Here is a 144179-nt window from a genome sequence, read left to right on the forward strand (position 1 = left end):
TTTGCATTTCCACCAACAGTGTAAGAGGGTTCCTTTTTCTTCACATCCTCTCCAGCATTTATTCCTTGTAGACTTTTGGATCGCAGCCATTCTGACTGGTGTGAGATGGTACCTCATTGTGGTTTTGATTTGCATTTCTCTGATAATGAGTGATGTTGAGCATCTTTTCATGTGTTTGTTAGCCATCTGTATGTTTTCTTTGGAGAAATGTCTATTTAGTTCTTTGGCCCACTTTTTGATTGGGTCGTTTATTTTTCTGGAATTAAGCTGCATGAGTTGCTTGTATATTTTTGAGATTAGTTGTTTGTCAGTTGCTTCATTTGCTATTATTTTCTCCCATTCCAAAAGCTGTCTTCTCACCTTGCTTATAGTTTCCTTTGTTGTGCAGAAGCTTTTAATTTTAATTAGATCCCACTTGTTTATTTTTGCTTTTATTTCCAGTATTCTGGGAGGTGGGTCATAGAGGATCCTGCTGTGATTTATGTCCGAGAGTGTTTTGCCTGTGTTCTCCTCTAGGAGTTTTATAGTTTGCGGTCTTATGTTTAGATCTTTAATCCATTTTGAGTTTATTTTTGTGTATGGTGTTAGAAAGTGATCTAGTTTCCTTCTTTTACAAGTGGTTGGCCAGTTTTCCCAGCCATGGTTCAGTTTTAGAATAGAAAGTGTCAACTACAAATTGGCACTTACCAAGAGCATTGCCAACGACTGAACAACAAGGCGTTTGCCGTCTGCCTCTACAGAGATTGAACCCCATGCTGCTATAGCTGGTGACCTTCAACACCCGCTGAGGGAGTTCAGGGTGGACTGAGGCACTCTGTGCTCCAGGGAATCTGGTGGGACAGGTGTTTAGATAGTTGGATGCTTTTAGGAACAGCTTTTATGATCTCAATCCTTGCATCTCTTCATATCTAGAGAAGCACTAAATCCCTTTATGGTAACATCAGACCCTCATGACTAACAAAAACCTTTTGTAAATTGAGGGCTTCATGGTATTGAACTCCCCCTTCACTAAAACCTTATATATTGACTTTCCCCACTGCTTCTTTGGAGCAGTCTCTCAGAGCTATCTGAGATGCTGCCTTCCGGGCTGCAGTCCTCATTTTGTCCCGAATAAAACTTACCTCACAACTCTCAAGCCATACATCTTTTTTAGTTGACACAAGGAATAAGCACAGGTGCATTCTCAGACCAGTCCTTGCTTAACAAGAATGGTTCTTCACAAGATAGAATGAAATATCTCTCAGCCTTTTAGAGAATAAAGAAAAATGAAAGTCTTTTACTCTAAATCTACTGTAGAGATAAAGTAAAAAAAAAGATAATAGAGAAAAGGGTAAACTCAGTATAAGAAAATATGTACTGAAAGATTAATTACCATTGAAAAATTAATTGAAAATTTAAAAAAATTGTGCAGTAGTTATTCACAAAATATTCACAGTAGGACTCCTTACTTACAATCTACTTCATTTTACTATCAAAAGTGATATAAATTAGTGGAAAAGATCCAATCCTCTTAAAGTAGAAATGTCACTTGATCTTCTGTATTTGTTTGTATAGAAAATTTTATCATAAAGAGACTCATAAAGAGAGTACAGTTATTTATGAAGCTGACTTTTAGTTCAACCAACGGGTTTAATGGAAATGGTTTCCTATAACTGCCTTTGTCAATGTGGTGCCCCTTTTCTCCCAACTGGAGTCATCTCCCTCCTCAAGCCCTTTAGCTGTGTCTGGGATGTTATGAGTGGCTCCATCACTTGGCACTAGTATGCTGGCATTTACCTGTTTGACTATTTGCCATTTGAACACCTGAGATCCCAAATAAGTCATGTGGAACAGTTCTAAGCTTGCTGTAGCCATTGGATCTGGCTACTGTTTTCACTCAACCAGGGTTAGCTTTCCAACTTCTACCTGGATTCTAAAACCAAAAGACCATGGCTCAAGTCCTTGCTCTGTCACTATTTTTGGGTTGTCCAATAAATGGCCCTCAGATTTCTCTTTGGGATGTCTGGATGAACTAGCTGGGGCAGCGGCCCCTGCTTCAGTGGAAGGGACTGTGTCTGAAACAGCTTCTGGTGGCACCTTTTTCAGTGATTTCCTTTCTCCCCATGGGAAGAGCTGCACCACAAACCAACTTCCCACAGGAGTTAACAGCTAGCGTTCACAGACAACTGGCAACCAAGCTCAGACCATTTAGTGCCCACACTCTATGTCCCTTGCTTCTAAGTTCACTCTCATCTTGCTCTGTAAAAGAGAGAGCAACAGGGGGTGGGATCCCTCTCATGAAGCACAGTATTGTTATGCATCCAGCTTCACTCTGGCCCTACCTAAACCACCTCTCTGCAACATGCACAGAGAATGGGGGACTCTTGTGCCTAAGGCGTACACCAAGTGATTCTGTTGCTGTTTGCAAAAATGGTTGACTTTTGGTATGGTATTTGACTTCTTTGACCTTTAGTTTCAGTTTCTGTGAGAAAAGGAAAAAACAATACTTATCTCACAAGACTGTTTTGAAAGTTAAATATATCTATTCCACCCCTTTCCAAAGCACTGCTAAGTTAGCTCTTGTTAAAGGGAAAAACCATAAGGCTCACAGTGGCTTCACTTGTACTAAAGCCCATATACCAAACCTAGTTTTAATACCTAATCTAATTGCAATTTCTAACTTCACCAGAAATGTAATCTGAATCAACCAGTCTGGTATTTTCTGGTTGAAAGTGAAAGTGAAAGTGAAGCCACTCAGTCGTGTCCAGCTCTTTGTGACCACATGGACTGTAGCCTACCAGGCTCCTCCCTCCATGGGATTCTCCAGGCAAGAGTACTGGAGTGGGTTGCCATTTCCTTCTGCAGGGGATCTTCCTGACCCAGCGATTGAACCTGGGTCTCCTGCATTCCAGGCAGATGCTTTAACCTCTGAGCCACCATGAAATAATCTGTCATGGTGGCCCACTTTATCCATACCACCTCCCAGGGGAAAGAGGCAAATTTGATGATAAAACTCTTGTCTTTCCCTTCTCCTCCCTAAAAAATATCCTGGCCCCCAAATAATCCTTTCTTTTGCTAATAGCTTCCTTGCCTTTCAATAGAACCCCCCCTTTTTTACAATCAGTTTTACTCAGTTGAATTTTTAAAATTTTATTTATTTATTTGGCCATGTCATGTTTTAGTTGTGGCACATGGATCTTCATTACTTCATGTGGAATCTTTTAATCTGGCAGTGCCAGCTCAGCCGTTGTGGCACATGGGCTGTGTAGTTGTGGTATGCGCTAATTTGCCCTTCGGCAGGTGGGATCTGAATTCCCTGACCAAGGACTCTTTACCATTGAACCACCTGGGAAATCCTTACTCAGTTGAATTTTGCTTTTTTTTTTTTTTTTAAAAAAAAAACCACTTTCATGTACATGCTTGCTGCATTGGTTAAAATAAATCACCATTGAGAAAGTTGTGGCATCTTGAAGAGGATGTGGGCTTTTGAGTTAGACTTGGCTTTACAGTCTAACTTTGTTGTTTTGTGCTCTTGTAATCCTGAATGTGTCCTTGATTCTCTGAACTTAAGAGAGTGTGAATATTAAATGAAATCCTGTGTATAAAAGGATTGAACACAGTTGGCACCTAGTACATGCTCAATAAATTGTTAATTTGCGTTCCTGCTCCCTGCCTCCCTTGCTCCCTGTCCTTACTTCCACTCGTGCTTGCTTGTTTCTTAGGCCTTTCTGACTTCCCTTTCTTTGTTCCACTTATCCTAACTCTTTCCCACTCTAAATCTTCCCCAGGTGGAGATGAAATGTTTTCCCAAATCCTACAAATTCGTAATATGTTGTGTATGGAATGCAGGAGTGAATCCTTAGCTGATGTGGGCGTACGTCTGCGGGCAAGCAACTAACATCCATCTTTGTGATAGTCATTTTTAGCTCATCAAAAAGTACACTGAATTCTCACATCAGTAGTGAAAATTTTCATTTTCATGTATGTCAGGGCTGTTCTTTGCTTGCTTCTGCTGAGTTTCTTTTTAGATTTTTTTTTTTTTTAATTTTCCGGAGTGCATCTGTGATTTGGAGGGATATAGTAAACAAGTCAGTAATTCCAGAGTAACATTCAAATGTCACTCCTTCCATCTCCTACTTTCTCGGCATCTGAGATGGTGGTGTCATTTCACACAAAGGATTTGTTGAATCAGTGGAGCCAGAAAGAATAAGAAATCTTAAGACTTGGAATTAGACATTCAGTTGATGTACTGGGTAAACAGAGCCCAGACGGGATGATGATGAGAGCTCTGTTATGCTGTTGGAGGGGATCTCTCTTTAGAGGTCTACCCCCAATGGCTTCAAGTTTCAGGCAGATAAGCAAATTAATAATGGGGCTGTTGTAATACAATAGGAGCTTCCCTGGTGGCTTAGACAGTAAAGAATTTGCCTGCAATGCTGGAGACCTGGGTTCAATCCCTGGGTTCGGAAGATCCCCTGGAGAATTCCAAGGACTGTATAGTCCTTGCGGTCACAAACAGTTGGGCACGACTGAGCAAGTTTCACCTTCTGTAATACAATAGGGTGTGCTGGAGCCTTTGGCAAACTGGAGAACATATTTTTGGTCTAAAGACATTCACCTTTTAAAATTTCAAATACTGATAATGCCAAAACAACTATTATTGCCCTATGGGCCATCAGTTTGTTCTCTCGCCAAGACTTAAGAGAACTTAGTCTCTAGGAGATGTGACAACATACAATAGTGGTGAGCCAGAAAAGTGGTCACCATCAGAAAGCCTTAACTAGAGGTAAAAAGGGTAACCTGAGAGTGATATTATGGCAAGTAGTATCAGGGAAACAGCCAGCAGTTAGCAGGTTTCAGGAATGAGTGTGGCAAGATGTAGGCTCAGTGAAGGTCTCTAAGCCCTCTGTGATAGTGGAGGGAACGAAACCTAGTTCCTGACCAGGAAGGCCTAGGGTTGAGAATAATGATTGTTACTGGGAATGAGAACTAGGATGCAGCATACGGCAAGAACAGGTATCACTTATTACTGAATCACTCGTATGTTGAAATGCTGCTGCTGCTGCTAAGTTGCTTCAGTTGTGTCCGATTCTGTGTGACCCCATGGACGGCAGCCCACCAGGCTCCCCCATCCTTGGGATTCTCCAGGCAAGAACACTGGAGTGGGTTGCCAGTTCCTTCTTCAATGCATGAAAGTGAGAAGTGAAAGTGAAGTCACCCAGTTGTGTCTGACTCTTCGCGACCCCATGGACTGCAGCCCACCAGGGTCCTCTGCCCATGGGATTTTCCAGGCAAGAGTACTGGAGGGGGTTGCCATTGCCTTCTCCATATGTTGAACTACTAATCTTCAAATCCCTTAAAAATATTTTTATTGCTTCCTAATATATGATTTTTAAACTGCTTATATATAGGATTTAGAAATTACACAAAAGCGCAATGAAAAAGGACTTTTGAATTACTGAAGGGAAGACAGCATTGTTTCCAAAGCATGGGGCCAGGCAGGGAATCAAGAGTTTCTGACTTTGAGAAGAGGACTTGGGGGTATGTGAGGAGAAAACGGAGAAGAGCCAGAAATGAGTTGAACAGGCTTCATGAGTTATCTAGAGCAGGGCTAATTTTAGACTATTTTGGATAATTTTTATATACTTTGTTTTTAAAATTTATTTTTCATTGGAAGATAATTGCTTTACAATGTTGTGTTGGTTTCTGCCATATGTCATTGTGAACCAGCCATATGTATACCCTTGTCTCCACCTTCTTAAACCTCCCTCCCACCTCCAACCCCATCCCACCCCTCTAGGTTGTCACGGAGCATCAGGCTGAGCTCTCTGTGCTATACAGCAACTTCCCATTAGCTATCTATTTTATATATGGTAATTGTAATATATGTATTTTTATATTTCGGTGCTACTCTCAGTTCATCCCACCCTCTCCTTCCCTCTCTGTGTCCATAAGTCTGTTCTATATGTCTGAGTCTGTATTCCTGCCTTGAAAATAGGTTCATCAGTACCATTTTTCTAGATTCCATATATATGTGTTAATATATGATATTTGTTTTTCTCTTTCTGACTTACTTCAACAGGCTCTAGCTTTATCCACCTCACTAGAACTGATTCAAATTTGTTCCTTTTTTATGGCTGAGTAATGAATATTCCACTATATATATATGTGTGTGTGTGTATGTATATATATATGCATCACAACTTCTTTATTTATTCATCTGTTGACAGACATCTAAGTTGCTTCTGTGCATGCATGCTAAGTCACTTCAGTTGTGTCTAACTTTCTGTGACCCTGTGGACTGTAGCCCACCAGGCTTCTCTGTCCATGGGGTTCTCCAGGCAAGAATACTGGAGTGGGTTGCCCTCCTCAGGTTGCTTCCATGTGGTGGCTATTGTAAATAGTGCTACAATGAAGAGTGGGGTACATGTGTCTTTTTCAACTATGGTTTTCTCAGGATATATGCCCAGGAGTGGAATTGCTGGGTCATATGGTAATTTTATTCCTAGTTTTTAAAGAAATCTCCATACTGTTCTCCATAGTGGCTGTATCAATTTACATTCTCACCAACAGTGCAACAGGGTTCGCTTTTCTCTACTTCTCCAGTATTTCAGATAATTGATCATGATTTTTGGTTTGAAAATATTGTAGGTAAGAACCAGAAAACCTAACTCCTGTCTAGTTAAGATGTTCAGTATTCATAATATAACAATCTTATTTAGGAGTTTGGAATTCTTAGGATGTCAAAGATTCATATTTAAATGCATGCCCTAAATTCCTTTTTGAAGATTGTGGACTATTTTGGATTATGTACACCACTGATGTCTCACATCATCAGATTATATTTGTCTTTGACTAATTTTAATGTGGCTAAATATATGTATAGAAGAGTATGACTTTTTTTTGGTCTTCAACTATTGGCCTGTTTTATGTAATAGTTGGGAGTCAATGTATGTATTTTTACTATAGGAGTACTTCCAGGGCAAGTAACAAGTCATTGAGACTATATGTCTCAGGCCCAAATTAATTATTGTCAACTGATATTACTATATCGAATTCTAATTCTGGAGTTTGTAAGCAAAAACTATTATTTGAATGCATGACAATGATGTTGTACAAAAAAAGAGATTAAAATCTAAAGATGAGAAACAATACTTAGAGGGGAAAATTTCAACTCATGATTTTTTGGGCCAGTCTTAATCTGCACTCACATCTCTTCTAAAATAAAGAACAAAAAATCATCCATCATATGCTCATATAATGGTATTTTCAGTGAATAGGGGCTTTGTGTATAGCGTGTCTCAAAATGTATGTAAAGCATTAGATTCACCATATGTGACTGCCACAATGAATCCAGTCAAGCATTCTAAAACATTATTTGTGTATTTAGGTTTTCTTTAAACTTCCTCTTTTTTTTTTTTTTTGCAGTAGTCACATCTGCTTCAGCAAATTTGTGATTTTTAAACTTCCTTCTGCAAAGTTTTAAAAATATGAATTATCTCTTTGAAAACTTGTAAAAAATATAGTAAAAATGGTCAGAAATTGAATTATAAGCATTCTTAAGGAAATTTATGCCAGATATTTTCTTGCTCATAGATTTTAGCTCAAGATATTTATACAATAGAAATGATTTACAGTGGTAAACATCTCTAGCTGAGTCATCAATGAATATGTAATGGATTAGTTAATATAAATTCTAGTCTTAGCTCTTTCTTATATAATTTTGTGGTTTCAAAGTATTCACTTCACTATTTCAATTTTGTTTATTATGAAATTTGGGAAACTATTAATAAATATCTACTGAACAGTGGGGAAAAAAGTAAAGAAGTTTTATGATATCACAGAAAGAAACAGCACTAGAGTTAGAAAATCTGGCTTTTGAACACAATCTTGTCACTTAAAATAGCCATTGTAATTTAGACAAACCATTTCATTTTCAGAGGCTGACATTTTCCCTTATCTGTCAAATAATAAATATCTTATTTACTCTGAAAGGCTGTAAGGAAAAACAAAATTAAATAATGTTGGTAAAACGATTTTTATAAATTGTAAAGTGCTGTAAAATGAACATTATAATTTCACAAATAACACCAGGGCTTTGCTATAGTATAATCTGCTTCAGCATGGAACTCAATATAATGCTGTTCTATGCAAAACTGTACAAAAGGATATGAGGGTGGCAGGTCTGTATCATGTTCTCTTTGCAGGAATTTGGAGGTTGGTATTATAAAGAAATTTAAAAGATCTTTATTTTAGAATTCCAGTTCTGTTAAATCATATATATGTTATTTCAATGATTTACACTTGTTTTGAGAAATACCAGATTTCCCCCTGTTTATGCTTTCTCCATTCTTTTCACTACAGTCCTACTCCCATGAACAATAAACTGAAAACAGATATAGAAGCATCAGTGGTCATCTTCATGTTCCAGGCCTCTTGAAAATATCTAATACAATCAAAGGGACTGGAAAAGATCTATGGAGCTGACTGTAGTAAAAGTATATAGCACAGTGATGGCTTGTTTTATTTGCTGCCCCGTCTCAAATCAGACAATCCCCTGGTATTTCATGCATATAGTTGATTTCTGTTTTATTTTTTTTAATCAAATCACACTTAATAACATGATAAATATAATTAACATTGCTCTATGTCATGTGACAGCTGTTAAGACAGTGTATCTTAAGAGTTCTCATCACAATGATTTTTTTTCTATTTGTTTAATTTTATATCTATATGAGATGATGAATGTTCAGTAAACTTATTGTCATAATCATTTCATGATTTAAGTCAAATCATTATACCTTAAACTTACGCAGTGCTATATGTCAATTATATCTCAATAAAACTGGAAGGAAAAAAAGTGCATTTAATGTTTCTATCCCTGTCTTCTCCTTAATAGTCCAGATTCTTATATCCAACAGCATGCTTGATATTTCTATATTAATTTCAACATTGGTACTTGAGACATGGCATGGACAGAATAGAATTGCTGGCAGCCTGTTTTGGCACACATCTTTCCCCAAAGATGTTCTTCACTCCAGTCTTTCCTATTTGAACTGATGACATTGTTATCAATCAATTATCAATAATAATCATATTATCAATCATATGGGGGATCATCAATAATCCCCTATATGTTTGCTGGGCCATGCATAGATAATGGAACACAGAAAGGAATTTGTGTGTGTGTGTGTATGTGTGCTTTCTAAGGACTTGAAGTCTTTTAAATTTTTTAATTAGAATATAATTTATTTACAATATTATATAAGTTTCAGGTGTATAGCATAGTGATTCACATAGGCCTGTGGGTATATCATTTAGCATGTTGATGTATTACAATAAGCGTATACTGAGGTTCAAGGTCTAGCAGAAGTTGACTTGTCCACCATCTTGGACCTAGCTGGCTCTAACCAGCTTATTGTTGTACCCTAGGGCTATATCATTCTTTTAAAGAATGCTCTCTTCCTGTCTCATTTTTTACCTCAGGATGAATGTTAGCACCATTTTGAAGCTCCTCATTAATGGATGGGCTCACTACATGAAGGATAGGGTGATGAAAGGCACAGTTCTTTCTTGAGCTCAAGGTCCTAGCAGGTTACTACAGGAACTCACAGACGGGGTTGTTGCTTTGGGTAAGGAAGATTAGTAAAACCTGTACCCCTCCTCTGCTCAAGGACTGTGACTCTATACACTGGTTTTGGAACTTCAACTCTGAACATGAAAAATCACTTAATCATTATTTTATAGCATTTTCCCTCAGAGATATCTGAATGGAGAACAAAATATAACTGCCAACAAACCTCTATAATCTTTAAACTTTGCATAATTTTTAAGCAAAGTTCATATTTCCCTTTATACTTCAATTCAAAACACAGAAAGAATTAAAAGGATACCTAGTGTTGGGGCCTATGCCTTTTAGTTACTGGCTCAAACGAGGAATTGCCAACAGATAACGTGTTAGATCAAGATGCCCTGCAGCTCAAAGCTATTCAGTTCAGTTCAGTCACTCAGTCGTGTCCAACTCTTTGCGACCCCATGAATCGCAGCATGCCAGGCCTCCCTGTCTATCACCAACTCCCAGAGTTTACTCAAACTCATGTCCATTGAGTCTTTCACCTTTGGATTCTTTACCACTGAGCCACCTGGGAAGAAGAGGGTTTCCTCTTTTCTTCTATGTTCTTCTGGCTAATATAAGAATTGGCATCAGCACCTTGACAGGAGAAAACCAAATAAAATTTTAATAACATGTACACATGAGAGAGACTCAGGAAAATTGAGTAACTCGCCAAAATGGCTGAAACCCTAAACTTAAGTACCATTTTCAGCTAAACACAACGGAGGATGCTGAAGCAGTGGTTTAGGACTTCAAAGGGGAGGAAGGCAATCACCTTCTAGCTGGAAAAGCAGAAGTCCATATAGTCAAAGCTATGGTTTTTCCAGTAGTCATGTATGTGAGAGTTGGACCATAATGAAGCCTGAGCACTGAAGAACAGATGCTTTTGAATTGTGGTGGTAGAGAAGACTTTAGAGTTCCTTGAACATCAAGTCAACCCTAAAGGAAATCAACCCTGAATATCATTGGAAGGACTGATGCTGAAGCTGAAGCTCCAATACTTTGGCCACCTGATGCAAAGAGCTGATTCACTGGAAAAGACCCTGATGCTGGGAAATATTGAGGGCAGGAGGAGAAGACAGAGGATGAGATCGTTGGATGGCATTACTGATTGGATGGACCGGAGTCTGAACAAAGTCCAGGAGATGGGATCCCAGGACATAGATGCCTTGTGTGGTGTGGTAGTGTGGTTCATGGGGTCACAAAAAGTCAGACAGGACTGAGAGACCAAACAACAGCAACAGCAAAGCAAATGTTTGATATACAAATGTCTGTTGCGCCATGCACAGCATGGGACCCAGAGAAATTTTAACAAACAGACGTTACTGGGATCTGCTCTGTCTACTGCGTCCAGTTTACTCCATAGTTATCTGTCACTAGAAAAGGGCATCTACCACCTCCATTCTTTTAGGCACTTAAGGGGAAGGTCAAAGTTTCTTCCTGAGTCTTTAATCTTTGGGGCCCTAGTGATTTTTTAAAAACTTCTCATTCTGTATTAGGGTTTAGATGGTTAACAATGTTATGGTAGTTTCAGGTAAACAGCGAAGGGACTCAGTCATACATATACATGTATCTGTTCTCCCCCAAATCCCCCTTCCATCCAGACTGGCACATAACATTGAGTAGAGTTCCACGTGCTTGCTATACAGTAGGCCCCTGTTGGTTATCCATTTTGAATATAGCAACATGTATATGACCTTCCCAAACTCCCTAACTATCCCTTCCCCCTGGCAACCATAAGTTCATTTTCTAAGTCTATGGGTCTCTGTTTCGTAAGTTTGTTTGTATAATTTCTTTTTAGATTCCCCATATAAGGGATGTCATACGATATTTCTCCTTCTTTGTCTGACTTATTTCACTCAGTATGACACTCTCAATATCCATCCATGTTGCTGCAAATGGCATAATTTCATTCTTTTTAATGGCTGAGTAATATTCCATTGTATATATGTATATATTTCCCCCTTTACCCTTCTTGAATTTTTGTGTCTGGACTAACAATAAAATTGACAAAAGACAGATTAACAGGGAAAAAGAAATCATTTTAATTCATGTGCATAGAGGTCCCATAGAAATGAGATATGGTAAGTGGCCAACGCAGGTGGTTTTTTATATTTGTTAAATGAAAGAACAATAAATTTGTAAGGAATTCACAGGACAATTCACAGGACAAACCTGAGATCCCACTCAGGTTTGGGGTGTCCAGTTAGTGAAAAATTTAAATGGAGTTTCAGCTTGAGGTAGTGAATTAAAGACACAAGAGTGTTTGTTTATATAGGCTTAGAGGCTGGAATTCACTATTTTTGGCAACAAGGTGTCTTTGTCCCTCCAGATGCAAGGAGTATACCTTTCATCTGAGTGATAGATTTTCTGCTGCCAGGGAGACATGAAGGAGGGTCAGAGTGTCCTCTTCTTGGCTGTTTCTTAAGTATCTTTTATTCTAAACAATACACCATTAAGGCACAATTTGGGCAGTTTTCTCTGCTGCTGCTGCTAAGTCATTTCAGTCATGTCCGACTCTGTGCGACCCCATAGACGGCAGCCCAACAGGCTCTCCGTCCCTGGGATTCTCCAGGCAAGAACACTGGAATGGGTTGCCATTTCCTTCTCCAATGCATGACAGTGAAAAGTGAAAGTCAAGTCAGTTTTCTCTGGGCCCCAACAGTTCCCTCCTTTGAAGCTTGCCTGGAAGTTTCACATACTCAAAGCTGAATTGATGACCATGGAGAGAGACAGCAGGTTCGCAGTGTCTTCCGTTTCACTGAACCGGTTTCTTAGTTCTGAGAAAAGGACAGATTTTTTTCAATAATTGTATCTCACTTCTGCAGAAGGACATGGAAATCCGCTCCAGTATTCTTGCCTGGAGAATCCCATGGGCAGAGAAGCCTGGTGGGCTGCTGTCCATGGGGTCGCACAGAGTCGGACATGACTGAAGCGACTTAGCATGTATGCATGCATGTATCTCATTTCAGGAGGCAGTCAGGCAGATGGGCTCCCAACACTAGGTCTATTGTGCAAAGAGTCAGGTATTTAATTAGTGGCATTTCTATGGAAACGAAAAATAAAGGTTAAAAATTGGAGCAGATTATAAACCAGTTTTTGAGCCCAGAGGGCAGTCAGTCAAGAGGACTTCTAGATTATCAATGTCCAAGCATCTTTTGCAGTTTGAAACATCTCTGATGATGTGATTGGGTGTTCATGTAAGCTTTCTGAGTGACTCATATAGCAACAGGCACAAGGATTATTTAAGTATAAGCTGTTGTGGCAATTTCTCTGAACTTTATGTCAAGTTGTTTAGCTTTGGTTTGCGGAATAGTTTTAGGTTTCAGTGATTTCAAGTCCAAAAGATGGGAGAAAATTGGAAAAGTTAGTTTAGAGAGTTGTAGTCAAATACTAGAGGAAACTCTAAAAACTCAGTCTAGTTTTTAGGTAAATTACAAAACCTCGCAATACAATCTGATACCTATATGTATGAATTATTATTGACACACAATTGTCTCTCTAAAATCACCCTAATTTCTACTAAGGTAGCCAAATTAAGACGAATTTGTTTGCAAATTATGTCTAGAATTAATAAACTTGAACTGAGTGTTTATATAAGTCTAGCAAGAATAGTGACTAACCATGTATGATCTTTTAGACCTATTTTGCTTGAACTTTTACAAGGAATTTCCAGATTGAACTTTTAATGCCGTTTGAGGCCAGGAAGCCACACCAAAGATTTGCTTATCAGACTTTCCTGTAATACCTATAGATTTGGGTGAATTCCTCCTTTCTTGAGGTCCCCTCAACATTCTGCATTTCCTGTACCTGCCAGGATGTGACCTTCCTTACTCACCTGGTAAGGCTGTTGGGATAGTTGTAAGCAAGGTATTAATATTAGGCTGTTTTTACAAGCTTTATTGGCTCCATAAAGTCAACCTTAGTTCCTTTAACCTGTCTGGTCATGTCTGAGTCTACAAGGGTCTGTCTCACATATGACTATTCTTGGGAGCTCCCTGGTGGTCCAGTGGTTAGGACTCCAAGCTCTCACTGCCAGGCACTGGGGTTTGATCCCAAGTTGGGGAACTGAGATCCTGCAAGCCTCAAGGTGCAGCCAAAAAAGAAAAGACCATTCTAGTCAAAGCCTTGGTAATGTAATCAATGTTTCCAATTGTGTTCTGTTTTAAGGTGAACAGATTCTTATTGAACTTACATAAATAACTATATTGCCAAAAAATAAGGATACTTCCTGAGAGTTTCTGAATTCTGGAGGGATCAGGTAGAGAGAAAAAGGTAAGTGTTTCAATTCTGCTTACAAAAGTATAATTTACCAAATTTTTATAAAACTTCCTTGTATCTGAAAAACAAAAAGTTTAAAAATTAGTCATATTTTAGACCACCTTGCCAAGCAGCACAGTGGCAAAGTCTCTACCTGCTAATGCAGGAGACGCACGAGATGTGGGTTTATTCCCTGGGTGAGGAAGATCCCCTGGGGTAGTAAATGGCAACCCACTCCAGTATTCTTGTCTGAAAAATCCTGTGGACAGAGGAGCCTGGCAGGCTATAGTCTATAGAGTCGTAAATAGTTGGCCACGACTGAACACGAGTATGACTATTTTAGACAAAAAGTCATAAAAACTGTAACCATATTCATTAGTTCATTCAATCCCATATAATTAATTGTTGTTCTTCTTTGAGTTCAGTTTTTCCACTAGTTCTGTTGTCCTTGCCTGATAATTGAGAGTGACAGGGACAGTGATAGTTCCAAGAAGTGCAAGGTTTTCGTTAAGGCTTATATGATTTGCCCAGTGAACTGGGTATCTTGATCACTGGAGATTGCATAAAACCCCAAGAGGAAAACACATTTTTAAAAACTGTCTCTTTGCCAATATCAGGGCATCAGCCTTGTGGTAAGGGAAGGCCTCAACCTATGGGAAAAACATACATATATTGATAATAAGGAGAACATATTTATAACCCATACTAAGTGGCAGTTGAATGAAGTCCAGTTTTAGGTGTTCCACGGGTCCAGAGAAAGGAGGTCTGAGGTCTCTGGGGACAAGAATAGTTTTTTCCCAGGGTTATGGACCTGACCTGCCAGACATTGCTGATACTGTTTTGCAGTTTTATTCATATTTAAAAAAAAAAGATTTTTGTAAGTTATCACATACTATGTATACAACTTTATCATTATTATTTATTAATTTTTTTGAGGGAGGCCCACTGAACAGCATGCAGGATCTTAGTTCCCCAACCAGAGACTGAACTTGTGCCCCTTGCAGTGGAGGTGCAGTCTTAACCACAGGACTCCAGGGAAGTCCCTGTTTTTGCAGTTTGATAGAAATCTTCCTACCAATGTCTATTTACAATTTGAGTCATATTAAGCGAATTGTGAGTGAGGAATGCAACAAAAATGAGGTTTTCCAGGGAGCTGGGAAAAATTGCTTCTATCACCAGTCAAATCCACAACTGGGTATTGTTTTTGCTTTGGCTCCATCCCTTCATTCTTTCTGGAGTTATTTCTCCACTGATCTCCAGTAGCATATTGGGCACCTACCGGCCTGAGGAGTTCCTTTTTCAGTATACTATCATTTTCATACTGTTCAGGGGGTTCTCAAGGCAAAAATACTGAAGTGGTTTGCCTTCCCTTCTCCAGTGGATCACATTCTGTCAGACCTCTCCACCATGACCTGCCTGTCTTGGGTGGCCCCACAGGGCATGGCTTAGTTTCATTAGTTAGACAAGGCTGTGGTCTGTGTGATTGGCAGAAAGTGAAGAGGAACTAAAAAGCCTCTTGATGAAAGTGAAATAGGAGGGTGAAAAAGTTGGCTTAAAGCTAACATTCAGAAAATTAAGATCATGGCATCTGGTCCCATCACTTTATGGCAAATAGATGGGCAAACAGTGGAAACAGGGTCAGACTTTATTTTTTGGGGCTCCAAAATCACTGCAGATGGTGATTGCAGCCATGAAATTAAGACGCTTACTCCTTGGAAAGAAACTTATGACTAACCTAGACAGCATATTAAAAAGCAGAGACATTACTTTGCTAACAAAGGTCCGTCTAGTCAAGGCTATGGTTTTTCTAGTAGTCATGTATGGATGCGAGAGTTGGACTGTGAAGAAAGCTGAGTGCCGAAGAATTAATGCTGTTGAACCATGAGCCAAAATACCCAGGAGGCCCCCTTGGAACCTCTGTAATCATTTGCTATCAATGAAACACCGTAGTCCCTGGTTCTTGGTCACTTGTAACTTGGTGGCAGCAGCAGAATCTTCACAAGGCTGGGAAATTTGGAATCTAGGGTTCATCTCCTCTAGGCATCCAGGAAATCATCCCCTCATTCCTCCCCTCTGGGTGTGGTATCATTACCTGGGAGCGCTGGGGGTTAGGAATGGGATTTTGGTAACCCTTTGTCCCCTTCTCAGGGAAATCTTCCCTCTAACAGTCTAACAATCTTTGCCTTTAACCCAAGGACAAATCCATCTCATTCCTCGCACACATGTGCACACACATCAGGCCTGATGTTGAGGTTGTCTCTAATCTGTTTTAACCTCTCAGACTCCCTTGAAACAAAGAGTATAATGATCTGGTTACTAAGAGTTGAGAGATAAATAAAACATAAATTAACATCTTAAGATTAGTTTGTTAACACTGATGAACTGTTAAAGTTGATTTTCTCTCTTAAAGGAGCTTTTGCTTACCTTCCTAGTGCCTTGGTATTTCTCAGAGGTTTGGTGACTGATGGTTTTTATTTTGGTATTGAAGTCTGTCTCAGGCTGGTAAACTCACATAAAATAGCAGCTGGCTGGGTGTGTGATACATTTTTTTCAGGCTACTTAAGGTCAGGGTTCATAAACTGGACGTTGGGTGAATTTCTTGCTTTTCAGAGGGGAAAAGTGACTGTCTTTTCACCCAGCTCTGGCTCTATCCCACCTGCATGGGAGTTTTCTTTGATTCTGGTCAACCTCTAGGAGAATGAACTGTAGAGAAGCAAGGATGAAGCAGGGGCCCATTTAAATGTGTTTATGGTAATATTCTAGGCAAGAGATGACACAGGCTTGAATCAGGGCAGAGGTAGTAGAAATAAATGGTTGGATTTTGAATTCTTTGATGGGTACAACCAATGATCTCATGTTGGGTGCTAAAAGAGAAAACCAAATATAAATAGGCTTGTTAGAACTTAATTTCCTTCACATAATTCATAGTTGGTAGTCTGGAGGGACCTGAAATGACTTGCCAGAACATTTCACATCTTGAGACTGGAGATCAGAGTTTAAGGGTTGTCACAGGAGACTTTTAGTAGTTAAAGAGTTGGTTCTCCAATCTAAATTGCATCCTTATTTCTTTGTTTTCTGATTCACCTCCTTTTGTACAGTCTCTAGGATTTCATTATCTCCCAACTACAACTGACATTAAGTTCCAGCTTTTTCTCCCATCCCACATTCATCACCAGGCAGGTTTTTCAGCTTTTTTCTATTCTCCCTTCGAGTACTCCAAAATAAATGACAGGCACCCTTTTCAGGGGAAAAGAATGCAGGAAAGTTGAAAACAATAGCCTTGTATTCTATATACAAGCTTGATTTTAAGATGACTAAAAATGTCATAGTGAGATCAACATTTTAAGAAATACAGTACTGTTCTATTACTATCACTGATAAATCTACTTTATTTTATATTCACTCTTTCGTAGCTCAAGAATCAAGATAATTGTCATTGCAAAACAATTCATATGTCTGGTGAAAACTTTTTTTGTTTAAAACGTTGAATGCTGGAAGAAGTAACAAAGTATTAATAAGTGAGAAGAATCAGCACCCACATAAGGCAAGAAGTAGTCTCTTTTCTAAAGTGAAGTTAGTTAGTTTTTAAAAAACTGCGGGCTATATTGCTGTTTTTCAGAGCTGTAAAACCTTAGGCAAAGCAGTTATCTTTCTGTGGCTTTTCTTTCCTCTCCATGAAAGCTCAGCTCTCTTACTGCCTCCTGAGCTTAGGGTCCTCGGATAATGAAACAAAACAAAAAAAACCTCATTTAAAGAAATATTTAGTGTCTAGCGTAAAATGCATGTTTGCTATTGGAAATACCAAGTACAAGTCACAGGGCACAGGTTCCCGACCTTCGAGAGTAGGAAATCCTCTGAAGCAGACCAGCAGTGAATCCTATTTACAGTCGGTGCATACTTTCCCTTGCTGGCCTGAAACTATCAAGTACATCAGCGGCTGCGACTGTGTGCACTCACGCAGCTACTAATAATTATTAAACTGCCATCCTGAGGCGGAATATGCAGAATTCCACTTTACTTTCACTTTTGAAGGGGTTAAAAATAAGGAAAGCACAACTTTGCCACCTGAGATGTTTTCAGAAAAGTTTTTTTTACTTGCCCCAGAGACACTACCCTAACCTCACTAGCTTCCCAGGACAAACCACACTTTGCTTCCGGGTTCTAGCTGAGCTGTTTTACTGGGCACAAGCCAATGGGCTCATTCCTTCTCTGCGGCGGGCGGGGGGGTCTTCCGCCTGGGCTTCGGAGACCCGCCCTCCGTACGTGGCGTGCGTGCGTAGCGCCGTGCGACGCGGGACGGTTTCTTCAGCGTGTGGCGCCCCCCGGCGGTAGCAGGGAAGCGATGTGAGGGCCGGCCCTGAGCGCCTGCCATGGAGCAGCACCAAGAGGCGCGAACACCCGGGGACCCCGTCGCGTGGCCGCCTGGGACCTTGAGGTCTCAGACGCCCGAGGAGGAGGAGCCGCGGGTGGGCGGGTCAGCGCCAGCGGCGTCTGTTTTGGACGCGGAGGCGTATGGGGCCAGTGCGGACGGGCTGTGGGAACTGCCAGTGGAGCCGGCGGAGCGGAGGCCCGAGTGCAGCCACTGCAGGTGACCGCCGGGCGGGGGCGAGGGCGGGGACTGAAGGCCGGCAGCGCACTTGGGGGGCGGGTGGGGGAGGGAAGGGGCGCGCTGCAGCGCCCCCTGCTGGGGAGGCGGCTGCTGCGACTCGGACCAGGGGAGCGTTGTCTCTGCGCTTGGAGCAGCAGGGTCCACTGGTTGACGTTGAAATCACTGTGAAGTAGCCACCACTCTTTCAGTAAGAAGCCTTTTCTCCAGATTCAGGATTACTTACCCTTAATTCATGCAAGACACTGGCGGGTCATGGGATGAGCGGACAAGAAGCTCCGCTGTCAAGAAACAAGTGTCTGATGGAGGAAGTAAGGCGTAATGACAGTAATAACACTTCTATGTTTATGTGACACAGCCGTCTCACGGTCAAAACAAAAGCATAAAACGGGTTAGAGGCGAGAGACAATCAAGGTGGCTATTACAGTAGTTGAGATTGGATTCCGAATTCTGAATTCACTTAGAAATATATAGTGAGCACCTACTGTGAGCCAGGCACTGTGCCAGGTTTCTGGTAACCTAGGCATGGATTGCGGAGAAGGCAATGGCACCCCACTCCACAATTCTTGTCTGGAAAATCCCATGGACGGAGGAGCGTGGTAGGCTGCAGTCCATGGGGTCGCTAAGAGTCGGACACGACTGAGCGACTTCACTTTCGTGCATTGGACAAGGAAATGGCAACCCACTCCAGTGTTCTTGCCTGGAGAATCCCAGGCACGGCGGAGACCGATGGGCTGCCGTCTATGGGGTCGCACAGAGTCGGACATGACTGAAGCGACTTAGCAGCAGCAGGAATGGATAGAACATGTTACTGAGCTCACTGGGCCTCTTCTGGTCTAATGAGGAGACTGTTTATTAAACTGAGTGAATGTGAGTGAAGTCGCTCAGTCGTGTCGGACGCTTTGCGACCCTGTGGACTGTAGCCTACCAGGCTTTTCCGTCCACGGGATTCTCCAGGCAGGAATACTGGAGTGGGTTACCATTTCCTTCTCCAGGGGATCTTCCCGACCCAGGGATCGAACCCAAGTCTCCCGCATTGGAGGCAGACGCTTTAACCTCTGAGCCACCAGGGAAGCAGCAATTAGCACTGTCTGCTCAATTTAGTTATGGCAGAAAGTGAAGAGGAACTAAAAGCCTCTTGATGAAAGTAAAAGAGGAGAGTGAAAAAGTTGGCTTAAAGCTCAACATTCAGAAAACTAAGATCATGGCATCTGGTCCCATCACTTCATGGGAAATAGATGGGCAAACAGTGGAAAAAGTGGCTGACTTTACTTTGGGGGGGGGCCTCCAAAATCACTGCAGATGGAGATTGCAGCCATGAAATTAAAAGACGCTTACTCCTTGGAAGGAAAGTTATGACCAACCTGCTGCTGCTAAATCGTTTCAGTCATGTCTGACTCTGGGCGACCCCATAGATGGCAGCCCACCAGGCTCCCCCGTCCCTGGGGTTCTCCAGGCAAGAACCAACCTAGATAGCCTATTTAAAAGCAGAGGTATTACTTTGCCAACAAAGGTCCATCTAGTCAAGGCTATGGTTTTTCCAGCAGTCATGTATGGATGTGAGAGTTGGACTGTGAAGAAAGCTGAGCGCCGAAGAATTGATGCTTTTGAACTGTGGTGTTGGAGAAGACTCTTGAGAGTCCCTTGGACTGCAAGGAGATCCAACCAGTCCATCCTAAAGGAGATCAGTCCTGGGTGTTCATTGGAAGGACTGATGCAAAAGCTGAAACTCCAGTACTTTGGCCACCTCATGAGAAGAGTTGGCTCACTGGAAAAGACTCTGATGCTGGGAGGGATTGGGGGCAGGAGGAGAAGGGGATGACAGAGGATGAGATGGCTGGATGGCATCACCAACTCGATGGACATATGTTTGAGTAAACTCCTGGAATTGGTGATTGACAGTGAGGCCTGGCATGCTGTGATTCATGGGGTCGCAAAGAGTGGGACACGACTGAGTGACTGAACTGAACTGAATGTACTTTCACAATTGTAAGGACTGTTTTCCCTGCTTGTTTGAGTCTCATACAGATGTACAATTTTTTAAAATAACTTTCTTTTCTGTTGTAACATTAACATAGGCTTTAAGAAATGTGTATTTATTTTTATTATATTTGGCTGTTTGGGGTCTTAGTTGCAGCACAAGGAATCTTTGATCTTTGTTGTGGCATATGTGATCTTTAGTTGTGGCATGCAAACTCTTAGTTGTGACATGTGGAATCTAGTTCCCTGACCAGGGATTGAACCTGGGCTCCCTGCATTGTGAGTGTGTAATCTTAGCCACTGGACCACCAGAAAGTCCCACCATTAACCTTAATGGAATGAAAGCTAATGGAGCCTTTCAATTTTTACTGGACCTCTTGGGAGAATTCTGCAATTGAAATATTCCTTGAAACATTCTTTCTTTGGTTTCTGTGTGATTTATCTGACTTTTCTATCGTAGTCTTCTTTGCCTGTTCTATTCAAACTGTCAATGTTGGGCCACCTCAAGGTCTCTTTTCTATATTCTCTTGTTTAATCCCATACACTTCCCACAGATGATCTTACCAGTTTTCACGGTTAAGTTGTCACCTCTACATTGGTCTACATCAGACTCTTCTCTGGACTAAGAGGTGAATGTCTTCATATAATCATTGTGTATGGAGTACTTTGCTAATTACTGTTAATACGGTTGGAGGCTTTATCCATATAGACTGTTTAGTTTGTTGTTGGTTACAGATGATAAACCGGTAAAAAAACAACCAAATAGTAATTACAGATTTAAGAAAAAACCACAAAAGAACAGCAATGAAGGAGAGAAGTGGGATGTTGTAATAGAAAATAGCAGGATGATGTCAGGAGAGATTTCTGAAAAGATAGCACTTATATTGAGACTTGAAAGATAAGAATGATTCAACCAAGAGAAAAGTGTTTCAAGAAGGGGAGTCAAAGCACAGACTGGTTGCTTTTCTTTACCATTTGACCTTTTCCCAGGGCTCAATCAAAAGACCTCAGAGTCAGAATCTTGAGTATAAGGACCTCTTTATATTTTCTGACTGTATATGTCTAGTGGATATTCTGTAGACTTTTGACAAAGGTGAGTAGTTTGTATCTAGAAGAGACTGGAAGAGCAGGGTATGTGAATACAATTTAGTTAAATAAGTTGTCTAAAGTTGTTAGATGATAACACTTAAAAATGCAGCAAAGAGGTCTACTAGAACACTGAAAGAAAAACGTTTCAAATATAAATCCAGAGCTAAATTATGCTAGCTTTATCATATTGCTTTTTACTCAGAACTGCTAGTTGAAATAGTTTAAAAACTAGTCTTCTGTGGTTAGCAAAATTTTATAATGTTTCTGATCTGTTTCTCCTTGTGTTTTAAAGCACTTTTAGATTGATAACAAACTTGAGAGCAAGGTACAGAGATTTCCCATATGGCCTCTGCCCCCTCCATCCCCCCACCACATGCATAGCTTCTCAGTTATCAACATCCCCCTCCAGAGTGGTGCATTTGTTACAATTGATGGACTCAAGTGACACATCATTATCACTTAAAAGTCCATAGTTTAGATTAAGGTTTACTTTTGGTGTTGTACATATCTTAAGTTTGGACAAATTTGTAGTAACATTTATCTGCTATTATAGTTCATGCAGAGTGTTTTCACTGCCTTAAAAATCCTCTTGGCCCTGCCTTTTCATTCCTCTCTCCCCTCTAACCTGATCTACTGTTTAAAAAATTTGCTGGATTTTAGCTTGTTTTCAGTTTTATTTAGTTAATATTTGAGAATTATAATTCACTCTGACATTTCTGGGTTTTGCTTTTTCTGGTGAAATTTCCTACCTTTTAAAGACTTTTCTTTCCCTTGGCATGTTATTTTTTTAATTGGTTAGGATACAGTTCTAGAAGAAGAATATTTAGGGGTTACCAATAAAATATAAACTAATTTATAGCTATTTATATTTTATTTCATTAGGCTGTTAGGGTCTCAACTAGTTGCCTAAGTGAACTTCTTTACTGTTACGCTTATAATAGTTTTTAAAATTGAAATGCATTTTTAGGTTTGAGTGATTAGTATGTCACAATCATTTTGCCCTTTTTTAATACTTAAAACACTATTTATTTCTCTAAATACATTACTATAATTATCACTGCCTAAAGAGTTCTAGCACAGAAGGCAATGGCACCCCACTCCAGTACTCTTGCCTGGAAAATCCCAAGGACGAAGGAGCCTGGTGGGCTACAGTCCGTGGGGTCTCTAAGAGTTGGACACGACTGAGCGACTTCACTTTCACTTTTCACTTTCATGCATTGGAGAAGGAAATGGCAGCCCACTCCAGTGTTCTTGCCTGAAGAATCCCAGGGACGGGGGAGCCTGGTGGGCTGCCGTCTATGGGATCGCACAAAGTCGGACACAACTGAAGTGACGCAGCAGCAGCAGCAGCAGCAGCAGCAAAGAGTCCTAGAGATTGGTTTTGTTTGGGAAGTGTAGACTCAATTTAAATTCTCAGCAGAATCTTGCTCGTTAGAAATAGATCATATCTTAAATGTTGGGGCCAGTGTGAGGAAAGCGGGAGAGACTCCATCTTGAGGCCTGTCATTGGTCTTAAAGATAGGATATGAACTGGGCCTGAGGAAACCGTTGCTAATGGAAACCAGGTCTCCTGGAGACTTTCCTCCCTACAGATGGCAAATGGAGATTGTAGTTGAGGTCAGGCTGCCTCTGTGAGATTAACCATGGAGACATCCCCCTTTGATGTATAACCATTATCCCCCTGCCCCTTAACTTTAATTGTTTGTTCTCCTAGCACCTACTTATTGTAAAACTCAGTCATATACAACAAAGAGGTTGCTAATATGTAACCAGTCACATGGGGGTTGGGTATGAAACTGGGCCTCTCAGAAACATCAGGGTCCTTGTTGGGAACTGATTCCTCTTGGACCCACTGGGGGAATAAGCTATACTCCACTGTCTTGGGCATCTTCCGAGGTGTATTTTGTGACTCTGGATTCCACAACAAAATATGAATGAAATATCCTTTAAAAGATCCCTACTAGTTTGGTATTGCAGGTTACAGATTTTATAAAAAGTATGTCCCTGTTAAAAGGAGCAGCATGTACAGGAGTACACTGTATCTGTACAGTGTATTTGGAGAGCTTGGCAGAAAGGAAGGAGAGGTGAGGCTGCAGAGGTTGATGGTGGTTCTGCTGGGAAGGGCCAAATAAGCTGTGTTAGGAAGTTAGAATTCCTGGCGGACTGCAGTCCATAGGATTGCAGAGAGTCGGACATAATTGAGCGTCTAACCACTTTCACTCTTCTAATCTTCCTCTTTAGCTTAGCGGATAAAGGATCTGCCTGCAATCCAGGAAGATCTACTGGAGAAGGAAATGGAAGCCCATTCCAGTATTCTTGCCTGAAAAATCCTATAGGCAGAGGAATTTGGTGGACTATAGTCCGTGGGGTTGAAAAGAATTGGACATGACTGAGGGACTAAGCAGCAGCAGGAAGTTTGAGCCTAAAGCACTGCTGCTGCTGCCGCTAAGTCGCTTCAGTCGTGTCCGACTCTGTGCGACCCCATAGACGGCAGCCCACCAGGCTCCTGCGTCCCTGGGATTCTCCAGGCAAGAACACTGGCGTGGGCTGCCATTTCCTAAAGCACTAGAGCCCGACAAAACAGCCACTGAAGTTTTTCTTTTTTTGAATAGAGGTGTCAATTTGACTTCTGTGGGTGGCTTTTAGCTATCATAATTTATACTCTGTTTTATTAAGAAAAATGCAAACCGAATAGTGATACAGTGGTAAAGGCTTGCCTGGGAAGAGTTAGAGCCACATCATAGTAAAGATGCCAGACATCATGATTATATCTTTACCTCTTCTGTGGATATTCTTGCCTGCGGACAAGAGTTGGAAACCACTTGCAAATCACTGGTCATAAAAATAAGAACAGAGAATGTTTTGATGTGTCTGAGGGAGGAAGACAGCAGGGACAACATATACATAAACTGACACAGATCGGCCCTGAGACATAATTTTTCTCTCTCCAGTGCTGTTTTCTTTCAAAAGTACGAGGTTGTAAGGGTTATGTGAAACCGCACCGATATAAATAGCACCCATTTATTAGATACTGGTCATTAGCAGGTTATCCACTGAGATGAGGTGTTTTATGTTTGATATTTTTTTTTATGTCCCATAGCAGCCTTCTGGAGTTGATGATATCGTTAGCTTTTAAAGGATGAAAAGGTGGAGGTAACAATCAGGTAGCAGAGCAGGGTCCCTGGCTCCAGTCTGCTTGGCTCCCAAGCTCCTCCCAAGCTCCTGCAAGCTTGACTCTTTGCTGTATGCTCCACGCTTGCTGAAGAAGCCTTATTATTTTGATTGTGGAGTGGATGTAGTCACTAGTTAAAGCGGAGCTATTAAAGCTGTAGGAGTAGCTCTGTTTTCATGCTTTTTTAAGCTGAAGTATGTTTCAGTTCAGTTCAGTTGCCTAGTCATGCCTGACCCTTTGTGACCCCATGGACTGCAGCACCCCAGGCTTCCCTGTCCATTACCAGTTCCAGAAGCTTGCTCAAACTCATGTCCATGATGATGCCATCCAAACATCTCATTCTCTGTTGTCCCCTTCTTCTCCTGCCTTCAATCTTTCCCAGCTTCAGGGTCTTTTCCAGTGAGTCAGTTCTTCGCATCAGTTGGCCCAAAGTATTAGAGTTTCAGCTTTAGCATCAGTCCTTCCAGGACTGAATATTCAGGACTGATCTCCTTTATGATTGACTGGCTTGATCTCCTTGCAGTCCCAATGGCTCTCAAGATTCTTCTCCAACACCACAGTTCAAAAGCATCAATTCTTTGGTGCTCAGCTTTCTTTACGCTCCAATTCTCACAGAAAAGAAAATTAGATACCAAGTGAATTAGAGATACCAAGGGAACATTTCAGGCAAAGATGGGCATAATAAAGGACAAAAATGGTATGGACCTAACAGAAGCAGAAGATGTGAAGAAGAGGTAGCAAGAATGACCAGAAGAACTATACAAAAAGATCTTAATGATCCAGATAATCACGATGGTGTGATCACTCACCTAGAGCCAGACATCCTGGAATGTGGTCAAGTAGGCCTTAGGAAGCATCACTACGAACAAAGCTAGTGGAAGTGATGGAATTCCAATTTCAAATCCTAAAAGGTGATGCCGTGAAAGTGCTATACTCAATATGCCAGCAAATTTGGGAAACTCAGCAGTAGCCACAGGACTGGAAAAGGTCAGTCCCAAAGAAGGGCAGTGCCAAAGAATGTTCAAACTACTGCACAACTGCACTCATCTCACAGGCTAGCAAAATTATGCTCAAAATTCTCCAAACCAGGATTCAACAGTACGTGAACTGCGAACTTCCAGATGTTCAAGCTGATTTTAGAAAAGGCAGGGATCCAATTGCCAACATCCCATGGAGCATCAGAAAAGCAAGAGAGTTCCAGAAAAACATGTATTTCTGCTTGATTGACTACGCCAATGCCTTTGACTGTGTGGATCACAACAAACTGGAAATTTCTGAAAGAGATGGGAATACCAGACCACCTGACCTGCCTTCTGAGAAATCTATATGCAGGTCAAGAAGCAGCAGTTGGAACTGGACATGGAATAACGGACTGGTTCCAAATTGGGAAAGGAGTATGTCAAGGCTGTATATTGTCACCTTGCCTTTTTAACTTATGTATGCAGAGTACATCCTGCAAAATGCTGGGGTTGGATGAAGCACAAGATGGAATCGTGTTGCTCAGACAAATATCAATAACCTCAGATATGCAGATGACACCACACTTATGGCAGAAAGAGAAGAAGAGCTAGAAAGCCTCTTGATGAAAGTGAAAGAGTAGAGTGAAAAAGCTGTCTTAAAACTCAGTCTTCAAAAAACTAAGATCATGGCATCTGGGGCCATCACTTCGTGGCAAATAGATGGGGAAACAATGGAAACAGTGACAAACTTTCCTTTCTTGGGCTCCAAAATTACTGCAGATTGTGACTACGGCCATGAAATTAAAAGACGATTACTCCTTGGAAGAAAAACTGTGACCAACCCAGGCACCATATTGAAAAGCAGAGACATTACTTGGCTGATGAAGGTCCGTCTAGTCAAAGCTATGGTTTTTCCAGTAGTCACGTATGGATGTGAGAGTTGGACCATAAAGAAGTATGTTTACTTCAAGATTAGTAACAGGATGCCTGAGTGTTAGTATTTTCTAGCTCCTTTTTTAGGATTCCCAGGTGGTACTAGTGATAAAGAGCCCACCTACCAATGCAGGAGACGTAAGAGAAATAGGTTCGATCTCCGGGTTGGGATGATTCTTTGGAGAAGGGCATGGCAACCCATTCCAGTATTCTTGCCTGGAGGATCTCAGGGCCAGAGGAGACTGGTAGGCTGCAGTCCATAGGGTCTCAAAGAGTCAGTCATGCACAACTGAAGTGACTTAGCATGCACACAGCTCCTTTTTTACGTAAATTGAGATATGCTTGGTCGGTGTACAATGTTATGTAAGTTTAAGGTATACAGCCTGTTGATTTGATGCATTTATATGTTCAGTATGATTATCCCTGGTAGTGGTTAACTGTTGTCACCTAATTATCATTTCCTTTTTTGTGCTGAGAAGTTTTAAAATGTAATCTGTTAGCAAGTTTGAAGTATGTAATATAGTATTGTTGACTATATCAGAGTGCTGTGTATTAGATCTCCAGCATTTATTCATCTTCTGCTTCCAAGTTTGTACCCTTTAATAAAATCTTGTTTCCTTATTCCATGTCTTAACCTTTTCTGTATTCTTTAGGCTTGAATATTTAGGAGAAAAAGGTGATGGGAATGAACACATGAGAAAGTGAAGCAGGGAAAACTGTAGGTGTTTAAGAAGAACACAGGAGCCACAAGCTGGCAGCCCGCAGATGTTTTGTTTAAAACTATATCTTTACCAGTTTGAAATTGGTTTGTTAATAATTAAAAATGAAGATGTTTTATATCAGAATCCAGATTTCTGGTTTCTGTAAGAATGGGGAGATCTGGCAGCTTTGGGGCCACCATCCTGAGTATTGGTTGTGCCTTTAGATTGAGTATGATCTGTCCAGGTCCTCATTGCTCCCAGTCCGTCCTGCTTCATTCATCTCTGATTAACTGCCTGCCCCTCATAGATACTTGCCTTTTCATCTGGGTCTCATGTATGTCATTGTGGTCTGGTCTGCCTTAGCAGCAGGGTAAATCAGCCTGCACGTTTTATAAGTAAAAGTGAAAAATGGTAATTTCCAAAGCAGTTACTTTATAATAATTGAGATTGTTGAGTTGGTATTGACACTTAGAAAACTGTTTGAGTAAATTTAAAATAAGCTAGATTATTGATGATAATTTTTAGGATAAAAATCTAGATAGTCTTCAAATTTAATTCCTTGTGCATATCAAAAGTATATTCTTAAGACACTAGGTTAATTTGTTCTTTCTTGTTAATCTAGAAAATCTGTTTATTCTTTGAAGTAGTTTATATTCCTAAGATATGTGGGACGCTAACTGATTTACAAATTACTGTGCAAGCTAATCATATGTTCAGAGTTGAGCAGAAATGATATATCTCAAGAGGGAGTTTTTTTCTTAATTAAGTCTCCAAAGATGAGTGACCAATTTAAAAAAAACACATCAGAGCTTTCTAAATGTTTGATTTATTTTCCACAAGAAAAACAAGAATGTTATCATTATCCTCTGATAGATGTTTTCTTCAAAGAACATCAAAGCACATTAATTTTTAACTATGTTTACATTTGTCCTGAATTAAAAATTTATAGTTCTGTTAGTGCTTATGTACTGAGAGAATATATTCTGAGATAGTCTAGTATAACATTTGTTTTTTTTATTTTAAAAAATATGTAATGTACTTTAATTTTTTCCAGTTTTATTGAGATTTAATTGACATACAGCACTGTATAAGTTTAAATACAACATAATGATTTGACTTGCATATACTGTATGGGACGTATACCATGCATATACCATGAAATTATTATTCTGATAAATTTGTAGAACATATGTCATCTCATATAGATTAAAAAAATAAAAATTTTTTTCCTTATGATGAGAACTCTTTAAGTTTTATTTTATTTATTTATTAATTTATATATGCTGTGCTGAGGCTTATGGAATCTCAGTTCCCCAACCAGGAATTGAATATGGGCCATAGCAGTGAAAGCTTGGGATCCTACTAACTACCAGGCCATCAGGAAACTGCCAGGATTTACTTTGTTAACAACTTTCATCTATAATATACAGCAGTGCTAATTACATTATATTGTACATTACATCCCTGGTACTTACATTTATCTTATAACTGGAAGTTTGTACTTTTTGACCACCTTCATCCAGTTCCCCCTCTCACCACTTCTCACCTCTGGTAACCAAAAACCTTATCTTTCTTTGTTGGTTGAACTATAATCGACCTTCAACACTGTGTTAGTTCCTGGTGTCCAAATAGTGATTTGATACTTCTGTACATTAGAAAACAATCACCACAGAAAGTCTAGTTACCAGTGTTACCAGTTACTATTGTTTTGTTTAGTCGGAAATTCATGTCTGACTCGTTGTGACCGCATGGACTGCAGCCATTCAGGCTCCCCTGTCCTTCACCATCGCCTAGAGTTTGCCCATCCAACCATCTCATGCTCTGTTGCTCCCTTCCCTTCTTGTCCTCAATCTTTCCGAGCATCAGGGTTTTTTCCAATAAGTTGGGTCTTTGCATCAGGTGTTACTAGACAAAGATATTACATGATTGTCGACTATATTCCTCACACTGTACGTTTCATACAGGTAAGACATTTATTTTGTAACTGGAAATTTGTACCTCTTTATTTCCTTCACCTTTTTTCGCTTATCTTCCCACCCCTCTCCTCTCCTATGGCAACCACTTATTTATTCTCTTTGAGTAAATTTGGCATTATTTTAAAAGAGTTCACAGGTTACATAGTGCTTTTTTCATATGTTTTTATTTACCACATAAAACAACTTTGTGATTTAAATAGTTATTCTCTTTTATGTATTTTTAAGGTCTTGTAAGTAATAGGGTAGAACTCCATTCAGTTCAGTTCAGTTCAGTCGCTCAGTCGTGTCTGACTCTTTGCAACTCCATAAACTGCAGCACGCCAGGCCTCCCTGTCCATCACCAACTCCTGGAGTCCACCCAAACCCATGTCCATTGAGTCGGTGATGCTATCCAGCCATCTCACCCTCTGTTGTCTCCTTCTCCTGCCATCAATCTTTCCCAGCACCAGGGTCTTTTCAAATGAGTCAACTCTTCACATCAGGTGGCCAAAGTATTGGAGTTTCAGCTTCAACATCAGTCCTTCCAAGAACACTCAGGACTGGTCTCCTTTAGGATGGACTGGTTGGATCTCCTTGCAGTCCAAGGGACTCTCAAGAGTCTTCTCCAACACCACCGTTCAAAAGCATTAATTCTTCGGCATTCAGCTTTCTTCATAGTACACCTCTCGTGTCCATATATGACCACTGGAAAAACCATAGCCTTGACTAGACGGACTTTTGTTGACAAAGTAATGTCTCTTCTTTTTAATATGCTATCTAGGTTGGTCATAACTTTCCTTCCAAGGAGTGTCTTTTAATTTCATGGCTGCAATCATCATCTGCAGTGAGCTCCATTACTGTTCATATTTATATTTCCACATCAGATAATAATGAATGATACTGAAATGAACAATATTACAGTCTTTGTTTTCCTATTGCATGTAATAAATGCTTCCAATGAGGTGTTCCTTTTCCTTCTTCTAACCCATTGATTCTTTTGCTTTGTCCATGGTGATTTTTAATTATTTTGAGAGGGGCAGTTTTATTGTCTTTTTTAACGTCCCCCTTTACCTCCTGAATCCTTTATCTGCTTGTGGTCAGCTTCTCTCTTGGTGACTGTTCATCAATCAGAAAGGCAAATTTGAAGGAACTATTGATTGATTTTTTTCTCTTCCCTGGTAGCTCAGATGGTAAAGAATCTGCCTGCAGTGCAGGAGACCTGAGTTCAATCTCTGGCTGGGGAAGAATCCCTGGAGAAGAGAATGGTGACCTACTCCAGTGTTCTTGCCTGGGAAATCCCATGGACAGAGGAGTCTGGTGGGCTGCAGTCCATGGGGTTGCAAAGAGTTGGACGTGACTGAGTGACTGACACTTTCACTTTTTCTTTTTTTCTCTGCTGAGCTTTTTAAAGATTTTTAAATTTATTTATGACTGCTGGATCTTCATTGCTTCACACGGGCTTTCTCTAGTTGCAGTGAGTGGAGACTGTTCTAGTTGTGGTGGTTTCTCTTGTGGAGCATGTGCTCTAGGCACACACAGGCTTAGTAGTTGTGGCACAAAGGCTTAGTTGCTCCATGGCATGTGGGATCCTCTTGGGCCAGGGGTTGAACCCACGTCCCCTGCATTGATAGGTGGATTCCCAACCACTAGACCACCAGAGATGCTCCTCTGTTGAGTTTTTAGCTTTCCTGTTTCTCATTTTTCTTCTACTGGAAGCCTAATCAAAACATTGTGTTCCAATATTATGAAACACAGTAATGTTCCAGAATTACTCAAGGGAAAAAAAGAAGTGTTCTAAGATTACTTAAGGGGGGGCAGGGAAAGAAAGGAAAGTTATGGAATGAGTCTCCTGACCTTGCAAAGACTTACAGAGATTGACCTGATAGAAACATGTCTGATCTCACAGGTGAGACCCCTAGGAAAAAATTAAAGTTAAGAAAAGAAAAAGCTGGACAGACATATCAGTAACTACACACTACAAGAGGAGAGAGTCTGCAGTTTAAGTCTAGCTAAGTTTAGACAGCATATTAAAAAGCAGAGGCATTACTTTGCCAGCAAAGGGCCATCAGTCAAGGCTATGGTTTTTCCAGTAGTCATATATGGATGTGAGAGTTGGACTGTAAAGCAAGCTGAGCGCAGAAGAATTGATGCTTTTGAACTGTGGTGTTGGAGAAGACTCTTGAGAGTCCCTTGGACTGCAAGGAGATCCAACCAGTCCATCCTAAAGGAAATCAGTCCTGGGCGTTCATTGGAAGGACTGATGTTGAAGCTGAAACTCCAATACTTTGGCCACCTGATGCAGAGAGCTGACTCATCTGAAAAGACCCTGATGCTGGGAAAGATTGAGGGCAGGAAGAGAAGGGGACGGCAGAGGATGAGATGGTTGGATGGCATCACCGACACAATGGACGTGGGTTTGGGTGGACTCCAGGAGTTGGTGATGTACAGGGAGGCCTGGTGTACTGCAGTTCATGGGGTCGCAGAGTAGGACACGACTGAGCGACCGAACTGAACTGAACTGAAATTTACAAAGAACCAGAACCAGAAAAATTAAGTAGACTCCAGAGTTTCTATACTAGATTGTCTAAAAATGTCCAGTTTTCAACCAAAGCTTACTGAACATGCAAAGTAACAGGAAAGTGTGACTCACATACAGGGAGAACAATAGAAAATAGGAACTGTCTTTGAATGGATCAAGATTTTAGATTTAGCAGAAAAATAAAATATTTGAAGTTAACTCTTATAGTAGATTCAAAGAATTAAATGAAAAAAAAATACAGTGACTATGATGCAACAGAGATTCTCAGTAGAGGCATAGAAATTATTTTTAGAAGTCTGGGCAAATTGTCAACGTAGGTTTGTCATTTGTAACAAAGGTACCACTCTGATTGGGGATGTGGTTAATGGGGAGGCTATGCATGTGCTGGGGCAAGCGGTGTATAGAAAAGCTCTGTATATTCTTGTCAATTTTTCTGTACATCTAAAGCTGCTCTAGAAAACGTCTTAAAGATGTGTATGATTTATTTGTCTATGCAAATGTGTTACTTGGCAGCTCAGTTTAAAAAAAAGTGTGTTAACATGTATATAACAAATTTATCATTTTAACCTTTTACAAGTGTATGGTTCAGTGGCATTAAATACATTCATAATGTTGTATAACCATCACTGCTTATCTCTACCCAAAACTTTTTATCATCCCCAGTATAAAATCTGTACCTGTTAAATAATATTTTCTCATCCCTTTCTCCCCCAGGCCTTGCTAACCTCTATTCTATTAATACTGTTTCTGAGAATTACCTACACTAGATCCTTCGTATAATCATACAATATTTGTTTTCTGACATTTCACTAAGAATAGTGCTTTCAGGTTCCATCAGAATTTCATTTTTATGACTGAATTGTATGTATGCATGCATGCATGCAGAGTTGCTTTGGTCGTGTCCAACTCTTTGCGACCCTATGGACTGTAGCCCACTAGGCTCCTCTGTCCATGGGATTTCACAGGCAAGAATACTGGAGTGGGTTGCCATGACCTCCTCCAGGGCATCTTCGCGACCCAGGCTTTGAACCTGACTCTCATATCTCCTGGATTGGCAGGTGGGTTCTTTACCACTAGTGCCACATGGGAAACCCTGAATTGTATGTATATGCCATTTTAATTTATCCGTTATCCATTCTTTTGTTGATGGATACTTGTGTTTCTTTTTGGCTACTGTGAATAGTGTTACCGTGAACATTGGTATACAAATATCAAATCTAGTTTCTGCTTTTCATTCTTTTGGATGTATACCTAGGAATGGAATTGCTGGCTCTTAGGGTAGTTTTTTGTGTTTAACTTTTTGAGGAATTGCCAAACAGTTTTCCATAGCAGTTTCAACTATTTTACATTTCTATTGGCAATGCACAAAGGTTTTACTTTCCACAATACTGAAGGTACCTGAGTAGTTAACAAACAAAGCATATATATCATGCTTAATATACTTGAAATTGAAACTTTAATACAAACCCTCAAAGGGAAGAAATCACTAAAAAAAAAAATGTAGCAGTTAACATTGCTTTAGCAAAACATAGATTCTTTTAAAATGTATTTATTGAGGTATAGTTGACATATAACCTTATATTAATTTCAGGTGTACTACAGCATAATGATTTGATATTTATATATAATGCAAAATGATACCCCAATAGGTCTAGTTAACATCTGTCACCTTAATATAGTTACAGAAGAATTTTTTCTCTTGTGATGAGAGCTGTTGATTCTACTCTCTTCAGTTCAGTTCAGTTGCTCAGTCGTGTCCTACTCTTTGCAATCCATGGACTGCAGCCCACCAGGCCTCCCTGCCCATCACCAACTCCTGGAGTTTACCCAAACTCATGTCCATTGATGCCATCCAGCCATCCCATCCTCTGTCGTCTACTTCTCCTCCCACCTTCAATCTTTCCCAGCATCAGGGTCTCTTCCAAAGAGTCAGTTCTTCACATCAGGTGGTCTACTTTCTTAGCAACTTTCAAGTATGCAGTTTATCACTGAAAGTTTGTACCTTTTGACCCTCTTTATCCATTTTTGTGACTCTCCTTGATAAATAATGAATTCTTTGGAAGGAGAATCTAGTGTAGTGTAAGATGTAAAAATTTTACAGTGACAATGATGACTTTATTATTTTCTTTTGGAGTATAAGAGTTGGAATTTGGCTACTGATTGATTTAATTTTAAGTTAAAAGATGTTATGGGGAGGGAGGTGGGAGGGAGGTTCATGTTTGGGAATGCATGTAAGATTTAAAGATTTTAAAATTTAAAAAATAAAAAACTAAAAAAAAAATAAAAAAAAATAAAATAGAACATTTAAAAAAAAATAAAAAAAAATAAAAATAATTTTAGACTTGAAGGTTATAACAATAGTACAGAGAGTTCCTGTATACCTTTTTTGTGGATAGTTTCCCTGCTTTGGTTTTGTTTTTGTTTCTCTTGCCTGAGGAGACTTATCCAAAAAAATATATAGTGCTAAGATCAATGTCAAAGCATACAGGCTATGTTTTCTTGTAGGGTTTTTATGATTTCAGGTTTTATATTTAAGCCTTTAAATGTAAATTTAAGGGTTTGAATTTGAATTAATTTTTGTATATAGTGTGAGAAAGTTTGATTCTTTTGCATGTAGCTGTCCAGGTTTCTCAGTACTATTATTGAAGAGGCTGTCTTTGCCCAACTGTATATTATTGCCTTCTTGTCATAGACTAATATATAAATGTTGGTTTATTTCTGGGCTCTCTATCCTGTTCCATTGACGTGTGTCTGTTTTTGTCCTGGTACCATACAATTTTGATGACTGTAGCTTTGTAGTGTACTTTGAAATCAGGGAGCATGATACCTCCAGGATTTTTTTTTTTCCTTAAGATTGTTTGATTTTCAGAGTCTTTTATGCTGCTATACAAATTTTAGAATTATTTGTTCTAGTTCTGTGAAAAATAGATAGTATTTGGATAGGGACTGCATTAAATCTGTAAATTACCTTGGGTAGTAGGGTCGTTTTAACAGTACTGATTCTTTCAATCTGTAGTATATTTTTCCATTTGCTTGTGTCATCTTCAGTTTCTTTCATCAGTGTCCTCTAGCGTTCAGTGTATGGATCTTTCACTTCTTGGTTAGATTTATTCCTTGGTATTTTATTCTTTTTGATGCAACTGTGAATTGATTTATTTTTCTGAATTTTTTCTAATGGTTTCTAATGGTTCATTGATAGTGTATAGAAATGCAACAGATTTCTTTGTATTAATTTTATGTCCTGCAACATAATGAATTCATTTATTCTGATAGGTTTTATGGTGGTGTCTTTAGGATTTCATATATAGTGTCAGGTCATCTGTAAACAGGGACAGTTCAACTTTTTCCTTAATGATTTGCATGCCTTTTATTTCTTCTTATTGTTTGGTTGCTGTGGCTAGGACCTTCAATACTCTCCTGAATAAAAGTGGTGGGAATGGGCATCCTTGTCTTGTTCCTGATACTGGACAAAATATTTTTTACTGTTGAATATGATGTTGGCTGTAGGTGTTTTGTATATGACCTTTATTAGGTTGAGATACATTCTCTGTGTATCTGCTTTCTTGAGAGTTTTTATCATAAATTGATGATGAATTTTGTCAAAAGCTTTTTCTGGATCTGAGATGATCATATGATTTTTATTCTTAAGTTTGTTAATATGGTCTGTCACACTGATTGATTTGTGGGTATTGAACCATCTTTTGTTCCTGAGCTAAGTTCTACTTGATCATGGTATATGTTTCTTTTAATGTAAAGCAGAATTTTGTTGGTTAATATTTTGTTGAGGATTTTTGCATCTATGTTCATTAGTAATATCGGTCTGTAATTTTTTTACTTACTGTGTCTTTGTCTGGTTTTGGTATCAGGGTAAATCTGGCCTCATATAGTAAGTTTGGAAGCATTCCTTTTTCTTCAAATCTTTGAAATAATTTGAGAAGCATTGGTGTTAAGTCTGTTTGGTAGAATTTACCTGTCAAGGTGTTTGGTCTTTGACTTTTGTTTGTGGGGATTTTTTTTGTTACTGATTGTATTTTGATGTTATTAATTAATTAGCCTGTTGATGTCTTTTATTTCTTCCTGATTTGGTCTTGGGAGATTGTGCATTTCTAGAAATCTTTCCATTTCTTCTAGGTTGACCATGTTATTGGTGTGTATAGTATTATATTGGTGTTCATAGTCATCTCTTATGAGTCTTTGTATTTCTATAGTGTTGGTTGTTACTTCTCTTTCATTTCTGATTTTCTTTTCTTTCTTTTTGGCTGTGCCATGCAGTTTATGGAATCTTCCCTGGTCAGGGATTGGACCCAGCCCACTGCATTGAAAGCCTGGAATCCTAGCCACTAGGCCACCAGGGAAGTCCCTGATTTTATTTATTTGGATCTGCTTATTTTTTGATGAGTCTGGCTGAAGGTTTGCCACTTTTGTTCATCATTCCTTATTTATTTTTGGCTGGGCTGGGTCTTCGTTGCTGTGAGGGCTTCACTCTGGTTGTTGCAAGCAGGGGCTGCTCTCCAGTCGTGGTGCGCGGGCTTCCGTTGCGGTGGCCCATCTTGTTGAGCACAGGCTCTAGGGCAGGTGGGCTCAGTGGTTGTGGTTTCCAGTCTCTAGAGCACAGGCTCAATAGTTGTGGCGCATGGTCTTGTTACTCTGTGGCATGTGGTATCTTCCTGGATCAGGGATTGAACCTGTGTCTCCTGCATTGACAGGTGGATTCTTTACTGAGCCACCAGGGAAGCCCCAGTTTTGTTTATCTTTTCTAAGAACCAGTCTTAGTTTCACTAGTCTTAGTTTCATTCATCTTTTCTTTTTTCTTAAAATTTTTTATTTCATTTATAGTTGACCCCTGAATAGCTTCACAGATCAGCTTTGACTCCTTGCTTGTCAGGATGGTCATTCATACTGTTCCTTTTTGTTGGCCATTGGCTAAGGAACATAGAATTTTGCCACTCATGGACCTGGAGGCTTGCTTTAACTAACCATGGGGGTAGTCTCTGTTCATTTAGTTATTATTAAGACAGTATCCAGTAAAGGGACATAGAAAAATGAGTAAGAAATTGTTTCCTCTAGAATTCATAGTGAATTGAGTATGAGAAAACATATCTATGTAATTAATATTTAAGACAAATTATGAAAGTATAAAATAAGAATTTGCTAAGAGTGATTTACTTAATTTATTAAGATTTTTTTGGTTTATTTCTAAATAAGAAGACAGAGTAAATAATAAGATAACTGACTGTAGATGTTTACTTTATGATAAGATTCTCAGTGTTAATCTGACATTTTGTCATTGAAGCTCTAGTAGAGGCTTTATATAGCTGTTATATATAATTATATCTCTGGACACAGGCTTTTGTTTTCCAAGCATCTGGCTCATTTGAAGGCTTCTTTAATTATAATAACACTAACATTTTTCTCATAGATCCTGTAGTAGGAACAAACTTATCTCTAGGCCAGTGATCCCTAAATTATTTTGAATACATACCACAGTTGATTAAAACACTTAAGATGTAATTCTAATAGGTATACATATTTATCTCTGACAATACATGTTGATCATATACTAATATATGACTTGCATCATAAAAAATAGAAAAACATAGATAAAAGGAAGAAAGTATGATGAAATAAACTGTTTAAAAATGTCCTGTTTCCCTGGTAGCTCAGAGGGTAAAGCGTCTGCCTGCAATGCAGGAGATCTGGGTTCAATCCCTGGGTCAGGAAGATCCCCTAGAGAAGGAAATGGCAACCCACTCCAGTACTCTTGCCTGGAAAATCCCATGGACAGAGAAGCCTGGTAGACTACAGTCCATGGGGTCGCAAAGAGTCAGACACGACTGAGCGATTGCTTGCTTGCTTGCTGATTGTGATAGAGCCTTACTCTTACTATTTAGTATTTTTGGGACATAATATATACTTATAGTAAGGTTCATGATAATAAGTTACTGATAGTAAGATGTGATTTCACAGTTCAAGTGTCTTTATAATTTCTCCTTTCTAAAGTTATTGTCATATCTGAGATTTATTAACTCTAATGAAGAGTTTGAAGTAGCAGTAAGGAAGAAACACCTCTGCCATATACTTATTGTTTGTTTGTGATTATGTAGTTAGGATTTCTTCAGTATAGACTCGTTCCTGTGGATGCTATTGTTAGCACTTCATGGTATGAAACTCCTTTTTTATTAGGATACTGTATATCCTGACACATTACCATGTGCTTTACCATCCCACAGAGGCTGTGTTATTCTATATACTGAATATTAGTAATGCTTAATTATAAATAGAAGTGATAATATTACCTTTTTGGACCTGCTTGGGATAATTTACTCACTTTGGAAATCACTGCTCTAGGCATGCTTAGGTCAATATGTCTCATCTAAAGATATTTATTCTCTTTAGAGAGTTACTTCCTCTCCTGAAACAATGACTTATTTTTCTGAGCCTGTTGTTCCTCTACTTCAGAAGGCATTTATAAAATAAAATACTGTAGTGATAGAAATGGTTTTGGGGATTATGAAAATATCATGGTTTACTACACTTCAAGCTGTTAGGCATGGATGAGATTGCTTCTCTTTATAAGATGAAATTTTATTGTGACATTAATAATGAAAAGTTGTTCCTTCTTTTGCTTCTTATATTTACTTTCAGAAATGTAAAACCTGGAGTTTATTTTACAAATTATTTGTTTCTTTAAAATGACAATAGAGGGCACTGTGGCATTTAGTTTTTTCACAGTCTTTTAAAATTGGAAAGTTGTTGCTATTTTTAATGTGTGATGCAGTATATCTGTTCATCTATTGAAGAGTGATAAAACTCTTTGTTCTTTGCTTTTTCCTCTGTGGAACTATAAAATTTCTGTTGAGTACTGGGAAATTTGAGGTGCGGTATCTTTCTGGGTTCTATATTTGCTTTACTTTAGTGGGTAAAAGAAATTCTTTTAAAATTAATGATTTTTGTAAATCTGTTCATTGATCTTTAAACTTTGCCTCTGTGAGATTTTCTTGATTAAAATTAGTACTATGAGAAAAATAGCTGTTGGTAAATATTGTTAGAGATTTAATTAAACTTTTAAATATTAATATTTAAGCTTTTGAAAGTTATTTTTGTAGGTTTTAGCATCTGTAGTCATATTTATTTGCCTACAGGCTGTCAAAGATAGCATACGAGAGTGACAGCTTACCCTTGTGTTACATCATTCACTTCAGAAACTAGTCAGTCTGTCTGACAGGAGGTGTATGTATTTATTCATACAATCTTAATGAGAAAAGAAGAAAAAGCATGCTTCATAAAATTTCTTTAAGGAAATTATTTGAAAACCCCATTTATGTATTAAGAGTTGATAAACACTTATTGGGTTGTATAGATAACCAATAAATGTCTACTGGGTTGTGTAGCTAACACCCGGTGACAGAAAACAGTATTTATAATACATTTGCAATGCGTTGTAAATGTAGAAGAATTAAAAATCTCAGCTGTTACTTCGGTCATTCTGTTATAAATTAGTTTAAAATAGTCATAAATGACTACATTTTATTACATTTGCCTGTGATTCAGTGGTTATTTCCCAGAACTTTCTTGGTGTTTCATTGCCAGTTCTATGAAAAAGGAAATTGAAAACCTCTGACACAGACAAGATCAGGTAGCAAGACAATGATATTGTCAGTGAGATATCTTAATGGCTATTTTCCAAACCTATACCCAATCTACCAGTATATTGATCAGATATTAATTTTTCTTCCTGAGATCTATGTAAATTCTAGAAGTATGCTTGATTTTTTATTTTTCCACACCTTCTCCAGCATTTATTTCTATTCTTTTTGACAGTAGCCTTTCTAACAGGTGTGAGGTGATATCTCATTGTGCTTTTGGCTTGCATTTCACTAATGAATAATGATGTAAAGCATTTTTTCATGTACCTGTTGGCCATCTGTATGTCTTCTTTAGAAAAATGTCTATTCAGATCTTATATCCATTTTTCAATTGGATTGTTTGTTTCTGTTCTTGAGTTGTATGAGTGCTTTATATATTTTGCATGTTAGCCCCCTATGAGATATATGATTTGCAAATATTTTCTTCTAGTGTGTTGGTTGTCATTTCATTTTATTGATAGTTTCTGTTGCTAGGCAGAAACTTTTTATTTAATATAGTCCCACTTGTTTATTTTTGTTTTTGCTTTTGTTGTCAGGTTAAAAAAATCATTACCAAGATGTAAGTCAAAGAGCTTACTGTCTATATTTTTCTTCTAGTGGTTTTATGGTTTCCAGCCTTACATTCAGATCTTTAGTTCATTTTGAGTTGATTTCTGTTTATGGTTCAGTTTCTTTTATTTTAATGTCCAACTTTGCTAACACCATTTAGAACAGACTGTCATTTCCCCAGTGTATATTCTTGGCATTTTTGTTGTTAATTAATTCACCATATATGCATGGGTTTATTTCTAGGCTCTGTGTTCTGTTTTGTTGATCTACGTGTGGTTTTAAGCCAGTACAATGCTGTTTAAATACTAGTGCTTTGTTAGTATAGTTTGAAATCAGGGATCATGATGCCTCAAGCTTTATTCATCATTCTCAAGATTCTTTGGCTATTTGGTTTAATGGTTCCACAAATTTTAGGAATTTTTGTCCTATTCCTGTAAAAACTGTCATTGGAAGTTTGATAGGGTTACACTGAATCTATAGTTGTCGATATTCAGTTGCCCACTCATGTCTGACTGTTTGTGATCCCATGGACTGTAGCAAGCCAGGCCTCCCTATCCCTCATCATCTCCTGAAGTTTGCCCAAGTTCATGTCCATTGCATGGTAACCTTGTATATGGACCTTTGTTGGCAGAGTGATGTCTCTGCTTTTCAACACTGTCTAGGTTTGTCATAGCTTTCCTGCTGAGAAGCAGTTGTCTTCTGATTTCATGGTTGCAGTCACCATCCACAGTGATTTTCAGACTCAAGAAGAGGAAATCTGTCACTACTTCCACCTTTTCCTCTTTTGATTGCCATGAAGTAATGGGGTGAGATGCCATAATCTTTGTTTTTTCAATATTTAAGCTGGCTTTTTCACTCTTCTCCTTCACTCTCATCAAGAGGTTCTTTAGTTCCTCTCTCTTTCTGCCATTAGAATGGTATCTGTATATTTGAGTTTGTTGATGTTTCTCCTGTCTATCTCAATTTCAGCTTGTAGCTCACCCAGCCTGGCATTTCTCATGATGTGCTGAGTGTATAGGTTAAATAAACACGATGGCATCAGACAGCCCTGTGTACGCCTTTCTCAATCCAGTTGTTCCATACAGTGTTTTAACTGTTGCTTCTTGACCCACATACAGGTTTCTCAGGAGACAGGTAATACGGTCTGTCTCTTTAAGAGCTTTCCACAATTTGTTATGATCCACACAGTCAAAGACTTTAGTATAGTTGATGAAACGGAAGTAGATGTTTTTCTGGAATTCCCTTGCTTTCTCTGTGATTCAGTGAATGTTGATAATTGACCTCTCGTTCCTCTGCATTTTCTAAATCCAGCTTGGATGTCTGGAAGTTCTTGGTTTGCATAATGCTGAAGCCTAGCATGCAAGATTTTAAGCATGACTTTACTAGCATGGGAGATGAGTGTAGTTGTCTCATGTTCTGAACATTCTTTAGTGCTGCTCTTCTTGGGAATTGGGATGAGGATTGACCTTTTCCAGTCCGGTGGCCACTGCTGGGTCTTCCAGATTTGCTGACATTTTGAGTGCAACACTTTGATAGCATCATCTTTTAGAGTTTTGAATAGCTCTACTGGAATTCCATCACATCTACTAGCTTTATTGACAGCAGTGCTTCCTAAGGCTCGATTGACTTCACACTCCAGAATGTCTGGGTCTGGGTGGCTGACCATACCATTATTCTTATCCAATTCATTAAGGTCTTTTTTTTTGTACAGTTCTTCCATGGATTCTTTCCATCTCTTCTTGATCTCTTGTCCTTCTACTAGGTCTCTGCTGTTTCTGTTCTTTATTGTGCCCATCTCTGGGTGAAATGTTCCCTTGATATTTCATATTTTCCTAAAGCAGGCTCTAATATTTCCCCTTCTGTTGTTTTCCTCTGTTTTTATGCATTGTTCATTGAAGAAGACCTTCTTGTCTCTCCTTGCTGTTCTTTGGAACTCGGCATTTAGTTGGGTGTACCTTTCCCTTTCTCCCTTGCTTTTCACTTCTCTTTGTTCTTTAGCTACTTGTAAAGACTCCTCAGATAACCACTTTGCCTTCTTGCTTTTCTTTTTCTTTGGGATGGTTTTGTTTGCTGCCTCTTGTACAATATTATGGACCTCTGTCCATAGTTCTTCAGGCGCACTGTTCACTGTATCTAATCTCTTGAATCTGTTTGTCACCTCCACTGCATATTCATAAAGGATTTGATTTAAGTTGTACCTGGCTTGCCTAGTGGTTTTCCCCAATTTCTTTAGTTTTAAGTCTGAATTTTGCTATGAGAAGCTGATGATCTGAGCCACAGTCAGCTCCAAGTCTTGTTTTTGCTGACTGCATACAGCTTCTCCATCTTTGGCTACGAAGAATGGAATCAATTTGATTTCAGTATTGACCATTTGGTGATGTCCATGTGTAAAGTTGTTTCTTATGTTGTTGAAAAAAGGGTGTTTTCTATGACTAGTCCATTCTCTTAGCAGAATTCAGTTAGCCTTTAGCCTTTGCCCTGCTTTATTTTATACTCCAAGCTGAACTTGCCTGTTACTCCAGGTATCTCTTAACTTCCCACTTTTGCACTACAATCCCCAGTGATGAGTAAAACATCTTTTTTTGGTATTAGTTCTAGGAGATCTTATAGGTCTTCATAGAATTGATCAACTTCAGCGTCTTTGGAATCAGTGGTAGGGGCATAGACTTGAATTACTGTAATGTTGAATTGCTTGCCTTGGAAGTGAACCGAGATCATTCTGTCATTTTTGAGATTGTATCCAAGTACTGCATTTCAGACTCTTTTGTTGATTATGAGGGCCACTCCATTTCTTGTATGGGATTCTTGCCCACAGTGGTAGATATAATGGTCATCTAAATTAAATTCTCCCATTCCCAGCCATTTTAGTTCACTTATTCCTAAGATGTCGATGTTTGTTCTTACCATCTCCTGCTTGACCAAGTCCAATTTACCTTGATTCTTGGACCTAACATTCCAGGTCCCTATGCAATACTGTTCTTTGCAGCATCAGATTTTGCTTTCATCACCAGACACATGCACAGCTGAGCTCCACTTCCTCTTTGGTGCAGCTGCTTCATATTTTCTGGGGCTATTAGTTGTCCTCCATTCTTCCCCAGTAGCACGTTGGACACCTTCCAACCTGAGGGACTCACCTTTCAGTGTCATTTTTTTTTTTTTTTAATATAGTTCATAAGATTCTCACAGCAAGTATACTGGGGTGGTTTGCCGTTCCTTCCTCCAGTGGATCAGGTTTTGTCAGAACTCTCTGCTATAACCCGTCTGTCTTGGGTGGCTCTACATTACTGTTCAGTTGCTCTGTTGTGTCTGACTCTTTATGGCCCCATGGACTGTAGCACAGCAGGGTTCCCTGTCCTTCACCATCTCCTGGAGCTTACTAAAGCTCATGTCCATTGAGTCAGTGATGCCATCCAACCATCTTATCCTCTGTCGTCCCTCTCCTGTCTTCAGTCCTTCCCAGCATCAGGGTCTTTTCTAATGAATCGACTCTTCTCATAAGGTGGCCAAAGTATCGGAGCTTCAGTTTCAGCATCAGTCCTTGAAATGAATATTCAGGGTTGATTTTCTTTAGGATTGACTGGTTTGATCTCCTTGCTGTCCAAGGGACTCTCAAGAGTTTTTTCCAACACCACAGTTCAAAAGCATCAATTCTTCGGTGTATGGCTCATAGCTTCATTGAATTATGCAGGCCCCTTTGCCATGACAAGGCAGTGATCTGTAGTATGGACGTTTAAAAAATATTAATTTTTCCAGTATATAAGTATGGAGTATCTTTCCATTTATTTGTGTGTTCTTCATTTTCTTTCATTAATTAATGTCTTGTAGCTTTCAACATACAGGTCTTTCACCTCCTTGGTTAAGTTTATTCCTAGGCATTTTATTCTTTCGGAAAAGGATTTTAAAATTAGGAGAGCAGTTATTCTGCACTTACCAGTAGTTTGGTAAGAAATGGTTTAACATTTGGATAGCTAGTCACCAGCGCAGTACATACAGACAATTGTAGAGTAGGAAAGTGTGAGAAAAATAGCTGTTAATAATAAATAAACACACATTCTTATTGTAAAGTAACATGCTAAATATAAAGTTAATCAACTGAAATACAAAATGTTTTAAAGAGCTATAGTTTTATTAGCTTGAGGTAATTAGAATTAGGTTAATAAAGGGGGCATGCTTTAAAATAAACAGGTAATGATATTTTATGAGCATGTTAAAGCATAAGCCAGAACAATTAGGTTTAGCTTAAATCACAGTTACAGGGTTTATATATAAAGTGCTCAACTGTTTTTGTTGTTGTTATTGTTGCTGTTTTTTAGTAAATATTTTCTTCAGTATCTATTTTTGCCTGCTGTGTGCTATTGCTTACAAGAAAGATCACAGTTCAGTTCAGTTGCTCAGTCGTATCTGACTCTTTGCGACCCCATGAATCGCAGCACGCCAGGCCTCCCTGTCCATCACCATGTGAGAGTTGGACTGTGAAGAAAGCTGAGCGCTGAAGAATTGATGCTTTTGAACTTTGGTATTGGAGAAGACTCTTGAGAGTCTCTTGGACTGCAAGGAGATCCTACCAGTCCATTCTAAAAAAGGAGAAAGATCACAAATGATAACAGAGGAAGATCTGAGGAAATTCTTGGCTATCCAGTGTCTAGAACTTGGTGCTTTCACTGTCAACACTCAGGGGAGCTACGATCCCACAAGTTGTGTGTTATGCCCAGAATAAAGCAACAAAAATGTCAAAGTCTTCCTTTGAGAAGGAAAGTCTTCCTCTGAGACTCTGAATTTCATTTATAATGCAAACTAATTGTCTTAGTACTAGAGAGGAAGTGAAGGAGAGATTAGTATTTGATATGTAAGAAAATGAAGGGATAGGATAAGAAATTGTGTAGAAGAGCATTCCAAGGTTGAGGTAAGAGGGAATGCAAAGGTATTTGCTTATGTATCCAACAGTATATATTGAAAGCTTACTATGCTAGGTGCTGGAATATGAAAGTGAAAAAAGTAGGTCAGGTCAAGTCCTTGCCCTTAGGGAGCTTACTTTGTAGAAAAGGAAACCCACCTTAACAAAACATGATGTCAAATAGTGGTAAAATGCCTCTTTCTTGGGCTTCCCTGGTGGCTCAGACGATAAAGAATCTGCCTGCAATGTGGGAGACCTGGGTTCAATCCCTGGGTTGGGAAGATCCTGTGGAGTAGGATATGGCAACCCATTTCAGTATTCTTGCCTGGAGAATCCCCATGGACAGAGGAGCCTGGAGGGCTGTAGACCATGAGGTTCCAAAGAATTGGACACGACTGAGTGACTAAGCACATGGCCCAGCCTCTTTCTTACTAATCACACCCTAACATTCTTTTTTCACTGCATTTTTATATTTTTAAAAATAACAACTTTATTTAGATATTAGTCACAGACCATGGTGTTTATCATATTAAAGTATATAATTTAGAGTTGTTTTTGTTTTTGTTGTTTTTGTTATATTAGCAAAGTTGTGTAGACACCACCAGTATTATGGTGATTTTAGCAGGTTTTCGTTGAATGTCTCTTCAGCATCTTTCTCTTAAGCTGCCTTCTTCTTTTTGTATTACATCCTTCCCATTAGCCTCCACTAATTATCAGCTATCATTCTGGAGAATTGCTCAGCAGTCCAGTTAAATTTGGGGAGGGGTAGTTTTTGAGGTTTTGACTGCAGATGTGCTCTTCTGAGCGGTTTCTCTGGCTCTTTCTGATGACTAGCTGGCCTATTATTTAGCTTGTTGCTCTTAACTAAGAAGAGTTTTGTGTTGAGAGCACTCTTGGGCTTGAATTTCTCATACTCCATTTCAAATAAAATCATTTACTTTAGGGAGAGCTTTAGAGCTCTTTTTTCTTATATAGCCTGACTCTCCTCCAGGGCAGTTCCTGGGCACAGGGCTGAGCAGTAGCCACTGACTTGCTGCTTCTGGTGTAGCAGCTTCTTGTACTTCTATCCTACAAGTGATTTGGGGTGAGAGCAGTTGGGGTCCCAACATTTTCAGCCTCCTGCACAGTAGTAAAGCTTCTGTGTTGTAAAGTGAAGGCTGGGTGGAGGAAGGGAGCCTCTTCTCTTCTTGGCCACACTCACTAGGAATTTATTTTCTTCAATTTGGAGTTGGAGGAGATGACATATGGTAAGTCTTGACTGAAAGCTGAGAGGAAGCTCTGCTCTCTTGGCCACGCTTACCTAGAGAGGACTTTCTATCAACCTGAACCAGGGCAAGGTAGTAAATGGGTTATAACTCAAATGCCACAAACTATCCTAATACCAAATTTTCCTGTAAATTTTCTTGAGTAATGTTTTTTTTTAATTCAAATATACCCTTAGGATAATTTCTAGAGTCTTTAAGTGGTTCTTTTTAAAAATAGTGTTAGTCAGTTTTGCCTGCTTCCCTGGAGATTGGGTGCCTGATGCAACTTTCCTTATTATCCTGGGAGTGCAACTCTCCAAACTACTCAATTCTAAATCTTCCTAAAGACCAAGCATATCTTCCTAGTAAAGAAATTACTATCCTAGTTTGCTGCCGCCCCCATGAACAGAGGTTTTGGTCAGACATGAAATCCAGAGCTATCAATAACCAGAGCAGTTCTTTGCACTATCCTGTCATACTAAGGACTTTTATAATTATATATATATATATGTGTGTGTGTTTGTGTGTGTGTGTGTATGTATGTATGTATATATTTATGTTTGTATATATATGTATATATGTGTATATATGTATGTATGTACGTCATGAGTTAAAGATGTTATTGTTCAGTCGAATCAGACTCTTTGTGACCACAGCATGCCAGAACTGGAGGTCTGCAGCATGCCAGGCTTCCCAGTCCTTCACTATTTCCTGGGTTTGCTCAAACTCATGTCCACTGAGTGGATGATGCCATCCAACCACCTCATCCTCTGTTGCTGTCTTCTTCTCCTGCCCTCAGTCTTTGTTAGCATGAGGGTCTTTTCTAATGGGTCGACTCTTCTCATCAGGTGACCAAAATATTGGAGCTTCAGCTTAAGCATCAGTCCTTCTAGTGACTAGTCAGGGTTGATTTCCTTTAGGATTGACTGGTTTGATCTCCTTGCAGCCCAAGGGACTATCAAGAGTCCTCTCCAACACCACAATTTGAAAGCATCAGTTCTTTGGTGCTCAGTCTTTGTTATGGTCCAACTCTAACATCTATACATGACTACTGAAAAAAACCATAGCTTTGACTATATGGATCTTTGTTGGCAAAGTGATGTCTCTACTTTTTAAAACTGTGTCTAGGTTTGTCTAGCTACCACACAATTGCACTCATCTCACATGCTAGCAAAGCTATGCTCAAAATTCTCCAAGCCAGGCTTCAGTAGTATGTGAACCAAGAACTTCCAGATGTTCAAGCTGGATTTAGAAAAGGCAGAGGAACCAGATATCAAATTGCCAACGTCGGTTGGATCATTGAAAAAGCAAGAGAGTTCCAGAAAAACATCTGCTTCTGCTTTATTGGCTATGTCAAAGCCTTTGACTGTGTGGATCACAACAAACTGTGGAAAATTTTTAAAAAGATGGGACTACCAGACCACTTTACCTGCCTCCTGAGAAATCTGTATGCAGGTCAAGAAGCAACAATTTAGAACTGGACATGGAACGACGGACTGATTCCAAATTGGGAAAGCAGTACCTCAAGGCTATATATTGTCACCCTGCTTATTTAACTTATATGCAGAGTACATCATGTGAAATGCTGGGCTGGGTGAAGTGCAAGCTGGAATCAAGCTGTGTCCTCTTCTCCTCCTGCCTTCAGTCTTTCCCAGCAACAGGGTCTTTTCCAATGAATCAGTTTTCCACATCAGGTGTCCAAAGTATTGGAGTTTCAAATTCAGCATCAGTCAACTCTTCCAATGAATACTCAGGACTGATTTCCTTTAGGATTGACTGGTTGGATCTCCTTGCAGTTCAAGGGACTCTCAAGAGTCTTCTCCAACACCACTGTTCAAAAGCATCAGTTCTTCAATCCTCAACTTTCTTTATTTTCCAACTCTCACATCCATACTTAACTACTGGAAAAACCATAGCTTTGACTAGATGGACCTTTGTTGGCAAGGTAATGTCTTTCCTTTTTAATATGCTGTCTAAGTTGGTCATAGCTTTTCTTCCAAGGAGCGAGCATCTTTTAATTTCATGTGTGCAGTCACCATCTGCAGTGTTTTTGGAGTCCCCCAAAATAAAGTCTGTCACTGTTTCCTTCCCGCCCCCCACCCCCATCTATTTGCCATGAAGTGATGGGAGCGGATGCCATGATCTTAGTTTTTTGAATGTTCAGTTTTAAGCCGGCTTTTTCACTTTCGTCTTTCACCTTCATCAAGAGGCTCTTTAATTCCTCTTCACTTTCTGCAGTTTGGGTGGTATCATGTGCATATCTGAGGTTATTGATATTTCTCTTGGCAATCCTGATTCCAGCTTGTGATCACAAGCTGGAAAGATGTTATTAACAAGAGTTAATTTTGCCAATTTTCTGCTACTCACAGAAGTCTATGGCTTTCACTCAGCTTGTTTTCTTGATTGGATTTTTCAGTTCTTTGGCTCTACTGGTATGTGGTTTTCCTACATAGGGTATATGGTAGTTTTTTTTTTCCCGCATTCTTTCATATTCATAGAACCATATAGTTTATAAATATGTCAGTTGATTTGCAGTTAAGTTCTGATTTTTAAAAATGGCTTCATCTGATCTTTTTCTTAGTTTTGGCTGTACTGAGTCTTTGTTGCTGTGCTTGGACTTTATTAACAGAGAGTGAAGGCTACTCTTTGTTGTGGTGCTTGAGCTTTTCATTTTGGTGGCTTCTTTTGTTCCTAGAGCACAGGCTCTAGGGTGCACGGGCTTCAGTAGCTGCAGATGGTGGACCCTAACGTGTGCGGGCTCAGTAGTTGTAGCGTGTGGGCTTTAGCTGCTCCTCAGCATGTGGAATATTCAGAGACTAGAGATTGAACCCACGTCCCCTGCACTGGCAGGCAGAGTCCTATCCACCATACCACTGCGGAAGTCCTTTCATCTGATCTTAAATTACATTTTATAAAATAATGTTATTGACATTTGGTCATGCGTTGCAGTCGTATGCAGTTTCATGCAAAAAAAAATTCAGAAACTTAAACTTTTATCTCTTCATATATTTTCTTAGGTCCTTTGTCTCTCTCTTCTCCTTCTGGGACCCCTATAATGTGAATATTGGTGTGTTTAATGTTGTCCCAGAGGTCGCTAATGCTGTCTTCACTTCTTTTCCTTCTTTTTTCCATGTTTTGCCCCAGCGATTTCCACCATTCTTCTTCCAGATCACTTACCCGTTCTTCTGCCTCAGGTATTCTCTTACTGATTCCCTCTAGTGTATTGTTCACCTCTGTTTGTTTGTTCTTTAGTTTTTGGACTTTGGTAAACATTACTTGCATCTTCTCCATTCTTTTTCCAACATCTTGGATCATCTTCACTGTCATTATTCTGAATTCTTTTTCTGGAAGGTTGCTTGTCTCCATATAATTTAGTTGATTTTCTGGGAATTTATCTTGTTCCTTTATCTGGGTCATAATCCTATGAATTTTTATTTTGATTAGCTTTCTGTGATTGTGTCTTTTGTTATGGAGGCTCTAGGATTGTAGTTCTGTCTGACCCCTGTGGATGAGACTAAGAGGCTTATGTAAACATCCTGATGGGATAGACTCCAGAAACTCAAACTTTTAAAACTCGAATATATCTCATCCATTGTCTCCTTTCATTGAATGGGCAGTCCTTTCTAATTGTAGCCCTTGATTTGTTTGTCACTGAAAGTGAAAATGAAGTTGCTCAGTTGTGTCCAACTCTGTGTGACCCTATGGACTGTAGCCTGCCAGGCTCCTCCATCCATGGGATTTTCCAGGCAAGAATACTGGAGTGGGTTTCCATTTTCTTCTCCAAGGGATCTTCCTGACCCAGGGATTGAACTCTGGTCTCCCACATTGCAGGCAGACTCTTCACCGTCTGAGCCACCAGGGAAGCCCTTGTTTGTCACATATAGTTCCATAAGTCACTCCTCCTGTGTTTGCTCATATTTACTCTTCTTGTGACCACTGAGAGACTCTCTGTTCCTATAAATTGGCTCACATTCCTAAGAGGGAATCCTTGGTAGGACTGAGTAGTCACACTAGGTCATTTCAGATGTCATTGGAAAACAAGTGTATTGATTTCCTTGGGTTAATCATTCACTCTTGGTTCAGTAGTGAAGAGAGGAAGTGGGGTCACATTGTACAATACGTTTATATCTCTGCCTCAAATATTATTTGAATAATTTCTTCAGCAGGAGCAAAGGTTTAACAGTTTCTTGCAAAGTGAGGTGGTAGATACAATCGAACCGATTTACTCACACTGTGTGTTTTATTAATATACGTATTTTTTTTTAACCTCAGGCTATAACTCAACATAAGTAAAACTGAGGAAACAGTAGGTAGCAATCAATTTTCTAGTAGTAAGTATGCTGTTGGGAATTCTCTTTAAACTATAACATTCACTTGTATACTGTTATAATGCTATGTGACATCTGCCTGTAATAGTGATTTATTGTGAACATTTGCTTCCATCATATTGTATCTGGCTGCTTGATTAATTTCATGTTATAAACACACACATTTAATACAGGATGTAATGATAAACTACCCATGTATATTCCTTCAGTACCTTTGGAAGGACACACAAGAAGCTAATCACTGGTTGCCATTAGGGAAGAGAAGGCACTAGACTGGAGAAGTGAGACGGGAAGTGCACCCTTTTATTCCATCTGAATTTTGTAATAAGTGCTACTGAAACAAGGCACTAAAAAGTAAGGAAAATGAAAGCAACAGAGTAAACAATAACAAAAGGGAAAATAAATGGGTATGATACATGCTCTGAGGATGTAATTCTAGCCAAATATTATTTGGTGGCCCCTGTTTGGGTTTCTTCTCACAATTGGTAAGTTCTCCATGTTGACTGATGGCTAAGTTCGATTAGCACTGTCTTCTAGGTGGTGATTATATTCCAGTATTTTATTACCACTTTGTTCCTTCCAGCTTCAGATGATTCAGGTTAGTTGCCAGGTTTCTGTTTGACATGAGATCTGTTCTTGATTTGGAATGCAAGTTAGTAGAAGTATTGCTTCATGAATAAAAAGACCATGGTGGTGACTTATGACTCTTCTTCCACTGAAGATAATTAAGGCAAGATTTTTTGAGATACTTTGATCTACTATGGATGGTAAAAAATTTACCTGAGTCTTATTTTTCAAATTCTTATATTGAAAATATCTTTGATTAAATTCTTTCTTAATATCACTTTAAAAGAATTCAGCTTTAGCAAATCTATATAAGTAAGTGTGATTATGTTCAAATTTTATGTTATGGTTATATAATTTTATTTTAAACATACTACAGTTTTTCTTTTTCATTTTGTCCGTTAGCCGGCCTCAGAAAGTGTGTTTGTGCCCATTTCTACCAGCGCATCCTCTACACATCTCTACCTACTTGTATATAATTCAGCATCCAGCAGAGGTGAGTAAGGTGTTGTGAAATACACAATGTCAGGTAGGATATTAGTACACAAGAGGATGCATGCAGGTGAACATACTTATCCCTTTCAGCTTTTCAGCTTTTTAAAAAATAAACTGATATGCTTTATAGACAGATAAAATATATTTCATAAAATGGTACTATTTCATAAAAACTGTGTTACTGAATGGTAGAGAGAAATTTAGAATTCCAATGAATTTATATGGAGAAAAAAATGAAATTTTGTGAGTTGAGTCAAGAAATTATTGCTTTTTAAATTTTGATCTTAGCTTTTGTTCTTTGATGTCTTTCCTTGTTAAGATAGAAGTTATTCTCAGCACTTTAGTGTTATAAAATGAATGTGTTTTTTACTTTTTTAAGTGAATAGAACAAATGTGTATATTTTACATGTATTTATGAAAATAAAAATATATAAAATATGTATATATGTTGTGTATAAAAACTTTTTAGTTAATGGTTTCATATATTGGGGAGGATTATGCACGTGTGTATGTGTGTTAGTAACTCAAATGCAGTAATGAAAAGAGGAGGGAAGGATATCATAGATAATCAGAAATTGACATCAGTACCAAACTCTTTGATGTGTGATACAGGTACAAAAATGAGTTTAGCGTAAACTGAAGTTAAAACTCTTCCAGGCTTTGAAGGAAGAATAATTTTTTTCTTGTATTTCCAAAGTATTAATATACAGACTTTAACAAAGACGTTAAAGGATATTAATCTGTCACTTTCCTTTTCCAAATGATAAAATAATTACTTTTATTGTGAATTGTTAGATGTTTCATTTGCTGGGCAACCCTTTTTCTTTTTCCCCAGTGTTAACAGCATGCTTTTGTTAGGATTGTGACACTTTTATCACTAGCATTATATTACTGCATTTAAACTTACAACCCGGTGTAGCTCAAATTTACATAAAATGATAGCTTATTGGCCATAACAGTTTTGACTAAAGCTTGACTTTTGCTGACAAGTGTTGTTTTCATTTCATATTACACATAGTATGGGGCATTTTTATTGTTATTTGGTTCCAGACATAAGATGGATTTTATTTTTATTTTTATTTTTTTTTATTGAAACATGTATACTATCATGTAAGAAATGGATCGCCAGTCTGTGTCCGATGCAGGATACAGGATGCTTGGGGCTGGTGCACAGGGATGACCCAGAGAGATGTTATGGGGAGGGACATGGGAGGGGGCTTCATGTTTGGGAACGCATGTATACCCGTGGTGGATTCATGTCAATGTATGGCAAAACCAATACACTATTGTAAAGTAAAATAAAGTAAAAAGAAAAATTAAAAAATAAAAAAAGAAAACAAACAAAAAGATGGATTTTAAACTGGAGGTTTTTCATTGATTTGTGGCAGTTTTAATGTTTTCATATCTTATTCCTTGTTTTCTTCATTCCTGCCTTTCCCCTCTTCCTTTTCTTCTTCCCTCTCTCTATTCTTCACTTCCTTCCTTCTTTCATGGTTAATCCACCCTTTAGATAATCCATTCATAATTGTATGTGCTGCAAATGTATTTCATGTATGTACAAGTCCATCTGTATTGCTTTTCTTTATCACCCAAGGAACTTTACAATCTTAATCTAACTCAGTCATACTGGGCTGCTTTGTGCTTAATCTCAGCATACAGTTTTCAGTCACAGAAGAGGTCAGTTTGATGACTTCCCCTAAAAACTGATTGAAAACCAGTTGTATAGGCTCTAGGAAGGGGCTTTGAGGAAAGAAGACTTGATGGAATGGATGAAATGGTGTTTATTATGGTGGAGCATTTCAAAGAGTATGGACATGCATATAGAAAATTACTTAAGGATAGAAAGAAAAGAGTTACCTCAAAAATAACAAAAAAAAACTTTACAGAAAAGAAATGTTATGTTAAATAGCTTGGCTTTTTGTGAACTATATATACACACACACACATATAGCCATTAATGATGTAAACACTGTTTATTGATTTCACTAAAAGTGCTAGAAGATGTAAGGGTAAGGAGCGATGTAAGAAAGCTAAATCTTCGTTTATTATGAGAGGCTATAGTCATAGAGTGAGTAAGGCTCAGGAGTTTAAATTCTTCACAGCTCTGTAAACTCTGTAACCCTGGGAAAGATAACCTCTCTGTGCCTCAGTTTTGTCATTAATGAAATGGATGTAATAAAAATATACTGTGTTACTGGTTTATGGTGAATGGTCGGTGTTTAGTCACTCAGTCGTATCTGACTCTTTGCGACCACATGGACTGCAGCCCGCCAGGCTCCACTGTCCATAGGGATTCTGCAGGCAAGAATACTGGAGTGGGAAGCCTTTCCCTTCTCCAGGGGGTCTTCCCAACCCAGGGATCAGACCCAGGTGTCCTGCATTGCAGGCAGATTCTTTACCAGGTGAGCCACCAGGGAAGCCCAAGAATACTGGAGACAGTAGCTATCCCTTCTCCAGCGGATCTTCCTGACCCAGGAATCGAATCAGGGTCTCCTGCATTGCAGGTGGATTCTTTACCAACTGAGGGTTTGAGGGAAGTATGAGGATAGAGGGAAGGTATGAGGGAAGAGTCTTATGGTGAGTAGTAAATGAATAATACATAAAATGCACTTAGAATTACATACATTAAGGTTACCTAATATGATGGTAATAATTGACAGTTTGTATGTAATATCTAAAATTGATAAATAGCAAGGCATGTATAGAAATATGGACATAACTACTGGAAGAAATAGCTGGAGAAGTTAAAGCAATTGCTTCTGGGAAGTAGTATTGGGGATTGTATCTGGGAACAGTTTAAAATCTTTTGGCACTGTTTGATTCTTATACATGTGTTACTTTGACAGACGTTTGGAAGGTGGTTTACTTATGTGTCAGAGTCTCAGAAGTGCGGGGAAGGAGGGAAGGAGACAGTGTGAGACACTGGAAACAGTCCTGGAGCCCCTTCGCCCACCTCCTGCAGCCCCCCACCAGGGGAGCTGCCCCAGAGTGCTCTTGCCAGGCTGCTTCAAGTGCCAGACTGCTGCATGTTCTTTTAGTTAAAATCCCAGCAAATTCTGACTCTCCTGTTTCTGTTTGAATTTTTTATTAAGATCAGTGTAGCTACTCTCAGCATGTTTAAATTTACCTTTTTCATATTATTTTAATTAATACTTCCTAGATTTAGAGGTTAAAGAAGTAAACACAGAATGTTCCTGAGAGAGCAGCTAACTGTGTGTATGTGTTTGTTGAATACCATTACTACAATACTTTTTGTTTCTGTGCAAAAATAAATAATGTAATTACACATTTATTTTTAATTACTTTAATACATTCATGTATAATTTTATTGTTTTATGTGTTAGTTTGCTAAATAACTGATATTCCTAAAGGAAGGTAAGTAATATTTGATAATCCTTTAGGACATTGTCACTTTTTTACAGACACGAAAGTAGTCAAATTATTTACTGTGAGGATGTATATACACACAAGAGTAAGTAAACTGGTAAAGATAACATTGGAGTCTATGTGCGTGCGTGCTTAGTTGCTTTAGTCGTGTCTGACTCTTTTGCAATCCCTTGGACTGGATGTAGCCTGCCAGTCCATGGGATTCTCTAGGGCTCTGTCACTTATTTCATTAAGCATGACATTCCAGTTGGGCCAGTGGAAGAAAGCCAGGCAGTGACTGAGCACTATAGGCCAGAATAACCCAGATAAGTATGAGGCTAAGACAGAATAGCTAATCACCTGCAACAGTTGGACTGTGAAGAAGGCTGAGCACCGAAGAATCGATGCTTTTGAACTGTGGTGTTGGAGAAGACTCTGGAGAGTCCCTTGGACTGCAAGGAGATCCAGCCAGTCCATTCTGAAGGAGATCAGCCCTGGGATTTCTTTTGGAAGGAATGATGCTAAAGCTGAAACTCCAGTACTTTGGCCACCTCATGCAAAGAGTTGACTCATTGGAAAAGACTCTGATGCTGGGAGGGATTGGGGGCAGGAGGAGAAGGGGACGACAGAGGATGAGATGGCTGGATGGCATCACTGACTCAATGGATGTGAGTTTGAATGAACTCAGAGAGATGGTGATGGACAAGGAGGCCTGGCGTACTGCGATTCATGGGGTCGCAAAGAGTCAGACACGACTGAGCAACTGAACTGGCTGAACTGACTCTACTAGGCTTAAATATGGAATTCTTGTGACAACCAGAAAGGTGATTTTTTTTGTGTTGGAAGTTAGGACATTGAGAGGGAAAAACCACTGATTTATGGTGAACATTAACTATGATGATAGTTAATGCAATTTACAGAAATTGTCACCAACTTTTTCTACATGAAAACTATATTTTATTTCTCTTTCCATACTTTATTCTTTGGATGGAAGGTCATAAATGCAGCTCACACTCAAGTAGGAAAGAGAGAGTAAACATTACCCCCACTAGAGTGGGGAGAGTTTATGTTTATTACTCGGAATTCTTCTATGAGGAAGACTTGTCTCTTCTCTCCTATTTATTTAATATTTATTTATATCTGTCTGGACTCTATTTTATACTTTGCGTTATAATCCAAATACTATGTTTATTATTTTATTGTTCAAGTTGTTCCATTGGGTGCTTTTAATATTGGCTTCTGTGTTTCTTTATTGTTCCAAAACAATATGCCCAATTCTTTTTTTTTTGAACACATGTTTGCTTTTGAGGCATCAATATCTAGATAATTAGCTTCAAGTTGACATACTACAAAATGTAGTAGTCAAAAAAAAGTTTGTTTTATTTTAAATTGAATCAAAAAGTTTGATTCAATTTAAACACATTTACATTTTTTATAATCTTATTATTTAGATTAATGTTATCTTTTTTGATCAGTAAACATGTAAACACACCCAAATAGAATAAAAATGTACACTTATAGTACTGATAAGTTGGAGAAACTGTAGCTCTGTTTTATTAAATTGTGGTCTGTAGTAAACAACTTGCAAAAGTTGTATATAATGTTTTGAATCAAATGTTCATCAGAAAATTTTTAGTGGGGAATTCCCTGGCAGTCCAGTGATTAGGACTCGGCACTTTCACTGCTGAGGGCCTGGGTGGGGAACTAAGATCCGGCATGTGCAATGTGGCCGAAAGAAAAAAGTCTTAAAAGTGTGTTTATCTAAGTAAAATCTGGATTTTAATTAATTTTTTAATTACAGGAAAACAAGGTGTTGCGGACAGTTCCTCTTCTAGCAGCATGTCTCCCCAAAGATAAATGTAAAATCAAGATTGGTCGTCGCTTCAGTGAGGAAAGGTAAATTAATTTTTAGGGCAATTTAATCAAATTCTTTTTTTACTTCAAAAATGATTTCCTTCAGGTTATCTATCAGACCTAGAACATAGTACATTGGAAGTGGTTAAAAAATAGAATTTCTGCCTTCTCCCTCAAAAGGCATGTATATTTACTGTTTGTTTCATTTTTGTTAAGATGGTTTATTTTAAGATGTTAGTACTTGTATTAGATTCAGTTCCTGTTTTTCTTTCTTTTTCCTTTAATTATATATGATATCCATTTGTATAAAAACATATATTCCATTTCTAGTCCATTAAGACCTTCCTAAGGTACAGTGACGAGAACTGTATTTAGTATTCTCGTAATAGGCACAGCATATTTTTTAAAAAAATGATAGAATGCCTTCTCTTGTGTTGTAAAATATTTTTTTGATGAGGTCCCATATGTGTAGGAATTTGTTAGTTGATACCTTCACAGACGATTCTACAATACTCTTGGATCCTATTTTGCTCTGTATTATAGAACCCATTATATAAATATATATTATTTAAATTTTTCTACAAGTTGTTTCTTACCTTTGAAGCATATTTGTTGCTTTTCTGCCTATTCACAGTCTTCACAATTCCTTTGATCCTATCTATACTAAATATCTGAGGTTATTGATATTTCTCCCGGCAATCTTGATTCCAGCTTGTACTTCTTCCAGCCCAGCGTTTTTCATGATGAACTCTGCATAGAAGTTAAATAAGCAGGGTGACAATATACAGCCTTGACGTACTCCTTTTCCTATTTGGAACCAGTCTGTTCCATGTCCAGTTCTAACTGTTGCTCCCTGACCTGCATATAGGTTTCTCAAGAGGCAGGACAGGTGATCTGGTATTCCCATCTCTTTCAGAATTTTCCACAGTTTTGTGTGGTCCACACAGTCAAAGGCTTTGGCATAGTCAATAAAGCAGAAATAGATGTTTTCTGGAACTCTCTTGCTTTTTCGATGATCCAGTGGATGTTGGTAATTTGATCACTGGTTCCTCTGCCTTTTCTAAAACCAGCTTGAGCATCTGGAAGTTCACGGTTCACATATTGCTGAAGCCTGGCTTGGGGAATTTTGAGCATTACTTTACTAGCATGTGAGATGAGTGCAATTGTGCAGTAGTTTGAGCATACTTTGGCGTTGCCTTTCTTTGGGATTGGAATGAAAACTGTCCTTTTCTAGTCCTGTGGCCACTGCTGAGTTTTCCAAATTTGCTGGCATATTGAGTGCAGCACTTTCACAGCTTCATCTTTCAGGATTTGAAATAGCTCCACTGGAATTCCATCACCTCCACTAGCTTTGTTCATAGTGATGCTTTCTAAGGCCCACTTGACTTCACATTCCAAGATGTCTGGTTCTAGGTGAGTGATCACACCGTTGTGGTTATCTGGGTCGTGAAGATCTTTTTTGTACAGTTCTTCTGTGTATTCTTGCCACCTCTTCTTAATATCTTCTGCTACTGTAAGGTCCATACCATTTCTGTCCTTTATTGAGCCCATCTTTGCATGAAATGTTCCCTTGCTATCTCTAATCCATAACCTCAGATATGCAGAAGACACCACCCTTATGGCAGAAAGTGAAGAGGAACTAAAAATCCTCTTGATGAAAGTGAAAGAGGAGAGTGAAAAAGTTGGCTTAAACCTCAACATTCAGAAAACGAAGATCATGGTATCTGGTCCCATCACTTCATGGCAAATAGATGGGGAAACAGTGGAAAGTGTCAAACTTTATTTTTTTGGGGCTCCAAAATCACTGCAGATGGTGATTGCAGCCATGAAATAAAAAGATGTCTACTCCTTGAAAGGAAAAGTTATGACCAACCTAGATAGCATATTAAATAGCAGAGATATTACTTTGCCAACAAAGGTCTGTCTAGTCAAGGCTATAGTTTTCCAGTGGTCATGTATGGATGTGAGAGTTGGACTGTGAAGAAAGCTGAGTGCCGAAGAATTGATGCTTTTGAACTGTGGTGTTGGAGAAGACTCCTGTGAGTCTCTTGGACTGCAAGGAGATCCAACCAGTCCATCCTAAAGGAGAGACTAATCCTGGGTGTTCATTGGAAGAACTGATTGATGCTAAAGCTGAAACTCCAGTATTTTGACCACCTCATGTGAAGAGTTGACTCATTGGAAAAGACTCTGATGCTGGGAGGGATTGGGGGCAGGAGGAGAAGGGGATGACAGAGGATGAGATGGCTGGATGGCATCACTGACTTGATGCACATGAGTTTGGGTGAACTCCACAAGTTGGTGATGAACAGGTAGGCCCGGCGTGCTTTAATTCATGGGGTCACAAATAGTCAGACACGACTCAACGACTGAACTGAACTGAACTGATACGAAATATATTTTTAGATGAAAAATTTAATTTTTATTGAAAATATGGAGATTTCTTTTTCAGTTCACTAATGAAAATGCTAGGTAAGATTAGTGCCAGCACCAAGCCTAAGGAATTTACGAAACGTTTTTCTTCCTTTATTATTTTATCTTTGTATTATGAAAATAACATTATATTAGAAGTTTATAAAATAACTTTTTTCCTTTTTCTGAAATTATTGTTAGGCATTCTTTATATATGTGTATATTTACAGTTTGCATTGCTTTGCCCTGCAGAAGTGAGCTTTTGTCTGGGCTTGGTGCTGCTGTTTGAATTTTGCCATTTTGTTGGGAATGGAAGCTCTATCCAGAGCTCTTCCTGGGGGGAGCAACCAAATAATTTACACTGTGACACTTCTTTCACACGCAGAGGCTCTTTATAATGATAGTTTCTTTATAATTCTTGGATAGATGTGGATATGTAATTTGCCAACTTGGACCTTGTATTTTTATTGCAAAAATGGTGAGTATCTTAATGGTAGAAGTGGAAACTATCTGGGTCGTCCCTGACATTTGGCTCTCTAACCGTTCCACAAATGTGCTCGGGGATGAGAAACTTCATACTTTTCTAAATTGTGTAGCTCATTTTGAGCCTATGTTATTAAGTTCAGTTTTTTTGACGGTGCCTAGTATAGTGCTTATGCAGTAAATTATCATTCACTCTTGGATTCTAAACTAAAGCTGATTAAGAATATTGTTTTAATATTAGTCCAGTAATTAAATGATTGATTTAGTTTTCTGTTATAGAGTTTATGATATTACTCTGGGGGGATAAGAGGCCTATTACTTTTGGTATCCTTTGTAAATAGAATTTAAAAGAGTTGGGCTTTGTATATTAGCCCTGTATACTATGATTTTCTAAGTTTATTTGTTAGTCATAGAAATTGTTTTGTAGATTCCCTAGAACTTTATTATTTTTATTTTTACTTTATTTTACTTTACAATACTGTATTGGTTTTGCCATACATTGACATGAATCAGCCACGGGTGTATATGAGTTCCCAAACATGAACCCCCCTCCCACCTCCCACCCCATATCATCTCTCCAGATTATCCCCGTGCACCAGCCCCAAGCATCCTGTATCCTGTATTGAACACAGACTGGCGATTCGTTTCTTACATGATAGTATACATGTTTCAATGCCATTCTCCCAAATCATCCCACCCTCTCCCTCTCCCTCAGAGTCCAAAAGTCCATTCTATACATCTGTGTCTCTTTTGCTGTCTCACATACAGGGTTATCATTACCATCTTTCTAAATTCCATATATATGTGTTAGTATACTGTATTGGTGTTTTTCTGGCTTACTTCACTCTGTATAATTGGCTCCAGTTTCATCCATCTCATCAGAACTGACTCAAATGTATTCTTTTTCATGGCTGAGTAATACTCCATTGTTTATATGTACCACAGCTTTCTTATCCATTCGTCTGCTGATGGACATCTAGGTTGTTTCCATGTCCTGGCTATTATAAACAGTGCTGCGATGAACATTGGAGTACACGTGTCTCTTTAAATTCTGGTTTCCTTGGTGTGTATGCCCAACAGTGGGATTGCTGGGTCATAAGGCAGTTCTATTTGCAATTTTTAAAGGAATCTCCACAGTGTTCTCCATAGTGGCTCTACTAGTTTACATTCCCACCAACAGTGTAAGAGGGTTCCTTTTTCTCCACACCCTCTCCAGCATTTATTGCTTGTAGACTTTTGGATCGCAGCCATTCTGACTGGTGTGAGATGGTACCTCATTGTGGTTTTGATTTGCATTTCTCTGATAATGAGTGATGTTGAACATCTTTTCATGTGTTTGTTAGCCATCCTTATGTCTTCTTTGGAGAAATGTCTATTTAGTCCTTTGGCCCATTTTTTGATTGGGTCGTTTATTTTTCTGAAATTGAGCTGCATAAGTTACTTGTATATTTTTGAGATTAGTTGTTTGTCAGTTGCTTCATTTGCTATTATTTTCTCCCATTCCGAAGGCTGTCTTTTCACTTTGCTTATAGTTCCCTTTGTTGTGCAGAAGCTTTTAATTTTAATTAGATCCCATTTGTTTATTTTTGCTTTTATTTCCAGAGATCCTGAACTTTCAACTATTTGTCGGAAGTCTGATACATTAATATTATATCCAGGGGCTGAAGCTGCTAGTTTGGAAGAATTTATATTAGATTCTCCTGTTTATCCTTCCACAATAATCATCATCGATGGCACGTGGAGCCAGGCTAAGGACATTTTCTACAAGAATTCCTTGTTCCGACTGCCTAAACAGGTACACTAGTATTTTGACCTAGAGAAAATACAAATGTATAGTTCTATGTGTAGTATGTATTTTCTGAGAGGACACACGTATGCTGTTATATGTGAATTTGATGGTATTTATATATAAGCATGTCTATACATAGGTATGAATATGCTCTTGTGTATGTTTTATATATATGTAGAAAATTTCAGATTTGTCCTTATTTCTTAATTCCTACCATCAAGTTTCACCATCGTTTAGGTATTTAGATGTATTAAAAGTCTCAAACATTTAATCAGGAGAGTCTAAGGATTATTTACGTTATGTGTATTAATGTTTTTGTTAAGAAATGTTTAAATATTTTTGGGATACTAAATTGCCTTTTTTCTATTGGAAATGACTGAGTTTTTATGAAGGGCTTTTTTGGTCCTTCATGATTATAATCATATAATCATTATAATCTTATAATGAAATCAAAGTTTAGTTTGTTGATGTAATTGATGATGATAAATTTCCTAACTGTTAAATTGTTCTTGTGTTACTAGAATGAACACTTACAGTATTCTTTTGATACATTGCCAAAGTTTATATTTTTAGTTAATGGCATTAAATTATAATTTATATATTTTTTGTACTTTTATTACAATATTTGAGAACTAATATAATGTTCACTTCACCAAATAGAAATTTTAGTATTTTTCTATGGCTTAGAATAGTTTAAATAATAGTTTGCTCCTTAAAAGTTACATGGAACTTACTGGTAAAACCACCTGATCCTGGTCACTTTATTTTTTTATTTTTTTATTTTTTCTGGTCACTTTAAAATAACTTGAAAATACTTCTTTCAAACTCTTTTATCAAAATTATTTAAGCTTTCTACTTCTATTTGATTTGGTTTTTAATAGCTTATCTTTTTAAGGGAACTATTCCTTTCTCTTGGGTTAACAAATTGGTCGTCTGTACCTGTATATTCTTAAGGACTTACTTAAATTGCTTTTGAATGTTTACTTTTTTCTAATCTCTTTCTGTCTCACATACTCACTTTTTCCCATGAACAGACTCAAAAAGGGTTTCCCTATTTGTTGAGCTTTCAGAAGTATTAACCTTTAGATTGTTTTAATGACTATTAAACTTTATTCTTTCTTCATTAATTTGAGCTTTTCCCTTGATCCATTTATTTCATGTTTTCAGATTTTCTTCTTTTTGATTTTGTAAGATTTGTGCTTACTAGTGCTATGTTTCTTTACCAAGATTAGTTAGTTTCTTCTTTAATAATAAAGGAAGACTGTAATATTTCTTCTTAGTGTAATTGTCATTGTTTTCTGTGGCTTTGGATTGATGTGTTTTTTGTTATCTGTAACATTGATATAATTTCTTATTTGTTTTGATTTCTATTAATGAACTACAATGAGTTCTTAATTCTCAAGTGCTCTAACATTTTTTGTCAGTATTTTATTTCTTATTTTGTTGGATCATGATACCATTGCCAACAATATTTTGAATAATTTTATGATATTTATGAGGGCAAGTACATGGAAAATTTTTATGCATGTTCTATGAGTATAAAATATTTATGTTCTCTGTTTATCAATGAAAGTGTTTACTTTTCATCTTTTTAAAGTTTATTTGCAGTTTTGTCTTTAAGCTTTTATTTTTGGCACACTTAGGATATTTTATATTGAAACAGGTATATGAAAAACTTCTATTTGTATATTTTAATGAAATTATTCCTATACTTTCAATAGTTTTTACATACTTTTCTACACTCTTTTTGGGTTTATACAAGCCATGCACTTAGTGAAAAATAGCTGTGAAACCCTAATTCTGAGCTTTTTGATCTCAAATTCTTTATAGTTTTCATTCCTTTAAACTAAAATGTGGGCATGGTTTTTAGATGAAACTCAGCTTATATGTTGAATGCTTTGAATGGGCCAGTACTATTTCCAAGTACTTTACATATATTAATCTGTTTAATCTTTCCCCAGATTCTATGATGTAAGTATTGTTAATTATATTAGTTAACTTCACTTTAGATCATATAACTACTTCATAACACAACTGTGATTTGAATCTACCTAGTTTAGAGCCACAGCCTATGGTCTTAAAGTACTGTACCACTTCTGAAATGGAAAACTTTCATCTGGAATATTTATATATATATAATGGCTTCTATAGGTTTATTTAACTTCTGAAGTAGTCCGTGTGTTCACAAGAACCAGCTCATTGAAGGCATAGATACTGTTAGAATGTGGCACATTTCAGGTAAAATTTTATGTTTACATTCCCTTTTCCAGGAGATCTTCCCAACTCAGGGATCAAACCTAAGTCTCTGGCATTGCAGGCAAATTCTTTACTGTTCAGCCACCAGGGAAGTGTGTGTTTGCATTACATTTAGATATTTCTTAGTATAAAGAAAAAAGTTTGATGAAAGTGTTACATTTGTAAAACATTTGTGCAAATATTTGATTTTTTTTTCTTTTGTGCACGGTTATGTCATGTCTGCAACTCTAAGCTTTCATTTTGCAGTAACTACATGACTACCACAGAAATGAAGTACATAGTCACATTAAAAAAACTAAAAGCTATTTTAAAAATGAAAATTCACCAAAACTATTTTTCTCTCTTAAATTTAGTAGCAGATAAGGAAATAGGTAAATTAATTTTACTAGTCCTACTATGCCATACTTTTCTATCATCTTTTTCTCTTCTTGTTTTTCTAAACTAGAAGCAAATGTAGGTAGATTATATATTAAACCTTTAAATGGGTATCTCACAACCAGAACATAGGAGAAAATGCCTAAAAGAAACATCACATAGGTTTACCATGGGGGAAAATATCACCATAATCTAAAGTGAAAAGGCAAATGGCTCTTGAGAAGAGTATGAATCAGCAAAAGGCTTCATAAACTTGGAGTTCTTAGAAATTAATAAGATAAAGGCAGAAATCTCAAAAATGGGTCTTCAGTATAAAAACAAAATTCACAAAATAGAATGTACTTTTAATGGCATCATCACTTACTCTAATAATCATCTGATAGACAAGATACAAAGTTGTGAACTTTGATGCTGACATAACTTCAAACTTACAGAAAATTTTCACAAATAGTACAAAGTTCCCTCAAATACTCTCAGCTGTTAACTTTATGCCATATATCACTCTGTCTCTGTATGATTATGTTTTTCTAAACCTTTTGAGAGTAAGGAATAGATATTCAAGTTTTACTTTTTGGAATTGAAATTTTGCTAGCTCTAGACCAGAAAGATGATTTTTTCCTAAATATTTTTGCTTGAAATAAAAAATAGTAATTAAAACATGACATAATTTATAAAAACTCTTTTTATATATCTTGATAAGTTTCATCTTAATGTATTTTGGAAATATGAATCATTGTAAAAACAATAATATGCATTGGTTTTTAGAGTATCATAGTATTCAGCCCCAATATATGAGTATGACTTAGAAAAGATACGTTTCTAGAAGTTGTTGCAAAAAAAACCAATGAAATCTGTATATTTACTCTTTTTAAAACATATAAATATATTTTGTACGTAAATTATATGTGGTGTATATACAGTATATAAGTATATACTTTGTATATGTTCAGTTCAGTTCAGTCCCTCAGTTGTGTCCAATTCTTTGTGACCCCATGAACTGCAGCACGCCAGGCCTCCTTGTCCATCATCAACTCCTGGAGTCCACCCAAACCCATGTCCATTGAGTCAGTGATGCCATCCAGCCATCTCATCCTCTGTCGTCCCCTTCTCCTCCTGCCCTCAATGTTTCCCAGCATCAAGGTCTTTTCAAATGAGTCAGCTCTTTGCATCAAGTGGCCAAAGTATTGGAGTTTCAGCTTCAACATCAGTCCTTCCAATGAACACCCAGGACTGATTTAGGATGGACTAGTTGGACGTCCTTGCAGTCCAAAGGACTCTCAAGAGTCTTCTCCAACACCACCGTTCAAAAACATCAATTCTTCGGCACTCAGCTTTCTTTATAGTCTAACTCTCACATCCATACATGACCACTGGAAAAACCATAGCCTTGACTAGACAGACCTTTGTTGACAAAGTGATGTCTCTGCTTTTAATATGCTATCTAGGTTGGTCATAACTTTCCTTCCAAGGAATATGTATCTTTTAATTTTCATGGCTGCAACCACCATCTGCAATGATTTTGGAGCCCAGATAAATAAAGTTGGCCACTGTTTCCCCATCTTTTTGCCGTGAAGTGATGTATGTATATAAACATAAATATATACAAACAGAAATAGGTGAGATGAATTAAAAGTGGATTTTTATTTTTTTGAAAAGTGGATTGATTTTTAAATGTTACTATACACATATCCTTAGACACATATGTAGTTATAAAATGATATTGGTAATTACAGTGATTATATAGTAAGGTCTGAACTGTCTTCTGTAACATTAAAAAATTCGCTTGTTTTTAGTATTTCTCCCATTTCTTGAAAACATTTCCTGTATATTTGGTGATTTTTACTTAATTATTAACTTTGTTCCTCAGCTTTTCTGAAAGAAAATTTATTTTATTATATAGTGGACTTTCCTAGGAGCCTTGTTTTAATATATGATACAAATAAATTGTATGTAACATGTCGTTCTCATGGATGACAGAAATCCAACTCAAGCTAAACAAAAGAAAGTATATAAGTCATGTTCCTGGGAAACTCTGAATAGATGGGGGTGGGTTCTAACTTGCCTGAATCTGGTTCTGAAGTATCTTTTGAGAATTTGCTTCCCTTTGTGTTTTGATTTTTCTCTTGTTATGAATGAGCTTCCTCCCTGCCCCTGGAAGATGTGTGTGGGAAGTGGTCTCCCCTGGTTTTATTTATTATAATAGAAAGAGAAATTATCTTTCCCAGAGTAGAATCCTGGGTTGTTCTTTCATTGGAGTTGTTGTGGATGGTGGTACCATTATTGACAGAAGTACCGCAGGAACTAGGAATAAATTCCTTAGGGAACTTGGGGTGTTGCTATCAGCAGGATGATTTAGAATCATGAATGGGCAGAACAAAAGCCCTTAAGATAACTACAGTCTACTATATACCAGTTGTTTACTTGTAAAACTATGCTTATTTATACATTTCTTGGTTCATTCAAAGCTACTGCTCTATATAAATAGTTTAATAATTCTTTCTTACAGTCTAGTTCACCAAGTGAAAAGTAAAAATGAAAAAGGAAAACATACATCATCTCTTGCCAGTATGAGATGTAGTTTAAAATAATCTCTAAATAATAATTTAAGTTAATTAGGTTTTATTTCTAAATGTAATTTATTTGTCATTTCTTTTACTACCACCTCAGTATACATACACCCCTATACCTGCCTTTTGCATCAGTTTGTCTTAGCTGTTATTCTCAGTTTAGTTGATCTGCTTAGTTTCTGTAGTAGTATACTTTTTTGCTTTAAATGCAAGAAAGAAAAAAACGACAAAAAGAAAACAGAAATCAAAGTATTGGTCTTTTCCCAAATACACAGGTGGACTTCATACTTACCTAATTGTGGAATGAAAGAATTGTAAATCAGACACTAACTTGCTATGCTCAGTCATGTCTGATTCTTTTGTGACCCCATGGACTGTAGCATGCCAGGTTCCTCTGCCTTGGGATTTTACAGGCAAGAATGCTATAGTAAGTCGCTATTTCTTCCTCCTCCAGGGGCTCTTCCCGACCCAGAGAATGGTCCTGTGTCTCCTTTATCTACTGTGTTTGCAGGCAGATTCTTTACCACTGAGACACCTGGGAAGCCCAATGCAAACATTAACTTGGCCTCCTTTTAATCTGAATTTCTAATATATCCAGGCCATTTGGCAATGAATGACTATCTCTTCCCTCAGAAGAATTTTACACAGCAGACTCTTGACATTTGCTAGGAATAAATCTAAGGTGAATATGGAAATGTTTGTAGAGGCTTCTGGCTTTCTTCATAAACTTATTTTCAGGGAGTGTTTGCATATTCTTGCTATATTGCCTTTAAAACTTTCACTAAAGCTTGATTTTTTCACTTGATGATCAGAGCACTGTTGGGAGCACTCACTGGCTAAGACATTTTTGTAAAAACTTTGTCTTGTGTCTATATAGAGCTATTAAGGACTGGCTTATGTTACATCTAATCTGTTGCTTAATTAAAATTCATTGTTAATTGTTATCCTTAAAATGTTTTTTATTGAGGTGTAATTGACATGTTATATTAGTTTCAGGTGTATAGCATAATGATTCAATATTTGTATATATTGCAAAGTGCTGTCCACAGTAAGTCTAGTTAATATCCATTCCTCTACACAGGTACAGAATTTTTTTCTTGTGATTAGAATTCTTAGGATCTACTCTCTTAGCAATTTTATTTTATTTATTTATTTATTTATTTTTACTTTACAATATTGTATTGGTTTTGCCATACATTGACATGAATCCACCATGGATGTACATGTGTTCCCCATCCTGAACCCCCCTCCCACCTCCCTCCCCATCCCATCCCTCTGGGTCATCCCAGTGCACCAGCCCTGAGCACCCTGTATCATGCATCGAACTTGTACTGGCGATTCATTTCAAATATGATAATTATCATGTTTCAGTGCCATTCTCCCAAATCATCCCACCCTTGCCCTCTGGCACAGAGTCCAAAAGACTGTTCTATACATCTTTGTCTCTTTTGCTGTCTCACATACAGGGTTATTGTTACTATCTTTCTAAATAACTTTTTTTTTTTACAATATTGTAATGGTTTTGCCATACATCAACATGAATATGCCATGGGTGTACACCTGTTCCCAATCCTGACCCCCCCCCACCTCCCTCCCCATACCATCCCTCTGGGTCATCCCAGTGCACCAGCCCCAAGCATCCTATATCCTGCATCAAACCTAGACTGATGATTTGTTTCTTATATGATATTATACATGTTTCAATGCCATTCTCCCAAATCATCTCACCCTCTCCCTCTCCCACAGAGTCCAAAAGACTGTTCTATACATCTGTGTCTCTTTTGCTGTCTTGTATACAAGGTTATTGTTACCATCTTTCTTAATTCCATATATATGCATTAGTATACTGTATTGGTGTTTTCTCTCTGGCTTACTTCACTCTGTATAATCAGTTCCAGTTTCATCCACCTCATCAGAACTGATTCAAATGTATTCTTTTTCATGGCTGAGTAATACTCCATTGTGTATATGTACCACAGCTTTCTTATCCATTCGTCTGCTGATGGACATCTAGGTTGCTTCCATGTCCTGGCTATTATAAACAGTGCTGCGATGAACATTGGGGTACACGTGTCTCTTTAAATTCTGGTTTCCTCGGTGTGTATGCCTAGCAGTGGGATTGCTGGGTCATATGGCAGTTCTATTTCCAAGTGGCTGTACTAGTTTACATTCCTACCAACAGTGTAAGAGGGTTCCCGTTTCTCCACACCCTCTCCAGCATTTATTGCTTGTAGACTTTTTGGTAACAGCCATTCTGACTGGCCTGAAATGGTACCTCATTGTGGTTTTGATTTGCATTTCTCTGATAATGAGTGATGTTGAGCATCTTTTCATGTGTTTGTTAGCCATCTGTATGTCTTCTTTGGAGAAATGTCTGTTTGGTTCTTTGACCCAGTTTTTGATTGGGTCATTTATTTTTCTGGAATTGAGCTATAGGAGTTGCTTGTATATTTTTGAGATTAACTCTTTGTCAGTTGCTTTGTTTGCTATTATTTTCTCCCATTCCGAAGGCTGTCTTTTCACTTTGCTTATATTTTCCTTTGTTGTGCAGAAGCTTTTAATTTTAATTAGGTCCCATTTGTTTATTTTTGCTTTTATTTCCGTTATTCTGGGAGGTGGAGGACCTCCAAGAATATTCATAGAGGACCCTGCTGTGATTTATGTCAGAGAGTGTTTTGCCTATATTTTCCTCTAGGAGTTTTATAGTTTCTGGTCTTACATTTAGATCTTCAATCCATTTTGAGTTTATTTTTGTGTATGGTGTTAGAAAGTGTTCTAGTTTCATTCTTCTGCAACTGGTTGACCAGTTTTCCCAGCACCACTTGTTAAAGAGATTGTCTTTTCTCCATTGTATATTCTTGCCAGCTTTGTCAAAGATGAGGTGTCTATAGGTGCGTAGATTTATCTCTGGGCTTTCTATTTTGTCCCATTGATCCATATTTCTGTCTTTGTGCCAGTACCATACTGTCTTGATGACTGTAGCTTTGTAGTATAGTCTGAAGTCAGGCAAGTTGATTCCTCCAGTTCCATTCTTCTTTCTCAAGATTGCTTTGGCTATTTGAGGTTTTTTGTCTTTCCATACAAATTGTGAATAATAATAATATACTATATATGTTTTTAAAAACACTTTCTTCCTATGCCTTCATTTGGCATATGAATTAAGGAAGGTAATTCATGTAATTAAGGCTCAAAACTTGTGAAATTGGGATTTTGCATTTTGATGACTTGCTGCAATTTATATCCTAAGGATTACCTTCTACCTAAAAAGTGAGGTCCACCAGTTTTCAAAGACACATAGAAATTTAAAAGAATTAATTCAAAATCTAACAGCTTTAGAGTTTATAAAATATGAGTTACTAAAGAGTAGATACAAGGCTGTCTTCTTGGAAACTTAGAGTACCTTGTTTAATGGAATGTGTGGCACAGGCCTTATGGCGTATCTCAGCTCAGACTCTTGACATCAGACTGCCTGACTTTATACTTGGCTCCACAACTGCTTACCATTTGACATGACAGGTTATCTCTGCTCTTAGAGTCTTCATTTGGAAAATAGAAATAATAATGTCATTTACATAATAGATTTTTGTGACATTTAAATGAGATAACACACACAAAGCATTTAGCATAGCTCCTGGCTTATAGTGTGTACCTACTAAGTATTATTTACTGATATTATGTATAATGTCATTGGATAACTAGGGCTTGCCCAAGTCATTTACTTTTTCCTTAGTTAATAACTTTGCTTCATATTACCAGATAGTAATAGAATGTAGAATATATTTCTGAAGCTAGAGGATCTTGAGTTTCAATAGACAACTGAATTAAGGTCTTAATTCTTTCTGAAAAAATCGTATTTTTTAAGGGATAAATTTTAGTCTTAGCAATGATGTAATCACTTTCTTGTATCACAGTAATTAAATGATTGTTGAAAAGACTATAATTATAATTCATGTTTAGGAATTTAATTTTTTATAAAAGTAATATATTCACATGGCTGAAAGTTTAAAAGATATGAAAGAGTTCAGAGTAAAAAGTCTTCCTCTGGCCTCTATACCCCATATGCCCTTTTATCATTCTGAGAGGTAACCAATATATCAAGTTCTTATGCATTTTTCCAGATTACTTTATTTATATACAACTAAATCCTCCCTTTCCTCAATATGTGGTAGATACCTGCTGCTCTAATCTTTGCTTCTTTCATTTAACAAGTTATTTTAGGACTTACTTGTATCTATAGGTAAATAGCTTCTGTATTTATTTTAACTGCCGCAATTCTTAGGAATGGATGTATGTAATTTATTAGTGATGTTAAATTATGCTTCCTTTGTCATTTGTTTTTCCTATTCAATTTTTTCCTTAATTTTCTGGCAAAAGCTTTGCTGTGCTAGTTTCTGTTCTTGAGGCCTGTTAATGCAGGGAGGTAACTGTGAGAAAAGGGCCATAGCCCTGGGAGGAATTTTCTTTATTACCTTAGGTGTGCTCAAGATTTCACCCAAAGCACTGTCTATAAAAAAACAGATGATTGTCTTGTACTTTCCTCAGAATAAAAGCTTCTGCTTTTCAAAAGTCACTATTAAGAGAATGAAAAGAAAAACCACAGACTGAGAGAGAATATTTGCAAAGAATAGATTGGAAAAAAGAGCTGTATTCATAATATGTAATGAACCTTTAGCATTCAGTAATAAGAGAACAAACATCTCAGTTAAAGAATGGATTGGCTAAAATTTTAAATACTTCTACCAGAAGAAAGTGGAAGTGAAAGTCCCTCAGTTCCGTTTGACTTTTTGTGACCCCATGGACTGTAGCTCCCCAGGCTCCTCTGTCTGTGGAATTCACCATGGCAGAATACTGGAGGGGTAGCCATTCTGGGAGCTATGAGGGAAGCCTTCCTCAGTGATCAATGCAAAGAAATAGAGGAAAACAATAAAATGGGAGAGTAGAGATCTCTTCAAGAAAACTAGAGATACCAAGGAAACATTTCATGCAAAGATGGGTGCAATAAAGGACAGATGGTATGGACCTAACAGTAGCAGAAGATATTAAGAAGAGGTGGCAACAAAGGCAGAAATATAGATCAATGGGACAAAATAGAAAGCCCAGAGATAAATCCATGTACCTATGGACACCTCATCTTTGACAAAGCCGGCAAGAATATACAATGGAGAAAAGACAATCTCTTTAACAAAGTGGTGCTGGGAAAACTGGTCAACCACTTGCAGAAGAATGAAACTAGAACACTTTCTAACACCATACACAAAAATAAACTCAAAATGGATTGAAGATCTAAATGTAAGACCAGAAACTATAAAACTCCTAGAGGAAAATATAGGCAAAACACTCTCTGACATAAATCACAGCAGGGTCCTCTATGACCCACCTCCCAGAATAACGGAAATAAAAGCAAAAATAAACAAATGGGACCTAATTAAAATTAAAAGCTTCTGCACAACAAAAGAAACTATTAGCAAGGTGAAAAGACAGCCTTCAGAATGAGAGAAAATAATAGCAAACGAAGCAACTGACAAACAACTAATCTCAAAAATATACAGCAGCTCATGCAGCTCAATACCAGAAAAACAAACAACCCAATCAAAAAGTGGGCCAAAGAACTAAACAGACATTTCTCCAAAGAAGACATACAGATGGCTAACAAACACATGAAAAGATGCTCAACATCACTCATTATCAGAGAAATGCAAGTCAAAACCACAGTGACGTACCATCTCATGCTGGTCAGAATGGCTGCGATCCAAAAGTTTGCAAACAATAAATGCTGCAGAGGGAACCCTCTTATACTGTTGGTAGGAATGTAAACTAGTACAGCCACTATGGAGAACAGTGTGGAGATTCCTTAAAAAACTGGAAATAGAACTGCCATATGACCCAGCAATCCCACCTCTGGGCATATGCACTGAGGAAACCAGAATTGAAAGAGGCACCAGTACTCCAACATTGACTGAAGCACTGTTTACAATAGCTAGGATATGGAAGCAACCTAGATGTCCATTGGCAGATGAATTGATAAGAAAGCTGTGGTACATATACACAATGGAATATTATTCAGTTGTTCAAAAGAATGCGCTTGAATAAGTTTTAATGAGGTGGATGAAACTGGAGCCTGTTATACATAGTGAAGTAAGTCAGAAAGAAAAATACCAATACAGTATACTAATGCATATATATGGCATTTAGAAAGATGGTAACGACAACTCTATATGCAAGACAGCAAAAGAGATACAACTATAAAGAACAGACTTTTGGACTCTGTGGGAGAAGGCGAGGGTGGGATGATTTAAGAGAATAGCACTGAAACGTGTATATTGCCATATGAAATAGATGAGCAGTCTAAGTTCTATGCATGAAACAGGGCACTCAAAGCTAGTGCACTGGGACAAGCCAGAGGGGTGGGATGGGGAGGAGGTGGAAGGGGGGTTCAGGGTCAGGGGGACCCGTGTACACCCATGGCTGATTCATGTGACTGTATGGTGGAAACCACCACGATATTGTAAAGTAATTAGCCTCTAATTAAACTAAATAAGTAAAAAAATTTTTTTAAAGAAAAATACTTCATAGGTCCACATTGTTGTAAGTAGCAGAATTCTTTTTTATTGCTGAGGGAAATGGCACCCCACTCCAGTACTCTTGCCTGGAAAATCCCATGGGTGGAGGAGCCTGATAGGCTGCAGTCCATGGGGTCGCTGAGAGTCGGACATGACTGAGCGACTTCACTTTCACTTTTCACTTTCATGCATTGGAGGAGGAAATGGCAACCCACTCCAGTGTTCTTGCCTGGAGAATCCCAGGGACGGGGGAGCCTGTTGGGCTGCTGTCTATGGGGTCACATAGAGTCAGACACGACTGAAGTGACTTAGCAGCAGCAGCAATATTATATTGTGTGTGTGTGTGTGTGTGTGTATATATATATATATATATATATATATATCCAACTATCTGGCTATAGCATCTTCTTTATCCGTTTATATGTTGTTGGATACTGGTTACTTAGGGTGTTTACATATCTTTGCTATTGTAAATAATGCTGCTGTGAATTTTGAGGTGCAGTGCATGTATCTTTTCAAATTAGTGTTTTTATTTTCTTTGGATATATATATACTCAGGAGTGGAATTGCTGGATCATATGATAGTTCTGTTTTTTAATTTATTGAGGATTTTCCATACTGTTTTGCACAGTGACTGCACCAATTTACATTCTCACTGACAGTGCACAAGTGTTTCCTTTTCTTCCCATCCTGGCCAACATTTGTTATTTGTAGACTTTTTAATGATAGCCATCCTGACAAGTGAGAGGTGAAATCTCATTGTGGTTTTTATTTGCATTTCTCTAATAATTAGCAGTGTTGAATGTCTTTTCGTGTACCTGTTAGACATCTGTACATCTTGTTTAGAAAACCATCTATTCAGTGCTTCTACCCACTTTTTGATTGGGTTATCTTTGATAATTAATTCTTTGTCAGTAACTTGTTCTTTTCTGGTATTCAGTGAAGCTGTCTTCTGGTTCTTTCTTTTGCTCCTAAGACTGCTTTTTCTCTGCCTCTTCAATACCTTTTCTTCTTCCATCTTGTAAAAGTTGACATTCTGCTAATAAGTTTTATCTTATCCTACACTGTTGATCAAACTACTCATCTGGCTTTATTGCAGAAAAGCTGCGTTGCTTCACACTTACTCAATAAATTGTGAAGAAAGAATTGTGAATCATCACTAACACTACCCTTGTTAACATCAGTAGCGTCAGTACCATCCTCATAACATCTTTGTCTGTAATCAAGTACATACTATATGGCAGCCATTGCTGAACACTTCACATGTATTAGTGCCATAAAGCACAATTATTCTTTAAGATTGTTTAAGTTTTAGACTCTCAGAGTTTAAGTCTTGTTTGAGGTCATACTGTTATGCAGAGTTAAATTATATAAGTCTAATTTCCTGTCTTAAGCTTTTAGTGTGGTGTTTTTCTACCTCTCCATTCATGCACATTATTTTAATTCAAGGTTATAGAAAAGTGTTTTTAATAAAATGAAAAAGTGTACAGTTTTAACTCAGTAAATTTTAAAATAAAAGTTTTATGTGACAGGTTGAACTTATGAGGTAATTGCATAATATGTGCTTTATTTCACACCTAGGCTAATTTATGATTCATTTTCCAGTAGCTGTTTATGAAGCCATGACAGCTTTGTTAAATGAAATTTATCTTTGGTAAAAAAATGTTTCACTCGCAAGACATTATAAAATTGGTTATTACTTAGATGAGACTAGGAAATCAATTTCTAATATCCTAAATCAGTTTCTGTTCTATTTCCTAATAAATGATATAAATTGATGTAAGCACAATATGAATAAATACATACCCGTAGATATGGTTAGGTTGGACAATTTCCTTTTTAGATGTTCCAAAAGTTAGTTTCTATAGCATTGCTCAACAGAGACTTGTCTCCATTAAGTATTGCTGGAAAAAATAGATATTTGGGCAGCAGAAAGTAATGATAAAGCTTGTAATCTGTAGTGACATTCTTCTCTCTGGCCTGTTTAATGGTATAAAATTTTGTTAATTTACTGTAGTCTTCTAAAGAGTTATTGTAACCAATCATTTCTTTTTATAGTTTTTAAAAGTTTATTTTTAAAAATTGATGGCTAATTCTTTACAATGTTGTGTTGGTTTCTGCTGTACAACAGCATGAACCAGTCATAACTATGTGTATATCCCTTCCCTCTTGACTCTTCCTCTCGCTGCCCATCCCTCTCCTCTGGGTCGTTACAGAGCAGAGCACCAGGCTGGGCTCGCTGGGCTCCGCAGCAGCTTTCCACTAGCTGTCTGTTGGACACATGGCAGTGTATACATGTCAGTGCTGCTTTCTCCTACGTCTGCATCTCTATTCTTGCCTGCAAATAAGTTCATCAGTGCTGTGTTTTCTAGATTCAATATATATGCGTTAATATGCAAAATTTGTTTTTCTCTTTCTCACTTATTTCACTCTGTATGACAGGCTCTAGGTTCATCTACCTCAGTTCATCTGATTGACCTTTGTTCCTTTTTATGGCTGAGCAATGTTCCATTGTATATAACAGCTTCCTTATCCATTCATCTGTCAATGGACATCTAGGTTGCTTTCGTATCCTAGACTGTAACCATCAATTTTAATTCAAGGTTGTGGAAAAGTTTTTTTGTGCCTCTATTAATTCTTTTTTTTTTTTTTTTAAAGAAGAGGCTTTGAAACTCAGAATAAATTATTTATTTAAGATAAATTATATTTCAGTATTATTTTAAAGTTTATATTAATTCTGTCAATCTAATGTTTTAAAAGAATAATTATATCTTAGAATAAGGAGATAGACTATTTGACTTATAATGATAACTTCCTATTCTGTGATCTCATGAATCTATGTGTTTTTATTTTCTTTCTCTAGATGTTTCCATACCCATGGTTCTTAGTGACTTCAGATATACATTACTTGGAGTTATGTGAAAAACAATGGTAGATTAAATATTTGTATTATTAGGAAAAAGCACTAGTCAAGATATGTCTAAATGACTAAATATATAATATATATTTATATATAAATATTATATAAACAAATATTTAATATAAATGAAATATATAAATGATATATATGATTAAATATGTCACTGAATAAAATTTTAAATTTGTATCATTATTTGGATTTGCTTAAGTTTGAAGTTTTTAACTGCTTAATTTTTAGACTTCTGAATTGTATGTTTGCATTTTAACATCAAAGTTTTTGTATGTTGAAGAAGCGTGGTGTAACTTTATTATCACTTTAATGTATAAGAAAGCACTAAATTTTAAACCCGATGTGTTCCACAAGTTTTTTAGTAATTTTGGAATTGTGCTTTACCATGGAAACTTAAGAGGTGAATTTTCTCTGGTCAACTCAGAAAAAAATTAAACAATAATGTGTTTTAGAAGTAGCACTAATATTATCATTTAATCTATAACTAATGCTCCCTTTAAATTTATTTTTATCAAGTTTTCTGAATTTCAGCATTAACCTTGGAATCTTTCAGTTCAGTTCAGTCGCTCCGTCGTGTGCTACTTTTTGCTACAACATGGACTGCAGCACGCCAGGCCTCCCTGTCCATCACTAACTCCCGGAGTTTACTCAAACTCATGTCCATTGAGTCGGTGATGTCATCCAACCATCTCATCCTCTGTCATCCCCTTCTCCTCCTGCCCTTGATCTTTCCCAGCATCAGGGTATTTTCAAATGGTTCAGTTCTTTGCATCAGGTTGCCAAAGTATTGAAGTTTCCGCTTCAGCATCCGTCCTTCCAGTGAGTATTCAGGACTGATCTCCTTTAGGGTGAACTGGTTGGATCTCCTTGCAGTCCAAGGGACTCTCAAGAGTCTTCTCCAACACTGCAGTTCAAAAGCATCAATTCTTCGGTGCTCAGCTTTCTTCACGGTCCAGCTCTCACATCCATATGTGATACTGGAAAAACCATAGCTTTGACTAGACGGCCCTTTGTTGGCAAAATAATGTCTCTGCTTTTTAATATTCTGTCTTTTATATATGTCTTTTTAATATATATATCCTTTTAGTATGCTTGGAATCTTAAGTTTTAGAAAAAGTGTACAGACTTCATAGTGTGATGAGGTTGGAGCAAGACCACAGATAGTGATATTTATTGAGAAACTTTCACTGTTGAGAGGACTCCTCCCCTGTACTGTTGTTTTTTTATTTATTTTTATCTTTTATTATTATTTTTTTTGCTCTTTATTTTATTTATTTATTTTTCTTTACAATACTGTATTGGTTTTGCCATATATTAGCATGAATCCGAATCATAAAATTCCTCAGGAGTGCCTCAGTCTTGTTTTCCATCAGAATAGCTTTGTTTTGTTTGTTGGGATTTGCTGAAGAATTCATCCATTTAATTATTAACCTAGTTATAAAGAGCTCAGGGTCTTGAATAAGACTTTATAAATTCATTTATCTCTTTTACCATGATTGATTTTGGAACCTTGGGTAAGTTACTTCACCTCAGTGTACTTTATTTTCCTCATCTGTAAAATTGAGATAATACCAGTACTTACTTCATAAGGTCTTTGTGAGAATTGAATGAGACAATACATGTACATTTTCTAGAAAAGCAGTTATTGTCCAAGTGCATGACACTGTGCATGTAAGTGGCTAAGTCTGTGTTCATATTGGCAACTCTCTGATGTCAAAGCTGGACCCTTATCACTATGAGAACATAGTGTTGAACTAAACTGAGGAAATAAATGAAGTGGGTTGAAGAATTGGGACCAGAAGAAAACATATAGCACCTTGCCTTCAAAGGGCAGATCCTAAGCTCAGATAATGAATCCTGTTTATGAAAGATCATAGAAGAAAGGTAGCTTCAGAAAGGAGGGTTTTTATGTGTATCTTCCACTGGTAAGGAATTCAGAATGTCACTAAAAAGTTTATTTCAGCTTGTTCTAGATTAGGGTTGTTTCAGAAAGCCTACAAAATAGATTGATTTTTCTAGAATCCTTTAGGAGTGCAGCTTTAGAGTGCCGCTGTGAAAGTGCTGCCCTCAGTATGTCAGCAAATTTGGAAAACTCAGCGGTGGCCACAGGATTGGAAAAGATCAGTTTTCATTCCAATCCCAAAGAAAGGCAATGCCAAAGAATGCTCAAACTACTGCACAATTGCACTCATCTCACATGCTAGCAAAGTAATGCTCAAAATTCTCCAAGTGAGGCTTCAGCGATACATGAACCGTGAACTTCCAGATGTTCAAGCTGGATTTAGAAAAGGCAGAGGAACCAGAGATCAAGTTGCCAACATTGGTTGGATCATCGAAACAGCAAGAGAGTTCCAGAAAAACATCTATTCCTGCTTTATTAACTATGCCAAAGCCTTTGACTGTGTGGATCACAACAAACTGTGGAAAATTCTGAAAGAGATGGGAATACTAGACCACCTGACTTGCCTCTTGAGAAACTTGTATGCAGGTCAGGAAACAACAGTTACAACTGAACATGGAAAACAGACTGGTGCCAACTAGGAAAAGGAGTACGTTAAGGCTGTATATTGTCACCCTGCTTCTTTAACTTATATGCAGAGTACATCATGAGAAACACTGGGCTATACAATGGAGTAAAGACAGTCTCTTTAACAAGTGGTGCTGGAAAACTGGTCAACCACTTGTAAAAGAATGAAATTAGATCACTTTCTAACACCGCACACAAAAATAAACTCAAAATGGATTAAAGATCTAAATGTAAGACCAGGAACTATAAAACTCCTAGGGGAGAACATAGGCAAAACACTCTCTGACATAAATCACAGCAGGATCCTCTATGATCCACCTCCCAGAATTCTGGAAATAAAAGCAAAAATAAACAAATGGGATCTAATTAATATTAAAAGCTTCTGCACAACAAAGGAAAATATAAGCAAGGGGAAAAGACAGCCTTCTGAATGGGAGAAAATAATAGCAAATGAAGCAACTGACAAACAACTAATCTCAAAAATATACAAGCAACTTATGCAGCTCAATTCCAGAAAAATAAACGACCCAATCAAAAAATGGGCCAAAGAACTAAATAGACATTTCTCCAAAGAAAACATACGGATGGCTAACAAACACATGAAAAGATGCTCAGCATCACTCATTATTAGAGAAATGCAAATCAAAACCACAATGAGGTACCACTTCACACCAGTCAGAATGGCTGAGATCCAAAAATCTGCAAGCAATAAATGCTGGAGAGGGTGTGGAGAAAAGGGAACCCTCTTACACTGTCGGTGGGAATGCAAACTAGTACAGCCACTATGGAGAACAGTGTGGAGATTCCTTAAAAAATTGCAAATAGAACTACCTTATGACCCAGCAATCCCACTTCTGGGCATACACACCAAGGAAACCAGAATGGAAAGAGACACATGTACCCCAATGTTCATCGCAGCATTGTTTATAATAGCCAGGACATGGAAACAACCTAGATGTCCATCAGCAGATGAATGGATAAGAAAGCTGTGGTACATATACACAATGGAGTATTACTCAGCCGTTAATACATTTGAATCAGTTCTGATGAGATGGGTGAAACTGGAGCCGATTATACAGAGTGAAGTAAGCCAGAAAGAAAAACACCAATACATTATACTAACACATATATATGGAATTTAGAAAGATGGCAATGATGACCCTGTATGCAAGACAGCAAAAAAGACACAGATGTGTATAGCAGACTTTTGGACTCAGAGGGAGAGGGAGAGGGTGGGATGATTTGGGAGAATGGCATTGAAATGTGTACTATCATGTAAGAATCGAATCTGCAGTCTATGTCTGACGCAGGATACAGCATGCTTGGGGCTGGGGCATGGGGATGACCCAGAGAGATGTTATGGGGAGGGAGGAGGGAGGGGGGTTCATGTTTGGGAACGCATGTACACCTGTGTTGGATTCATGTCAATGTATGGCAAAACCAATACGGTATTGTAAAATAAAGTAAAAACAAAAATTAAAAAAAAAAAAGAAACACTGGGCTGGATGAAATACAAGCTGGAACCAAGATTGCCAGGAGAAATATCAATAATCTCAGATATGCAGATGACACACCCTTATGGCAGAAAGTGAAGAACTTAAGAGCCTCTTGATGAAAGTCAAAGAGGAGAGTGAAAAAGTTGGTTTAAAACTCAACATTCAGAAAACGAAGATCATGGCATCTTGTCCCATCACTTCATGGCAAATAGATGGGAAACAGTGGAAACAGTGGCTGACTATTTTTCTGGGCTCAAAATCACTTCAGATGGTAACTGCATCCAGGAAAATCAAAAGACACTTGCTCCTTGGAATAAAAGCTATGACCAACCTAGACAGCATATTAAAAAGCAGAGACATTACTTTGCCAACAAAGGTCCATCTAGTCAAGGCTATGGTTTTAAGAAAGCTGTTCAGTTCAGTTCAGTTCAGTTCAGTCGCTCAGTTGTGTCTGACTCTTTGCGACCCCATGACCCACAGCATGCCAGTCCTCCCTGGCCATCACCAACTCCCGAAGTTCACCCACACTCATGTCCATTGAATCGGTGATGCCATCCAACCATCTCATCCACTGTTGTTCCCTTCTCCTCCTGCCCTCAATCTTTTCCAGCATCAGAGTCTTTTCCAGTGAATTAGCTCTTCTCATCAGGTGGGCAAAGTATTGAAGTTTCAGCTTCAACATCAGTCCTTTCAGTGAACACCCAGGACTGATCTCCCCTAGGATGGGCTGGTTGGATCTCCTTGTAGTCCAAGGGACTCTCAAGAGTCTTCTCCAACACCATAGTTCAAAAGCATCAATTCTTCTGTTCTCAGCTTTCTTTATAGTCCAAATCTCACATCCATACATGACTACTGGAAAAACCAGAGTCTTGACTAGACAGACCTTTGTTGGCAAAGAAATGTTTGAACAGACCCTTTAAAAAGGTATCTGAACAGTGATCATAGCTGTTGAGCTGTTATCTGGTATTCTTATATATTAAATATACACTTAATGGAAGAGAAAAAAGGATTTTATGAGGTTTTAAGGAATTGGAATCATAGCTAATGCAGAGAATCAGTGGAAAAGACTGAAGCTACGTCTTAGGAGTAAGGTTTGGATAAGTTGCCTGTTTCTAAAGTGGAAGCGATAGTCTTACAACCTGTTCCAGTAGAATTCTAAACTCGCTAGTCGTACTCCTGTTCCTAAAGAAGTCATATTAAGAGTCCTTAGACAGCGTCTACCCTCGGACAACCAACTTCCAAGATCAAAAGTAGTGAAACATTCTTTGCATAAACATGGCTTCCAAAAATTGAAAATGAAGATTATATATAATGATTATACATAATATATGATGTATAATATACACATTAATCATAATGACCTGTAATTAATATAGAATTATAATTGCATATATATTATATGATCTTGGGATTCATCACTAAACATAGGTTTTAATACCATCATGTCTAGCTATCTGATTTTTTATCAGGTGAGCAGGAACTGAAAAACTAAGTGACTTGACTGAAATTAATTATTATCAACTTTGATATAGTAGTCTTGATCCCTTTAGTAGTTCCTCTTTCTACATAACATACTTTTATTATATGTTCATTTTTTTCTTTCTTGGAATAGCTAATTTTGCCATGGATTTTCTTGACCTCTTATTCATGCTGATGAGGCTGTTTCTAAAAATTATTATGATGCTTGTGATTTCTCAAGAAGATGGGTCAACAGGTTTTCTTTTTGGTTTTGCTCATTTACTTATTGAATTAAGCATGTGTTGAAGGTGTTGTAGCACATAAGTATAAAAAGAAAAGCTGTGAGATCATATTATAATGTTTTAATAACATATATGCTACTAATATAACAGATAGTAGTTATGTATACTCTTTTAATATATCCAGTTACTGAATAATCCCTGGAGAGATGATTTGTGAAGGATATTCTGAAATTTTTTAACAGATGACAGATTTCAAACTCTGTTTTCATACAGCTATGTGAGCCATAGTAAGAAATAAAACTGCCCCCCATTTTCTTTCAAAGATAAAATTAATTCCAATAAACAAAATTCACTGTGAATTTTGCATGTTTCCCATAGGTTTTGTTTTAATCAGATGTCTGTTATAAACTCCTCCACTGATAACTTGGAAATGAGTATTGAAAGCAGTAGTTGGCTTTACTCTGTTTTAGTACATTGACCTGATGAAATAATCAAAGCTGTTAGTAATTACAGTTAATCAGCATTATGAATTTTTATACAGCTATTTAATCATAGGCTTTCTGTTATAATTATAGATGTTTCTCAACCATTTTCTTCTATTTCTTTCCCTTGCTGCATCTATTTTTTATCTTGTCCTTTGGTTAAAATGTGAGGTGATTTTAATATGATCATATCTAAAACATAATTAGTCAAATATGTATTTCAAAATCACATACATTCTGTAGTGAATCTCTACGCACTTTATTTCTCACTTTATTTCCCCACTTCTCTCCCTCCCCCCTCTTTCCTTTATCTCTTTTTGAGGAAGGAAAGGAAACAAGTTGCAGAGAATTCTTTACAGAAAGAAGAGTGAAGGAACCATATGGGCTTAGGATATAGCTTTCTGAGTATAGGATAATGCTTGAGTTTCATGTAATTAAAGTAGAAATCAAAGAGCCAAAATTCTGACATTCATTTTTCTATTGCTTTTTTCATGTATGACTCTGTCTCAGCTAGAATATTATCTTGATGGAGAAAAGTATTTGTAGTATGCTACTACTTTTATCTAAAAAGAGGATATGTATGTATATGTCTGTGTGTTTATATGCATTCACATCCACACAGACATACACTTAACCAGTTTAAAAAATAATGGAAGGGACTTCCCTGGTGGTATAGTGGCTGGGAATTTGCCTGCCAATGAAGAGGACGTGGGTTCAGCTCCTTGTCTGGGAAGATTCCACGTGCTGTGGATCAACCACGCCGTGCCTTGAGCCACAACTGCTGAGCCCACGAGCCACAACTGCTGAAGCCTGTGCGCCTAGAGCATGTGCTCTGCAACAAGAGAAGCCAGCACAATGAGAAGGCTTTGCAGTGAAATTAGAGAATAGGCCCCACTCTCTGCAGCTAGAGAAAACCTGTATGTAACAACAGACCCAACACAATCAAAAATAAATTTAAAAAAATAATTGTTTAGAAAAGATACAACAGGAGACCTCAAAGACATTTAAAAAAATAGTGGAAGAATAAACTGTAAAACAAAAAATCCCAGTTGTCAGTTCTCCAAAGTGATTAAACCATTTTCACTCCTAATTCAATGTATGAGAGTTTCGTTTGCTGCATCCCGATTTGGTGGTGTTAGTCTTTTTTATTTTAACTGTTCTAATTGTTGTGAAAGGGGGCTTCTCTGGTGGTTCAGTGGAATAGAACCTGCCTGCTAATGCAGGAGACACAGGTTCAGTCCCTGGGTTGGGAAGATCCCCTGGAGGAGGAAATATCAATGCACCCTAGTATTCTTGCCTTGGAAATCCCATGGATAGAGGATCCTGGAGGGCTATAGTCCATGTGGTCACAAAGGAGCTGGACACAATTTAATGACTAAAAGCAACAATAACAGTAGCGAGTATGAAATGTTATCTTATTGTGATTTTAATTTATATTAAATCATGTTGAGCCCCTTTACATGTACCTATTTGTACTTGTATATATTCTCTTGTGATGTGTCTGTTTACTCTTTTGCCCACAAGGAGGGTGTTATTAGTCTTATTATTTTTGATTTGTAGGAATTTGTATATATTTTGAATGTATCCTCTTTATTAAATGCGTAACTATCTTCTTTTTGACAGAACAATAATGAAAAGATTTATGTAAAGAAGATATTGATACATTTAATATTTATAAACTAGTGATTTTGGAAGGAAATTAGAGTAATTAGTATTTAAAATACAGACCTTATGTTTTAAACCTAAAATGAAAATTGCATTCTATTCTGTTTTTGGTTTCAGGTGCAATTAAAAACTAGCATTTCTAGTCAGTATGTAATTCGGGCGCAACCAACAAATAGGTGCCTTTCTACACTGGAGTGTGCAGCTGTTGCTCTTTCTATCTTGGAGAAAAATAACTACATACAAGAGGTATGTCTTTGGAAAGTTACATAGTTTTTAAAAGTAAGTGTTCGGTTAGGTTTTTGTCTGGAAAATTTAAAAATGCATAACTTGTTAAATTTGTAGCTCAAGTGACAAGTAGACTATATCTGTGATAGAAATGTGTGTACTTTTAAAACCTTCCTTTCTCCTCTGATGTTTTTCTGTTAGTTTAGCATTCCAGATTGCATTATTTAAATATTCATTCTAGGCTGTGCAAACAGCATTTGTAATATGCTAAATTGTTTTTAAGTAGCATAACATTAAGTACAGTTTTTTCTTGGCTAGATATTTCAGCATTCTGTATTTCTTAGTATTTGTGTTCTCTTGTACTCGACTTTTTTCTTTTTAATTAAAAGAACATTTTACAGCAACGTTTTTTGCATTGGTACTTTTATTTGAGCAGAAATATCAACTTTCTGTTTATCTTATTAACATTGCTTAGAGTATAAAAAGATACAATTTTTTTGAGGAAAAAGCCTACTGAATATAAAAAGGTTATAACCTGCAATCAACATTTTATTTAATTTCCATGAAAGCCTGATGATTTCATATATAATTCATAATCATTAGTAAATAATAACATTCTAGTAAGCTCACTGTCTCATTCTGTTAGAACTTGTAAGAAACTTTACACTTATGACAAGGAAAAATTACCAAAATAAAACTGAATTGTTAGATTTTTTTAATTCGTGAAAATTTTTGATAAATTCAACTCAAGAAGATAAGTCAGAGGATAATAGAGCATAACTAAATGAAGTTTTGTAACTCCTCCTTCTCTCTCTCTCTCACACACACACACACACACACACACACACAGACACACACACACCACACACACAGAATCCTCTCTTCTGCCTTTTTCCTCTCTCTCTCATTCATCATGGTTCCTATTATAAAAGTATGCCTTAGCCATGAAGGAAATTCCAATAATGGATAAAAGCTCAGGTCAGAATCACTGGATTAGTTACCAAAAAAGAAAAAAATGAAAGACCTGCAGGGCGAGGAGAGTTAAAGAATGCTAGAAGAAGCATTGAACTGCCCTTTTCCTTTCACCCTACCCTAAGCCATGTCCTGTGTCAGGATTGGAGACTTTCTTCTTTTGGAAGAAGTAGGGTATTGTGAATAAACTATTTTTGTGTGAATCTGTGTGAGTAGAGTTAATTTGGGGTCTTGACAATTTCTCTTTTTCTCTTTTGAGGAAAAAAACTCGTGAGGAAATGAGGAATCCTAAATCCTTCCTCCAATTGACCAGGGAGTATTCTCAGACATTTTCCCCTCTCCCTTAACTTTATCACCTATTCCAATGTACCTTGCATCAGCAAAACACACTTAATATTCCCCTATACTTATCTGTCAGCTTTGTTTATTAACCATCATCTCTGTATGTTCTTGAGAAGAAAGTAACACTATACTTAGGTATCTTAAAGGAGAGATGAAACTCAAGACTGTTGTTTAGGCTTGCTTTTTGTACAGTCTCTGTATTTTCCTTTTTGTTGATGTAAAACAATAGGATCAGCCAACATCAGACATCACTTCAGTTACTCAGTCTTGTCCAACTCTTTGTGACCCCATGAACTGCAGCACGCCAGGCCTCCCTGTCCATCACCAACTCCCGAAGTTCACCCAAACTCATGTCCATTGAGTCTGTGATGCTATCCAACCATCTCATCCACTGTTGTCCCCTTCTCCTCATGCCCTCAATCTTTCCCAGCATCAGGGTCTTTTCAAATGAGTCAGCTCTTCACGTCAGGTGGCCAAAGTATTGGAGTTTCAGCTTCAACATCAGTCCTTCCAATGAACACTCAGGACTTATCTCCTTTAGGATGGACTGGTTGGATCTCCTTGCAACCCAAGGCACTCTCAAGAGTCTTATCAAACACCACAGTTCAAAAGCATCAATTCTTCGGCACTCAGCTTTCCTTATAGTCCAACTCTCACATCCATACATGACTACTGGAAAAACCATAGCCTTGACTAGACGGACCTTAGTCGGCAAAGTAATGTCTCTGCTCTTGAATATGCTGTCTAGGCTGGTCATAACTTTCCTTCCAAGGAGTAAGTGTCTTTTAATTTCATTGCTGCAGTCACCATCTGCAGTAATTTTGGAGCCCCGAAAAATAAAGTCTGACACTGTTTCCACTGTTTGCCCATCTATTTGCCATGAAGTGATGGAACCAGATGCCATGATCTTAGTTTTCTGAATGTTAAGCTTTAAGCCAACTTTTTCGCTCTCCTCTTTTACTTTCATCAAGAGGCTTTTTAGTTCTTCTTCACTTTCTGCCATAAGGATGGTATCATCTGCATATCTGAGGTTATTGATATTTCTCCCAGCAATCTTGACTCCAGTTTGTGCTTCTTCCAGCCCAGCATTTCTCATGATGTACTCTGAATATAAGTTAAATAAGCAGGGTGACAATATACAGCCTTGACACACTCCTTTTCCTATTTGGAACCAGTCTGTTTTTCCATGTCCAGTTCTAACTGTTGCTTCTTGACCTGCATACAGATTTCTCAGGAGGCAGGTAAGGTGGTCTGGTATTCTCATCTCTTTAAGAAGCCCCCTTACAGAATGGGTCAAGCTGAACATAAGGTCCCAAAGCAATAGTGAGGTCATTAAGTTATCATTCTTTTTGCCTTGGTCACTTGGGGTAGTGGTAGTGACCAGAAGTAGAAAAATGATGTTTGATAGTCAGGTATGTTATTTGGGAGGTTCTGATAAGATGAACAGCAGGAGCATGAGCAGAAAAAAAGCATAATGAGACATCACAAATCGCTTATTATTGCATCTGGCTGACAATTAGCTTTCTTAGTGGGAGAACTCCAAGTCAGCCTGTTTAAATCTAGCTGCAGTAAAAAAGAAAAAAAGAAAATTGGTGCATTCTTCTGAGAAACACAATTAACATCTGCTTAGAAATAGGTGTTTTCTTTCTTTCCTGGGAAAGAAAGCTATAACATGCCTTTTCCCCCCAATAATCTTTTGTTAGATGTATTCTTTTTTTTTTCACATCCATCTAGACTAATAAATTTATTTATTTTTTTTAAATTTTATTTATTTATTTATTTTTTATTTTTTTATTTTTTAAATTTTAAAATCTTTAATTCTTACATGCGTTCCCAAACATGAACCCCCTCCCACCTCCCTCCCCATAACATCTCTCTGGGTCATCCCCATGCACCAGCCCCAAGCATGCTGCATCTGTATTCTAATATAACCTTAAGATGATGAGGGGAGGAAAATTACTATTTTTCAGCTGGCTTCATTCTGTAGAGGTGGGGCTTCTCAAAATAAAGCACTTGGCATAGAATGGCCTTCTTAGTCTGTTGACTCATTCTTTTCCTTTATTCTTGAGCAGTTTTCAAACACTGGGAAATAGCATGATACGAGTTTTGAAGCAAGTTTGAATTAGAACTTCATCACTTGTCATCATCAGTTTTTACCAGACGGCAATTCATGTAGTCTCTTTGTGGCTGCTTTCTTATGTGTAATATACAAGAAATAGTTACCTCATAATATTGTTATGAGAAGCATAACATAGGGATACTTTATGTTAAATGCCTGACAGCAGACTCTTCAAGAAGATTTCATTGTTTTGCCTTTCCTTGTCTCTCATGTTCTTGTCTGTAGATTGACAGAAAAATTGAACTGAAAGTTGGTGACTTTCATTCTGCTATTGTAATATGTACCAGGGTTTTTCATACCTTGGAAGCCGTATGAACTTTTATAACTAGGTGGGGCAAGGCTTTGTGCTGTAGCCGAAATGCCTTAGTTCTACTCCATCATCAGAAGCTGGTAATAATGGTCTTTTGAAACTGTCACTTTGCATCTATAGACAAGGGATTTACAGAACCCTGATTTTCCCCCAAATAAACTTTTAGAAATTAGCTAATTTTGTAACTAGAGGATATTTTTGTTCTTCTGAACAAGTAAACCTCTCATATAGCTTCACATTGCCTCACATAGAATCTTATGAATGTATAGGGAAATATTATCCTTTATGTCAAGTTGTATGCTAAGCACTTCAAATGTATCATTATAGCCCACCATAATAATAACTGTGTAAGATGGACTTTACATCTTACCTATTCCTCACTTTACAGATTAAGAAAGTGAGGCAAATAGAGATTACCTAATTTATCTGGAAACACATAGCTGGTGATTTCATCAGTACTTAAAACTCCAAAATCAGAATGGCATAATGCACTCTCTGTACAGTGGGGTTTCCAGTGGGACCTCTACTAATAATACTGAGGGGTGCAGGCTGATGGATGCACCATCTAGACACATCATTGTACTTTTATCAAGGAAGGAGTGAGAGGACGTGGGGAATCATTAACCACTTTTAAAGCACCTGTCCAGACAACTGAGCGACTTCACTTTCACTCTTCACTTTCATGCATTGGAGAGAAATGGCAACCCACCCCAGTGCTCTTGCCTGGAGAATCCCAGGGACGGGGGAGCCTGGTGGGTTGCTGTCTGTGGGGTCGCACGGGGTCGGGCACGACTGAAGCGACTTAGCAGCAGAGATGATGCACACTATTCATGCTCATATTTTGTTAACCATGTCCAGTTATATGGCCATACCTAACTTCGGAGGGGACTAGAAAAATGCAGTCTGCTCATGTATCCTGAAAGAGGACTGGTATATTTGTAAGCAGCCCTAGTGATTATCACAAATCTGTCTATCTCCAAAATTCATTCTCTTAATTACTTCAGAGAATTGATAGAATCTTATCTTCGGGAAGTAAAAGTTGGAAGCCCTTATAGGAGTTATAGGAGTATTATAGGAGAATTGCTCTTCTATCATGAAGAATCTAATAAATGTCATAGCATAGCAATAGAAACTTCAGTTGTCTTAGTCTGTATATTGTCCTGGATGTGTGTCTCTGATACGATGTTTCAGGATCCAGACACTTCCTTTGTTGATCCTAAAAGTAATATATAGTCATTTCTGTATTTCTTCTCTTGTTTGAAGAATTGAAGATACTAAAATTATAAGAACATACCAGAGACTTTCTGCAGCAATGTCAGAGCTTTTTCCAATATGTTTGTCTTTTTCTCATTGGTGTCAGTTGGGAGTTTCCTTTGGTTGCATGTAACAGAGTCCTTACTGCAGTGGTTGAACCATGTATGGGCTTATTTTTCTCCCGTGAATAAGAAATGCTGAAGTGAGTAGTCCAGGGCTGGGGATGCAGCTGAAAAGAATATCAGAGACCTAGATTTCTTCTCTTTCTGTTCATCATTGTATGTTTTTGGCTTTAATCTTCATTTTTATTGCCCGGTAGTCACATAATGGTTATCTCACATCTAACAGTCATGTTCCAGATATGAAGAAAAGGCAAAAGCCTATGATGCCTGCTAAGTCTGTCCTAATCCAAGGCCTTCCACTTATCTTGTTGGATAAACTGTCACTAGTTAGTGTAGTATTGCTAATTGGGCACATTGCCACTTTGTATGAAGTTTTGGATTTTTTTGAAATAAGAAAAGAATGGACATGGAAAAGCAACTCTCAGTGAGTGCCACATATTTGTAAGAATTCATTGTAAATTAAAACTTAAAAGCCCTTTGCTACCACTTATGTTGTACATGGGAGGGAATACATTTTTATGTAGACATTGTGAAATTTTTGTTGTTAAATCTATCTTTAGATTTAACTATCTATTTAACTAAAAAGATCTGTGTATCTTTTTATTTTTTCAAAACAATCTGCACAGTCAGGTTTGTTAGTTAAAAGCATAAGATAGGTATCGGAGAAGGTAATGGCACCCCACTCCAGTACTCTTGCCTGGAAAATCCCATGGGTGGAGGAGCCTTGTAGGCTGCAGTCCATGGGGTCACTAAGAGTCGGACACGACTGAGCGACTTCACTTTCACTTTTCAGTTTAACGCATTGGAGAAGGAAATGGCAACTCAGTCCATTGTTCTTGCCTGGAGAATCCCAGGGACGGGGGAGCCTGGTGGGCTTCTGTCTATGGGGTCGCACAGAGTCTGACATGACTGAAGTGACTTAGCAGCAGCAGCAGCAGTAGATCAGGTATCTCAGGCCCAAGGAAAAAATCTGACTCAAATATGTTTAAAATGCTGGCTTAATCTTTTTATTTTTTCCTAACTTTTGAATTTGAATAACTTCACGGACATTATGGCAGCAGCAGCAGCAGCAAGGACATTATGCTCCAGCTGTTTTACAACCTTCGCTATTCTTGCATTATCTTATGGGTCCATCTAGTTCACATGTTTGTGTTTTATATCTGGCTCTATAGGTATTTGAGTTTAGACAGCTATGTATACAGTTACAGTTATTTCAAATGCACCAAAAACTGAATATCTAACTGGTATGTGGGCCTTGGGTGGGCTTCCTCTGTGGCTCAGTGATAAAGAATCTGCTTGGAATGCAGGAGACACAGAAACGCAGGTTTGATCCCTGGGTTGGGAAGATCCCCTGGAGGAGGAAATGGCAACCCACTCAGTATACTTTCCTGCAGAATCCCATGGACAGAGGAGCCTGGAAGGCTGCAGTCCATGGGGTCACAAAGAGTTGGACATGACTGAAGCAACTGAGCACGCATGTAGGCCATGGAGTAGTGTGAGAACTAGTAAACTTATCCATTGCTGCCATCATCTAATTGTTATCAAGTAGCAGGAAGCTTGTGTTAGTCTGTGATTGAAACTGAATTAACTAATTTGTACTGAAATGTCTCTTTTAGTCTGCTTGTTACAAATTATTATAATGACAGCAATTTTTGTACTGTTTGAATATATTAAAGTATAAAACTAAGTTTAGACTTTGTGACCTATATAGAAAATTAGTATTTGTATCTTCTTACTGGAATTCCTCAGTGATGTAAGATATGAATTTTTATGAATTATTCATTTAGAAATTATCGTATATTTATTAGAGTATCTATTGCTTTTCATAGTTAACAGCTGATAATAAAAATATAATAATCTGTTTCCAGAGAAAAAAATCATGATTTGTCACACTTGTGTATGTTTCTTTTTTTTTTTTTATCTTAACAGACTTTGCTTCGCCCTCTTCAGGCTTTATGCTCTTTCCAGCTTCAGCATGGTGCTCAAATTCGCCTCAGCAAGGAACATCTTCTGAAAAATGGATTATATCCCAAGCCAATGCCAAAGAACAAACGCAAACTCAGGAAAATGGAACTATTAATGAACAGTGTTAAAATTTAGTACAACTGTTCTTATGGTGCTAGTTATGATAATCTGCAGCTGACAATACCAGGTTAACTTTTTTATACATTTTAAGTCTGTGGGTTTTTGTCTAAAGAATTAAGAGTTACATACTAAACTTACCTAGAAGAAGAAAGTAATCCAAATAGCCATAAAAACAAATTTCACTTACTCAACGGAAAGCAAGATTTATCTCATACTATATTGTTTTAAAAATGTACCTCAAATTGTTTTTTTTCCAAATCAGTAATTTGAAATGTGATTAGTTGTTGAGCTGGGTTAGAAGTTCTTATTTACAAAATGGAATGAAAGGAAAATGGTATGCCTGATTGGTTCAGTATTGTTTCTTTGGGTGTTTATAGATAATTACATAGAGACCTACAGTAGAGGATAGTATAGCAAGTTACAGTCTTGTACATGAGGTTTATAGCTTGAAATAAGTAGCAAATGAAAATAATAATCAAGTAATTTAGGTTGAAATTTTATTTCATAAATAAGTATTTAGGAACTAAACTTGAATTCAGCTAATGTGATTTAAGTGTGCTATTAATTGCCCTAATTTTAAAAATTAAAGTATGATTAGAAAAAGTACATTTGACATATAATGTATTATTATGTATATTATTATATTATTATGTATATAATAATATATATTATTATTGGTGTTTATACACAATAATGATTTGGTATTTCTATACATTGCAAAATGATCATTACAGTAAGTCTGGTTAACATCTGTCACCATTCATAGTTATAACAAATTTTTTTCTTGTGATGAGCAGTTTTAAGATTTACTCCATTAGCAACTTTAAACTGTAGAGTATTACTAAGTATAGTCACCATGCCATATATTATATCCCCATGACTTAAAAAATGGACCTTTTTGACTTTCTTCACTCATTTCATTCCACCCTCACTTCCACTTCTGCCTCTGGAAAACACCAGTCATGTTATATTTATCATAGAGCTTGTCTTTATATAAGCTTCCCCCCTTCCCTGGTTCCGTATATAAGTGATATCATTTCTTTTTCTTACTTCACTTTGCATAATACCCAGAAGTCCATCCATGTTTTTGGAGATGGTAAGATTTCATAATTTTTTATGGTTAAATACTATTCCTTTATAGATCTACACATATTCATATATATTTATGTATAACTACGTATATATATATATATATATATATATACACACACACAGACAAGCACATACACATGCACACATGTATGTGTATCACATTTTCTTCATCCACTGATGGATGCTTAGATAGTTTCCTTTTCTTGGCTATTGTATATAATGCTGTAATGAACATGGAGGTGCATATATCTTTTCAAGTCAGTGTTTTCTTCGGATAAATACCCAGAAGTGGGGTCACTGGGTCATATGGTAATTCTGTTTTCAATTTTTGAGGAGCCTCCATGCTGTTTTCCATAGTGGCTGCATCAATTTATATTCCCACCAACAGTGCACAAGGGTTCCCTTTTCTCTACATCCTTACTAGCATTTATTATTTATTGTCTCTTTGGTGATATGGCCATTCTAACAGGTGTGAAGTGGTAGCTCTTTGTGGTTTTTATTTGCATTTCCCTAATTGTTAGTCATGTTGAGCATCTTCTCATGTACCTGTTGGCCATTTATATGTCTTTGAAAAAATGTCTGTTCAGATCATATGCCCATTTTTAAGTTGGATTTTTTAATATTTAATTTTATTAATTATATATTTTAGGTATTAATCTATTATTAGTATGTCACTTGCAGATATTTTTCCCTATTTAAGTAGGATGCTTTTTCATTTTGTTTATGGTTTCCTTTACTGTGTAAAAGTTATTCAGTTTAATGTAGTCCTACTTGTTTATTTTTTGCTTTTATTGCCTGCCTTTGCTTTTGGTGTCAGATTTTAAAAAATCATTGCCAATCCCTATGTCATAGAGCTTATTGCTTATGTTTTCTTCTAGGAGTTTTATGATTTAGGTCATAATACATTTTGAGTTGATCTTTGTGTATAGTGTGAGATAGTGGTTGCGTTTCCTTTCTTTTGCATGTGACTATATGTGGCTGTTTAGTTTTCCCAACAGCATTTATTGAAGAAAATTTCCATCCTTTATGGTAGACTAATTGACCATAGAAGTGTGGGTTTATTTCTGGGTTCTCTATTTGTTTCATTTGTTTTGTGCCTGTATTGTACTTTTTTGATTACTATAGCTTTATAATGTATTTTGAAATCAAGGAGCATGATACCTCTAGCTTTGCTTTCTTCTCAAGATTGCTTTGACTATTTAGAATCTTTTTTGGTTTCATACACATTTTAGGATTATTTGTTGTATTTCTGTAAAAATGCCACTGGAATTTTGATGGATAAAGCACAGAATCTGTGGATTGTCTTGGATAGAGCCGTAATTTTTAACTAGGTGCGTGCCATTTTGAAATAGCAAACATTTTCATTTTTATGCAATCTCAATAATTTTAGATTTCTCAGTATTCATTGAACAGATTTGTTGACTGTGATACCTTACTGATATTGAAGTTTTCACATGGAAATAACTGTAGGATGTAAGACTACTATAATTTTGAGAACAAATTTAAATATTTTTAGTGGGCAAAAGCTTTCAATTTGAGAAAATAAATTTTTCTGTCTGCTTGGGAAAATATTTATGGGGATTTTTGTATAGAATAAGAGATGTATATGTAGTATATATGTATTTCTAACTCAGATTTACTCCAGTTATTTACACATTTAGGCAAGAAGAGGGAGCTCTGGTTTTTTTCTTTACTACTTCTAGAGTTTCCTGTATATAGTTTGTAGTTGTAAAGAAAAACTAAACATTAGATTTAAAAGTAACCTTATATGTACACATACACATATTTAATTTTTCTAGTATATGGAGCTTTTTTAAGTCACTTACTCTCATTAAGCAGTTTTAAATACATTTTTAAAACTATCATTATTAATATTTTTAGTTACTAAAATTTTTCAAAATATGTAGTATTATGTGAGAATTTAACAGTCTGACTTTTAAAAGTTGTTACTTTTTTTATTATATTAGTTGACTTTTAATTTCAGTTGCTTTGCATTTGGTTGAGTTGCCTGGACTAGTTCCAGATTTTGTGGATTTGTAGCTGATAGAAGACTTTACATGTAAACTCAACACTTTGATGTAGGGTAGATTATTTTGTGAATTGTTATTTAAGCCATGTAGTTAACTCAGAGAGTATTTGTTTATATAAAGGTGACTGTGTGTTTTATCAGCCTGTTTGTGGTGGGTTAAAAAATTGCTGTGTATTTGAGAATCTTATGTACATAAAGTGTTGAGGACTATGGTATACAAAACAAGTCACAGTGCTTAGCAGCTTTCTGTAGCTTAGGTTATAAAATGTGTTATATGGAACATGAGAGTTTTATTAAGAAAAATTATTTCCCCCCACTTTAAGACTCCAAACCAGCTTTCCTTAGCTGTAACCATTACAATCTTGGGGTCTTTTCCCTAAGATTTTGGAAGGAGGAAGCTCTTCACCACCACCATTGTTAGTGGATTATGTAGAAGAGCACTTCCATATGGCATTCTTCATCACATATCCCTTTCCTCATCACATATCCCCGTTTAATGCCCTAAATTGGCTGTTTAAAAATGTGATCATGTTAATAGAGAATCCTTTCCATTGAATGATGTTGAATTTCAGAAAAATAAGTTGATCATGGATACAACTTCATTGGTGTAGAAGTAAATGTTATTGATTCTCTAAGAAAAGCATTAGTTTTGACTTAGTAAACTTAGAAGTTTTATATAACTGGATTTTTACTATGTAGAGATATTCCTTAAAAATAGATGTGAGTTTTTAATAGATACAGTTTTATAGATAATTGGATGTTTTTATAGATTAGTAATACTGTGCTTTTTTTTTTTTAGCAATAATGTGTTTTAGATGTATGAAACTTTGAATCTAATTGTTTATAGCATAGGATAAACCACTGCCTCTTAATTCCTGTAGCAGTTTTAGTAGATTATAATAGATTAAAATTTGTGCAGGAAATCAGTGCTCCTTAACTTACTCTATGCTGATGACTTGGCTCCCTTAGTTTATTAAAAAAGCATATTAGAGAAACAAATAATTGTTTATTAGTCTTTAATAATTGTTCACTTGAACTAACAACATAAGAATTATTTTTTAAAGAAATTTTATAGTGTAAGGGATTAAAACCACTGAAATAGATATTCCTTGAATAAGAGATTATAATTTACTGTTACTTAAGAATATACTGAGGAATTCAGACATTTTTAAAAGTACATCTGCCTCAGGATTATTTTCATCACAGATGAAATCTTCATTAATTTTGTATGCTAAAAGTATTTATCCATTTCTGTCTCCAGATATGTTGTTTGCAAGGTGAAAAATCTCTTATTACATTTTTTGCATGTATTTAATTTTATGGGAAACATAATTGATGTGAAAAAGGCAATAACATACAATGTGAAAAATATCAGATTTTATAAGTATAATTGCATATCTTTAAAGCTTTATTAAATAATTTTATTTCTAAAATTGCATCTTTCTTAATATAATCAATGAAGAAGCAGTTAAAAATATACAAGAAAAACCGTGATTTTGAATCTAAAATGTAAGCTTGCCTTTTCACATCTCTAGATTATCTACAATTATAGAAATGAAACCAGTATTTTAACATACATTTAATAGTATTGTTTAGTAACTCTTAGAATTCTTGCAAATTCAAATTCTATGGGGCAGACAATGACAGATACTTTCACCCATGATGGGTAGTCTTTTATAAAAGAAAAATATATATTTAGTGAATAAAGTAAAAATAAAAATGAGTAGAAACAGTGACTTTCAGGCAAAATATAGTAACAAATTGGCTATTTAATTTATAAAGGGTTCATTCAGTAAGTTAAAGTGGGAAAAATGGATTACTATGTTACTTTTTGATTTTTTAATTTGTGCTGCTTGATTTCATTACTTTTCAGAGTATTGGTCTTCATTTTAGCTTAACATTTATTAATGTTTATTCTTACGGAGTATAACAATAGTTTTTATTTAGAACTTAACATTTGTAATTTGTAATATCTAATATTCAGTAGATTAATATAATAAAATTAATTTCCATTTTAAAAGAAATCATTACATGACTAATGACTTAATGCTTCTACTAATTTTTGTTATTTGAATTATTTCAAAATTAAAATTGTTATGTTTTATTTTTATGGTGATTATCAATAACATTATTATTAAAATATCTTAAATGATTAATTTGAAATATTAATATATGAATCATTCCTAGTATTTTGCATCAAAGAACAAAATGTTAGGCAATATATCTCTTCATGCATCTACCATTATTTTGGATAATTGGATGTGATGCTTTAGTAGTGAAATAGGCTTTAGTATTTATAAAAATTCAAGGTCAGTATATAGTAAAAGTGTCTTAAGGTCTGTCTTTTATGTCTGTTAGTAGATAGATCTTAGTCTACTTAGTATTTCTCAGTAATTTAGTAAATATTTTTATGTAGCACTTAGTATGTATTAGGCACTATTTTAAGTACTAAAGAATATAGTGATGTTGAAGACAGAATCCTTGTGTCCAAGAAGCTGAAGTTTGGTGGTTGGAAACAGATGTAATAAAATGATTTCAGTTATTGATTGCTGTTACAGAAGAGAGTCCAGAGGTAAAGTATGAGAGTTCAGCCAGAGCAGTTGGTAAAGGCCTTGTTGCACGAGGTGACTTCTCCGTTTTTTTGCAAATGATGAGAAGGATATAGCACATAAATAATCTTAAGGAATTTTTCAGGGAAATAATCATTCAGAGGGATCAAAGGACAGGAATTTTTTTTTAGAGATATGCGATATTAAGGATAGCTGTCTGGGTAGATTGGTAGACTTACTGAAGGAAAAAATGACAGATTTTTGAATCTGATTATATTTTTTCAGTGAAGAAAGTGGTAAAGTTACTAACCAAGTATGAAGAAGCATATTGAGATATGTTTATGGAGAGAGAGAGTGAGGTATTTATCTGGAGAGTGGGTTTACTGGGGCAAGGAGTAGGACTGTTTGGCATTGTTGTGTACCCCTTTCAGATAATGAGTACACATCTGAAGTAGATCTGTGTATGTGAGTTGTGTATGTGTGTACTCTGTGTTCTGCTGTGCTGCCTCGTCCTAGAGGAAGCAGATGATTGGATTGGGGTATTATTAGATGAGCACAACAGGAGGAGAGAGGGTAAGGGAGTTGGGGTACTATGTTATAAACTAGACTGCAGACTCTAGGATGGATGAGGAGAGAAGGACATCTAGACCGCGTGTGTGCAAAGCCTTTTCGGTCGTGTCTGACCCTGTGACCCTATGGGCTATAGCCCACCAGGCTCCTCTATCCATGAGATTGTCCAGGCAGGGGTACTGGGATGCCACTTCTTTCTCCAGGGGATCTTCCCGACCCAGGGATCGAACCCATGTCTCTTATATCTCCTGCATTGGCAGGTGGGTTCTTTACCACTAGTGCCACCTGGGAAGCCATCAAGTAAAGAATTAAGAGGCTATGGAATGGAAGTCCAATGGTCAAGTTTTGGGGTCTGGAAGTCCCTAAGAATAACAGGAGTATTGGTGGAAAGTAGGTGCTGAATTCATCAATGAGTGAGGGGAAGTGACTGGAGGTTAATAGGTAACGTCAACAAGGAGGGAAAGGGGTGATAGTATGGTAATGCCTTTCAAAGGTGCTATAAATTTTTAATGAAGAAAGAGGAAAGAACAAGTGAGTTTGATGGAAAGTGACAAGGGCCATCAAGGAGAGCTACTCTGTCTCCAGGCTTTGAGGTAAGAGGGATGTGAGAGGAAAAGCAGCTTCCGCTTGAGAGGACCAAGGAGCAGCAGCGTCCTAAGCGAGCACCAGTTGCACTTATGGTGAGGGAAACCTTCAAGGATAGGAGGGCTTACTGGTAATTAGGTTGAACATCTAATTTATTATATAAAGGAGGGAAATTTTATCTATTGGGTGTGACAGCGTACAAACAGTAAAGTGAGATAGGAATGTTCAAATGGTAATACATAGTCACCCTATTGATCACTGACCATGAATTCTAAAAGGTGCAGTGGAAAGGTTTGTTCATTGTGTGTATTTTTCCCATACTACCAAGGAATTAAATCAGTTTCTGAGGACACTGACCTAATATTCCACAAATGTAACTCAGTTCTGATACTCCTGAGAGACAGTGGTGGATTCCACAGACTACAGGCTTAACCTCCCAAGTCACTCCCCTGCCTCAGGTCCAGGTTATCACCTGTGCCTTCTGACCAGCTGGCTGTAGACTGAAAGGTCCAATAATCCTTGCCTTGGGTTGGATTAGTTTGCTGGAGTGGCTCACAGAACTTGGAGAAACATTTTACTTACGAGATTGGCAGCTTATTATTGAAGGATGTAACTCAAGAAGAGCCAGATGGAAGAATTACATAGGACAAGGTATATGGGATGGGGCTTGGAGCTTCCAAGCCCTCTCTAGGCTCATCACTCTCCCTGAATCTCCATATTTTCAACAACCTGGAAGCTCTCTGAACACTTTCCTTTCTGGATTTTTACAGAAGCTTCGTTATATAAGTATGTTTGATTAAATCAGTGACCATTGGAGATTGATTCAGCCTCTAACTGCTCTCATCTTCATGGTCTTTCTAATTATGGCTTATTTTACCTCGAGTTATAACCTCCAGAATCATCCATGTTGTTGAAAATGGCAGAATTTCCTTTTTTAAAATCATTACACACACACACGCGCACACACACATACACATTTTATTTATCCATTAAAGGACACTTGGTTTACTTCTATATTTTGGCTGTTGTGAATAATCCTATAGTAATGTGGGGGTACTGAAAGTTTCAACCCTCCAATCCTGTGGCTGGTACTCCTGGCAGCAGGCTCCCATCATTAAGTGCTTAAAAGTCACCTTGTTAACATAAACTCAGGGCTGGTAGAAAGGAGTTTATTATAAACGTAAGGGCCCCTTTATTGCTTTTATCACTTAGGAAATTCCGAAGATTTTAGGAGGTCTGTCAGAAATGAGAAAGAAGATGAAATACATATTTCTTGCTATAAATCACAGTGTCACAGTTTGTAAGGGTAAGAAGAGTAGGAAATGGAGTTTTAGAGAAGTCTAGTGGTGAGTCTGTAGGATGACAGATAATCTTGGAAGTTTGCATTTCTTATTGAAATGACTGGACATGTAAAGTATGATGGGACTCATCCTGAGGTCAGAACACTCAGTAAATCTTTAAATCCCAAGAATGTTTTTTTATTGTTACAAAGGAATAATTGGAAAATATGATTTATATATTTATATAATATGATGATTTGATATACATATGCATTATAAAATGATTACCAAGATCAAGATAATTAACACATCCATCACCTCACATAGTTGATACTGGCAAACTCTTGTGTATCTGGTGAGAATGCTTAGGATCTAATGCACAAAGTAACTTGATATTTGTATATACTGCAAAGTGATCATCTCAATAAGTCTAGTTAATATCCATAACCATACAGAATTGCAATTTTTTTTTGCCTGCTATGAGAACTTTCAAGATTTACTTTCATAGCAACTTTCAAATATACAGATATTATTAAGTATAGTCCCCATGCTGTATATTAGATCCTCAGAACTTATTCTTGTAACTGAAAATTTGTGCCCATTGCCCTGTATCACCCTATTCCCCCCTACCCCAGCCCCTGGTAACTACCATTCTATTTTCTTTTCCAAAGAAATTAGCTTTTTTTTTAAGATTTCACATATAAGTGATACCATTTAGTATTTGTCTTTCTTTATTTTACTTAGCGTAGTGCTCTCCACTGTACATCCATGTTGTTGCACATGGCAGGATTTACTTATTTTTTATGGCTGAATAATATCTCTGTGTGTGTGTGTGTGTGTGTGTGTGTGTGTGTGTGTGTGTGTGTGTGTGTGTGTGTGTAATATTTTCTCTTAATCTGTTGACCCATTGAAGTACATTTAGATTGTGTTCATGTTTTGGCTATTGTAAAAAATGCTGTAACATGAGGATGCAGGTTTGTCTTAAAGATTCTGATTTTAATTCCTTCATATATATATATACCCAGAAGTGGGATTGCTGGACCTTATGGTGGCTCTATTTTTTTTATTTTTTGAGGAACTGTCGTACTGTTTTCCATAGTGGCTGTACCATTTTTACATTTCTATCTGCAGGGTTTAGGGATTCCCTTTTCTCAACATTTTTGTTCTCTCTTGTGTTCTTGTTCTCTTTTAACAGGTATGAGATGATAACTCATAGTTTTAAACTTTTTTACTTCTTTATTGAAGTATAATCGGTTTACAGTTATCATATTCTGCAGTATTCTTGCTTGGACAATTCTGTGGTCAGAGGAGCCTGGCAGGCTACATGGGGTCGCCAAGAGTTGGACACGACTGAGCGATTAACACTGACATATTAATTTCAGGTGTACCACACAGTGATTCAGTTTGAGTGTATATATGTATCTGTGTGTGTATATGTATATATATACATTCTTTTTCAGATTCTTTTCCATTATAGGTTACTACAGAATATTGAATATATTTCCTTGTGCTATACAGTAGGTCTTTGTTGGTGATCTATTTTATATATAGTAGTGTGCATATGTTAATTCCAGCCTTCTAAATTAGAAGGGATAAATTGCCCCTCCTCCTCTTTCCGCTTTGGTAGCCATAAGTTTGTTTTCTGTGTCTGTGAATTTGTTTCTGCTTTGTAAATAAGTTCATTTGTATTTTTTATTCCATGTATAAGCGATGTCACGATACTTGTTTTTCTCTGACTTCACTTAGCATGATAAACTCTGAGTCCATCCCTGTTGCTACAAATGGTGTTATTTTGTTCTTTTTTAATGGCTGAGTAATAATTCCATTATACACGTGTGTGCGCACACACACACACACACACACCCCACTTCTATATCCATTCATCTGTCAACGGACATTTAAATTCCTTCCATGTCTTGGCTATTGTAAATAGTGACGCAGTGAACATTGGGGTGCATGTATCATTTTGAATTATAGTTTTCTATGGATATATGCCCAGGGGTGGGATTGCAGGATCATATGTTAACTCTGTTTTTAATTTTTTAAGGAACTTCCATACTGTTCTCCATAGTGGCTGCATAATTATGGGTTTGATTTTCATTTCTCTGATGATTAGTAGAATAAGACCCAACTGTATACATTCCATAAGATGCTCCAGACATTTTAAAAGTCAAGACAAGGTAAAAGGTAAAAGGCTGGAAAGAGATACACCATGCAGATTTTGACTTTTAAAATTTTCTAATCCATGTTATCCTTCATCCAACATATATATATTTAACACCTAGTAGCTGTCAGGTACTGTCTCAAGTACAATGCTGTATGTTTAAAAAAATCTAGTTATTTGGATTTTCCTTTATTTTGAAGTTAGGAAAAGTTGAGAGTGGTAGAAGATTTTCACATAAATGTTTGTTCCTAAAAAAGTCTTATTCTTAAAGGAAAAAAGCCAATTTTCACAGCCTGACTGTCCAGTTAATTCTTTTTTGTGGTTATAAATGTCTACCAGAAAAAAATAGAATACTTTTAGTCACAGTGGTAGGTATCAGCAGTCTTTAGTAAATCCTTTAATCCTGTCTTGATCTTTATAAGGAAGGATATAACAACAGTACTATTTTATATGTATTTGTTTGATTAAAATAGTTGTCTCAGTACTGTGATCTGGTCATTAATTCTTTAATATATTACTTTAGAAACCATGTCACATTTACTTCCTTTCTGAATGGGGAATGGAATCTGATTTTTCCTCTTTGAGTGCAGGATGTTATTCTCAACATGTGGTGAATCCCTGTCAGAAATGAATAAAAGCTTCATTAGATGTTTCTTATAAAGAAAATTAATTTTCTTTTCTTAACCTACTTCACTTTATTATCAAAATATAATCAGAAAAAGGATTATAATATATCTTGACAGGGCTTTCCTGCAGAGAGGTTGTTCCAGTTGACTTGCTGATTTCTACAGGAAAATTCCTTGCCTAGTGCATAATTTAGGTATGCTAGTAGCAAGGGACTGCACTGACCAATGATTTCAGTGAAGAAATCAGGTTAAAACCAAAATATTTCATGTAAAATGTATGATTTCCTTAATGTTCTTATTTAATATTTAATAAATCCAGCCCTGAAGAATAGTCTTTGAAATGCAAGTTCAGCTACCTGACTGATATTTTTGCATGCCACAATTAGAGCTGTCAAAACAGTCTTTTAAAAATAGAACCAGAAAGAGATTGAGTGCTTGTTGTCTGAAGTTGTACTAACATTCCTTGATGTGAATACAGGATTTGCACAAAAGGTGAGGCTAGAAAAAACTTTCTGGCTCTAAGTACAGCACTACCCATAACATGCATCAAAGGAAGCAGTGTATTTTTCAAGGCTATGGTGAGATCTTTTAATTATTTAGATATATGTATGAAAAAGCAGGCATAGCCAAAAAATTTATGAAGAAACGTGTAGGTAAACATTTCTGAAATTTGCTTATGGAACAAAGAGCCTCAAATATGTTGTTATAATATGCAAAAGAAAATAGGGCAATATATGGAGAATCCTAAAATAGTTATTCATAAAGGACATCATACCTCTGACAGAACTGCTTTTAATTTATTATCTTAGGACTGCATTAGAGTAAGTGAAGTAAGGTAATAAATAGCTCATAATTCCTAGTCTTTTCTTTTGCAAAACATATTTTTAAATGATCAAAATCTGAAATGTTTCCTAATTCACAAATAAAATTCTCATTCTGCATTGCTAAGAATCCAGCAATCAGCCAAACAGAATTGCATAATTTAGATATAGATATAGTTCTTGTATTTAGATTGGATATAGATACAGTTTTTGCATCAACTTTTTGCTCCTCTTTCACCTTATTTGCCCATATATTTAAAGCAGTCTAGAAAAATTCTCTCCCTTTCTCTCCCTCCCTCTCTGCATTCTCATAGTGACTTAACCTGATGTTATTGTAAGCCAGGTTCCTGATTGTCAGATTTTAAAATTCTGATAGAAATTTTGTGACAAATTCTGTAGTAACATCTCAAACATAATGTGAGGGATAAATCTCCCCACTCCTTTTAAGTAGAAAATGAATGATAAAATCTGTACTGTAATATCAAGTGTTCTGCTCTCAAACTGCCTGAGTTGCTCAAAAGTCAGGAAGAGCAAAGAGAAACATTGGTCCCTGCAGTATGTGAAATTTTAAAATGTGTTTGTTGCCTTTTGAAGGAAAAGCTGAATTATTGTCTAAAGGTTTTTGGCTAAAAGCTTTACTATCTACTCCCCAGTAACTCTCCTTTCATATTGTGATTATCACCAGCTGAGTGCTGGAGATGGGCCAGCTATGGTTGGTCACTGCATTAGAGTGCAGGGAGTCAGCTGTACCTGAGGTGAACTGTTAAGAAAGTGAAACTCTGAGGCCCAGCAGAAGAGCCCTTAAGGGCACTTGGCAGTTCCATTAGCAGTTATGCCAAAAAGAGAAAACCTTGTGGAGCCTGGACCAGGCTGACGCATGCTGATCCTCCCTCTGCAGAAAGAGTGCTCTGGATTGTGGAGATGCTGCTGCCCAGGATCCTTAACATCCTGTGATCTCTTTCAGGGTTGCCTTTCTAGATGGGAGGTTTTCGTTACTGTATCTCTAGAGCTCCTGATGAAAAACGGATGTGTTCTCTCAAAAGCACCAGACACATGTGATTAAGAAAGAAAAAGTAAATGCTGATCTACAAAGACCCTCATAAACTAGAGATAGCAGAAAGAGAAGAGGGGCATGAAAGTCGTTCAGAGAAGCGGGGAGTTCAAGCCCCCGAAATGCTGCACCTACAGCTACCGGTCTTGAGAATATTAAGCCCCTCCCCAGATCACAAAGATTCCTTTATGAAATACTCATGGTAGAGAATTTTTATAAAATCATTAAAGTGATTTCTTAAAAATATACCTGCATATATACATCCCAAGGAGCACTGTCCCCATCAGAATAGTCAGGTCAAGATGTTACACACATTCTCCACAATATTTTAGAAATCTTCCTGAATTACATTCAGAATACAGGTCATTTTTTTCATATTCTTAAAGGTAAGAAAGTTATCTCTTGATTGTTGATTTATTATTCAAATACTTTAGCTCAAAATAGGAAAGTGGAAATCAACCTAGCTTCAAAAATATGGTGAAGAAATTATAGTTTGTTTCTTTCTAGTTAAAAAGAAAACCCAAGCACTTCACCATTTCTGTACATCAAGCCTTATTTCTCATGCAGTATAAATTCTTCATGAAGGAGTCTGTTGATGTGAAAGAAAAAGTCCTATTTGCATTACTTTTGCATCAGATATTTAGACATTTAAGGCTTCTAAGTATTATGGATTTCTTCTGATATAATTACTGATTAATACTTATTATATTAAATTTTTGGCCCCCCAAAATCATCTTAATGTGTTTGCTCAGTCTGTGACAAAATAATTGGTAAAATTTCTTCATGTTAATTTTATTTTACAATCATCTTTTCTTTCATCTATATTTGACTCCTTAATAACTAAATCTATCTTAATGAACTAAGTCTTGGCTTTTCAACATTTTCATAGATATTACAGATAATTAGATAACTTACCATTCCTTATATAATTGTGAATTATTAAAACTTCCAAAGAGCCCAAACTGCTCTACCTTAATATAACTTCAACTGCATGAGCTTTTAGCAGGTCAAAATACCTTTCAAAAAACCAATTTTTTGGTCAGTATCATAACCGGTCACCTGATATGAAGCAACAAGAATGTGCAAGAATGATATCAAGACTTTACTAGCTGATTTTTGTTGTTCTTGAATGGGTAACTGCAAGTTGTAATGTTGCAATATTTTCTGTTTTAGTCAGTCTTCTTTGTTATAATGGCTGAGCACAGTACAGTACTTACAGTATTTTTCTATAACCAAAAAAAAGGAGCTTCTGGTTGTGAATTGCAGCTAACTTGCTTTCACTGGACCCTATTTTGTTACTGATTACTGAGAGTTCTGATGGAGAGGAGTTGCTAGTAAATGCATTTGTGGCTAGATTTCCATCCTGCCTATACCCCCATTTTACTTTCAACCCCAGGGGGTTGAGGTTGATCATATTTAAACCTCAGTGACTCTCTTTTCATCTTTTCTCACTTGAAAGCCTAGATCTTCCTTTTTCCCTAAAACCTCATCTTGCCATGTGTGCATGTCTGCTCTGTTGTATCCTACTGTTTGCAACCCCATGGACCATAACCCACCAGGCTCCTCTATCCATGGGGTTTTCCAGGCAAGAATACTGGGGTGGGTTGCCATTTCCTACTCCAGGAGATCTTCCCTACTCAGGGATTGAACCCATGTCTCTTGCATCTCCTACATTGACAGGCAAATTCTTTACCACTGTGTCACCTGGGAATCTCAAAGCCTCTTTGAGGTCCATTTAAATAAGTCCTTGAAAGAGTGATTGGACAGTAAGTACTCTCAGGCCCGTAACAGCATCTGTTGAAGAAAACATAGAGTGGGGAGAAGCAATAGGAGAATTGGATTTCTCACTGACATTCACCTGCTGAAGCAGAGCTGAGTGAAGGCCCAAGCCCTTGGAATATAGAGTTTTGAAGATTAATTATTGGAGGATGTATCAGCTCATCCCCTGCCATGATCAGGAGCTGATATCCAAGCCTTAGGGATAACACAGTAGAATCTACACTTGTTCCATCCCCTTGGTATTTGCTAAATCATCTCTCTACAGAGGCTAGCCACCTTTCTGTGGAGCTTCTCTGCATTCTCAACCTTGTTCACCATTCTCTCCCACACAGTAAGGTGGCCATTGATAGATGAGAGCAAATGTTGCCTTAATCCACTTCTCATCGTGACCATGTGTTCCTCTTACCAAAGCATTGAGTCATTAGTCCTTGGGGAGGTGGTGAGTGGGACATCAATCTGGGGTACTTCTCGCATCAGTTTTGTCACAGGCTCACTCAAGAGAGTTGCTCCCTCCTGGTAGAGGGTAATACCAAAGCTGTGATGAAACAATTTGTTTTAGATATGTGGATATGACATTGGTGGCCTGAGCACTAACTTTTTTTTTTAAAACAACCTGCACATGGTTTAATTTAAAAAATGCCAGCCGCTAGCATTTCACATTGGGAATCTCACTTAAAACTTAAGTTTTCTCTTTTCTTTTAAAAAATTGAAAAATTTTGCCTCCTTGAGCCTATATTCCTTCATGGTGACAGATGGAGGTCAGTGTTGCCTGTCCCCTTTGGACATGCATTCTTCTGTGTCCATTTTTTCCTGGCCCAGAGCACAGTCACTTGTATTATTGCCTGGCTCCTGTGTTCGTTTGAGTCTGAACCTTTTGTTTTAGAATCTCACTGAATGTGTGACTGCTGATGTATTGCTCCTATCATGTCTGTCTAATCTAAAGGTACAAAAATGGGCCAGATTAACAGTCATAAAAATATTGTTTCTAAGATGTTTTCAGTTTTTACTTTGGCCTTGGCAATTTGTCAAAAGTGTTAGTGTAAGTTTTTAGTAGAGAATAATCGTATTTCTATATGAACTGAATTGCTCGTTCAAAATCTTTGTCCTTGGGGGTGGAAGCAAGGTTAGGGAAGACATTTCCTGCTGTTGCTGCTCTCTGCACTTAAAACCTTTTACACAATTTTGATTCCAGCTGGAGTACTTGAGTAAAAATTTTATTGTATAGGGATGATCCACAAATTGTTTTGAAGGAATAGTGTTTGTCTTGATCATAACTGACAATAGCACGAGACAGCAGGTTAGTGGAGCCTTATGAAGCACTGGGCTTCCTGGGTAGCTCAAATGGTAAAGAATATGCCTGAATGTGGGAAGCCTGGGTTTGACTGCAGGATTGGAAAGATCCCGTAGAGAAGGGCAATGTAACCCACTCCAGTATTCTTGTGTGGAGAATTCCATGGACAGAACAGCCTGGTGGGTTATAGTCCATGGGGTTGCAAAGAGTTGGACATGACTGAGCGATTTTACTCATTCACTTCATAAAGCACTGGATATAACCGATCCCATATTCAGAGACTGCTCACCTTCCACTGTTCTTCATACCTTCCTAGAATGTTTGTATCTAGGGGGAGTAGGGCATATTGAAGATGCATTCCAGAGACTAAAGCAAAAGTGGTTATGTTTCTGTTGCTTTCTGGTAAATCCAAAGACTTTTAATGCAAGATCTTGACACTTTATTTCATTCTTGCTTTTTCCTCCTAAGTTGAGACAAGGTGCTAAAAGCATATATTATAGAATGAGCATCTGAGGAAATGTTCTAAATTTGGTAAATGAATGTAAAACTGTTGAAGTGGCTAGCTTTTCTGGAGAGCATCAAGAGTAGGGCGTGTGTGGAGCAGTAAATGAGGCAGAGAAAAAATGGTATGCAGGGAGGGAAGGAGAGAGAGAGGAAGAGAATGCCCATGTGTGCATGTAGTATGTAGTACTGAAGGATTTTAGGGAAGAACTAACACTGAATTAGGAACAATTCTGGGCATCTGTGAGATGCAACTGACTATAGAGTTGAAATGCCAAAGCCTTCTTTTGGTTGTTTTTCTATACATCTGTTCTCCTGGCTGCTACTGACGTTTGTACTTTTTGAGTCTTTTAAGAAATTTTAAGGTGAAGTAACTGATTAGGTCTATAAGTATTACTCAAAAGATGAGGCAAAATTACAATTGCATTGACTTTTGGAAAACTGTTGATCTGAATGTGAAATGACATCTAAGAGGCAAGTGAGGCAGAGCTGTTAGCAGGTTGTAGATGGTTCATTTCCAAGGCCATGCAGTTATTTCACTATTGACCCAAGTCTGCAAACACTGTATGGAAGTATCCATTTCCTTTTTATTTTCAGCTCACAACAAACCAAAAAAATTGTACTACATTTGGAATCATCAGTTGCCTCTCATGATGAAATCAAGGATATATAAGTTGATATCTTAATATGAAGATTTTATTTATGAAAATTTAAATGATTATATTTCTGAAAAACACTCCAATTTATAACTTGAAAATATAAAAATGTAAACTTATTCAGTTAGTTAAAAAAAAAACAATATAACACATTAATGGTAAATGGTGTAATACAATATATGTCCACCTGGTCTGTATGTTTTAGTAGTAAAGGGAGAACCTTAATTCAGATGTTTAAAAGGTAATCTTTAATTGACATGGTTATTAGTCTAAATGTGGGTGCTTGAAAGGAAAAAAGACAGAGAACCTCATAGGTACCAGATCATCTTAATGGAAGCTTGAAACCTGAGAGAAGAATTATCTAACGTTCTGGTCAAAAAAATGCTTCTAAAATCCTATAAGCTGATGCAGAATTCATCAGGGTTATGAACCAGTAATCAATTTTAGGGTCCAGTTTCTGTAAGCTACACCAGCTTCTAGTGTAATGATATAATCTTACTAACTTGTGCATCCTTATGTTGTCACATGGTAAATACTAAGTTAATGACAAGAAGATGAATGATTTATTTAGATGCTAAGATTCTGGTTCAGTGTTATGGTAGCTTGTAATTCAGAGAACTTTAAAATGTAAGCATATTATTGGATACCCATGACTCTGACTTGCTTATTAGATAAGCTAAAAATTCATATGGTTGAACTAAGAAAACAGAATGAAGTCCTTCTGAAAGCCTGATTTCTGGAGGGGTTCCTAATCATAGACGGGAAAAAGGACTTTGGGGAAATCACTGTGTGTGCTCATTTTTCCCACCTAGTATTTTTATTTGTGTGAAATCAGATTAATATAATCATCAAAGAAACTTCTGGAAGAATGGGATAAGACTACAGGGAGTAAGAGGAAGTCATAAATCATTCTCTCTAGTAGGATATGTGTGGAAGGGAGGAAGCACCAGTTTCACTGTTTGATTTGTAGAAGGTTTATGTAAAATAGCAGATCTTTTCTAACTCTGGTTTCTGGAGCTTCCTTCTTTCCATGGATTCATCTTGGTGTTACTGCTCATTTAGTGGAATGCCCTGGAGCTGGGGTCAGGTGACTACTCTTTGAGGGCCAAATCAGGTCTCCCACTTGTTTTTTTTTTTGAAAGGCTCTGAAATTGAGAATGGCTTTTATATTTTAAATGGTTGAAAAAAAACAAAGAATGTTTAGTAACAGGTCAACATTGTATTAAGTCTAAATTTCAGTGTCCACAGCTGCATTTTTATTGGCACATAGCTGCTTTCATTTATTTACATATTTTCTGTGGCTTCTATCACACATCAGTGGGAATGAATACTTGCTGTGGAGATTGAATGGTTGGTTAAGCCTAAATTATTAAGTATCTGGTCCCTTACTGAAGTTGGCCAATCCCTGACTTAAAGCATGGAAGAATTCAGGAAGAACACCACGATGTTCTTCTCAAGATTTGGGCATCCGTGACATAAAATCACCTGTGATGATTGTAAAAATGCAGATTCCTGGGTTCCAATGACACTTTCTACTAAACAGAAACTCATGGAGCCAAGTAGCCTGTGGAGTTTGCATTTTTAACTAGTGCTCCTTTGGGTAGTTTTTCCAACCAGTATGGAACCAGAATCTTTGCAGTGTGTAGGTAAAGGGAACTGAGCTTATGGATGCCTAGACTGACACAGGCTATATAGTCTACCTTGTTTTACATGACATGTTCATAGATTATCTAAGATAGGCTGGGGCATTCTCTTGGAATTCTGCTTTTTTCCTGTGACCTCTTCTCATTTGCAGAGCTCTTAGAAAGCCTTGTTATTGAAATAAGGTCTTATTTGTCTTACTGTATAAAGTGATAGTCTGCAGAGTGGAATGTGTATACTCAGTGTCTGTAATCCTCTCACTTCCAGGAATAAAATATTAAAATTGTTAATTTCCCTTTGTAACTTATTTATTTTCTTTGTGAATGAAATAATTTATAAAACTTAACCATTTGAAAGTTTATAACAGAAAAATGGTGTTTTCCAGTTACACTCATTGCTACCCTCATTCCTTTTCCCCGGAGGCTGTTTTCTTTGCCACTTATGTTTATATTTCTAAGTAGTATACTCATGTTACTATTTCTTGATTTTTCTATTGTAGACATTACTTATTGTTTTCTGTTATGAAAGATGAGGATTTTGTTCTATATTCTGCTTACTCCTACTCTTGCCTTACTGCCATTGCCTCAGTATGTTTATGTAAAATTTTTGTTTAACAGTCAGTGGTTACATTATTATGGTAGTGGATTGATTGTTTCCTAGATCTACTGCTTAGCTATTGTCCTTTGACTTTTCTTCACCATCTTGGAATTCCTTTGTCTCTCTTCTTTGTCGATTTCTTACTTTATTCACATGTTTTTTTATTGCTTTTCTCCTAATTTTGGTGAATCCCATTCTCAAATGGCTTCCTGATAGAAGGTATGTGGGAGATAAACTTTTCAAGAATTTGCTTGTCTGAAATGCCTTGATTGATAATTTTGATGAAGATAATACTGGAGTTTAGAAATTTTTTTTCTTCATAAGACATTATTTCCTCTACTTCCAGTTTCCAAGATTTCCATCAAGAAATTTAATGTCATGTTGATTCCTGATGCTTTATTGTTTTCTGGGAACTTTTATAAAGGTTTCTTTTTCATCCAGTGATCTGAAATGTCACAATTATATGTCTTATTGTAGATCTTTGTTCTTTTATTGTGTGGAGTACTTGGTTCCTTTCAATCTAGGCACTCATATCCTTCAGTTCTGAAAACTTTTTTATTGTATTATTTTTATTTTAGTTCCCTCTTTTTTCTCTATTCTCTCTTTCCAGAATTCTTATTAATTAGATATGGGAACTTCCATATTTATTTTAATCTTCTCATTTCTCTCTTGTTTTCCATCTATTTTGCAGTCCTGTTGTTCAGTCATGTCTGACGCTTTGTGACCTCATGAACTGCAGCATGCCAGGCTTCCCTGTCCTTCACTATCTCCCACAGTTTGCTCGAACTCATATCCATCGAGTCAGTGATACCATCCAACATCTCATCCTCTGTCGTCCCCTTCTCTTCTTGCCCTCAGTCTTTCTGAGAATCAGGGTCTTTACCAGTGAGTCAGATCTTCGCATCAGATGACCAAAGTATTGGAGCTTCAGCTTAAGCATCAGTCCTTGCAATGAATAGTCAGGGTTAATTTCCTTTAGGATTGACTGGTCTGATTTCCTTGCTGTCCAAAGGACTCTCAAGAGTCTTCTGCAACACCACAGTTCAAAAGCATCAATTCAAAATTAAAAAAACTAAGATGGTGGCACCCCATCCCATCACTTTAAGGCAAATAGATGGGGGAAAAGTGGAAACAGTGACAGATTTTATTTTCTTGGGCTCCAAAATCATTGCAGATGGTGACTGCAGCCACAAAATTAAAAGACGCTTGCTACTTGGAAGAAAAGCTGTGACAAACCTGGACAGCGTATTAAAAAGCAGAGACATCACTTTGCTGACAAAAATCCATGTAATCAAAGCTATGGTTTCTCTAGTAGTCACATACGGATATGAGGGTTGGCCCATAAAGAAGGCTGAGTGCCGAAGAATTGCTGCTTTTTAGTCGTACTTTCTGGTATATTACCCTTATCTCCCAATCCATATATTAAACTATTTTTTTTGGCTAACAGTTTTATTTCCAGGAGGTCTTTTTTTCTCTGTGTTATTGCTTGATTATATTAATAACACATTATTCTTGTTTCACAATTATAGTATCTTCTAGTGGAGCTCTCGGAGAAGGCAGTGGCAACCCACTCCAGTATTCTTGTCTGGCAAATCCCATGGACGGAGGAGCCTGGTAGGCTGCAGTCCATGGGGTCGCTAGGAGTTGGACACGACTGAGCGACTTCACTTGCATTTTTCACTTTCATGCACTGGAGAAGGAAATGGCAACCCACTCCAGTGTTCTTGCCTGGAGAATCCCAGGGACGGGGGAGCCTGCTGGGCTGCCGTCTCTGGGGTCGCCCAGAGTCAGACATGACTGAAGTGACTTAGCAGCAGCAGCAGCAGCAGCAGCAGCAGCAGCAGCAGCAGCAGCAGTAGAGCTCTAGTTATAGTTTGCTGTTGTTGTTTCAATCTGTGCTCTATTTCTTCTGAGTGCTTTTTTTCCCCTCCTCTGTTAGTTTTGATTTCTGTTTTTCATGTCAGAGACCTTCCTCAAGTTTCTGATGATCATTGGCCCTTTGTTCATATTAACAAATGAGACATAAAAAGCTTAATGATGAAATTTCTGTATGTACAATTGAGGCTTATCTATTGGGGAGCTTCATAATAGGATAGAAAGGCAATGAGCAGGTTTTTTCACTTTGATACAGCCAAATAATGTAGCTATTCACTTAGCAGTTCCATTTCCTCAGAGGAATTTTTAGTTTCATTCATGGATGGAATAAACGTGACTTCTAGCATGCTAGTAGCTGAGAAACGCAAGGTGGGGCTGGAGGTCTCATCTTTCTGTATGCAGAATTTAACTTGATCATTCTCAGTACAGTGCCTCACTCAACCATGCAAAGCTTTCTAGAAAGTAAACTTACTGTCTTTTGCCAGCATGTGTAGGTTGGGGTGAGGGGTAAGAGGATTCATTCAGCTGCATAAATCAGAGATGGGATCTTCCAACCAATCCTCAAAACTTCTAGACAGTGCCTCTAGTTTCTAAGTCCTTCTAGGAGAAATCTGTATTGTGAGTTGAGTTTTCTAGTAACTTTACTTCTCTCAGACCCCTGCTCCTGCCCCCATTACTTGCAAGATTGCAATTTTCTGTTATCTCTAAAAAATCTTTTACTGTCACTTTTGTGGGGTTGGGACAAAGTAGTGGTAAATGTGTGTATGTAATATACTATGTTTAATGGGTCATGTAGAATTCTTTATTTTCTAATAAAAATTCATATTGATGTATTTTAATAATTTAGTAGTAAAGAAACACATGCATGTAATTTATACACATATTTGAAGGTGTGCTCAAAATACTAACTGGTGGAAGGTATTGAATTAGAAACACATTAGAAACTACTAATTTTAAAGATATATAGTTAAATTTTTGAAAACTTTGAATATTAAGATAGAAGTTGAACTGAGGATTTCTTAAGTCAGAAATACTAAAAAATTTGCAAGAGAAAAACATAATAAAGTTTCATTGTATTGCTTTGTGTGCACATACAAGCAAGTATACTAGCTTACATAGCTTTTTAGAAGATATCACTGGGTGAAAATTTTAAGAATCATATTTAGACCCAGTTTATTAGAGACTTTTCTTATAATTAGAACGATTCAACAATGAAATTTGCTACTTTAAGATTTTATTTTTACCTTAATAATCTGTGTTTTTCCCCTCTTTTCTTTCATCAGGCACATTTATGTAAAGTTTCCAGAGTTATTGTATAAGAGGTTTTGCTTTTTGGTGATTTACTAGGCTAGGAAAGTTTTAAAGTTCCTCCCAGGTCTGATCTATTATTTATAAAAATCAGATCTAAACTTGTAAAACACTATGTTAGGGTCAGTTTAAATAAGCAACACAGAATGCAGAATACTTCTTAACATGTATAGTGTGTTTTGTAGTTATAACTTCATCTTTGCTATTAATATTTGTGGCTAAAGATTTATCTGATTGGTATGACTTACAGAAGGTGTTCCTCAATAGGGCTTCTGCACAGCTCCTTGACAGTTTGAAAGAAAGGCCTTGTCTTGATGGGAGACATCCATCCATTCCACTGGGCTATCTTTCATGTGGAATGAAAGTAATTAGATGTCTGGCTTTAGTAGTAGAGTATTAAGTCTTATCTTGACACCCAAGGTTTATGTGATACCCAGGCATCAGTCAATTAGACTGAGAGGGAAAAAAAAAAGTCAATTTTATGAGTCTATCTACATGACTCAGGCATTTGATTATCCTGAGAAAACAGGGGTCTGGCTCCTTTCAGTGAAGCTTTCCTTCTGCAATCGATTAACTGCTGGCTCTAGTTCTATTGACCCTCACTAATTTTGTTGCCTGGTCTGTCATTCCTTATCTGGAGTGAGAGGGAGGCTCCTCTGTAAATATCAACAACTGTTGAGGTTAAGGGAGGCACCATCTATTCTGGGATGGATCTTCATAATGTGTGGCTGTGTGGAGGGCTGTTCTTGAGCTTCCACCTAACACATTTTCTAATACCAAGTTTTAAGTTCCTGCTCTTCCTTTTATATATAAAGCAGTTGTTGGACAGCCATCATCAGTATAGATATTTACAAACTAGAATTTGACTTTGTCGTTACTTTATTCTTTGATTTTTATATTATTAGTTACATTAATAACTAATATATTATTAATATATTAATTAATTGTTTATATTCTGACTAATGTAAAATCCTGCCTTTATATGGAAATGGAGTTTAGAGACTCAATAAATTATTTCTTCCTAGCTAAAGATTAGCTGGTGGTATTTCATTTTACTCTGTTTCTTTGTATCAAAAAAATGTAGTGGCTTGTTTAAAACAACAAGCTTGACCTATTTATTTAATTAGAATAAATAATTAGAACACTCACTTACAATCTAGTGCTGCTGGTTTCATGTTATTTGTTGGATATTATTTGAATCTCTGTATCTATTCCCTAAATTGTCTAAAATTTGTTGGGTTGAATCGTATCAGATTTCTGTAATTTTAAGGCAAAATTTCTGAAGTCTAGCTGAATTATAAATTAGCTATTAGACACAGAATGAGGAATTCACTGGGATAGACTTCTTTCTGACTGAGCTCTCTCCAGAGTGGCATACGATTCATTACTGCTGAATACTTCTTGCCTTATCACCTTAAGTCAAACTGAAATGTGACATTTATAAACTGTGATGCATTTAGATCCAAAGAAGTTGGACATTCTAGAAAGGCAGGGCAGTGTAGGCTTAAAAGGGCAAATTTGCTTCTGTTTTGACTGTCTCACATAATATGTGTAAAATGGAGCTGCTAAGAATTTGGTTCTCATCTGAGCCTGAAGAACTTTATCCTTTGCTTCTCTCCAACATGTAGCTGTAGTCTTATTGAATGAAGTCATTTGAAGGTTCCTGAGCATCCTGTTTTATTTCTTATTTCTATACCATCACTATTTCCTCTATCCAGTATTATCTTTTTCTTTTTAGTTGGAATGGCGATTTTTCAAGACAAAGTTGATGTACTCTGATGTATTTTTTTGCTTTGAAACTTCTGATGAGCCAAAGTAGGGTAGATAACTCCTTCCTTTATGCCATTCCCTACCAAGTACTACAACCTTTGTTACACTGTGTAGTTATTTTATTAACATAAGTCTTTCTTAAGACTCTGTACTCCAAGTGCTCAATAAATGTTGAGTGAATGCTATTTATTATGTGTAGAATGTGTTGCATCAGTTGTCAATTGCTGTATAAATCCCTAGATTTATGGGTGAAAGCAACTCTGATTTGTTTGCACAGTTTTTCTGTTGGCCTCACTGTATCTCACTCATGTGACTGTGGTCTGCTGGCAGTTTGACAGGATCAGAGGGTCTTATATAGCCTTATTCATGTGTCTGGTGCCTCAGTTGGGACAGCTGGAGTGACCAATCCTCTCTCTCTTTGTGATCTTTCATCTGCGCTCCTTCACATGATGGTGGGCTAGTCCTAATGAATGGGTGTTTCTAAAGCCTCCATGATGTCATATTTGCTGGTATTCCCTTGACCAAATCATGTTACATGGTCAAGCTCAGAGTCAGTGTGGGAAAGTACTATATAGGAGCCTGGATGCCAGAACATATGGTTCATTGGGGGCCACTAATGTAAAAATTCAGGATTTTTACTTATCTCCATGGTCTAGCTTTTAAAGAACTTTGTTCAAAACTCCCTTTTTCTCCTCTAAAGAGCCTTCCATATTTCCCCTAAAGATTTTTTAATGTGTTTCTATTGCTCATAGTCCACAATTATCTCACCTGGAAGCAGCAGTGAGGTATTCGTCCAGAACTTGGAGAATGTATTCATTTTTACTTCAGCTTACTCTAGAAAAATTTAAGGCAGCAATGTGGAAATAGAGGGTGTAGGGTCACCTTGGAAACTTTAACTATATAGCATATAAGATTTAGTACTCTATGTACTATAAGATTTAGTACATATTGATTCAAAATTCAAGTCAGTCTTTACAGAAGGTATCAGTATATCTAAAAGAAATATGTTGTTTTTCAGATGTCAGTTTTGAAAAGATGAAAGCAAAACCCCCAATGCTCTGTGTTGATAAGGGCTCAAGGAGAAGGGCACTCTTGGGTGCTGTGGGATTGGAATTGGAATTGTTCTCTAAAGCCATTGGGTAGTCGGTATTGAGACCTTAAAAAGTTCATTTTGTGTCAGATCCAGTTATTCTACTTCTAGAAAATTATTCTAAGGGAATAATTGAGACAATTTTGTGCAGAGATGTTTACTGATGCATTATTTATGCAAAGAAAAGAGAAAATCCAAATTGGGAAATGATGATGTTTTTCAACAATGAATGATGGTTGTTCCATGGAACAGTTATGTAGTGGAATATTATGCCATCAATAAGAAGTGCTCTATAGGGAGAAATTGCTATGACTTTGGCAGTTATTCACAATGTAAAATGTAATTGATTCAAAGGTATATAGAGGATTAATTCAGTTCTGTAAAACCCTAAATATGTATGTATGTTCAGTGATCACAAATGTATTAACATACTTTGTTTGGCACTAGGGCTTTTTTGTAAAGAAGAAAGACATGGTCACTTCCCTCACCCTGCTTACAGATTTGTGGGAAAAATAGATGCTGAATGGCTTTGATGCTGATGGGGTAATAGCTATATTTACACTGGAAATGGAAAGACTAAGAAGAAAAAGGAACAAGCCAGAGAGCTTGTTGGTTTGAAAAGACTGAGTGAGTTTTGAAGGGGTTAAATTTGGGGGTGGTAAAGAATTGTAGGTGTGAAATATTAAGAGAGAATAAATCAAATGAGGTAAAAAGATTTTTAAGAATTTCTACTAAATGTATTCCTGCTATTTCTTTTCCTTTTTTAAAAATAAGGGGCTTTCGCAAATATTTAAGTTACTTTACAGTTATTTTAGATGCGGAACTGAAATATCATTTAGATATGACACCACACTGACAAGGAACATTCCAGAGCCCCCTGCTTACCATGGGATACATATACATATGGGGTTCCTGGGTGGTGCTAGTGGTAGAGAACCCACTTGCCAACACAGAGATGTTTGCTCCTTGGAGCAAACCACTCCAGTATTCTTGCCTGGAGAATCCTATGGGACAGAGGATCCTGGCAGGCTACAGTCCCTAGGATCACAGAGAGCTGGACACGACTAAAGTGATTCAGCATGCACAAATATACATACATCTCTCTATGCAAATGTAATAAACATTGGGGGGAAATGCATTCCAGTATCTAGGATTACAGTTAATTTAAATGTTAATTTTTTGCAGTTATAAAAGTATATACATACATTAAAATTAGATATACTTAAAAAATGAGTTAATGAGGGAGGAGGCTGGTCAGCAGGGAAAGCATGCTGTTGTCTTGACCAGGAGTAGGGTGACTGTCATCTTAATGATTCAGGTATTCTCAGCAGGTTTCATTAGTCTGGAGATGGATTCTTCATGGTGTCATAGACTGAAGTCTTCAAATGTGTGTTGCATTTAAGTCATTGCCCTAGTTTTGACTCTGTAGTTATCTATATATATTTTTTTGAGTATAAGCAAGGTTGAGAATATGTAGGAAGATCTGTCTTCAGAAGCAGAGTGAGCACATTGTATCATTACAAGCCCTCTTTCCCTAGTCCTCATAACAATACATGTTTCATTATAAACTGGGTGCATGCTGAGTCGTTTCAGTCATGTCTGGCTCTTTGCAACCCCATGGACTGTAGCCTGCCAGGCTCCTCTGTCCATGGGATTTTCCAGGCAAGAAAACCGGAGTGGGATGCTTTCTCTGTTCATTATCAACTCATTAGTTAGAATTCCGGGTTATGCTTTAAAGTTGGTAAGCTCAGTTAATATGTTAATGTTACAGAGACAGATTCATGCTCAGTGAGCTTTCCAGGGAGCAGGCCAGGCCTTATACATGGAAATTTACCAAGGTAAGTCCAGCCTGAGAAGCTTCTTGGCAGTTTGCCATGTGACCTGTTCTGTTAACACTTGCACCTGAATGTATGTTCATTTTCCTTACTATTCAGCATTATTTACTTAAACTTTATAGAACCCTGTCTATTTTCTTGTTTTTCTTACCAGAGGGAAGAACCTTTGAAAACAAATAGTTCTTTTTGATTTTTTAGCATGTAGCACATTACTGGGCATAAAGTATGTATTTAGTATTTATTGGAAAAAACAAAATATATGAATTGAGGTTAATTGCTACACATATTTAACCATTATGTACAAGGGAAAATATAGATAGGTTTTGGAACATCCTCTCTTTTGGATTATTTATACTTATATTAATCTAATAATCAAATAAATGCATTTATAAACTATTATTCTATCTTCTCATCCCCTGTCCAGTTCTCTGGGTGAACACTGCTGTAGTGTTATTAGAGGTGGGTGATGTTTGTGGTGATATCTGTTCTGATGTAGTATCATTTGTAAGAAATGACAGGACTGGGTGGATGTAGCTAAGGTAAGAAATCAGTCTATCAGCCTTAAGTCTGTTCCCACGACATTTTCTTTTGTTGTTTTAAAAGTCTATCTTCCATAAAAATATATGTAAAATGAATGCATCAAGGGCTCAAGAATGAGGAGAGTGTTTGCATTTTCGCCCCTTTTTCAATGAAACTGATTGAAACAGATGGAGGAGAAAGGTAAATACTTGTGATCTCCTTTCAGTCGGCCTCTGTTGAACTCACTTGGCATGAAATAAGGCCTGCCTGCAGAGAAGGGTCCTTCAGGAGGCCCCTCAGGTTTCTCCTTCATCCAATGGGATTTCTTTTTTACTCTGAGTAATGCTTTTGTGCTCTCGGGAGGAAAACAGCTAACAAGGTTAGATGTGAACAATGGGCTCCACATGAATCGTGCAAATTTCTCAAATTTCATTTGTACAAAACTGCTCTATGACATTTTCTCCACTCCAGCTATGGTCTGTACCTCTGGGGAATGTGGGCACTGTGGCTAGGTCAGCCCTACAATGAAGCTGCTTTCTTGGTCTCAATAGGCACTTTATGCCCATTCAAAAAGTAACACTTTGAAGGCTTGCTCTCTCTCCATCTCAGGGCATGTGAGCAATGCTGTGCAGAGAGAAAGAGCCAGCTTGAGTTGAGCCCAAGGGAATCAGGCTAACCTTGCTGAGGGATCTCAAAACTGGCTCTAAGGCTGATTGGGGGGCACAGGACATGTTTGTTTGAAATACCTTTGACTGTTTTACTTATAGGTAGGGTTTTTTTTTTTTTTTGCATGTTTTGGATTGGAGCCCTAATTCCCCTTTAAACTGTTTCTATGTATTTTATGCACAATATTATATAGGCCAGATATAATAATTATCTTTTAAAAAAATTATAGGATAATTACAATATTGTGATGATTTTTTGCCATACTTCAACTTGAATCAGTCATAGGTATACATATGTATGTCCCCTCCCTCTTGTACCTGCCTCCCATTGCAGCACCATTTATAGTAGCTAGGATTTGGAAGCAACCTAAGTGTCCATTGATAGATGAAGGGATAAGGAAGTAGCGGTACACATACACAATGGAATATTACTCAGCTATAAAAAGAAACACATTTGAGTCAGTTCTAATGAGGTGGATGAACCTAGAGCTTATTATATAATAATTATCTTTGAGAATAATCCCCAAGAGGAATTTTTGAATTATCTGCCATTTCAAGTCCATTGTTTTTCAGCTTTTACAATTTTCAGGGAAAGTTTTTGTTCTAGAGGAAACATTTTGTAGTAGATTTCAGTGAAAAAAAATAAGGAAAACTTTAGTGAGAAAAAAATTAATGAAAATTTGGTGAAATAAATAATCCTGATTTGAGGGCTATAAGAAAGCAAGAAGAAACATTCCACTCTGTTAGATTACAGATGCAAAAGTCAAGAGTCCTGTGAGCAGGTAGAATTTGTGATTCCTGAGGTGTAGCAAAAGAGGAAAATAGAATATAGAGGGAAGAGTATTAAATGATGCATGGTTGTATTGGCTCTGTAAACATACATTTCCATAGGGTAGCATCTCATTTATATGAAATCATGATAGCCAGTGACTTTGGTGATTATTAATAGGAAACCAACACAAATGGGCTTAAGCAAAAGGAGAATTTAATGGCCGTCAAAAGTGAAAGGTAGTAAGGGCTGGTTGAAGAAAGGACTCAGATGGTATGGCCAGAGCTCTGCTTCTCTCCATCTCTCCACTTCTTCTCCCTTCAGGTTGTCTACCCTGCATGGGTAGACATTGCTGCACCTATTTCGGCCTCAGCACTTCACTACCCACTGCTCCTTTTCCACATGATCCTGAAAACTTTTTAGATTCACTCTGATTGAACTGGTTTAGATCACATGCCCATCCTCTTCCCAATCATGAATATGATTTAGAGAAATTCTATGTATTGATTGCCTTAGGTCTGGGTGGTTGACTTCCTCTGGGGCCTCAGGAGCCCTGAACTGTCCAGTAGCTTGAAAGAGAGCAAGGAGTAAGCTCTGAAAATTAAGGGCATAAGAAAGTATAATAAAAGCTAGAAAGGCAATGATAAATGTCTGTCATATGTACCAAAATCTTATTTTAAAACATGTAATTTTTTTACCTTCTTTAATAGTTTATTATATAATTATGGCTGATTCGTGGTATTGTATGGCAGAAACCAATACAACGTGGTAAAAATTAAGAAACAAAAAATAATTCTAAAAAATGAAAAAAGAAGTAAAATTTTGTGAAAGCCCTACCTAGGTAAATAAAATTTACTGTTTTTAGTAATTGATAAGTTTTTCAAATTTCTATGCTTACTTGTGTGAAGGCAATCAATCATATTTAATATCTTCCTCATATAGGCATTTTAGAAAATGTTTATTGAGAAGGCATGGGTTAAATAGGAATTTGTATCTTTTATATCCTGTCTCTTCCATCTTAGTCATAGAAATATGCAGTGAACCTCTAACAAATTGTACTTCCTGGGTGGGGTGGAAATGTGCTCTTCTCAGATAGACTGTGGATTATCCTCTACAGGAGTAATACCTGTGGGACAGTAACTAAGTCAGGACGGTGAATTGGAATGAGAAGACGCTATCCAGTGGCCCTGGCCATCTGAATTAGCCAGGAGCCTCCAGACTCTCACACTCTACCTTTTGACTTTAGAAGTGAGTGACCATCATAGGTAGGTCAGCTTGGTGAATCTCTAATCTGTTTTCTGTAGACTGTTTTTGTATAATGTTCCTTCTACAACATATCTCTTTTTTTCTTCACGTTTGGTGAAGGATACTTGAATCCTATTCATGTCTGAATTTATGTAAATATTAACCCTGTCCACATTTTTTCCCCTACCACAATACCTTATCAGTGATTACCTGCCACTCTTTAGTCCAAGAGGCTTCCCTGATAGCTCAGTTGGTAAAGAATCCACCTGCAATACAGGAGACCTGGATTCGATCCCTGGGTCGGGAAGGTCCCCTGGAGAAGGGAAATGTTACCCACTCCAGTATTCTGGCCTGGAGAATTCCATGGACTGTATAGTCCATGGGGTCGCAAAGAGTCAGACACGACTGAGCAACTTTCACTTTCATCAGTCCAAGACTTGAGGATTCAGTGGCTATGTAATCTTTATTAACTCTGCTATGCCTAAGGATGTGTTTAAGATATGAAATAATTTCAGTTATTAGAAACACCAATATGGATGCAGATTATAAAGATTGTAAAGCTTAATTGAAGGCTAGTATTCTTAAAATTTAATCCTCTTCCATATTTTCTTAATAATGTTTCTTTAACTGTAAACTTTAACATTCCAATGCCCTAATGGATTTCTAGACTACTGAAGCTCTTTCTGTGCAGATGACCCCAGGCTGTTGAGCTTTCTTAATTTTGGTATTTCTCAATTTCTAATAGCCGTCACTTCAGAGAACTGTCAGTGTAACTGATTTTAGGACACCACCTGGCTTCCATCTTATTTTCTAAGATAAGGAGAACTGAATCGGCTTGCATGCCGCATATAATTCATGTGCATGCATTTAATGCACTTATTTTGGAGTGTTGAGTTTGGTTTTCTGACTGTCATCCTCTCTTCTCTTCTAGTATTTTCTGGGTTCTGGGTGTGAAAAAAATGGCAAGGAGAAATTGGATCTTTACATCTTGCCAATGGCAGATGTCTAATTTTTACTGTGATGGACCTAGGTTAAAACTAATTTTACCAACTTCATGCTTTGTAAATGACCAAATGGTTTTCTTTCAGTTATTGTGTTAATATTTTCAAATTACGGAAGAAGCTCACTGAGTGAATGCATGTTGGTTTTGCCGCTGGCATAGAGATGTGAAATAAAGCAGTAACAAGTGGGCCTGGCTTTTTGCTGAACCATGATATGAGGGCCTCAGGGGCCCTAACACATCCCCTCTTTTGCTCTTTTCCTGTTTCCTGGGCCCCATTCTCCACCTGTCTTTGCTTCCAGATATGCAGGGCTCTCAGGCCACTCTGCAGTCAGGGTTTGTTCCTGCCCACCAAGGTCTTCCAGCTCCAGGCAGTGCATCATGCCCTCGTTTGCTCTTCCAGCCAATCATCTAAACTAGACAGAGCAGATTCCTAATCTAATTAGACAGAACATATTCCTCATCTTGCATCTGGATCCCACTAGATGCCCCTACTAGAGATGAGTGCCACTTCTAGAACTAAGCCTCATGAAAATCTTAATGCACTGGAATGCATAATATATTATTACTCCTGAGATTGCTGGCATTTTGATAAGAAACTCTTAAGGACGATTTAGATTTATAGCAAAGGAATGGTCATCCTAAAGTAGAATTTCAGGCAAATCTATGGTCCAGTTGGCCTAGAGGAGGCAGCTTTCTCTGTCTCTTCTGGGGCAGACAAATCCCTTTCTTCATAGACGTTCTTCCCATCTCACACCTTCAGTAGGCTTTCTGAGAACCCCTCCCCTGCCCTTACATCCAGGCTGGCAGGAGATTCCTTTCCAACTGTGTTCCTGCCAGGTCCACATCCATGTTTGGCGTGTTTGCAATGGTTCCCACCAGTTCTCGGAAGGATCTCCGTCAGATACAGTCCTATTCCACATGTGGTCCTCCTACCATCTTCAGTTGACCATTCTGAAGCCACATTCCATCTGTTTTGTGATAGAATCCTGTGGCCTTCCATCTGGAATTGCTCCAGAGATGCCATATCTATATGAGCTTACTTTGTGAGTTTAATGTCTCCTTGGGGCTGCTGACCCTTCCCCCAGGTTTTCTCATTTCCTACCCCCTTCTCTCTAGTTCTGGCTCTCGGTCTCCCACTGCCTTGTACTACCCACTCAGCCCTGTAGATATTGCTGTGAACAATGGAGTTCCAGTACAGAGCATGGTAAGGGCATGTGGATGACACAAAGCCTTTTTTAGTAAAGGAAAATTCATGATTTGGACCTCTGTTACCCCACAGAGGTACACTCATTCCACTCTGTCACAGATACACACCCCTTCCCTGGTTCCCCCAGAGTCTTCGTTTTTCAAAGATAAAACATTTCATCCCTCCTAGGATAGGATTACCAGATTCTTCATCATTCTGACCATTTTCTTACAGGGAAATTCACTTTGTCAATGTCTCACTGAAAATTTGGTGTCCAAAAAGGAACAAAATATAGGCAGCACAAGAGTTCACATAAGTGTTTTATCATCCAGCCCATATTTCTCCATCTTGTCCATGAAGATATCATGGGAGACTTTATAAAAATGCCTTGCTGAAATCTTTGCATGAATTTACCATGTCAAAAAGGAAATTGGGTTATGTCATATAAAGAATACACACAGTCACACATGAGACGACATTTACACATTACAACTTAAATGTGCAAAAAAAAATAGTATTCTTTATTTTCCATAAGTGATATCATCTTGCCCTCAATCCCATATTCCATTTGGAAGCAGGAAAAATAAATCTAAAGCATATCAATTTTTGGTCTTGGTAAATGAGTCTCTTCTGTTTTTAAATAGTCTCTGTTAGGTGAGCTCAGTATCTTCTGGATAAATATTTATTCAGATCCAAGACTCAGACTTCTTACCAGGAAGGGTATTTCGCTCCTTTCAAAGATTTGCCTTCTACTTCTGATCCCTAGGGTGCTATATGGGCATCAGTGAGGGGCCCTCAGGTAGTAGTTCATCCTTGTCGGGGTCTTTGCCGTCTTTGCGGTCTTCCTTGGTCACTGTGGAGGTGTTCCTTGTCTCTCAATCATTGGATGTCCTCTGGCATCTTCTGATGGAGTCTTCAACAAGGCTCATTGTGAAGCATCTATCTGCTATAAGTTGCAGCCCATTTTTCCACCCTGAAGAGTCCAGGTAAAAAGTGCAGAGACAGAAAAGATGACAGTGAACTGATTACCGCTTAGGGATAAGAATGGGCACACTAGCATACTAGTGAGAATTGGGCTAGCTGCCTTGGCTCAGGCCAAAGGGAAAGCTCCTGCTCAAACCAGCCTTTGATCGCCTCATCCATTTTGGCTGAGGGTTTGGGAGAGTGGAGCGAGTTGTAGAGGAGTGCTTCTGCACATCTGTGATCTCGATGTGAAAATCTGTTTCAGGTCTTCAGTTTCAGAAATGGGAGGATTTCAAAGTAAGGACTCGTGCAAGTTTATTTGTGAGAGCAAACCAACCTCTGTCATCATGGAAGCAGGGGACAGAGAGGACAAAGCACAAGCTTGGAGACAGAACTGGGTTTATTCCAACTGACTCCCTGTTGACCCTAGAAAAGTTATTGAACTTTTCTGAACCTTAGTTTCATCATCCGTACAACAGGGATAATAAATGCCTATATGATTAAATGGAAATAACGTTCATCAGTAAGTGACAGCTATAATTGTAAATCATAACAATGTCTTCCCAGCACAAACACTGTTTTTCTAACATTCTGAGGAGATTCCAGCTTGCTTCTTTTACCATTGGTTGGCTTCATTAAGTATGACATTTCCCCCTAATGCAACCATTTTTCTTTGAGACAAATGCCTTTTTTTCTCCCCTCGGAGAGATGTGTTTCTTCTTCCTGACAGAGCCTAGGATCCCAGTGAACATCCTTCCACTCCTTCCCCTTAGGATCCTGGGCCACACTGGCCCTGCATCATTGCCATCATTACTCTGCCCAGATAGGCCTGGTAGAAACTCCTTTGTGGCTTTTTTATGTCAATCCTGAGGATGTTCAAGATAGATTAAGAAAAGTCCTTTAATAGTTTTTACTTTTCAGAAAGTCAAATGTTTTTCAAATCAGAAGCAAAGGTATTTAACACAGGTAGGCCAGGCCCAGATGTTTGTCAAGGAAGACATTGAAATTCTCATTTCCCTCTCTGTAGTCCCTCAGATATTTCCCACTGGGCCTCATTTACCTATCACGCTTTAAGCCTTCCCTTCTTGAGACGTCTTGGCCAGGCTCTGCTATATTCTGAATCCAGAGAGTAACTGAGGATGAAGGCAGGCAAGGCAGAGAGATCCTACTGTGAAAAACAAGACCATTTCTATCCTTGTGACTGTGTAGTTGTGTTTTTTCCCAGCTGGTTCTGGGTATTCCCTCTACTTACTTGGTGGTGGTAGTGGTTTAGTCGCTAAGTCGTGTCTGGCTCTTGTGATCCCATGGACTACTTACTTAATCTAATTTCTGCAGTAAGAGTTACAAAACACAAGGATGGCTAGTTTTCTAACCAGTATTTGATCCCTAATGCCAGGGGGTTCCCAGGTGACACAGTGGTAAAGAATCCACCTGCCAATGCAGGAGATGCAGGTTTGATCCCTGGGTTGGGAAGACCCCCTAGAGAAGGAAATGGCAACCCACTCCAGTGTTCTTGCCTGGAAAATTCCATGGACAGAGGAGTCTGGCGGGCTACAGTCCATAGGGTTACAAGGAGTGGGACATGGCTGAGTGACTGAGCGCTCACGCACACATATACCCACACACGTACCAGAGGGAACATGGCAGTCTTGTCACAGAACTAAGAGTTCCTTTCCTCTTAATCCAGGGAAAGTGGCTCCAAGTAGTAATGTGTATCTTACCTTCTCCAGTGACTGCCCTCTGCCTGACTGTCTTTGGGATGTGGCGAGAGCTGCAGGTGAATGGGGGATTAGTAGTACAGTCATACCTTTCTTGCTCACAGAGAATTCTCAAGCTTTTGAAGCCAAGAGGTGGAGTTAGATTGATCCTGGTCTTTCCAAGGTGGCTGAAACCAATGAATCCTAAAAGGACATTAACCCTGAATATTCACTGGAAGGACTAATGCTGAAGCTCCAGTACTTTGGCCACCTAATGCAAAGAGCTTACTCATTGGAAAAGACCCTGATGCTGGGAAAATTGAGGGCGGGAGGAGAAGGGAGCAACAGAGGATGAGATGGTTGGATGACATCACAGACTCAGTGGATATGAGTGTGAGCAAACTCTGGGAGATAGTGAAGGACAGGGAAGCCTGGTGTGCTGCAGTCCATGGAGTTGCAAAGAGTCCAACATGACTTAGTGACTGAACAACAACAGATACGGTCTAAAGAAGCATTTGCAGTTTTAAAAGTTATCTCAAAGGTAACATGGTCTGGAGTCTCTAGAACCTGTAAAGAGCTCTAGAGATCTCTGCAGATATTTTTCTAGGAGTCCATAATTCTATAATACACATTATTCACTGGCTTGCAGAAAATGAGGCCAGCGTGTGATGAGGGGCATGCTATAGAAGCAAATGACCAGAAGGTGGCACTAGTAGTATTTATAAGTTTGCCTTTGCTGAACATTAGGTAACTGATGCAGCCCTTGCTTCCTTCCAACTGGCTAAAAATGACACAACTGTGTTTTGTTAACACAGTGTTGGTGGGTTTCTGCTTTTACCCAAGCATCCTACTTTCCTGCTGTGTGAGGAGTGTTACTTACAATGAATTCAAAGGCCGGAAGGTTTTGTTTGTTGAAATTTGCTTTATGTATTTATGATGCTTTCTATTCTTTGAAGCTTTGACAAAAACAGCCCCCAGTTCTCTGGGAAATGAGAGAACTCGTTTGTTTAGCAACTGTTTGCCCACTTTGGAAATGTTCCAGAGGTCTAGATGCAAGGTTGTTATTGTCTCTCCTGTCAAGCTCTTTGCTGTCAAGGCTTTTAATATTCTTCGTGTGAGTTTAATGTAAAAAGGCACCAAGTTAATGCTGCTTTTACATGACTGATAGACTGCCTCATGAATAAGTAACTCTGTCTATATATTTTTAATAGGAAAAGTACTTACTTGAAAGGAACTTGAAAGCCACCAAGAAACTTGGGACACATTCAGCAAGAAGCCTCCCTGACTGTTCTACTTTGTTTAGCAAAAGACGGTTTTTCAGAGAAAGTAATTGGCAGCCATTCTAGTAATGGCAATATAGAAAGCCATCCTCTTATCCATTTGCTTGAAGCATTTGGGAAACAAGGAGCTGCCGGTCATGAGAGGAACTACAGCAGAGATTGTAGATTTTTCTGTAAGGATCCAAATAATGCATATTTTAGGCTTCATAGATCATTAGGTATCAATTGTTGCTGCTCTTCTTTGCCACTGTAGCTCAAAAGCAGCCACAGATAGTATGTAGCTGAGTGAACATGGATTTGTCCCAATAAAACTTTATTTACAAAAACAGATGGCACTGGGAGATTGGGCTTGACACATATATACTATTGATATGATGTATAAAGAGATAACTAATGAGAACCTGTTGTGTAGCACAGGAACTCTGTCCAATGCTGTGTGGTGATTTAATGGGAAGGCAATCCAAAAAAGAGGACATATATGTATATATATAATTGACTGCTATATAGCAGAAACTAATACAACCTTGTAAAGCAACTATGCTAAGTTTCTGCTAAGCTGCTAAGTCACTTTAGTCATGTCCAACTCTGTGCAACCCCATGGACAGCAGCCCACCAAGCTCCCCCGTCCCTGGGATTCTCCAGGCAAGAACACTGGAATGGGTTGCCATTTCCTTCTCCAATGTGTGAAAGTGAAGTTGCTCAGTCGTGTCTGACTCTTAGCGACCCCATGGACTGCAGCCTACCAGGCTCCTCCGTCCATGGGATTTTCCAGGCAAGAGTAGTGGAGTGGGGTGCCATTGAACTATACTCCAATAAAAAATGATAAATGAGAAGAAACTGAGCTTGGAACAACAGACTGGTTCCAATTGGGAAAGGAGTACGTCAAGGCTGTATATTGTCACCCTGCTTATTTAACTTATATGCAGAGTACATCGTGAGAAATGCTGGGCTGGAGGATGCACAAGCTGGAATCAAGATTGCTGGGAGAAATATCAATAACCTCAGATATACAGATGACACCACCTTTATGGCAGAAAGTGAAGAAGAACTAAAGAAGAGCCTGTTGATGAAAGTGAAAGAGTAGGGTGAAAATTTGGCTTAAAGCTCAACATTCAGAAAACTAAGATCATGGCATCTCATCCTATTACTTTATGGCAAACAGATGGGGAAACATTGAAAACAGCGAGACTTTATTTTTTGGGGCTTCAAAATCACTGCAGATGGTGACTGCAGCAATGAAATTAAAAGATGCTTACTCCTTGGAAGGAAAGTTATGACCAACGTAGACAGCATATTAAAAAGCAGAGACATTACTTTGTCAATAAAGATCCGTTTAGTCAAGGCTATGGTTTTCCAGTAGTCATGTATGGATGTGAGAGTTGGACTATAAAGAAAGCTGAGTGCCAAAGAACTGATGCTTTTGAAATGTGTTGGAGGAGACTCTTGAGAGTCCCTTGGACAGCAAGATCAAACCAGTCAATCCTAAAAGAAATCAGTCCTGAATATTCATTGGAAGGACTGATGATGAAGCTGAAACTCCAATACTTTGGCCACCTGATGCAAAGAGCTGACTTATGAAAAGACCCTGATGCTGGGAGAGATTGAAGGCAGGAGGAGAAGTGGATGGCAGAGAATGAGGTGGTTGGATGGCATCACCGACTCAATGGACATTAGTTTGAGTAAACTTCAGGAGTTGGTGATGGACAGGAAAGCCTGGCATGCTGCAGTCCATGGAGTCACAAAGAATCTGACATGACTGAGCAACTGAACTGAACTGATTCATCAATGGCCATAGTTTGAAGACACTTAAACAGGGAAATGGAAACTTAATTGTTCCTTCTCTGTTGTGAATGTTTCCTTTTTATTAAAAAAAAGTATTTATTTTAATTGGAGGCTAATACTTTACAATATTGTGGTGGTTTTTGCCATACATTGACATAAATCAGCGCCAAGAATTCATGTGTCCCCCATCCTGAACTCCCCTCCCTCTTCCCTCCCCATTCCATCCCTCTGGGCCATCCCAGCTCACTAGCTTTGAGTGCCCTGCATCATGCATCAAACTTGGACTGGTAATCTATTTCACATATGGTTATATATATGTTTCAATGCCATTCTCTCAAATCATCCCAGCCTCACCATCCCCCACAGAGTCCAAAAGTCTGTTCTTTATATCTGTGTCTCTTTTGCTGTCTTACATATAGGGTCATTGTTACCATCTTCCTAAATTTCATATATATGCATCAATATACTGTATTGGTCTTTCTGACTTACTTCACTCTGTATAATGAAGTGAAGTGAAGAGAAGTCGCTTAATCACGTCTGACTCTTTCCAACCCCATGGACTGTAGCCCACCAGGCTCCTCGGTCCATGGGATTTTCCAGGCATGAATACTGGAGTGGGTTGCCATTTCCTTCTCCAGGGGATCTTTCTGATGCAGGGATCGAACCTGGGTCTCCCGCATTCTAGGCAGACACTTTACTGTCCAAGCTACTCCAGTTTCATCTACCTCATTAGAATTGGTTTAAATACATTCTTTTTTAATAGCTGAGTAATATTTCATTGTGTATATGTACCACAGCATACTTATCCATTCATCTGTCAATGGACGTCTAGGTTGCTTCCATGTCCTGGCTATTGTAAACAGTGCTGCAATGAACACTGTGGTACACGTGTCTCTTTCAATTCTGGTTTCCTCGGTGTGTATGCCCAGCAGTGGGATTGCTGGGTCATGTGGCAGTTCTATTTTCAGCTTTTTAAGGAATCTCCACCCTGTTCTCCATAGTGGCTGTATTATTTTCCATTCCCATCAACAGTGTAAGAGGGTTCCCTTTTCTCCACACCCTCTCCAGCATTTACTGTTTGTAGACTTTTTGATAACAGCCATTCTGACTGGCATGAGATGGTACCTCATTGTGGTTTTGATTTGCATTTCTCTGATAATGAGTGATGTTGAGCATCTTTTCATGTGTTTGTTAGTCATCTGTATGTCTTTTTTGGAGAAATGTCTGTTTAGTTCTTTGGCCCATTTTTTGATTGGGTCATTTATTTTTCTGGTATTGAGCTGCATGAGCTGCTTATATATATTTGAGATTAATTCTTTGTCAGTTGCTTCGTTTGCTATTATTTTCTTTCACTCTGAAGACAGTCTTTTCACTTTGCTTATAGTTTCCTTTGTTATGCAAAAACTTTGAAGTTTAATTAGATCCCATTTGTTTATTTTTGCTTTTATTTCCATTACTCTGGGAGATGGGTCATAGAGGATCTTGCTGTGGTTTATGTCAGAGAGTGTTTTGCCTTTATTTTCCTTTAGGAGTTTTTATAGTTTCTGGTCTTACGTTTAGATCTTTAATCCATTTTGAGTTTATTTTTGTGTGCGGTGTTAGAAAGTGTTCTAGTTTCATTTTTTACAGGTGGTTGACCAGTTTTCCCAGCACCACTTGTTAAAGAGACTGTCTTTTCTTCCTTGTATATTTTTGCCTCCTTTGTCAAAGATAAGGTGTCCATAGGTATTTCTGGGCTTCTATTTTGTTCCATTGATCTATATTTCTGTCTTTGTGCCAGTACCATACTGTCTTGATGACTATAGCTTTGTCGTATAGTCTGAAGTCAGGCAGGTTGATTCCTCCAGTTCCATTCTTCTTTCTCAAGATTGCTTTGGCTATTCTAGGTTTTTTATATTTCCGTACAAATTGTGAAGTTATTTGTTCTAGTTCTGTGAAAAATTCTGTTGGTAGCTTGATAGGGATTGCATTGAATCTATAGATTGCCCTGAGTATTATACTCATTTTCACTATATTGATTCTTCCGATCCGTGAACATGGTATATTTCTCTATTTATGTCATTTTTTATTTCTTTCATCAGTGCTTTATAGTTTTCTATATAGGTCCTTTGTTTCTTTAGGTAGATTTATTCCTAAGTATTTTAGTCTTTTCATTGCAATGGTTAATGGGATTGTTTCCTTAATTTCCCTTTCTGTTTTCTCATTGTTAGTGTGTAGGAATGCAAGGGATTTCTGTGTATTATTTTTATATCCTGCAACTTTACTATATCCATTGATTAGCTCTAGTAATTTTCTGGTGGAGTCTTTAAGGTTTTCTATGTAGAGGATCATGTCATCTGCAAGCAGTGAAAGTTTTACTTCTTTTTTTCCATTCTGGATTCCTTTCTTTCTTCTCTGATTGCTGTGGCTAAAACTTCCAAAACTATGTTGAATAGTAGTGGTGAGTGTGGGCACCCTTGTCTTGTTCCTGACTTTAGGGGAAATGCTTTCAATATTTTGCCATTGAGGAAAATGTTTACTCTGGGTTTATTATATATGGCTTTTATTATGTTGAGGTATGTTCCTTCTTTGCCTGCTTTCTGGAGGGTTTTTATCATAAATGGATGTTGAATTTTGTCAAAGGCTTTGTTTGCACCTATTGAGATAATCATATGGTTTTTATCTTTCAGTTTGTTAATGTGGTGTATCACATTGACTGATTTGCAAATATTGAATAATCCTTGCATCCCTGGAATAAAGCTCACTTGGTCATGAGGTATAATCTTTTAAATATTTTGCTGGATTCTGTTTGCTAAAATTTTGTTTGGGGATTTTTACATGTATATTCATCAGTGATATTGGCCTATATTTTTCTTTTTCTGTGGTGTCTTTGTCTGGTTTTGTTATTACGGTAATGGTGGCCTCATAGAATGAGTTTGGGAGTTTATCTTCCTTGGCAATTTTCTGGAAGAGTTTGAGTATGATAGGTGTTAGCTCTTCTCTAAATTTTTGGTAGAATTCACCTGTGAAGTCATCTGGTCCTGGGCTTTTGTTTGTTGGAAGATTTTTGATTACAGTTTCTATTTCCATGCTTGTGATGGGTCTGTTAAGATTTTCTATTTCTTCCTGATTCAGGTTTGGAAGGTTATACTCTTCTAAGAATTTACTCATTTCTTCCAAGTTGTCCATTTTATTGGTATTTAATTGCTGATAGTAGTCTGTTATGGTCCTTTGTAATTTCTGTCTTGTCTGTCGTGATTTCTCAATTTTCATTTCTAATTTTGTTGATTTGATTCTTCTCCCTTTTTTTTCTTGGTGAGTCTGGCTAATGGTTTGTCTATTTTATTTATCTTCTCAAAGAACCAGCTTTTAGTTTTGCTGATTTTTGCTATCATCTCCTTTGTTTCTTTTTCATTTATTTCTGCCCTAGTTTTTGTGATTTCTTTCCTTGTGGTCACCCTGGGGTTCTTCGTTTCTTCTTTTTCTAGTTGCTTTAGGTGTAAAGTTAGGTTATTTATTTGATTTTTCTCTTGTTTCTTGAGGTAAGCTTGTAGTGCTATGAACCTTCCCCTTAGCACTTCTTTTACTGAATCCCATTGGTTTTGGGTTGTTGTGTTTTCATTTTCATTTGTTTCTATGCATATTTTGATTTCTTTTTTGATTTCTTCCATGACTTGTTGTTTATTCAGAAATGAGTTATTAGCCTCTATATGTTTATAGTTTTAATAGTTTTTTTCCCCATGTAGTTGACATCTAATCTTACTGCACTGTGATCATAAAAGATGCTTGAAATGATTTCAGGGTTTTGAATTTACTAAGGCTAGATTTATGGCCCCGGATGTGATATATCCTGGAGAATGTTCCATGTGCACTTGGAAAAAGCTGAAATTCATTGTGTTGGGGTGATATGTCCTATAGATATCAATTAGGTCTAGCTGGTCCATTGTATCACTTAAGATTTGTGTTTCCTTGCTATTTGGTTGACCTATTCATAGGTGTGAATGGGATATTAAAAGTTTCCCACTATTATTGTGTTACTATTAATTTCCCCTTTCATACTTGTTACCATTTGCCTTACATATTGTGGTGCTCCTGTGTTGGGTGCATATATATTTATAACTGTTACATCCTCTTCTTGGATTGATCCTTTGATCATTATGTAGTGTCCTTCTTTGATCTTTTCATGGCCTTTATTTCAAAGTCTATTTTATCTGATATGAGTATTGCTACTCCTGCTTCCTTTTGGTCTCCATTTGCATGAAATATCTTTTCCAGCCCTTCACTTTCAGTTTGTATGTGTCCCTTGGTTTGAGGTGGGTCTCTTGTAGACAGCATATATAGAGGTCTTGTTTTTGTATCCATTCAGACAGTCTTTGTCTTTTGGTTGGGGCAAACAACCCATTTACATTTAAGGTAATTACTGATAAGTATGATCCCATTGCGGAGAAGGCAATGGCAACCCACTCCAGTACTCTTGCCTCGCGAATCCCATGGATGGAGGAGCTTGGTAGGCTGCAGTCCATGGGGTCGCTAAGAGTCGGCACAACTGAGCAGCTTCACTTTCACGCATTGGAGAAGGAAATGGCAACCCATTCCAGTGTTCTTGCCTGGAGAATCCCAGGGACGGGGGAGCCTGCTGGGCTGCCGTCTATGGGGTCGCACAGAGTCGGACACGACTGAAGCGACTTAGCAGCAGCAGCAGCAGCATGATCCTGTTGCCATTTGCTTTGTTGTTTTGGGTTTGAGTTTATAAACCTTTTTTGTTTCCTGTCTAGAGACGATCCTTTAGCATTTGTTGAAGAGCTGGTTTTGTGGTGCTGAATTCTCAGTTTTTGTTTGTAAAGCTTTAGATTTCTCCATAATTGAATGAGATCCTTGCTGGGTACAGTAATATGGGTTGTAGGTGTTTCTCTTTCATCACTTTAAGTATGTCTTGCCATTCTCTTCTGGCCTGAAAAGTTTCTATTGAAAGATCAGCTGTTATCCTTATGGAGATCCCTTGTGTGTTATTTGTTGATTTTGCCTCACTGCTTTTAATATTTCCTTTTTGTGTTTGATCTTCGTTAGTTTGATCAACATGTATCTTGGGGTGTTTAACCTTAGGTTTATCCTGTTTGTGACTCTCTGGGTTTCGTGGACTTGGGTGGCTATTTCCTTCCCCATTTTAGGGAAGTTTTCAACTACTATCTTCTCAAATATTTTCTCATGCCCTTTCTTTTTGTCTTCTTCTTCTAGGACTCCTATGATTTGAATGTTGGGGTGTTTAACATTGTCCCAGAGGTCTCTGATGCTGTCCTCATTTCTTCTAATTATTTTTTCTTTTTTACTCTCTGCTTCATTTGTTTCCACCATTTTATCTTCCACTTTACTTATCCTATCTTCTGTCTCAGTTATTCTACTGTTGTTTCCCTCCAGAGTGCTTTTGATCCCAGTTATTGCATTATTCATTATTGATTGACTCTTCTTTATTTCTTCTATGTCCTTGTTGAACATTTCTTGCATCTTCTAAATCCTTGTCTCTAATCTATTTATCTGTAACTCCATTTTGTTTTCAAGATTTTGGATCATCTTTACTATCATTATTCTGAATTCTTTTTCAGGTAGACTCCCTGTCTCCTCCTCTTTTGTTTGGTTTGGTGGGCATTTATCATGTTCCTTTACCTGCAGACAATTTCTCTGCCTTTTCATTTTGTTTAGATTGCTGTGTTTGGAGTGCCCTTTCTGTAGGTTGGAAGTCTGTGGTTCCTCTTTATTGTGGAGCCTGCTCCCTGTGGGTGGGGGTAGACTAGTGGCTTGTCAAGGTTTCCTGGTTAGGGAAGCTTGCGCCTGTGTTCTGGTTGGTGGAGCTGGATTTCTTCTCTCTGGAGTGCAATGAAGTGTCCAATAGTGAGTTTTGGGTTGTCTGTGTGTTTGGTATGGCTTTGAGCAGCCTGTCTTTTAATGCTCAGGGCTGTGTTTCTGCTTTGCTGGAGAACTAGCATGGTATGTCTTGCTCTGGAACTTGTTGGCTCTTGGGTGGAGCTTGATTTCAGTGTAGGTTTGGAGGCTTTTGGATGATCTCTTGTTTATTACTGTTCCCTGGAATCAGGAGTTTTCTGACATTCTCGTTTTGGAGTTAAGCCTCCTGCCTCTGGCTTTCAGTCTTATTCTTACAGTAGCCTCAAGACTTCTCCATCCATACAGCACAGGTGATAAAAACATCTAGGTTAATGGTGAAACAGTTCTCCACAGTGAGGGACACCCAAAGAGGTTCACAGAGTTACATGAGAAGAGAAGAGGAGGAGGGAGATAGAGGTGACCAGGAGGAGAAGAGGGAGAGTCAAAAAGGGAGAGAGCAATCTAGCCAGTAATCAATTCCCTATGTGCTCTCCACAGTCTGCAACACCCAGAGAGATTCACAGAGTTACTTAGAGAAGAGAAGAGGGGTGAGGAAGATAGAGGTGACCAGGAGGAGAAGAGCAGGGAGTCAAAAGGGGAGAGACCAGTCTAGCCAGTAATCAATTCCCTATGTTCTCACCACAGTCTGGAACACTCAGAGAGGTTCACGGAATTGCATAGAGAAGAGAAGAGGGAGGAAGCAGATAGAGGTGACCAGGAGGAGAAGAGGGGGAGTCAAAAGGAGAAAGACAGATCTAGCCGATAATCAGTTCCCTAAGTGTTCTCCACAGCCTGGAACACCCAGAGAGATTCACAGAGTTAAGTGGAGAAGAAAAGGGGGAGGGAGGAGATAGAGGTGACCTGGTGGAGAAAAGGGAGAGTCAAAAGGAGAGAGAGCAATCAAGCCAGTAATCACATCCCTAAGTGAAAATGGGTACTGAAGATTAGATTCTTAAAGGTACAAAATTGATAACAAATACCAAAAAGCAAAGATTAAAAATCTAGAGTAGAGGTTAGACTCTCAAAAATACAATACAAAATCAATCACAAAAATTATAAAATATATATATATGAAATTTGCTTTAAAAATAGGGTCTTTCTTTGCAAGGTAATAGTAGGTTATAAAAATGAAAATTAAAGGAGTAATAAAGAACTTAAAAAATTAAAAAGTATAATAAAAATAAATCTAGGAATTTCTGTGGAGCTGCTGTGGGCACTGTGGGGTCAGTTCAGTTTCAGATAGTTGCTTGTTCCAGCTTGTACTTGTTCTTAATATCTATAAGCCCCCTCCAATGCTTAGTCAATGTTAACTAAAGGGTTTTAATCTGTTGCACCTGTCAATTCCAGAGCGGTTCCCTCTTCTTTCTTTATTTTGGTTTCCTCTGTTTGCAAGTCTCTTCGGTGTCTAATTTCCGCCCTGACACAAGGGGGCGAACGTGGTCACTTATTTAGGCTCTCTTGTTCAGTTGTGTTGTGGTGAGGGAGGAATACTGCAAACAAATATCACTGGTATGTGGGGAGTGCTTGCAGTGTATGGACCACACTGGGTTTGCCCCAGCTCACAGTGGCGTGTGCTTTCTGGGTTTACACTGCGCAGGCTCCAGGGTGTGCTGCAGGGCACTGTCCAAAGAGGGCCCTGCGGTTTCATTCACTTCCCAGGTCTAAGCCTCTCAGGTTCAGGTTATTGGGTACTCCGCAAGGGCACGGACTTGGTTGGGCATGCATTTTGTGCCCTTCCCAAGTCCGAGAACCTCAGGTGACCAGGTGCTTGGTGAGCGCACTGTCCCAAGTGGGCTGTGCATCTTAATCACCTCTGCAGTCCCAGCCGCTTGGTTTCCTGGGTACGCCTCGAAAGCACCGTCTCAGGTGTGCCATGTGTCTCCTCTGGGGAGCTGATCTCAGGCTGTGACCCTCCTGGCAGATATCAACTATACAGGATCCCAGGAAGACGTGGTTAGCAACTGGGAGCCTATACCCTAAGGACCAATGATGCCACCCACGCCTCACTGTCCAGTCCCCCTCGCTGGTGATGGATGCGAGCATCTGGGCTACTTCTCCACTGGCAGTTGCAGTTAGGTGGTGGTGGTGGTTGGTTTTTTTTTTTTTTCCTCCTTGTCATGTTACCCTCTGAGATTCCAAAACTCCCCACAGACCCGCCTGTGAGAGGGTTTCCTACTGTTTGGAAAATTTTCCTCCTTCACGACTTCCTCCCAGGACAGGTCCCCATCCCTAACTCTTTTGTCTCTCTTTTTGTCTTCTATATTTTGTCCTACCTCCTTTTGAAGAGAATAGGCTGACTTTCGGGGGGCCTGATGTCCTCTGCCAGCATCTGGAAGTTGTTTTGTGGAAGTTGCTCAGCATTCAAATGATTTTTTGATGAATTTGTGGGGGAGAAATTGGCCTCCTATCGTATTCCTCTGCCATCTTGGGACTGCCCCCTGAATGTTTCCTTTTGGTCCTTTTGTTTTGCTGTGGTAGCAGCTGAGGGTTATCCAGATATGTTTGTCTTTGTCCTCATGGATTTCCCACTATTATAGAACAAAAGGCAGAGAGCAGGTTGTTTCTGTGGCCACTGCAGGTAGGGTAAACCACTGATAAAAGTAGTGGGCCATGGCCATTTGTTTCATCGTCTTGGTTCTTAAAAGTGACGGTTATATAGCACCAAGTGGATTCAGCATAATCTTCTGGTAGCATCATACTTGGCCAACAGTCATCCTTTAGAACAGGAGTTGGCATAGGATAGCCTGTTGGCCTAATCTGCCCTCCACTGTTCTGAAAATAAAGTTTTATTGGAACACAGCCATGCTCATTTCCTTTCTTATCCTCTGTTGCTGTTTTTGCTTTAAAATGACAGTTAAGTAGTTGCTACAGAGACTTTGTAACCTACAGGGCTTAAGGTATTAACCATCTAGCCTTGTATAGAAAAAGCTCGTTGACCTTTGCTCTGGAGTAGTGTTTTTCAGATTTTGTGATGAAGAACTAGTTTTTATTTTTAAAAATTCATCATGATGATGTTGGCATCTGCTGTCCATGACTGGTAGCAGCTTGCACCACCTGCAGCCCACCACACAAGTGCTGAAACCCCACACTGGCTCATTCATTTTGAAGGACACAAGTCCACTGCTCCTTGGATGTGGCCATATGTTAAGTGTCAAATGACTATGAAATCTTTAAATGCTTGCATCCAGTTTCGGTACTTATCTAGTAGTGAAGAAGGCATAGACAGCTTACAGATCAGCAACTTGGTTTTAAGGGCAGTGCATCAACCATTAACTTCACTTAAATATCTTATTAAAATGCAGATTCTGATTTATTCAGTAAATCTAGGGTAGAGCTTGTTACTCAGAATTTCTAACAGACTTCTGGATGATATTGATGCTGCTGTTCATGGGCTATTCTTTGAGTGACTCTGCTCTAGCAGTGTTTCCAAAGCAGTCAAATTAAATGTCAGTACAGCCTCTTCTCACAGATTGGTGCTGATTCCATTTGACTGACAAAGATTATGTTTTGTAGAGGAGTAAAACAATTTGTATTGACTTCCAACAATGAAATGCAGTTGCCATTAACCAAGGGATGCCTAAGGAATGTGGACACCCTCATCCTGCCCTATAAATATTTTAACCTTAAAATCAGCTTCTTAGTGCTGACACCAGCCTTCAGTTCAGTTCAGCTCAGTTGCTCAGTCATGTCCGACTCTGCAACCCCATGGACTGCAGCATGCCAGGCCTCCCTGTCTTCACCAACTCTCAGAGTTTACCCAAACTCATGTCCATTGAGTCGGTGATGCCATCCAACCATCTCATCCTCTGTCATCCCCTTCTCCTCCTGCCTTCAATCTTTCCCAGCATCAGGGTCTTTTCAAATGAGTCAGTTCTTTGCATCAGGTGGCCAAAGTATTGGAGTTTCAGCTTCAACATCAGTCCTTCCAGTGAACACCCAGGACTGATCTCCTTTAGGATGGACCAGTTGGATCTCCTTGCAGTCCAAAGGACTCTCAAGAGTCTTCTCCAGCACCACAGTTCAAAGGCATCAATTCTTTGGCAGTCAGCTTTCTTTATAGTCCAACTCTCACATCCATACATGACTACTGGACAAACAATAGCCTTGACTAGATAGACCTTTGTTGACAAACTAATGTCTCTGCTTTTTAATATGCTGTTTAGGTTAGTCATAACTTTCCAAGGAGTAAGCATTTTTTTTAATTTCATTGCTGCAGTCACCATCTGCAGTGATTTTAGAGCCCCCCAAAATAAAGTCTCTCACTGTTTCCATTGTTTCCCCATCTATTTGCCATGAAGTGATGGGACCGGATGCTATGATATTTGTTTTGTGAATGTTGAGCTTTAAGCCAACTTTTTCATTCTCCTCTTTCTCTTTCATCAAGAGCCTCTTTAGTTCTTCACTTTCTGCCATAAGGATGGTGTTATCTGCATATCTGAGGTTATTGCTATTTCTCCTGGCAATCTTGATTCCAGCTTGTGCTTCTTCCAGCCCAGCATTTCTCATGATGTACTCAGCATATAAGTTAAATGAGCAGGGTGACAATATACAGCCTTGATGTACTCCTTTTCCTATTTGGAACCAGTCTGTTGCTCCATGTCCAGTTCTAACTGTTGCCTCCTGACTTGCATACAGATTTCTCAAGAGGCTGGTCAGGTGGTCTGGTATTTCCATCTCTTTCAGAATTTTCCACAGTTTATTGTGATCCACACAGTCAGAGGCTTGCTTGAAACCAAATCAGTAGTGATACTGATTATGGTTGTTACATATGCATAGAACATAAGAGAAATGCAAATTGCTCTTAACCTCCTTTTCCCTTCCTTACCTCACTTCCTTATTTTCCTTCTTCCCTTCCCATCATTATGTGTTATATGAAGAGTCTCTAAATCTTCATTTGGACTTGCAAGAAACTGGGAAAGAATGTATCAAGCAGGAAATGGAATCCTTTTCACATTCTTGTAACATTAAATTCAAAAAATATACTTAAGAGATTGGGCAAATGCCTTTCTATGTCATTTGGGTGCACTTTTGCTACCACATATGCTAGTCTTTGGATTTATATCAAGGTTTATGTCACCAGAGTTGAATTTTGCCCCTTTCCTGCCCTCCCTTAGCTACTGTTTGTCAAGAACTTTTTGTGTAGTTCAGCTGCTGCTTATCAGTTTAAATGATCTGGACCACTGAGAAGAAGAGCAAAAGAGGTTAATAAAGTTTACTTTCTGGGTTGCTTACCATGAAAAGTTTATTTAGGAGCTGAAAGCTGAAACTCCAGTACTTTGGCCACCTCATGTGAAGAGTTGACTCATTGGAGAAGACTCTGATGCTGGGAGGGATTGGGGGCAGGAGGAGAAGGGGATGACAGAGGATGAGATGGCTGGATGGCATCACCAACTCGATGGACGTGAGTTTGAATGAACTCTGGGAGATGATGATGTACAGGGAGGCCTGATATGCTGCAATTTATGGGGTCACAAAGAGTCGGACATTACTGAGTGACTGAACTGAACTGAACTGAATCTCCTTTTAAAAAGAATCACTCCGTATAGTACATTAAAAATGCTGATGATGTGTGCTTATCAATTTTACAACAAAAACTGCTTTGTGTTTGTATATATACAGTTGTTACATAGTTTTTCAGAAATGTTACCATTGGAGTTTATTCATACTGCATTAAAGCTAAGTGATATCCATGTTCTCTTATAAAAAAAAAAAGTGCCAACCTGGGACAAAGTCATTTGTATCAAATTCTTGATTAGGCTCTCTCTTCTTCTCCTTATAGTACCTTGACCTCTCTAAAGTTTGCCAGATGTAAAATCAACACTATGATAACTTGGTGTTCCCTGGTGGCTCAGTGATAAAGAATCCACCTGTAAATCCAGGAGACATTGGTTTGGTCCCTGATCCAGGAAGATCCCATATGCCATGGAGCAACTAGGCCTGTGTGCCCAAACAATTGAGCCTGTACTCTAGAGCTCATGGGCTACAACTCTTGAAGCCTACGTACCCTAGATTCTGTGCTCTGCAACAAGAGAAGCTACTACTGTGAGAGGCCTGCGTGCTGCCACTAAAGAGTAGCCCCCACTTGCTGCAACTAGAGAAAAGCTTGTGCAGCAAAGAAGCCCCAGCACAGCCAAAAATGAATAAACAAAAATTTAAAAATGATAACTTTTCGCTGATAGTTTGGCCAATGTTGGAGTAATGTCACAATGGCATTTGAAATGTGGGATTCTAAACTGTTAACAAAACACTACTGTGTTGTTTGTGATGCTTCGAGTGTTGAAACAAATTACATAAAGCAGCAGGGATCAAAATATAACATCTTTGTTGGTTGAAATCAAAATACTTCATCCTTGAAAAATCCAGAAAACAATCAAGATGAAATACATTTCCGTAGGCTAAGATCTTAAATTTACCAACAAAAGGGGAAAAAAAAGGCACCCACAAGTCAGTACGTGCACACTTGTTTCTCCTTCTCAGCCATAGAGTGTGATCACCTATCCTTCTTTATGCTCTTGTCATCAGCTTCAGGGCCAGCCACCCAGGTCTCCTGTACACATATCAACCTGCTCCTCCTTTGCAGGTGCTTGGCCTCATCGTGTGTCTTGACTTTTTACACAGCTCCTGAGTGATCCAACTGCCTGAAGTCTTATTCTCTCCATGTCCTCTTACCATCGAACTGGAACTCAAAGCCTGTATGTCATTTTCTTTTCTGAGACTTACCCAAAAGGATGACATTCCTTTACCTCTGCATGTGCTCTCAGACCCTCTGTTATCAGTCTCCTGTGCGTCTCCATTCCCTCCTCCAGGCATTCCCAGTATTGCCCTAACACTGTAGTAATTTGGAACTATGCGTAAGGTTAAAAAATGTCATGCTGTGTCACACTTCAGCCCTTTGATCATGATTTCCCATCTGTCTGTAGTAATCTACCCCAGTGGTTTTCAGTCAGAGGCAGTTTTGCTCTGCTGGGAGATAGTTGGCAACGTCTGGAGGCATTTTTGGTTGTCATAACTTGGAGAGAGATTCTACTGTCATCTAGTGGGAAGGGATCAGGGATGCATGAAAGCCTCCCACAGTGAAGAATTATCTGGCCTCAATGTCAGTAGTGCCAGGATTGAGAAGCCTTGCTCTTCCTCTACATTTCCAGCAGGATAAGTTGGACATTCTCTGCACTAGCAAATTGTCCTTAATCCTTCCTCTCAGAGTCTCAGTGAAGCCCCTCCACCGTGTTATGAAATTGTTCTTTATGTATTCCTGCAATGTCAATGCACAGATCATATATTACTATGTGTTTATTTCATTTTTAATAAAGCTAATACAGTTGCAACAGACAAACTCTGGGTCTTCCCAGAATGATGGCTAAATCTAACTTTCTTGATTCAGAACAAAGCTGATAGATGGCTCAGCTACCTTCCCTCAGCATTAAGATAGAAACAAATTCAGAAACCAGCTCAGCAGTACCCACCCTCCCTCCACATAGCCAACACAAAGAGAAGACAGGTTACCCCCCACTCACATTTTTATGGAGGACATGCTTCTTTTCCAAAGGTCAAGTGGAAATAACAAAAGAATTCCTGTTTGTCTTTTTCTTTTAAAGAAAGCCAATAAGGAGGGCATGGCAACCCACTCCAGTATTCTTGCCTGGAGAATCCCATGGAAGAGCAGCCTGGTGGACAACAGTTCATGGGGCCACAAAGAGTTGGACATGACTGAAGCAACTTAGCATGCCTGCATGCATGTATGAAACCTATGAAAAGAGCGACTGCCCTTCTTATTCCTTTTCTGGATGTCTGCTTTGCCAGAGAATTAGGGACAATGAGGTGGGGGGGGGGCGAGCTTTTACCTGGGGAACATGGTGGAGCCACTGTCTGTCCACACCAGACTCCTGGAGAGCATATGCAATGAGCAGAAGAGCAACTACCACCAACATCAGGCAGGACTGTGACCTGGCCCAGTCAGGGGGCTATTCGTGTTCTCTTCCTCCTGTCTCAGCCCCACTCTCACAGGGAAGGAAGCAGCAGTGGGTGGAAGAAGGGGAGAAGAGAGATGGGAAAAGTCAGACCATCCAGCCCTCTGTCCACTTCAGGCCAGTCAAGTCAGAGCTGTGACCTGTGCTTGGTGTTGGGGTGGGTAAGAGAGACAATATTAGAATCAATGTAACACTGACATTTTAAATAAGTCAAACTGAGTCTTGGGAAATGAAAGGACACTGCTTTTATAAGTCAGAATGTCTAAAAACTTACAGAATTAGGTCAAGATTATATTAAGGAAGGCATTACTTATTTAAGATATCTAGGAATAGTTACTGGCAAAAAGAAAATCAGGTTTACATCCTCATGAATTGACATTCCTCAATAAGCTATATATATCCATGATAAAAATTTCAAACAGTACAGAAAGAGATAGGATTATGTAATAATGACATAATCTATTTTTCAACACAACATTAAAGGTCCTTCATTCTTAAAGGCAATTTTTCACTACAAATGTGTGTCATGAAGTTCGGAGTTTCTTGGGTGCTTTCTACATGGTGGGAGACGCTGTCATTTCAGAAAGCCTCCTGCAGACCTGGGGTATGAGGTGACTGAGAAGTTGGCACCAATGCCATTGTACATTTGTGCTCAGAAGGGAAGGAACATAGCCACCTTGCCTATCCCAGCCTTCGTCCTATCAATCTCCACTAGCCCCATGTGACCCACTCTAATATCAG

At 37.9% G+C, this 144179-nt stretch overlaps 1 protein-coding gene across 2 annotated transcripts; it reads left to right on the forward strand.

Moving 5' to 3' along the window:
* Nucleotides 1-18124: 18124 nt before the first annotated feature.
* On the forward strand, nt 18125-110321 carry DTWD2 (DTW domain containing 2). Of its 2 annotated transcripts, none has more exons than XM_004008691.6 (6): nt 18125-18440; nt 51417-51507; nt 56674-56768; nt 61224-61416; nt 84085-84213; nt 91241-110321. In XM_004008691.6, exons 1-6 carry the CDS (start codon nt 18223-18225, stop codon nt 91409-91411), a joined length of 897 nt encoding a protein of 298 aa, XP_004008740.1. In that variant the 5' UTR covers nt 18125-18222; the 3' UTR covers nt 91412-110321. The 2 variants fall into 2 exon arrangements, with proteins under 2 accessions (XP_004008740.1, XP_012033642.1); XM_012178252.5 differs by lacking the exon at nt 91241-110321 and adding an exon at nt 85424-90251.
* Nucleotides 110322-144179: the final 33858 nt, after the last annotated feature.

The sequence above is a fragment of the Ovis aries genome, chromosome 5, assembly GCF_016772045.2.
Source record: "Ovis aries strain OAR_USU_Benz2616 breed Rambouillet chromosome 5, ARS-UI_Ramb_v3.0, whole genome shotgun sequence".
Classification (NCBI taxonomy): Eukaryota; Metazoa; Chordata; class Mammalia; order Artiodactyla; family Bovidae; genus Ovis; species Ovis aries.

Bases quoted from the DNA above. Each gene is read 5' to 3' on its own strand.
- DTWD2 (XM_004008691.6), top strand. From the start codon at position 18,223: ATGGAGCAGCACCAAGAGGCGCGAACACCCGGGGACCCCGTCGCGTGG. The intron at 51,508-56,673 runs GTGAGTAAGGTG...TTTTAATTACAG, and splicing joins TAATTCAGCATCCAGCAGAG to GAAAACAAGGTGTTGCGGAC. The intron at 61,417-84,084 runs GTACACTAGTAT...TTTTGGTTTCAG, and splicing joins TGTTCCGACTGCCTAAACAG to GTGCAATTAAAAACTAGCAT.